Genomic DNA, 121,941 nt, shown 5'->3' on the forward strand with positions numbered 1-121,941 from the left:
GTAAATACAATAAATAGTACGGAACCCTTCGTGTGTGAGTCCAACTCGCACTTGACTGGGAATTTTTTGCCATTTAATTCAGTTCGGTTTGAGTTACTTTGACCGAATAAGTGTGTTTGGTGTAAGAGGTACAAGGTTCATTCTTTTTATGGGCATTGTTAACTTAATTTACATAGAATTTAGTTACGTACCTATACTGCCAGAGTAAAGTAAAAAAAAACTATAAATTTTTGTTCTGTTTGCATTGGAGACACATTAGTGCTTAAAAATTACAAGACATTTCACCGTGGTTAATAGTCTCATCTGGTGACAGAAAGGCTGGCTCATTTTTTGCGCAAAGGATCAGCCTGGCTGTCCAGCGCGAAAATGCAGTTAGTATACTTGGCACTATTCCATGCGTTTATTGTAGCATTTTCAATAAATAGAAAACATTTTTATGTATGTGTACCTATTTAAAACATCTCGCGAACTTTCTCTATCGAGTAAAAAACATGACGAAAATCGGTCCAGGATGCTTTTGACAAATCAAAAGTACTTCTAAAAGTTGAATTGTATAAAAATATTTTGAATTCTGAATTTTTGAATCTACGCTACCAAGGGGGCGAAACTCTTCCTATGGAACGTCGGTGCAAGCTGGTCCGCGTCGTCCGCAATATCACGCACCGTGGGAAAGCAGTATTATATGAATCAGGCCATCACACTAATATTATAAAGGCGAAAGTGTGTATGTGTGTGTGCGTGTGTGTGTGTGTGTGTGTGTGTGTTTGTGTGTGTGTGTAGGTTTGTTACTCCTTCACGCAAAAACTACTGCACGGATTTATCTGAAAGGAACAGATATAGATTATATCCTGGATTAGCACATAGGCTACTTTTTATCCCGGAAAATCAAAGAGTTCCCACGGGATTTTGAAAAACCTAAATCCACGCGGGCGAAGTCGCGGGCATCGGCTAGTACAAAATTACGATTTGAAATCAATTACAATACTTTACCTACCTACCTACTTGATAAATTATTTTCCGCTAGTCAATGCATAAATTAAGACGACTTGTAAATCATAGAAGATCATAAAAAAGCATTCTCATTTTCAAAACCTGTTAAATAACTGTTAATTTAATTGAAGTACAAAAAATGCTCCCAATTAATAGGTATCTATTCACAATCACAAGTTGCAATAAAAGAGTAACATCACTTAAATTAAATCACAGACTTAAGTAAACTATAGACTGAACTATCGCTAAAAATGTGTTTATAAAACAAGGTGTTATAAAATTACTAGCCGATGTCGGCGACTTCGCCCGCGTGGATTTAGGTTTTTCGAAATCCCGTGGGAACTCTTTGATTTTCCGGGATAAAAAGTAGCCTATGTGCTAATCCAGGATATAATCTATATTCTGTTCCTTTCAGATAAATCCTGGATTAGCAATCCAGGATATTATCTATTTCCATTCCAAATTTCAGCCAAATCCGTCCAGTAGTTTTTGCGTGAAGGAGTAACAAACATACACACAAACACACACACACACACACATGCACACAAACTTTCGCCTTTATAATATTAGTGTGAAGTGTGATATGATTAATTTATAGAATTATTCGTTTGTTATAACAAACAAGCTAACCCACCCCAGCTTCGCTTGAGTGGAATTTTTGAAAATCCTGCATAACTTAGGTAGGTACCTACTCGTTCATTTTTGAGCGAAAGCCCAAATACCAATTTTCATAGATACTTATTAAAAACCGGTAAAAAAAATTGTACCTGTAAATTAAAAATCTACTCATAAATATTAGGCCGCAGCGCTGTGAGAGCTCATTATCGTCTCTATTTTATATTTAAGTCTTTGCAGAGTAAGAAGCATGGTAAGGACGTCTTAAACGCCATTCATAGCGTGTCGCTTAAGCGTTTCTGCGAGAAGCGATTTGTTTACCTTTTGCCGAACGAAACGAATTAGCTAGGTAACGAAAAATCAAAATGGATCGATGGATTGTGAATCGACTCGTTTCTCTAGCAGCTTCTCTGGATTTGATTCATTTTTTTGTAATATTGTTTATTAATCTATCTTTTTCTTTCAATCAATGTATGAAACAAAACAGATTCGTTAAACATGACAAAATAAGTTTTTATTACCAAAATATTGTAAAATAACTCTTATTGTATGACCCCAAGACATAAAACAGCATGGCTATTCACTTGGTATTTTTAAATACAATCATAGATAAAAATCAACCGACTCTTTAACAAGTTTGCAAACAAATATGCGCGTTAATTTACAACGAATAAGGTACAAAATTGTTTGCTAAAAATAATCATTTGAAAATTTAAAAAAAAAACGTTAAGAGAAACCTGTATGCCATTGTGATAAAGTTCAAATTCTTTGTCTGTTAGATTACGCGGTAATAACGGTGTTGCTAGATTAAGAATTTTTCCCCTAAAAGTGGTAGTACCTATAAGTAAAATTTATGTTTTAATGTGTGACTAACTTGTTCCCGCGACTTCCTCTGCGTGCACTATACAAATTTCAAACCCCATTTTACCCCCTAGGGATTGAATTTTCAAAAAATCTTTCTTAGTGGACGCCTACGTCATAATAGCTTGATTTGAGCTGTGGGTTTTCCTTTTATATAGATTTGTTATATTTGTCTGTCTAACCGAATTTCTGCCATGGAGGCCGATCAAAAAAGTCAATTCTATTTGTATAAAATTGGCATCATTGTACCCTTTTGATGATCAATTGTTGAATAGTAAGTTAATTTATGTACTGGTGCAATTATTTTTTTGTGAATGGAATCTTAGAAACTTATTTAATTAATGTACAGAATTAGGTAGGTATATTATAATAGCTCGATATGAAATGGTTTGCTAAGGATATGTAGAATGTTAAAAGTAATTTATCTCTTCAGCAGTACAATTTAAGCAAAAAGAATTAATGATAATGTTTCAGTACAATAAAGTACAAATATCTCAAAATTTAAAAAACCCCCGATACAAAAACCTCTATAAAAAAACTAGAAAAGAGCTGATAACTTTCAAACGGCTGTACCGATTTTCTACAATTATAGCTATTAACACTCACAATCAAGCTACCTTTCAAACAAAAAAAAACTAAATTAAAATCGGTTCGTTCGTTTAGGAGCTACGATGCCACAGACAGATACACAGATATACACGTCGAACTTATAACACCCCTCTTTTTGGGTCGGGGGTTAAAAAAATCAGCTAAATTCTGCTTTCATTTTAAAGTCCAGAACATAAATTATCCAGATAATCGGGATATTTTTTACAATTCCTGGCAACACACCGTCAACCAACTTCACGCCAGTCTTTCTACAGTCGACATGCGCAAGAGTCTCGTAAACGGTTGACAAGTTTTATACAACACAAACAAAAAAAAAACGTTAAAACTAAAATTAAACAAACCTTGACATGTGAATGTGTGTCGTTTAAATTCAAACTTTTTGTTTAACGAAGTGCAACGCGGACTTGAATTTGGAAATTAGAAGTGTTAGATCATGTTATAATTACAAAATGGAGGATGTGTATACTATTAAAGTGAAAACTAAGCCAGATACCAGGAATTTATACCCGTCTGAGAGGAGATATTCAGCGTCCACAGTTTCTGGATTAGCCTGGGTACATATTGCTTTGGCATCAACGTCATTTTTACTCGCTTGCCTTGCATTAGTCAATCCTAATGCAGAAGAATCATCAACAGTCACAGTGGAGAAAAATGAAACGAATTCCGACAATTCAACAGAAATAATAGGAGAAACAACGAACAATGCATTTATACTTATCCTTGCACCGTCTATGATTACAATTTTTGCATTGGCAGCAGGAATTGCATCGATTTTCGCATCCATAAGATGGTATATAGATAGAAACATAACATGGTTGTTCATAATGTCAACAATTTCGACTCTAATATCATTTGTATCATTCATAATGGTTATCGTATGGTTAATATCAACAGAGGATGATATTTCTGAGTTTTATAAAGACAAAATACCGTTCAAGGATATAATTATTATCAAACATAGCGATGTTATTGAGAGGAATGCCTCCCATTTTGTTATACCACGTAATTCAACCGAAATTAAAGAAGATATGACATCCAAATTGTTTACCAAACGAGTTCTATCGATCAATATATTGATTGCAGCGTTTTTAGAATTGTTGTGGTCGATTTTGAGCGTGAAAATATCGTATAAAGGCATGAGGAATAACTACAAAGAGGAAGTAGAGAGACGTGGTAATTGCGTATCCGTTATTACAACTATAAAAGGAAATAACACAAAAAAGAGACCTATAAACGGTAAGTTCATACCCAAACCAGATTTAATAGACAACTATCCCAGTAGAAAGATAAAAAAGATTTTTCTAGCGCAGAACGACAACGGTTTTTATTTGAAAAATCAGAATAATAAGAATAAACAGAATACGGAAACCAGTTCGGAGTTTTATAAAGAACGGATGTTGAATTTCTTGAACAGGTGCGCTGAGGGAGGTTCTAATGCAGAAATAAGGACCCCAAGCATCCAATCAGAGGCTAGAAGAGAATTAGTAGTAGTAGAAGAAGTACTTAATCCTATCCCTGAAGTAGCAAGCGTAGATATTAATTTACAAGAAAATAATAATAAAGAAGAAATTAAAGAACAACCCAACAGAATTACACCGGTAAGCTGGGGTGATACCCCCGAACATACAGTTTACAACCAGAACACGATAAATTTCGAAAAAATCTTCAGTTTTCGGAAAAAAATGGAAGACGTGGAAGTGGAAAAAGTGGAAACGAGTGAAAATGCTCAGAATAACCAATAACGCGTGACAGGAGAAGTGAAGAAAGTGTCCGTTTTTGCGTAATTGTGTACCAGTGTTGTAGTTACATGCATAGATTAAAGGAACAAGACGGACGGAGCTCTCTAATAAAAAGTGGAGCCAAACTGATAAGAAAATTAATAATTATTGTATTTGCGGTCATCATCACGATCGTTATTTATAATTCATTAAACTCTTTTTCAGCTAATATTTAGAAAAATGCTTCAGATCATTTATTTTGCCAGAATGTTTTAATAATAATAATTTTGGCCATAGGTGTTTTAAATTAGCCAAAGATAAGGGTAACATACTGAAATTGGTTTAAAATATGAAATCGGTTTTACTGATTCTGTAGCTAGCACAAAATCTTTTTTTCACACTTAAGTGTAAATAAAAATCAAATTGCATGAAATTATATTATGAAGAGCTGCCGAAAAAAACGGTATGAGGGTAATCAACGAAATCAATTGTACAGTCTGAAGAGAAAACTCGGGATTGAGGTCACATTCTAAGTTTAAAAGTTCAGGAAAAGTTTTGGTTGAAAATGTGTTCAGATTTATATTCAGCAAGTAACTAGGTATCCTTTACTTTTCCTTAGTTCACTTAAATCTATACTAATATTATAAAGAGGAAACCTTTGTATTTTTGTATGTTTGTATTGAATAGGCTCAAAAACTACTGGACCGATTTCAAAATTTCTTTTACCATTACTTATTCTTCCGAATCCGTATAGGCTATATTTTATCCCGGAAAATAGAAAAAATAAATGTCCACCCGTGCGAAGCCGGGGCGGGTCGCTAGTGGTAACTAAAGTAGCTTCGCGCTGAAATGCGTAAGAGGCGTGCTATACGCGGCGTTTACGACCTTTTTACCGTGAACTGACAATGAAATCATGATATGAGTGAAAAACCTATCTCCAGAAGGTCTGAAACGCCGAGAAATTGCGTCGGCTGCCCGATAAAGTTTTCATTTTTTCTCATAAAAAAGTGTTTTTTTTTTTTTTCAATTTTCATCTACAGAGAACTTACTTATTTGTTTATCACACTAATATTATAAAGGTGAAAGTTTGTATGTGTGTGTGTGTGTGTGTGTGTATGATTGTTACTCCTTCACGCAAAAACTCTGGACAGATTTGACTGAAATTTAGAATGGAGATAGATTATACCCAGGATTAGCACATACTCGTAGGCTACTTTTTATCCCGGAAAATCAAAGAGTTCGCTCGGGATTTTTAAAAACCTCCATCCACGCGAACGAAGTCGCGGGCATCAGCTAGTCTGTTAAATACAGTAGTAACGTCCTACTTTTTTTTCTAATCTGTGGCTAGTTATTATGCTTGCAGAGTTGCGAGCTTTATGGCCCATTATTAGAACAGAGTGGACTATGATTATGCAGATAATTATTTTAATACATAAGTAATGCAATTATTTTGCAAGATAAGTGGCGTTTTCTTATTTTAAGAGTTCCGTAAGTAGTATTCAAAAATCACTCTTTTATAACAAGTCTTTAAATTGAGAGAGTCTGTCAAATACCTTTTGTTACATAAACAAGTGTAAATTAAAAATTTATAACCCCCCGACAAGTGAAAGTTACAGTAACTAGAAAAGAGCTGATAACTTTCAAACAGCTGAATCGATTTTCTTGGATTATAGCTAAGAACACTCTCGATCAAGCCACCTTTCGAACAAAAAAAACTAAATTAAAATCGGTTCATTAGTTTAGGAGCTACGATGCCACAGACAGATACACACGTCAAACTTCTAACACCCCTCTTTTTGGGTCAGTTTCTTTTTGGAACAGTGGACTTCCACAGTAATGATTGCGGTAACAAGGTCTTACTCTTATGGACCGCGTGTATTGCCCTCGTGTATTGCGTCGCTTAGGCATTTCAGAAAGAAGCTACTGTGTTTACTTTTTAAGTCAGTTAAGAAAAAATATATTACTATAGCTACGTATGTCAGTCAGTTTCTCATATGTAAGTAATTAACAGGGCTCTCTCCGTCACTCGTTTCATACAATCGTAGTTCCAATTTCATTTGAATATTAAGCAACTAAAGTCCATGAAATGCAGACATATTCTAGAAACTAATATCTGTGTCTGTTGTGTTTTAGATTTTTCTAAAAATATGTAGTTTTAAAATTACAGGGGCTCAAAGATTTGTATGTAAATTTTTAAGACCGCATAACTTTGAAACCGAATATTTTAACAGAAATCTGGAAAACCACAGACATAGATATTAGTTTCTAGAATATGTCTACAAAATTTCATGGACTTTGGTAGCTTAGTATTCAAATGAAATTGGAACTACGATTGTATGAAACGAGTGACGGAGAGAACCCTCTTAAGTGTGTAACGAAATCAGAGATTATTATTGATTGGTTTTATAATAGAAATTAAGTAATGTAAGTTGTAAAATATAATTATATTTAATACCTACTTAATGGCATTTACCTTTTGTACTGTTTCGTATTAAAATGTGAATTATGTTCTTAAAAGTTATCCTGTGTTTTCTTTCTTGAGATTCCGTAAGAAAGTTGTAAAAAATCCGGTCAAGTGCGAGTCCGACTCGCGCACTGAGGGTTCCGTACTCGGGTATTTTTTCCAACATTTTGCACGATAAATCAAAAACTATTGTACATAAAAATAAATAAAAATCTGTTTTAGAATGTACAGGTAAAGCCCTTTCATATGATACCTACCCCACTTGGTATAGTTATCTTACTTTGAAAATTGAAACACATTTTAAATTTTATTAACCACAAATACGCGGTTTTCAGATTTATTCCTGAACTTGTGCTATAATACCTATCTTCTGCCAAATTTCTTGATTCTAGGTCAACGGGAAGTACCCTATATATACGATCTTGACTGACACGACACGACGCGACGGACAGACAGACAGACAGACAACAAAGTGATCCTATAAGGGTTCCGTTTTTCCTTTTGAGGTACGGAAAAGGGAACCTTATGGTGTGACTCCTTGTCCTAATTTAGAGATTTTGCAGATGGCAATCCTAATTACCTATTATACCTAACGTTTTGTTTCAATAAATATCATAATGAATAGAATACTTTGCAAGGTATCATATTTATTCAAGGATGTCGTGGTATAATATTTCACACACAACTAGACATACCTACTTATTGTTAGGTATTAACTGCATGACGGCAAAACTAATCAACAATGAACAATTTAGCCAATAAAAACTACGCATACAAATTGTTGCACGCTATTAAGGCCTGATTGATTAGAAATGACCAATATTTTCCCTAAATATTATATGTGGACTTTTCTAGGAATCTGTCAGTTGGTTGTATCTTATGAACTACTAGCAGATGTCCGCGACTTCGTCCGCGTGGATGTAGGTTTTGAAGATCCCGGGGCAACTGTTTGGTTTTCCGGGATAAAAAGTTGTCTATGTCAATAGCATGGACGCAAGCTACCTCGGTACCTTTCATACAAATCGCTTAAGCGGATGGGTTTTCGGGAATCCCGTGGGAACTCTTTGATTTTCCGGGATAAAAAGTAGACTATGTCCGTCCCCGGGATATAAGCTAACTCTGTACCAAATTTCGTCAGAATCGATTAAATTGCTGGGCGGTGAAAAGGTAGCAGACAGACAGACAGACACACTTTCGCATTTATATAATATTAGTATGGAGTATGGATAATAGGTAGAGAGCTGAAATATTCACAGAGTACGTATGTAAGTATTTCTACCGCCGCTATAACAACGAAATATAATAAAAACTTCAAAATGGCTGCCAGGCAGAAGATTAAAGAAAATTAAAAAATGGCACGGAACCCTTCGTGTGTGAGTCCGACTCGCACTTGACCGCTTTTTTGCATAATATTTAATGAAAAAATGTGGAGTTGTAACTATTCCTTGAAAAATTTACCTTAAACCTAGATAGGTACCTAGTAGGTCTACACCTACCTATATTACGCGACAGGTCAAGATGGCGATCGGGGTACGAGGCAGGGGGGACACCCCGCACGTCACCCGCGCTATCCCGCACCGGGTTAGCGCGAGGGATGTGCGGGGCGTCCTCACTCCGATTGCCATCTCGATCTGTCGCGAACTATACCTACACTCGGCCTTATGCTTAGGCCCACCTATTCTTAGGTATTGATTTCTATAGAATGTGACCTTACCTACCTACGTTAATAGCTATACCTATCAAACATTTTTGTAAACCAAGGCTACCGGATTTAGTCAAAGAGGTTTTGGAGGTTCGAACCCTCCCGAAATCACAGATAAGAAGCGCGATAAGTTTAAAAATATTTTTGGTAAACATTCCTTATTAAATTCTTGTAAAAATGTGAAAAAAATTGGTGCTCACTACGCTCGCGCTATTATTTAATAAGAGATTGGTCTTATTTAAGAAGGGATTTCATGTGCTATGTGTAAGCCTTAAAAATCCGGGCAAGTGCGAGACGGGCTCGAACACGAAGGGACCCGTAGATACCACTTTTTTTGTGATGTAACCACAAATTGACGTTTTTAGGGTTCCGTACCTCAAAAGGAAAAGAAAGAAAGAAAGAAGAAAGAAAACTTTTTTATTAGGTCACTGTAACACAACAATGTATCTTAAAACTAATCGAGTTATACCTCATAATATTATACTTATGAGCTAAAATATACTAAAATGAATGAGTCACGTCATGTGACCAAACATAGGTCTCCCACTCAGCATAATGCTGCAGCAAGCTGCAGCGCTGGTTTTCAGTGGGAGCCTTAAAGAGTGAGGTCAAGGGCCATGAGATGAAAACGGAACCCTTATAGTCTATACTTTATACTTTATAGGAACTTTGTTGTCTGTCTGTCCGTTCGTCCGTCCGTCCGTCCGTCGTGTCTGTCAAGAAAACCTATACTTCCCGTTGACCTAGAATCATGAAGGTAGGTAGGTCTTAAGCACAAGTAAATGAAAGAATCCGAAAAAAGTGAATTTGTGGTTTCGTCACAAAAAAAAATTAAAACGTGTTTCAATCTTCAAAGTAAGATAACTATATCAAGTGGGGTATCATATGAAAGGACTTTACGTATGACATTCTAAAACAGATTTTTATTTATTTTTATATAGGTATAATAGTTATGTAGGTGTAATAGTTTTTGATTTATCGTGCAAAAAGTCGGAAAAATATCCGAGTACGGAATCCTCGGTGCGCGAGTGACTCGCACTCGGTTTTTTCTCTATAGATACGGAACCTTTTGAAATCAATTTACTTAGTTATCAAAGACTCTAGGTACGTCATCTCCGTGGGTATGTGCTGACCCTAACAAAAATGGCGTGGTAACGAGGAAACAATAGAACTTATAGGTAGGTGGGCATTTTAATTATTAAGTAGGTATAGATACCTTCCGTATAAACAATACTACACTTACAATGAAATTTTCTTATATAGACATAATACGAAAAACCCGGCCAAGTGCGAGTCAGCCCCGCGCACTGAGGGTTCCGTACTCAGGTATTTTTTCCAACATTTTGCACGATAAATCAAAAACTATTATACATAAAAATAAATAAAAATCTGTTTAAGAATGTACAGGGAAATCCCTTTCATATGATACCCCACTTGATATAGTTATCTTATTTTGAAAATTGAAAAGTTTTCATTTTTTTTTAAATGATGTAACCACAAATTCGCGGTTTTTAGATTTATTCCTGTATCTGTGCTATAAGACCTACCTGACAACCAAATTTCATGATTCTAGGTCAACGGGAAGTACCCTATAGGTTCCTTGACAGGCAGACAGACAAAGTGATCCTATAAGGATTCCGTTTTTCCTTTTAAGGTCCCTACGGAACCCTAAAAATTGGCACTCTAGCTTCGCAACCCGTTGAGCTATGTCGGTTACTCTGGTTCTCCTACGGATCTCCTCATGTCAGATTGGATCACGTATAGAAGCTCCAAGCATAGCTCTCTCCATCGCTCGCTGAGTGACTCTGAGTTTGTCTATAAGGCCCATAGTTAGCGACATCTCGGATCCATAGAATCTAAATCCATAGAAAGACGCTAATAAAACTTAGAAAGGTAGGGTTTAAATAAAAAAATATTTAGAAAAAATGTTATGTATTTATTTTCGATTACGTAGAGAAACTCCAAGCGTAGCTCTCTCCATCGCTCGCTGTGTGACTCTGAGTTTGTCTATAAGGCCCATAGTTAGCGACCATGTCTCGGACCCATAGAATCTAAATCCATAAAAAGACGCTAATAAAACTTAGAAAGGCAGGGTTTAAATAAAAAAATATTTAGAAAAAATGTTATGTATGTATTTTCGAGCACGTAGAGAAACTCCAAGCATAGCTCTCTCCATCGCTCACTGTGTGACTCTGAGTTTGTCTATAAGGCCCATAGTTAGCGACCATGTCTCGGACCCATAGAATCTAAATCCGTAAAAGATACTAAGAAAACTTAGAAAGGCAGGGTTTAAATAAAAAAATATTTAGAAAAAATGTTATGTATGTATTTTCGAGCACGTAGAGAAACTCCAAGCATAGCTCTCTCCATCGCTCACTGTGTGACTCTGAGTTTGTCTATAAGGCCCATAGTTAGCGACCATGTCTCGGACCCATAGAATCTAAATCCGTAAAAGATACTAAGAAAACTTAGAAAGGCAGGGTTTAAATAAAAAAATATTTAGAAAAAATGTTATGTATGTATTTTCGAGCACGTAGAGAAACTCCAAGCATAGCTCTCTCCATCGCTCGCTGAGTGACTCTGAGTTTGTCTATAAGGCCCATAGTTAGCGACCATGTCTCGGACCCATAGAATCTAAATCCATAGAAAGACGCTAATAAAACTTAGAAAGGTAGGGTTTAAATAAAAAAAATATTTAGAAAAAATGTTATGTATTTTCGATCACGTAGAGAAACTCCAAGCATAGCTCTCTCCATCGCTCACTGTGTGACTCTGAGTTTGTCTATAAGGCCCATAGTTAGCGACCATGTCTCGGATCCATAGAATCTAAATCCATAGAAAAACGCTAATAAAACTTAGAAAGGCAGGGTTTAAATAAAAAAATATTTAGAAAAAATGTTATGTATGTATTTTCGAGCACGTAGAGAAACTCCAAGCGTAGCTCTCTCCATCGCTCACTGTGTGACTCTGAGTTTGTCTATAAGGCCCATAGTTAGCGACCATGTCTCGGACCCATAGAATCTAAATCCATAGAAAGACGCTAAGAAAACTTAGAAAGGTAGGGTTTAAATAAAAAAATATTTAGAAAAAATGTTACGTATTTATTTTCGAAGATCGAAAAATTACAAAAAAAAACTTAACCTAACGATTTTTTAAAGTAACTTTTTATCTTTACGATATCACTTAACAAGGAACACTGGAGTGCTTAAAAATACAAAAATACCTACAAATAAAAGGTAAACAATTAGCTTCTCGCTGAAACGCATAAGAGGTGCACCTAGGGTTGCCAGATGCCCCGTATTTTACGGATAACCCCGTAGTTTACGGGTTACCCCGTATTTCAGGGCATGATAATACAGAAACCCGTAAACCGTACCGTACGGGGTAAATAAAGGTCCCGTATTTTTTTCAAATTCAACCGGAGCTGGCTGGCGAAACCAAACCCTGACTTTTGTCCAGTAGAAAAAATATTTTCCTTGCGGCAATGCGTCCATACCCGCGTATCCTAAACCGACTCAATATTGATACTGTGAAGGCGGCAAGTAAAATGAAATTTTTAGTTAGGATGCAAAGATTTTGAACATTTCTTTCACAAAATGAAGAACTTTCAAAAGCTGTTTCTTCAAACAATAAGTACTTAGTAGAAAAATATCTATGTAAAACACTGTCTCCCGTAAAAAAATCTAAACCCCGTATTTTTGATGCTGGTAACCCGTAAATCAGGAAGTGACAAGTGGCAACCACAGGGTGCACAAACCTTATTACTTGAACTGACAATAAAATCATTATACGAGCGAAAAGCGTCGCTTATGCGTTTCTCCAAAACGGTTTCTATTTTTTGTTTATCTTTTAAATCAGCGAAAGAATACTAAAGTAACTAAAAACTAATTAATTCGATTAAGGGCCGTTCACAGAACATTAGAAAAAGATTTCGAAAGCTTTCTTTTTGATATAATTTACATTTTTCTGCATTATTTATTAATTGAATTACTGTGCATTCTTTTGTTTAAAAAAGAAGAAGATTTTCTCCAAAAATAGTAAATGCAGTATTAAAAATACTTTAAAAATGATTCACGATTATTTTCTGTTATGTGAATAGCCCTTATCTATTTTACTTTTTAAAAAAACTATTTTTTTTCTTTATTACAAAGATAGGTGGGCAAAATTGCAAAAAATCTTAACAATATACTTAATATTTAATACAAAAAAAAAGAGATGCCTGTTAAAGTTAACAAAACAAAAATAATCAAAAATATAACTTTGCTACAAAAATGCATCACTTATTGAGCTTTTTAATAATAAAAAAAAACAAAAACTCTATTTTCTGTTGGCTATCGTACTTTTTAATCATCGAAAAATCAACAAAACTTTAAAAATTAAATAAAAATATATAGGCAAAAAAAAAATATTTTATTTAACATTTTTCACGATTTAATTTTTGATTTTATTATGACAATTTATTTTCCTATTCAATAACGTGCAACGATCACGTTTCGTTTGGATTTTCATATTTAAAAAAAACCTTTAAAAATTTAAATGAATACGGGGTTTTTTAGACCCCTCATCTAAAGTCATTTGACTTCACTTGAAAGAATATAAAATTAATGAAAAAAAAGAGTTGGGGGTCATTTAAACCCTCAAGCGAAGGTATGGGATCATTTTGACCTCACTTGATTGAACTATTTTAGGGTTATGCAAATGCATTGCAATAGTAAGATTTTTTTCATTAAGAATATTAGTCCAAAGCTGTTGGATGTTACTTAAAAAAATGCAAAATGACAAGGGGTTAATATGACCCCTTACGCAAACGTGAAGGGGTTAATTTGACCCCCACGCAAAAAATTATAGGATGTATATTATGTGAGTGGCTCTTCAGTAAAGTACGGATGCTCGAGGCAGTCCAAAGCCGTGAGCCGTTTCGCTGGGTCGAAGACAAGCATGCCCTGAAAAACAAAAACAATTTATTAACCCCCGACCCAAAAAGATGGGTGTTATAAGTTTGACGTAAGTACCTGTGTATCTGTCTGTGGCATCGTAGCTCTTAAAGTAATGAACCGATTTTAATTTAGTTTTTTTTGTTTGAAAGGTGGCTTGATCGAGTGTTCTTAGCTATAATCCAAGAAAATCGGTTCAGCCGTTTGAAAGTTATCAGCTCTTTTCTAGTTAATGTAAGCTTCACTGGTTGGGGGTGTTATAAACTTTTTGTAAATTCTTAATTTATAAATAAACATATGTCCACCATATTTAATTTTTATGTTGTTCTCGGTTCTCGACACGCAGAAACCCTCAAAATACGTCGGCCATCTTAGATTTGAAAATATGTAGATGTCATTTTCATTTAATTTCATTTCATGTCATTTTCATATATTATTTGAATAATCTCATGTGGAAATCTAATGGGAACACCGCCGAAGGGAGTTGGTTCCACAGTTATCGACTCACCCTGATCATATCCAAGGCGTGTGGGTGTATTCTTGGCAAGACATCCGCTAAGTCCCGTGGGGGGTAGTCCGGAAAGCTGTCCGCTACAATCCCCACGTTGTCCGGCCACTCGTGCTTCGGCGGACGGCCTATTAATCTGTTAGAGTTTCATCCGTTTAAGTTCATTGTGGTAAGAAAGAAAGAAAATGCATTTATTTGTTGTTGGTGTCACAGATAAAAACATTTTCATCTGTACACCACCCCACATGGGTGTACAGCTCAGCATTATCTCCTGCTAAGCTGTACACCAAATGGGTGTACAGCTCAGCATTATGTCTTGCTAGCAAGCTTATGTACAGCACAGGAGTACAGCATTATGTCTTGCTAAGCTGTACACCAAATGGGTGGGCTAGGTAGCAACATGAATTGTTAGTGGAAAATGTTTCAGGGTCTTATGACCCTTGGGAGCCCTGAGGGGTCATTATGATCTCTAATAATATATTTATCACATTAATATTATAAAGGCTAAAGTCTGTATGTGTGCATGTATGTTTGTTACTCTTTCACGCAAAAATTACTGGACGGATTTGGCTGGGAATGGAGATAGATTATAGGTACCCTGGATTAACATACAGGCTACTGTTATCCCGGAAAGTCTATGAGTTCACACGGGATTTTAAAAACCTCCATCCACACGAACGAAGTCGCGGGCATCAGCTAGTCTGTGTATAATATATAAAAGGAAAAGCTGGCTGACTGACTTATTGATCTATCAACACACAACTCAAACTGTATAAGCTAACTCTGTACCAAACGTCAGAATCGGTTAAACTGTTGGGCTGGGAAAAGGTATCAGACAGACAGACAGACACACTTTCGCAATTATAATATTAGTATTGTGTACGCAAACGTAGTGAATAAATGAAATTTACAACGAAGGGAACAAAATGAAGGCACGAGCGCAGCGAGCGCGAATTTTTATATACCTGAATATACAGTGCAGTTGTTGCGAGTCGCAGTCGGCTTGCAGTAGAGGCGAGCGAGTGTGTAGCTGCGCCAACACACACCCACAGGACCACACATCCACCGCTGTGTTGTATGATAGCCCGAGCAACACTTCCGGTGGCCGATACCACAGGGTTACCACCTGGAACAATATAAGATAATTTTACTTGTAATTTGGACCCAAAAAATTTGGGATTTTCAGTATTTTTTTTGGGTCATAAACGGCCAAAAGGACCGCAAATCGTACCACGCTTGAGCGCCACCACACTCAGTCGTTCGCCTTTCTTATTTATTCATCATGACCAACCAACCGCCGGCTCACTCCACTCCAGCTTTTATTTTAAGAGGGTTACTTAGACCCCTCACATAATTTAGCAAAGGGATATTCAGGCCCCTTATAGGGTTTCATAATACATATTATAGACCCCTCACATAATTTATTGATCCCCACTGAAACCCGTCTTAGTTTCAGAGATGGGTCATTTGACGTAAGGAATCATTTAGACTCCTCACTGAAAGTAAGCAGGGGTCTCAAAACGTACCACTTCTTGAGTTTCGTATAGACCCCTTACATAATTTAGTGAGGGTCATCTGACCCCTCACATAATATGGCAAGGGGTCATTTAGACCCCGTACTATATTATGAGATACTTTTAATACTACTATGTACTATATACTTTTAATAATAAGGTATAAGACCCCTCACTAAAAGTAAGCAGGGGGTCTCAAAACGTACCACGCTAGTGAGTTTCATCTCGGTGTCGTAGGTCTTGGCGAGGCCGAAGTCAGCTAACTTGACGCGGCCGGCTGACGTCACGAGAAGGTTGTGTGGCTTGAGATCGCGGTGGACAATCCGGTGGGAGTGTAAAAAGTCCACACCAGAGAGGATGTCGTAGGACATACTCTGTAATAGACAAAAAATATTATTAGTACTGTGTAGCCATTTTAACTAGAAGTAGGGAAGTACCACCAAGCAAGTAATATGCACCACCACCACCACCACGCAGCACAACACAAATCCCAAAATCTTGGTGTTGGCTTTTCCGCATGTTTAGTAGTGGGAGGGCGGGCGGTGCGTATCGCATACTACACGTTGCACCATATAGATTTATCTGATTTGGCAGATTGTAGCAAATTAAGCTGTTATTAATTTTATGGGGTTGTTTTGACCCCGTAATGAAAATTTTAGGGAGTCATTTGACCACAATAAAAAATTTTAAGTGATCAATCGACTTTCCTTTTCTTTTCTAACAAAAAAATGTAGAACTTACTCTAATTCCATTCTCAGAGAGTGGTCCCGGCGCCCTTTTCAAGTATGAATCTAGGTCTTGCTCGACATGCTCAAAAACTAGGAACAGCACCAACTGGTGATCTCTCTCCAGTGATTGGCCGCCATGACAGACGTCCAGGAGTCTGCAATAATAAGGAAAGTTCCTACATAGTAATCAGAAATTTCATATTCCTAACTAGTTTAGTTTTTGAGATTGACAGGGCTATCTCAAAACTAAACTAACAAATTTGACAGCCCCCCATTGCCTTATTTTTTATAAAAAAAAAATCTTCATAGTCTACTCAATGAGCTCTAAACAATGATACCCAATATGACATGGTAAATAATGTTTTTCCAGTTATTCTTTCATGTATGGGAGCCCCCCTGAAAAATAATTGAATTGAATTTCTAATTCCATATTTGGTTTTGGGTCTATGTTCTACACCAAATAACAAAATTTCAGGTTTATAACTCTACTAGCTGATACCCGCGACTTCGTTCGCGTGAATGTAGGTTTTTTAAAATTCCCGTGGGAACTCTTTGATTTTCCAGGATAAAAAGTAGCCTATGTGCTAATCCAGGGTATAATCTATCTTCATTCTAAATTTCAGCCCAATCCGTCCAGTAGTTTTTACGTGAAGGAGTAACAAACATACACACACACACACACACACACACACACACACACACACACACATACAAACTTTCGCCTTTATAATATTAGTGTGATTTATACTACTATTATTTCGTCTACAAGTTAGAGACCTGTGACACGCGGACAGAACACAGACAGACAGACTGACAGCATAGTGACATTAATAGGGCTCCGTTATTACCCTTTGGGTATAGCAATAGAACCCTAAAAAGGTACGGTGGGAAAAACATGAAAGGAGACAAGATGGAAAAGTACCAGAGCAAGACACAGCAAGTACAGGGTCATAGCAAATACATACCTAACAATATTGGGATGTCTGTACGCTTCTAGTTGTCTAAGCAATGCTATTTCTCGTAGCGTAGACAGTGGAATGCCATCTTCTGTGAGGGCCACCTTGACTTTTTTCATGGCCACTATCTGGCCACCGTTGTGGAGGTCCCGAGCTTTGTACACTGTACCGTAGGCCCCTGAAAACAGATATCAAATAAAATTACCATAATGCTTTCTTTATTTTATGGGAGGAGGACAGAAACAGGTTCTATCAGGTCAATTTATCTATGGTTGTGCATTTGAGAGACAGCATTGCAGTTGGAATCTAAAACCCCATTGCGATCATCTTAATAAACGCTGAAATATTATACTAAAATTGTTTTTCTGTTGCTTGTTTTATTTTAATGTTGTTGTACATATATACTCATGAACTCAGAATTTTCTCCTCTTTCATTTGACATCCCACTCGATACAATAGCAAAGAAAAACTTTTCGAGACTGCCACTTTTTTTGATTTAAGATCCGTTAGGACGTTTTTTTTTCGTATAAAATGTAGCATATGTCACTCGGACTTTTACAACGAATCAATTGACACCTCATTCATCAAAATCGGCCCAGTAGTTTAGGCGATACGGTGGAACACACAGAATCTAGATACAAACATACATACACACATAATATATGCATACATACATAGACTGTTAAAATCATAACCCTTCTTTTTGGCATTGCCGCAGTCGGGTAAAAAAAAAAGGAATGCTTTGTCTCACTCTGTCATGGACCAAATAACTTGATTCCGGGTGCATATTTTATTATGTATTTCGATATGAGAACAATATGGAATATGGAAACTTAACAAAAGTTTTGATTTTCGAACTTTTGTTCTATTTTTAAACTAGATATTTTCCATGAATTTTGATCCTTGTAATGGTTGTGATTTAAAAAAATGTTGACATGTTTTAAAAATGCGCAAGCGCCGAAAGCCTTCAGGAACCGGCACATGGTGTAAATAGGTTATTTACAGGTGCTTTATTATGGAAAGTTTTACATAACAGTACCTGTCCCAATAACGTTGAGTTCTTCATACTTTTTTGCAGTTTGAAATAAGGCAGAGACATCGCTTATCGAAGCCATCGCAGGTGAAGTCTGGGACGAACTTGTTCCACTGCTTGCCGACATTTTTATAACACTATTTTAACCGTATTTAGACCACAAAATGCACTAATAAAGCCGCTGCTTTGTAATAACTTTAATCTAATCATATATCACATTTTATTTAGTCTTTCTTTGACTTAAAAACTAAACTTTCGTGAAATAATTAAATAAAAGTTTGCTGTAAAGTGTAAACTTTTTGTGGTAAACAACAAAGACTACAATATTATACTGGGTGGTAAATACGAAGTCGAAGGGTGCGGGTTGGCGGGGGCCGGATTCAAATAAACACCTGGTGTTCAATACGACTAAATTAAATGTATACTTCGTTCAAAGCATTGCTAAACCGAAAACGACGTTTTAATTTAGTCTCATTATAATTGTTTACCGCTGGCGCCATCTTGGAAAACGTAAGAAGTTTGACATGTTGCTAATAGATGGCAGACAAATTATAAAACTTGTTTTTTTTTGAACTTTTAAGATAATGTTAATTATTTACATAAATATTATTAAATATAAACATCGTGTAATATGAAAATAAATACCAATAAGAAACGCAGTGGTCAAAATGCTAAAGATACAGACAGTGCCATCTTACAAAATAGTTTCAAAACAATATTTACTACATGTAATAATGTAGATGGCGCTTAAAGTTTATCTGCTCTTTTTCGATATTTTACCTCAGACAAAGAATAAACCGATTTTGAAGAAACTCAAATGGTCCAATAAATACCAGATTTGATTATTTCTTTGAAACTCTTGATTCAAAAATATTTTACTTTTATAAAAAACATAATCGCGATAGGACATAAGGACTCAGTATATAATATTGCAAAGAAAAATCCATGTGGCCGAGACAGATTAAAAAGGAAAAGTAAAAATTAAAAAAAAGTTGCCATTGGGCTCGTCCGGGATTTGAACCCGGGACCTCTCGCACCCGAAGCGAGAATCATACCCCTAGACCAACGAGCCACGTTTTCAATGAATGAATTTATAAATTGCTCTTGTAAGGTGATGACGTCAAATATTAAGGTTAATGTATTTATTAAAACAATATTAAAATTGAATCAATAATAAAAAGTAATATTTATCGTTTATTTTTTTTATGTACTACATTTTTAAGGTTCCATACCTCAAAAGCAAAAACTGAACCTTTATAGAATCACTTTGTTGTCTGTCTGTCTGTCCGTCTGTCCGTCTATGACAGACTAGACAGAAAAAAAGTATTATTTCTTGTACGATGGTACGGAACCCGTCGTCGTTCGATTCGAACTTGGCCGATTTTTAGGATTCCGTACCTCAAAAAGAAAACGGAAGCATTATAGGATTACTTTGTCGTCTGTCTGTCCGTCCGTCCGTCGTGTCTGCCAAGAAAACCAATTGGGCACTTTCCCAATGACCTAGAATCATGAAATTTGGCAAAGAAATAGCTCTTATAGCACAAATAAAGGAAAAAATCCGAAACCCCTGACTTTATGGTTACATCACAAAAATAATTAAAATGCGTTCATGAACAAAATACCTAATTAGTATTTTCAATTTTCAAAGTAAGATAACTATTCCAAGTGAGATATATGAAAGGGTTTTACCTGTATATTCTAAAACAAATTTTTATTTATTTTTATGCATAATAGTTTTTGACTTATCGTACAAAATGTCGAAAGAAACACGCGAGTACTGAACCCTCGGTGCGCGAGTCTGACTCGCACTTGGCCGGTTTTTTATATTTAACAAAAAAAAACATATAAGTACATAAATTGCTAAAATAAATTATTCATCAATGAATTACAAAATTGTTATTATTTTAATTTATTAGATACCTAAGCAGCAAATATAAGCAAATTAAAGTTCCAAAAATGTATCGATAAATCAGAAGCCACCTCTTGGTGTTTAGAAAGTTGGGCGCGAAAGAGGAAAAAAAATTACCGCTACACCGCCGCTATATGACACCCTATACCCATCACTTTCTTTTGCAACAGATATGAGTATCTCATCTCCTTTTCTAACACATGAGCGAACGAAATACCTCGTCAGTTGGTTACGTTTCGGGAAACTAAGCGCGCGTTGGTTTGAATGGAAGATGGCCGCCTTTCACATAAAATTGATCAGTAAAACAACTTTATTTTAACTAACAGTGTAAACTATTTAAAAAAAATAGTGAAAAAATTCTTTTGAAGGGAATAAGTGGTTTAAAAGTGTATCCAACAGTGAATTTTAACCGGAACTGTGTTAGTGTGTATGGTGAAAGTTTTCTGTATAAGATAGTGCGTTGCCTTCTACATTCAAAATATTTCCTTTTGAATAATCAGCTGATCTTTTGGGATAATCTGTGAGTGTATTTTTAATTGGATTTGTGTTAGAATTTACGTAAAAATCGGTTATAAAATACCCAAGCTTTTAAAAAAAATAGTGCATTGTTTACATATTTATTGATAAGTTGTACGTCATTTTTTGTTTTAAACTACCCGCTATTTCTAATCCACAACGTTTCTAATTCAAATAATCTTTGACACAATACGTTTGTAAACAAAAAAAAAACATTTTAGGTCTTTTTCATGCAATGGTTGATTTTTAATGTTTCTGAAAGGTTGAAACTTTTTTCATAGGGTAAAACTTATTTCCTTTTTTGGTTCTGTACCTCAAAAGGAAAAACAGAACTCTTATAGGATCACTTTGTTGTCTGTTTTTAACCGATTTCCAAAAAAGGAGGAAGTTGTCATTCGTCGGAATCTTTTTTTTTTTGGTATTTTCTAACGCAAAGATTCATAACTTTCGCTCATTGGGTATTTTTCAATGTAAAGATTCTCTGAAAATGTATATAAATTGCAACGTTAAACATAATTACCTATTTTTCTTTTTTAAATCGGCAACGGTTGAGTTGGTTCAGCCTAATTATTGTAGCACTTAGCACGCTAGTCTGTCTGTGTCTAAAAGTAGGTGAAGAAAAGCGGATAGTGGCTACCTACTGATAAAAAACTGTTAGTTTATGTTTAGTAGATCACATGCCTACCTACCTAGTTAGTTGTCGATAGTAAAGTTAGTTTGGGTTCCGTACCTCAAAAGGAATAACGGAACCCTTATAGGATCACTTTGTTGTCTGTCTGTCTGTCTGTCAAGAAACCTATAGGGTACTTCCCGTTGACCTAGAATCATGAAATCTGGCAGGTAGGTAGGTCTTATAGCACAAGTAGAGGAATAAATCTGAAAACTGCGAATTTGTGGTTACATCATTAAAAAAATTAAATTGTGTTTCAATTTTCAAAGTAAGATACCAAGTGGGGTGTCATATGAAAGGAATATGTACATTCGAAAACAGATTCTTATTTATTTTAGGCATAACAGTTTTTGATTTACCGTGCAAAATGTTGGAAAAAATACCTGAGTACGGAACCCTCAGTGTGCGAGTCTGACTCGCACTTGGCCGGTTTTTTATTGCTTACAAGTTACAACATTTTTAGGAGACGAGAGAGGAAAAAAAACATTTTTAGGGTTCCTTAGTCCTTACCCGACGCGACCCTATTACTAAGCCTCTGCTGTCCGTCCAGCCGGGTGTTTGTCTATCTGTCAGCGGGGTAACTCATGAATCGTTTCAGTTGGCACCCTTCGGGTACGGAACTCTAAAAACTTGAGTGTTTAATTACCCGACTGTGGCAAAGCCAAAATGAAGGGTTATGATTTTAGCAGTCTATGTATGATGTATGTAAGTATGTATGTTTTCAGTACAGTAGATCACTTCGATATAAAGAGGTTACATTACAACATTGCTTACAACTTTTGCGAACCTTATTACGCAACTATGACGTCATTGTTATCGTCATCATGATGATCGCAATGACGTCATTTGATTAGAATTTTTAACCCCCGACCCAAAAAGAGGGGTGTTATAAGTTTGACGTGTCTATTTGTGTATCTGTCTGTGGCATCGTAGCTCCTAAACTAATGCACCGATTTTAATTTAGTTTTTTTTGTTTGAAAGGTGGCTTGATCGAGAGTGTTCTTAGCTATAATCCAAGAAAATCGGTTCAGCCGTTTGAAAGTTATCAGCTCTTTTCTAGTTACTGTAACCTTCACTTGTCGGGGGTGTTATAAATTTTTAATTTTAGTTTTAAGTTAACGTTACTAATTATTATCACCACTACATCATTGTTTGACAATCAGAATGTGTGCATTTTGACAGTGTTCAAATTGGGTACAATTTGAATAAATGACTTTGACTTTGACTGTATACCTACCTATGTAGGTATAGGTAAAAAAATGTTATGTAGAAGGTAAAAGAATGTTAACATAAAGCCAGGTAGTGCCAGTAACCCAAATCGTCGAGGGAACCGGTCGAATAGCTTGCGGCTAATGAGTTTATGGGAAACGCATGGTGTTTCGGAACGCCCTCTTTCATTCTTTAATACTTTTTAGGGTTCCGTACAAGAAGGCTGCCAACGGGACCCTATTACTAAGCCTCCGCTGTTTGTCCGTCTGTCTGTCAGCGGGCTGTATCTCGTAAACTGTATTAACAGGGCTCTCTCCGTCACTTACTCCATACAATCGTAGTCCCAATTTCATTTAATTATTAAGCAACCAAAGTCCATGAAATTTTGCAGACATATTCTAGAAACTAATATCTATGTCTGTGGTATGAATTTCCAGATTTCTGTTAAAATATTCTTTAAAACCGAATAATTAATTTATCGGAAATCTGGAATACCACAGGCATAGATATTAGTTCCCGGAACGTTTCTACAAAATTCCATTGAGTATGATTGGTTAGTATTCCGATGAGAGACGAACTACGTTTGTATAAATAGTGAATTTAAAATGGTTAGTTAACTTGAAACTAACAGTGGCACATTGATTTTACGAATTTTGGAAGACCTTGTACTTAATAACTAGCCGATGCCCGCGACTTCGTTCGCGTGGATGTAGGCTTTTAAAATTCCCGTGGGAACTCTTTGATTTTCCGGGATAAAAAGTAGCCTATGTGCTAATCCAGGGTATAATCTATCTCTATTCTAAATTTCAGCCAAATCCGTTCAGTAGTTTTTGCGTGAAGGAGGAACAAACAAACAAACACACACATACAAACTTTCGCCTTTATAATACATATTAGTGTGATTACTAAGAAATAATATATTTTTGACATCTAAGGCATCATCCCCATCTACGCGAATTTCTTGCAGCTTTCGCTTCGAAACTTCAGAAAGTGCTCAAGAGGCTTGAAAAGTAAAACTTGTAGCCAAGGGAAAGTTTAGGCATAGCGCATTTAAAGTCTAGTCATTCAACTCTAATAATATCTATTTTTACGTAACATCTACATAATAAAACCCGTATTGCCTCCATTAGACAGGTGTAGTGTTGAAAAAATACCGGCCAAGTGCGAGGCAGACTCGCGCACTGAGGTTTCCGTACCCAGGTATTTGTTCCAACATTTTGCACGATAAATCAAAAACTATTATGCATAAAAATAAATAAAAATCTGTTTTAGAATGTACAGGTAAAGCCCTTTCATATGATACCCCACTTGGTATAGTTATCTTACTTTGAAAATTGAAACATATTTTAATTTTTTTTTAATGATCGGACCACAAATTCGCGGTTTTCAGATTTATTCCTGTACTTGTACTATAAGATCTACCTACCTGCCAAATTTCAGGATTCTAGGTCAACGGGAAGTACCCTATAGGTTTCTTGACAGACAGTCGGACGGACAGACTGACGGACGGACGGACGGGCGGACGGACGGACGGACGGCCAGAAAGACAAACAACAAAGTGATCCTATTCGTATAAGGGTTCCGTTTTTCCTTTTGAGGTACGGAACCCTAAAAAACAGTTTTTTCGACCCTGCACTTTTAGTTGCCTCGCTGTTTAAAAAAATCGGCCAAGTGCGAGTCGGACTCGTACACGATGGGCTCCGTCCCATCGTATAAGAAATGACACTTTTTAATTGTTAGGGTTCCGTACCTCAAAAGGAAAATCGGAACCCTGTTAGGATAACTTTGTTGTTTGTCTGTCTGTCCGCCTGATGTCACGTCTGTCAAGAAAACCTGTAGTATAGGGTATATCCCGTTGACCTAGAAATTAGAATAGAAGTAGGTTTTATTGCACAAGAAAAACATTCGAAAACCGTGAATTTTTGGTTACATCACAAAAAAAAAATTAAAATGTGTTCACGAAAAAACTAATTAGCTACATAAAAATAGGTACCAATTACGTATACCTTGCACTATGCTACGGAACCCTTCGTGCGCGAGTCGCACTCGCACTTGGCTCGTTTATTTTTAACTAGAGAATGCCCGCGACTTCGTCTGCATGGATTTAGATTTTTATAGATCCCATGGGAACTGTTTGATTTTCCGGGATAAAAAGTTGCCTATTTTGATTACTCAAGCTACTTACTTCGGTACCAAATTTCATACAAATCGGTTAAGTCGATGGGTCTTTAGGAATCCCGCGGGAACTCTTTGATTTTCCGGAATAAAAAGTAGCCTATGTCCGTCCCCGGGATATAAGCTAACCCTGTACCATATTTCGTCAGAATCGGTTACACTGTTGGGCCGAAAAGGTAGCACACAGACAGACAGACAGACAGACAGATAGACACACTTTCGCGTTTATAATATTAAGTATGGATTTTAACAAGTTTAAAACAATGCCAATAGCTCTTGATAGGAGGGACGTGTGGTGAATCAGTCGATCGCGTTGGGTAAGCAACGTCGAGGGTAGACGCGGTTGCGAAACTCTCGTAAAACCCCTTAATGACGTCACAGTAAAGTTGCACCGCCATCTTGTGTAACATCTGTCATAATACAACGTCCGCCTTTGACTCATAGTGATTCTAAAACTCGGTCGACGTGTTACTTTTCATAATGTAATGATTACTATAAAACTTAAAGTTAGCCTTATCTAATTACGATACAAATCATGCCCGCGTGGAATGGTGCCAAGAATACTGGCTGCATTTCCGCGCTGGACAGCTAGGCTGATCCGTTGTGCAAAAAATGAGCCTTCTGTAACCTGATGAGGCTGTGAATGATTTGGGTAACATCAGAACTACAAAGACTTCGTCTGTGGTGGCGTTTGCTGGCGCGCGTGTTGTGACTTTTTGGAGTGTTTTTTTTTGTTAAAACTGACTGGAAAGCGCTCTAAGGGGGTGCCGTGCGTATGTCGGCGAGCGCCGGTACAGACGGGGTCCATACTTGTATAGTTTAGCTAACTTGTTACAAATAACTACAAACTTGACATTGGCTAATCATTGTAAAAGCCAGACGAGAGAGAGAAAAAAAAAAAAAAGAACTACAAACGAGTCGGAGAGCCGCTAGATGACGCTAGACGGTGCGTGTGGACTAGTCCTTGCAAGAGACCTATGCCCAGAAGTGGAGGTCTATCGGTTGATAATAATGATGATGATGATGAATGGGCTTCGTAAAACCCCTTAATGACGTCACAACAAAGTTGCACCGCCATCTTGAGTAACATTTGTCACAATACTCGTCCGCCTTTGACTCATCGTTGGTTCTAAAACTCGGCCGACGCGTTACTTTTCATAATGTAAATTTTACTTCATTATGATCACGGATTTGGATAAAATAATGAGGGTTTGCCGGCAGTTAACCAGGGCGGTAGTTGTGCAATGCCTCGTAATCAGGCATTCAATAAGTCATAAGTCATTAAGTCATAATATTATAAAGAGGAAACCTTTGTATTTTTGTATTTTTGTATGTTTGTATTGAATAGGCTCAAAAACTACTGGACCGATTTCAAAATTTCTTTTACCATTACTTAGAGGGATTCTTCCGAATCCGTATAGGCTATATTTTATCCCGGAAAATAGATAGGATTTTTCGTGGTAGTGAAAATTGTGGAGTAAGGCGTCGAAAAAACTGCCGTACGCTAACGATTCTCGCGCTGCCTAAATGGTTAGAGATGTATGGTTGACTTGTATAGAAAAGTTGTAGAACTCAATAATGCCTACAAAAAAGTCCGCGATAGTATAAACCAAACATTTATATTTTAGCCATTATAACCACTTTTCCATAGAACACCCGTGCGAAGCCGGGGCGAGTCGCTAGTAAGTCATAACTTGGCAGGGCAGTACAAAAAACCGGCCTAGTGCGAGTCAGACTCGCGCACCGAGGGTTCCGTACTGGGGTACCTTTTGCGACATTGCGCACGATGAATCAAAAACTATTATGCATAATAATAAATGAAAACCTGTTTAAGAATATACAGGTAAAGCTTTTTCATATGATAGCCCACTTGGTATAGTTATCTTACTTTGAAAATTGAAATACTAATAATTTGTTCATATTGATTTTTTTTTGTGATATAACTACAAATTCACGGTTTTCGCATTTTTTCCTTTACTTGTGCTATGAGATCTACCAACCTGCCTCTTGATTCTAGATCAACGGGAAGTACCCTATAGGTTTTCTTGAGAGACACGACAGACGGACAGAGGGACAGACAGACAGACAGACGACAAAGTGATCCTATAAGGGTTCCGTTTTTCTTTTGAGGTTTTTGTTTCCTTTTGAGGTACGGAACCCAAAAAAGTGAAATTATCGGTAAAACCCCCTCGATTAATCTGCTTGAATACACCTAAACAGTTACTCACTTTAAATTCAAAATATAGATGTTTACCTGACTTCGTCGGTGTTGGTGTTAGCTGGCGGGCGTGCTCTGCCTTTTTGGAGTGTTTTTTGTTAAAACTGACTGGAAAGCGCTCTAAGGCGGTGCCGTGCGTATGTCGGCGAGCGCCGGCACAGACCAGGTCCATACTTGTATAGTTTAACTAACTTGTTACAAATAACTAAAAAACTTGACATTGGCTAATCTTTGTAAAGCCAGACGAGAGAGAAAAAAAGATGTTTACCTTCTTTAAAATAAGCCGGCAGTTAGGTACGTCAGTTAAACCATAGTTGACTACAAAGTGCTAACTATACAATTACAGTTAAAACTAGAAAGAAAATAATTCCGTACGCTTACGCCAAAGAAAGTTATGTGTTACGCCTCACCTGTTACACCGTTAGTTATTCGAGACATCCTATATGTACTTATATATGTCATATAGTTATATAGCGCGACACGCGACAGGTTCAGATGGCAATCGGGGTATGAGGTGAGGGGGACGCGCTATACCGTAGTGGGTTAGGGCGGGGGCTGTGCGAATGTCAAAGTCAAAATCATTTATTCAAAGTAGGTACAATTGTACTCCTTTTGATGGTCGAAATTGTTTTTGTACGATATAGTGGTGATAATTAATTAGGTAACTTAAAACTAAAGCTGCGACGGTTCCAAACGCGCCCAAGTCTGAGAAGAGCCCACAACAAACTCAGCCGGGTATTCTTTTTTTTATTATTGTTAACTTATTAAACTCACATCCCTTGTGCTTCCTACACAGAATCGTATTGGAACGCTAAATCGCCTGGCGGCACGGGTTTGCCCGTAGGGTGGTAACTAGGCATGGCCGAAGCCTCCCGCCAGACCAGACCAGAGATTTAGAAATTATAAAATTGCAAACCCCTGCCGGGAATCGAACCCGGGACCTCCCACTAATGAGACCACAGCGCTTACCTCTGCGCCAAGGAGGTCTTCGTTCGCGTGGAATAGTGACTTTTCGGGCAGCATACCGTGATACTTTAAATTAACATAACTTTTTTATTAACCCCCGACCCAAAAAGACGGGTGTTATAAGTTTGACGTGTGTATCTGTGTGTCTGTGTATCTGTGTATCTGTGTATCTGTCTGTGGCATCGTAGCGCCTAAACGAATGAACCGATTTTAATTTAGTTTTTTTTGTTTGAAAGGTGGCTTGATCGAGAGTGTTCTTAGCTATAATCTAAAAAAATTGGTTCAGCCGTTTAAGAGTTATCAGCTCTTTTCTAATTTTCTTGTAGAAAAGAAGGTTAGATAACCGTTAGGTTCATAATATTATGTCAATAGACAAATGTCAAGCTGTCAAGATGGACGTTGCCTAAATACATAATTATTTATTTGAAAATGATGTTTTGGAAAACTCAAATACTTTGGATCGTCGGGGGTGTTATAAATTTTTAATTTACACTTGTTTATGAACCGATTGACATGAAATAAACACTAAATAAGTGAAGCTTACTACAATATATTAGTGAAAACCGTATCTAAATCGAATAAGCCGTTTCTGATATTAGCGTGCACAAACACACAGACAAACAGACAAACAAACAAAAAAAAAATGAATTATAATTTCGGGTTCGGCATCGATATAATAACAACCCCTGCTACTTTTTTTTTATATATTTCCATTGTACAACACCACTTTTCTACAATTTTATTATATGTATAGATAACCATAAGATATAACTCAAAATTTAAAAAACCCTCGACCCAAAAACCTCTATTTAGAAAACTAGAAAAGAGCTGATAACTTTCAAACGGCTGAACCGATTTTCTTGAATTATAGCTAAGAACACTCTCGATCAAATCACCTTTCAAAAAAAAAACTAAATTAAAATCGGTTCATTAGTTCAGGAGCTACGATGCCACAGACAGATACACAGATACACACGTCAAAGTTATAACACCCCTCTTTTTGGGTCGGGGGGTAACAAATGTATGCGCGCCACGCGTTGATTGTATATTTATGAGCTAGCTACTCCAATGGTAGGTGTAAGTGGGTCACACTCCACCTGCTGTACCGTTATTGAATGGCTTCTTGTTTATCGTGTTTACATTTTTGGAGTCTTTTATTACCTGGGTGTTTTAGGGTTCCACAGTAAAATGTGGACTGTGGCCTAAACTCTTCTCGTTCTCAGAAACCCGTTTTCAGTAGTGGACCGGCGAATAATCCATACTAATATGCGAAAGTGTGTCTGTCTGTCTGTCTGCTACCTTTTTACGGCGCAACAGTTTAACCGATTTTGATGTTTGGTACAGAGTAAGCTTATATCCCGTGGACGGACATAGGCTACTTTTTATCCCGGAAAATCAAAGAGTTCCCAGGGGTTTCTAAAGACCCATCCGTTTAACCGATTTGTATGAAAGGTACCGAGGTAGCTTGCGTCCTTGTGATTGACATAGGCAACTTTTTATCCCGGAAAATCAAACAGTCCCCAAGGGATCTTTAAAAACCTAAATCCACGCGGACGAAGTCGCGGGCATCCTCTAATAGGTTATATAGTTGAGATAATCCATACTAATATTATAAATGCGAAAGTGTGTCTGTCTGTCTGCTAACTTTTCACGGCCCAACAGTTTAACCGATTTTGATGAAATTTGGTACCTACAGAGTTAGCTTACATCCTGGAAAAGGACATAGGCTACTTTTTATACCGGAAAATCAAAGAGCTCCTAAGTGACTTTTAAAGACTCATCCATTTATCCGTTTCATATGATATTTGGTACAGAGGCAGTTTGTGTCCCGGAAATTGACATAGGAAACTTACTATCCCGGAAAATCAGAGGAATCCCACGGGATTAAAAACACCCAGATCCATACGGATAAAATCGTCAGCATCAGTTAATCATTTAATCTAGGTTTCAGTACTCTAACCAATTAAGTTATAAACCAGCTCAAATTAGCAAGTCTAAAATGTCCTTCCCAGGCATCTAGGTCACGCATTCTAGGACGACAAACATTTGCGTATTGGATCCAAACGTTTGGTCAAATCACCGCTATTTCAATGCACAACTAAGCGTATGATTGTTTGAATAGAATTTTTTCTGGTTGGTAGGATACTGTACCTACTGGTAGGTAAACCACTTAAAATCACACGATTAAAAAAACCCGGGCAAGTGCGAGTCAGACTCGCGCACCGAGGGTTCTGTACTTGGGCAATTTTTTCGACATTTTGCACGATAAATTCAAATTCAAAATATTTACTTTTACAAGTGCTTCTGAATCGTCAAAATAATCTACCACTGGTTCGGAATGCCGTTTTTACCGAGAAGAACCAGCAAGAAACTCGGCGGTTGCTCTTCAAATCAAAAACTAAAACGCATAAAAATAACCCGTAATGCATGATACCCCACTTGGTATAATTATCGTACTTTGAAAGTTGAAAATACTAACAATTTGTTCATGAACACATTTTAATTTTTTTTTGTGATGTACGCACAAATTCATGGTTTTCGGATTTTTCCTTTACTTGTGCTATAAGATCTACCTACTTGCCAAATATCATGATTCTAGGTCAACGGGAAGTACCCTATAGGTTTTCTCGACAGACACGACAGACGGACAGACAGACAGAGAGACATTTAATAGTTTTTGATTTATCGAGCAAAATGTTGGAAAAATTACCCGAGTACGGATCCCTCAGTGCGCGAGTCTGACTCGCACTTGGCCGGTTAAAAAAAAAGAAAAGAATATTAGCCACTTTAATCATGACTAACAATTCCCCTTACCCCTCCAACTAAGCGTAAAGCTAGTGCTAGGAGTATAGGTACGACAATGTGCAACGTGTGGGGTTTAAACCGCCGACCTTTCGGATCTCAGTCCGCTCCTATAACCATTGAGCTACTGAGGTTTAAATTTTTAATTATTTAAGTCTTAATTATTTAAGTACGACATTTTAATTCCACCCGGACAAAGTCGCGGGCACCAGCTAGTCATTCTATAACACTTATACAACAATTGGGGCTACATTATCATACAAGGTTCGCAAGGTGACCTCAAAAACTATAATGGTAGAGACACCACGTTGAATAATAAACACGTATTACGGTATCGAGGCATTCCGCGCGACGAGCGTTGTATGGACATCGGTTTTATAAGCAGGATGCAGTCTGTTACTTTAGAAATGTCCAATACATATATCTATATACAATAGAATAAGCCTAGCTATTCAAAGGGGGTTGTATGGACATCGGTTTTATAAGCAGGATGCAGTCTGTTACTTTAGAAATGTCCAATACATATATCTATATACAATAGAATAAGTCTAGCTATTCAAAGGGGGTTGTATGGACATCGGTTTTATAAGCAGGATGCAGTCTGTTACTTTAGAAATGTCCAATACATATATCTATATACTATAGAATAAGTCTAGCTATTCAAAGGGGGTTGTATGGACATCGGTTTTATAAGCAGGATGCAGTCTGTTACTTTAGAAATGTCCAATACATATATCTATATACAATAGAATAAGTCTAGCTATTCAAAGGGGGTTGTATGGACATCGGTTTTATAAGCAGGATGCAGTCTGTTACTTTAGAAATGTCCAATACATATCTATATACAATAGAATTTGTATAGCTATTCAAAGGGGGAACGCTGCCAGTATCTTCGGAACCTTGCCTAAAGGCCTTATATTTTTTAAGGTTTTTAGTTTTAGGTTCTATTTACAACTATACATCATCATATAATTGTTGTATAGAAGCGGGCGTTACTTTGCGGAAGTCACAATATGCAAGGAACCCAAAGCTTAATTTACTATAATCCGCTAAAACAGACAAATTTGTATGGTGCAACATGTAGAATATGATATGCACTGCCCGCCCTACCACTGCTAAACATGCAGGAAAAGCCAGACTGTAATCAATCTCCATTCCAAATTTCAGCCAATTCCGTCCAGTAGTTTTTGGGTGAAAGACTAACAAACATACATACATACACACAAACTTTCGTCTTTATGATATTACTAGCTGATGCCTGCGACTTCGTTCGCGTGGATATATAGGTTTTTAGGGAACTCATTAATTTTCCGGGATGAAAAGTAATTTATGTGTTAATCCAGGGTATAAATCTATTTCCGTTCCTTTCAGCCAAATCCGTCCAGTAGTTTTTGCGTGAAAGAGTAACAAACATACACAGATACGCACCTACACACATACACACAAACTTTCGCCTTTATAATATTAGTGTGAAGTGTGATAATAATTTTATAAATAACTTTCTTTTTGTTACAGATTTCCCTGTACAAATGTGATCGTGCGGGCACCACCCAATCAATAGTAAAGTAGAACAAAAAGTTATAACGTGACGTCGCGTGATGTAGCCGGTGTGACGTCACGACAGAAACAAGATGGCGCGGGGAAGATGGCGGACAGGCTGCCGTGCTGTGCTGCTCGCGATATGCGTGCAGATTGTCTATGGTAAGCTAGTCTCTTAAGATTATGGATGAGTTATGAATAGCAAGATCATGGATGGGTTATGGATAGGAAGATCATGGATGGGTTATGGATAGGAAGATCATGGATGGGTTATGGATAGGAAGATCATGGATGGGTTATGGATAGGAAGATTATGGTTGAGTTATGGATAGGAAGATTATGGATGAATTATGGAGAGGAACATTATGGATGGGTTATGGATAGGAAGATTATGGATGAATTATGGATAGGAAGATTATGGATTGGTTATGGATATAAAGATTGTAGATAGTTATGGATAGGATGATTGCCTATGGGTAATGGGAAGAAGAAATTCCTCAGTGCTTGAAGACGAAAGTCTTCAAACAGTGTGTGTCGCCAGTGATGACCTAATTATGGATCCGAGATAATATGAAAGGGCTTTACCTGTTCATTTTAATCGTGCAAAATATCGAAAAAATACCCGAGAGCGGAACCCTCGGTCCGCGAGTCTGACTCGCGCTTGGCCGGTTTTTTTTTTTCATATCTAGTCGGGTTACAGTTTTTTTTTTAACTTTTTGTTACATACTTAATAACTTTTTAAATTATTACCATATTTGTTTTATTTATTTTTCGATTAGGCCAGATTACTCGAGTCTTACGTTAAAGTAAAATGTATCGTAATAAAAAAAAACAAAAAGCATATCCAATAAAGGAAATTATAAGAAAGCAGCCACATTCTCGCCGCGCGAGCAACTGGGCCAATGACTCTATGACTCAAGAGTTATTATACCAATAGACGTTGTGTGATGTAGATAGGTATCTATCTACCCATCATCAGCTTATCTTTGTAGGTGTGAGAAGATAATAATTGAAATACAAACAGAAAAATCCTAAAAAACCGAGTTTTATTTCTAAACTAGCTGATACCCGCGACTTCGTCCGCGAGGATTTAGGTTTTTTGAAATCCCGTGGGAACTCTTTGGTTTTCCGGGATAAAAAGTAGCCTATGTGCTAATCCAGGATATAATCCATCTCCATTCTAAATTTCAGCCCAATGCGTCCAGTAATTTTTGCGTGAAGGAGTAACAAACATACACACATACACACAAACTTTCTCCTTTATAATATAAAAGTGTGATTTCTGGTCTGGCCTAGTGGGTGGCTACGGCCGTGGCTAGTTACCACCCTTCTGGCAAAGCCGTACTGCCAAGCGATTTTGCGTTACTGCCGTGTAGGGAGTATGGGTTTAATGAAAACTGTCATACTCCTTCCGGTACTTCCCGTTGACCTAGAATCATGAAATTAGGCAGGCTTTACTTGTGCATTCTAAAACAGTTTTTTTAAATGGATAATCTTAAAATCTTATGTATCATGCAAAATGTCGAAAAAATACCCGAGTACGGAACCCCTTCGGTGCGCGAGTCTGACTCGCACTTGGCCGGTTTTAATGTAAAAAAATTGAAAAATATTTTTCGTTTACGCCTTGTGACGTCATTGATCATTATGTTAAAAATTTCGAAAAATCTAAATTTTTATAAATTATTCCCTTTAATAAAAAAGAATTCTAGCCCCAAACTACAGCTATACAAAACATCACATCATATTTTTTAACCCCCGACCCAAAAAGAGGGGTTTTATAAGTTTGACGTGTGTATCTGTCTGTGGCATCGTAGCTAAACGAATGAACCGATTTTAATTTAGTTTTTTTTTTATTTGAAAGGTGGCTTGATCGAGAGTGTTCTTAGTTATAATCGAAGAAAATCGGTTCAGCCGTTTGAAAGTTATCAGCTCTTTTCTAGTTACTGTAGCCTTCACTTGTCGGGGGTGTTATAAATTTTTAAGTTATATTACTAGAGTCCAAGACCATATTCTTTACAATAGAACTCTAGTCCGAAACGAAACACCTTGCATCAGTCCGGCTCACGGTATAAATAAATCTTGAACCTGCAGAGCGCGACGTCTTCAAGGATTTTGGGTTATCGACCGATCTTCGTGAATCGTGATGCTACCATGTTTAGACTTACATCATACGATACGATATCCTATCGTATCGTATCGTATCGTATAGTAACGGCCAAACGCCATCGTAGTGCTTATCTACGATCGTTTAGCTGTGCTACTTTGATTTCAGAAGACCTATTCTAGGTCTAGTTCTAGACATAGGACTCTTGTAGGGACTTCCACACGCCACGGTCTTTCGCCGCCTGATACGATAGGATATAGTATCAGATGATATAAATAAACTGTAATGTAGTAACCGCCAACGTAGTAACGGCTTATCTACGATCGTTTAGCTGTGCTACTGTGATTTCAGAAAACCTATTCAATGACGTCCATTGCTGGACATAGGACTCTTGGAGGGACTTCCACACGCCACGGTCTTTCGCCGCCTGATACGATAGGATATAGTATCAGATGATATAAATAAACTGTAATGTAGTAACCGCCAACGTAGTAACGGCTTATCTACGATCGTTTAGCTGTGCTACTTTGATTTCAGAAGACCTTTTCAATGACGTCCATTGCTGGACATAGGGACTTCCACTCGCCACGGTCTTTCGCCGCCTGAATCCAGCAGATAGATAGAAACACTTTATTGCACACAAAAACACATGTAAAGGATAACAACACAGTAAGAAGAAAACAGAAAAAAAACAATTGTGTGCAAAGGCGGCCTTATTGCTTGGAGCAATCTCTACCAGGCAACCTTTGCTGAAAGGAGAAGTTCTAGGAAGGAGGTTGGATAGTACCAAGTCGCAGATCTGTATCTGAATTTAAAAATAAAGCTCCCTGCAACTTACTGGATGACGTCTGTCCACCTGGTGTCTTTTCGGTGCGCGTGAGCGCTTTCTAGCACCTTGGGCCCCAACGTCTTATCGGTTTTTCGAAATTTATGGTCTGCCCATTACCACTTCAGCTTCACAACTCATTGAGCTATATCTACCAAACTACTGGATGTCCATTGTTTCTCGAACTATCATGAACTTTCATTAATTTAGGCAGAAATAAATTTATTTGGATTTCTGTGATTTTTATTGATTATTAAATACTTTTAATACATTAAATATATTTGCCGGGGATTTTCAAAATCATGCACAGTGATATTTTGCGATTATAGTATTGCCTCATTTTTATTAGTGTCTGTTAATTTACTTATTATAAATTGTTATAATTATTTGATCAGACTTGGGCGCGTTTGGAACCCTCGTAGCTTTAGTTTGAAGTGACGTAATAAATTATCACCACTATGTCGTACAAGTTTAACAATTTCGACCATCAAAAGGAGTACAATTGTACCTACTTTGAATAAATGATTTTGACTTTGACTTTGATAATCGCTGCGCATGATTTTCGCAGCCCTTATTCGATATCGTATCGTGTCATGTAAACACTCGCTAATAAACACCATAAGTAGAAGATCTCGTTCACTCGGTAACCTGTGTTCTTCATGTATAAAGTGTTATGTTCTTACAATGATAAGTATGCACTTCATAGACGCAACAAAGCGTTGCTTACTCTATTGTTCAAACAGTGTTTATTACAGTCTAATACTGTCGATATAACTAGCCACGGCCGAAGCCTCCCACCAGACCAGAAATTTAGAATTTATATAATTAAACTAAGCCTCTTTAAAATTAAACCCCTGCCGGGAATCGAACCCGGATCTCCCTGTGATAAGACCACAGCGCACGAAGCTCGCGAAGAAGCAGTGTTAAGCCACTGCACCAGGAAGGCCGTCAAAAATATATGATGTTGTCTTTTAGAGTCTTACAGTATTTACTAGTATTACAAGCGTAAATTAAAAATTTATAACACCCCCGACAAGTGAAGGTTACAGTAACTAGAAAAGACTTTCAAACGGCTGAACTGATTTTCTTGGACTATTCCGCGCTTACGATCTAAAGTAGGTATCTGAGTTTTCCAAAACATCATTTTCAAATAAATAATTATGTATTTAGGCAACGTCCATCTTGACAGCTTGACATTTGTCAATTGACATAATATTATGAACCTAACGGTTATCTAACCTTCTTTTCTACAAGAAAACTAGAAAAGAGCTGATAACTCTTAAACGGCTGAACTAATTTTTTTGGATTATAGCTAAGAACACTCTCGATCAAGCCGTACCTTTCAAACAAAAAAAAGTAAATTTAAATCGGTTCATTCGTTTAGGCGCTATGATGCCACAGACAGATACACAGATACACAGACACACAGATACACAGATACACACATCAAACTTATAACACCCCTCTTTTTGGGTCGGGGGTTAAAAATCACAAAAAACAATTAAATTGTTATATTTTAATATCACGTCGTCATTAGGTCTAAGGTGTTTTGGCTAGATTACCACTTACCACCCGTGGGCGTAGGCGACTGGGCCGGCGAGGCCGAGGGGGGAGATGGCGGAAGAGTACAGAGCGGGGCCAGCAGCGTACGTGGTGATGGGGGCAACTGGGGACACGGGGGATTTGGCTACGTTGGGGACAACGCTAGCGGTAGTGCTGTCAAACGAGAGAGAGAGAGAGAGAGAAAGGGAGAGAGAGAGAGAGATTGAGAGCCGGCGATCATGACTGAGGCAATTACAATGAGATGCCTTTTCAATAGCCAATGAGCCAAGTGCCAGCCTCATAGAGGCACTTAAAAGTTGCTTACCCTGCTGTACGAAAAGTATCAGGAGTCTTAACAGACTGAAACGGAGGTTTTTTTAAATTTACTTATAGACTAGCGCTTGGCTTCAATCAGACCTGGTGGCAAGTTTTAAGTGCAAGCCTCATAGAGACAATCAAGCGTTGCATACCCGGCTATACAAAAAATGACAAAAGTCTTGAAGGACTGTGATGGTAGTTAGCCTTAAGTATAGTGTGTACTTGTGTCTGTAATAGTGTTCATTTGTGGGAAATAATGTGTAAGCGTATCTGATAGTGTATCTATGAGTATCTTTCAGGTTCTTGCAGTGTCTAATAGTATCTGGCAATATCTAGGATTGGCTTAAGGAAATAAAATCACCAAAAAACAATTAAATTGTTGTTTAATATCACGTCGTCATTAGGTCTAAGGTGTTTTGGCTAGATTACCACCCGTGGGCGTAGGCGACTCGGCCGGCGAGACCGAGGGGGGAGATGGCGGAAGAGTACAGAGCGGGGCCAGCAGCGTAGGTGGTGATGGGGGCAGCGGCGTAGGCGGCGATGGGGGCAACTGGGGACACGAGGGATTTGGCTACGTTGGGGGCAATGCTGGCGGCGGCTCCGTCAACCTGGGGACAAAATGAAATGAAATGAATGAAATGAAATGATTCTTTAAAATAAATAATTAGTTACAAATAAAAGAAAAAAACACCTACATTATTTAAAGAACTCCTATATTTCTGGTCATTAAATCCTCCTCAACCTAGTTACCTGGTAGACTTCGCTTCAAAGCGATAAAGCCGCTAATTGTACATCTATTTTGTGTTACTTTTACCTCTTTCTTTTTTTATAATCGTGTATAATAAAGAATATTTCATTAATTCGTTATTTCACAAGTATTTTTCTTACTCCAAAAGAACAAGGTGAAAAATTAAACTGAAACTGAGGTGCTAAACTTAAGTTTCTGGATGAGAAGTTTACTAAAAGTTATTTTACATAATGCCCAAAAAAAGTATTAATGCAGTAATAAGGATATTCGGATAACAGGGTTGTGGAAGTTTTTATAAAATGTCTTCATTATTAATTTAATACTGCTGTTTGTTAGGAATCTGTCTCTTTCTATTATTGTTAGTGGGGGAATGATCTACTCGTAGGTACATACAGTATCTGATCGTGTCTTTCTATTCTTGGGAGGTAGAATGATGCGTGTATACTGTCGGATAGTGTAAAATGTGAGGGTATACAACAAACCTGAGCCTGGGCAGTTTGGACAGCGCTGACGGATTGCCAAGCGTGGTCTTCAGCAGCGTTGATGGCTCTGCCTTGGAGTTCGGAAGCCTGGTCGTTGACTGCGCGGACGGCGTCCACAGCGTTGGTGTTGGCTTCGATGGCTGCACCCTGGATGTCACCAGGGGGGATGGTTGGTACTGCAGCTGGGAGAGCCACGGTCCTGGCGACGGCTAAGGGGGAGGCGACTGCCCAGGGTGCGGCTAAGGGTGCCGCCCAGGGGTTGATCAGGCCGGCGGAGTATGCTGCTGGCAGCAGGGCACTGGGTGCCGCTGCAGCGCAGGCGAAGACGGCGACGGTTACAATCTGTTGGAGTTAAGAGAGTTTTACCAAAAAAAATATTAATTTTTTATGTACCTAATCTCGTACCATCCTACTAATATTATAAACGCGAAAGATTTTTGTATGGATGGATGGATGTATGGATGTTTGTTACTCTTTCACGCAAAAACTATTTTGGCTGAAATATGGAATAGTGATAGATAATATCCTGGATTAGCTAATAGGCTATATTTTATTCCCACGGGATTTTTTAAAACCTATATCCACGGGAATGAAGTCGCGGGCATCAGCTAAATATTTTAAAAGAGAAAAGATTTGTTTGTTTGTAATTGATAACCTTTGAAACTACTGCACCGATTTTAATGATTCTTTCACCGTTAGAAAGCTTGTTTATCCTGAATATTATATACACTGTAATTTTACTGTATACGTTTATTATACGTACATTAAATGCCCAAGCAAAGCCGGGCGAATGGGCTAGTTACGTATAAAACATAGTGAGAGCTTAAAAATGTTCAATTTATAGAATAAAAATTTAAGTATATTAAAATCCATACAACGTTGTAAAATGACTTTTTGAAATATAACTTGATCCAGAGGTCCTCAATAATTATAATGTCACAAGAAGCCACAAACCACTAAAATTAAATACCTAACTAAAATCACTAAAAATATAATAGCACTTTCAACTTTCTTAAATTTTAGCACAACTTTTTAATTAGATATTAGACGTAATCAAGCACTATTAATTTTTTTTAAGGTCATCTAAATTCACTAAAAATTACACACTTTTTTACTTTCCAAAAGAATCAAATCAATTGCAAGACCACAAAGAAATTAAGAAAAAAGGAACTAACCAGGAATCTCATCTTGCACTTCTTTTGTAGACTGCTAGATAGCTACTGATGCTGTTTCCATCTCGTCTGATAGCTTATATACTAGACCACCTGTGACGTCACGCGGAACTCCTCTACTGTTAAACTGGTACTGTCCAAGGGCGTAAAGGGTGGCTAAAGAGCAGCGAGGAGATTGCATCAAAATATAGAGCGGCTATTAAGAGCACATTGTTTAGTATTCATGCATAAACTTTACGGTCGTAATAATGGCACGTGACACAACTACAGTACATAAAAAAGATACTACACTTGTCACTCATAATAATAAGAAAAATTTATATGTATTTTTTGGTGCGGTTATCGATTACTCCATCGATAGCTCGGTAAAACATGATTTAGACGTGAAAACAGTAGTGCCATCCCAAGAGCTCGCTACAGAACGAAGTTTAGGGCATAAGATATTTACTTTGTTTATAATAATACCATAAACATCGGCAACCATACCCATGCTGCTGCGGATAGCAAACCAGCGCGGAAAAGCGGCTATAAACAACATTCAAACTGTAACTGTTAGCGCATCACTAAAATTACTGGCTGATTTTCAGTTTTAAAGCATAACTCACATATTTTATTTCTTTACCCAAAATCAATTAAATACAATCTATAAATCACTACCCATATTATAAATTGGAAAGTGTGTTTGTTTGTGGGTTTGTCCTTTAATCACGCCGAAACAGAGCAACGGATTAACGAGATTTTTTTGGTGGATATAGTTAAAGAGTTGGAGATATTTAAGGCTACTTTTTTATCCTAGAAAATCAAAAGATTCCTACGAAATTATAAAAACCTAAATCCACGCGGATGAAATCGCGGCATCGTCTATTTACACTATAGTTACTTATATGAGAAAAGTTGGATAGATCCAAAGGTATTTCCAATGAGAAAATTCCATCAGGCGCATGGCTAGTATTTAAAAGAATAAACAGGCTGATTCACCAACTTAAAAAACTTAAGCTACAAAGAGATTTAGCATGTAAGATTCTTTATAACATAGTCCCCCACTAAAAAAGGAATTCCAAAAAATTTACTGTAGCTACTAAGGTACTTTTGATTTCTTACATTTGTAAAGCTATTTAGCTTACTGAATTAGTTGAAAATGAAATCAGAAATAAAAGTAGCCAATTGGCATATTTGTCGCTTAGTCTTCTCTGTTTGTAATGCAAAGTTTTATATGTCTCTGGTGGTCAGGAAGTGCGTTTGACAGATCCAGTGCGCGGTAAAATTGACGTTCTCGATATTCAAATTTGGAATGCGGCCAATGTCGCTTGCTTTTTTTTTTTTTTGCCAGTTTCAATCTGGCAAAGGTAGACGTCTGTACAGCCTACGCGAAAGTATCATTTAGTGTGATAAAGTCAATTATAATATTATTATTTTAGATAGTTGTTAGCATTGATTAGATGTACGGGTTGGTATTTAGCAGGATAATTCATTTTGAAGGAAAAAAGCCGTAATGGACGGTCTTGATATTTTAATCTTGATCATGTTGTATTTATGTAGAAATCGGCCAAGTGCGAGTTGAGCCTCGCTCTTTTAGGGTTCCTTAGATAATTGTTTTGATCACAGCTAAAGGTGCCCACGCACTCGAACTGAACTGCAGCTGAACTGCGCGTCGCGTCAGCGCCCCGAACGATATTCTCTCCAGCCGCGACGCGCGTACGTCACTGGCGTGGCTGGAGAGAATATCGTGCGGGGCGCTGACGCGACGCGCAGTTCCGCTGCAGTTCAGTTCGAGTGCGTGGGCACCTTTACAAACCTATTTTACAAAGTAGCTTTTTCAACTTTTTAATTGTTTAAATACTTTAACTACTCTACTAGGTATACATATTAGTTTTGAGATAGTCTCCGTCACAAAAATGGTCTAAAACTGATAATTTTGATGGCCCCCATTTCTTTATTTTTTACTAGCGACCCTACCTTACTTCGCACGGGTAGCTTATAACAATTTTCGTAAGGATCTCTAATTTTTTTACTATGTCACTCAGGAGTAATGTAGCTTTGTACTGGTGAGAGAATTTTCAAAATTAGTTCAGCAGTTCTAGAGATCTAGAGACTTCCTACAAATTAACTTTACTTACCTCTTTATAATATGAATGAATGAATGAATGAATATACTTTTATTGTACACCACAAAATTAGTACAGAAAAACACATACAAAGCTCAACAAAATATAGGTACAATTTGGCGGCCTTATCGCTATATCGCTATATAATTCCGACGAATTGAGAATCTCCCCCTTTTTTTGAAGTCGGTTAAAAAGTGTATTCATACTCTACTCAATGAGTTCTAGACAATGGTATCCCCAAATATTACCGTGCCCAAGTGATAGGGTAAGAATTTTATTTTCGGGTCCTTTTTCATGAAAAAGGATTTCATTGAATTTCTAATTCAATATTCGGTTTTGGGTCAACGTTCTTACACCAAATTCCAAAATTTCAGGTTACTACCCATTTCGCCATGAGCTAGAGACCTATGACACGCGGACAGACAGACAGACAAACAAACAGATTTTTTTTCTTGTTTTAATATTTTTGTCTTGATGTAAAGCAATTTGGCACACCAGTAAAATTAATTACAAGCAAAGTAAGATTGTAGGTACTGCTTTGATGAATAAGGAAGCCATTATAAAATCGACTTCCTATTTTTCAAGTAGTAAATGATTTAGTGATTCGAAATATCAAGTCTTAGGACATTATCGCGATCAAAATGGGAACATCCTGTTTTAAGTAGGTTCTAAGTTAAATGTTAATTGTCAAAACAAATAAGTAGATATACCTACCTACGCGTTTTTAACACCCGACCCGAAAAGAGGGGTGTTATAAGTTTGACGTGTGTATCTGTGTATCTATCTGTGGCATCGTAGCTTCTAAACTAATGAACCGATTTTAATTTAGTTTTTCTTGTTTGAAAGGTGGCTTGATCGAGAGTGTTCTTAGCTATAATCAAAGAAAATCGGTTTTTGAAAGTTATCAGCTCTTTTCTAGTTACTGTAACCTATACTTGTCGGGGGTGTTATAAATTTTTTAATTAACACTTGTGCTTCGAGATGTCTTCTGGTCCGAAATTCCTCAGTGTTTGAAGACCAAAGTCTTCGAACAGTGCGTGTTGCCAGTAGATGTTACTGAGGTTTGATTCCGATTTCGAAAGGTTGGAATTTCCGATTGATTTTGCACATTCGGACGTACGTGGACGGACAGACAGACATACAATGAAGTGATTCTATAAGGGTTCCGTGTTTCCTTTTAGATACGGAACCCTAAAAATTAATCCAAAATCACCCGCACCGTTAAACACATTGGTGCACTTTCACTACAATACCTACTTTCGTTTTTGTCGGTCCAATTTCGTGCCGACGCAATCTGAGGCGTGCGTTGCTAATAATACGGGCAGAAAACATGTGATTCAGTACTGTAATTATTATGATTATTACATTACATTCAATTACCAAAAAAACGGTCAAGTGTGAGTTAGACTTGCGCACCGAGGGTTCCGTTTCCGTACTACAGAAGAAGTTAAACGGTAAGAATAACGAGCCGCAAAACTAACTTCATTTGTAGAGTATCAAAAATAAGTATGATAGAGTGTTAGTTTTTTTTATTTTATTTTTTCTGTAAAATGTAGATAAACTTCTTTGACCATAATTATTTCAGGTATTTTTTTCGATATTTTGTACGAAAAATCAAAAATTCTTACGTGTAAAGAATTGTGAAATAAAAAAATTTCAAAAGAAAAATAAAACCGACTTCAAAAACCACAAACACTAAAAAGTAAACAATAACTTTTGTTTAGCTACACGTGTAATGTACCTAGGTATGAAGTCGAGCGAGCATATTAAAACAAAATTAGAAATCCAAGAGTGAAGCTCGCCCGATTTCATACTAAGATTTCTAATTTTAAAATAAAAAAAATAAAGAACCTCCTCCTTTTTTGGAAGTCGGTTAAAATAAATAAAAATCTGTTTTAAAATGTACAGATAAAGCCCTTTCATATGATACCCTTATTGATACAGTTATCTTACTTTGAAAATTGGTAATACTAATTCTTTATTAGTTACTAGCTGACGCCCGCGACTTCGTCCGCGTGGATTTAGGTTTTTCGAAATCCCGTGGGAACTCTTTGATTTTCCGGGATAAAAAGTAGCCTATGTGCTAATCCAGGATATTATCTATTGCCATTCTGAATTTCAGCCAAATCCGTCCAGTGGTTTTTGCGTGAAGGAGTAACAAACATACACACACACACACACACACACACACACATACAAACTTTCGCCTTTATAATATTAGTGTGATCTATATCCGTTGCTTTGTTTCTTCCTACCTTTTGCGCCTGGAGTAGGTATTTTGTGGTATTATGTATTTCTGCCATTAATGGAAAAGGTAACATTCCATACCGAAATGGTCTTACCCAGTCGCTCTACCTTTTTAGGGATCCTTATCAGAAAAGGAAAAAGGAACCCTTATAGGTTATCACTATCCTTATCACTTCGTTGTCTGTTTGTGTCATATCTGCCAATAAACCTATGGGATACTTTCCGATGACCTTAGAATCATGAAATTTGGTAGGTAGATACGTTTTATAGCACAAGTAAAGGAAAAAATCCGAAAACCGTGAAATTGTGGTTACATCATAAAAAAAAAATTAAAATGTGGTTGAACAAATGTTAGCATTGTCAAATTTCAAAGTAAGATACCCCATGATGCTTTACCTGAACATTCTAAAACAGATTTTTATTTATTTTTATAGTTTTTGATTTATCGTGCAAAATGTCGGAAAAATACCCGAGTACGGAACCCTCGGTGCGCGAGTCTGACTCGCACTTGACCGGTTTTTAAAAAAATATTCAAGGCAAAAAATATGAATCTACAACTTTTACTTGACATTTTAAAAATAGCACATAAGTAGGAAGTGAATCAAGTATAGGTAATTTCTCGAGTAGGTTTTTTATTAAAAGGTAATTTAATTCGACATTTAAGTAATTCCTTAGCTTATTGCATCAGATAGGTACCTACTTTCATATTACCAGTATAATTCATGTAGCCTTGTTAATTACATCTTAAGTTATATTACATCATTCAATTTAAATGCAATCCATACTAATATTATAAATGCGAAAGTGTGTCCGTCTGTCTGTCTGCTACCTCTTCACGGCCCAATAGTTTAACTGATACTGACGAAAGGTACAAATTTAGCTTATATCCCGGGGACGGACATAGGCTATTTTTCATCCCGGAAAATCAAAGAGTTCCCACGGGATTCCCAAAAACCCATCTGTTTGACCAATTTCTATGAAATTTGATACTGAAGTTCCGGAAAACCAAATAGTTTCCACGGGATCTTTAAAAACCTAAAACTACGACGAAGTCGCGGGCATCTTCTAGTTGATAATAATTGTAACAGGTTTTGCGCTTGTCTACGATACCTTCCATTTTAGTTTATGGCTGTTAGGTCCTACACTTCATACGCGTTTCGCCACATTAACTCCATAAATTCATCACTTTGTTGTCTGTCTGTCTATCCGTCCGTCGTGTCTGTCAAGAAACCTATAGGGTACTTCCCGTTGACCTAGAATCATGAAATTTGGCAGGTAGGTAGTACTTATAGCACAAGTACAGGAATAAATCTGAAAACCGCGAATTTGTGGTTACATCATTAAAAAAAATGTGTTTCAATTTTCAAAGTAAGATAACTATACCAAGTGGGGTATCATATTAAAGGGGTTTACCTGCACATTCTAAAACAGATTTTTATTTATAAATGTTTTTTGATTTATCGTGCAAAATGTTGGAAAAAATACTCGAGTACGGAACCCTCAATGCGCGAGTCTGACTCGCACTTGGCCGGTTTTTTAGATTTATTCCTGTACTTGTGCTAAAAGATCTACCTACCTGCCAAACTTGATTCTAGTCTAGGTCAACGGGAAGTACCCTATACGTTTCTTGACAGACAGACAGACAGACAACAAAGTGATCCTATAAGGGTTTCTTTTGAGGTACGGAACCCTAAAAAAAGATTCCGAGGAATTGAGAACCTCCTCCTTTCTTGAAGTCGGTTAAAAACCGGGAACACAGTAAGATGAAGACTAGAGTAACAATAAATGAACCTATATCGATTATGTACCGTACTGGTAGTCATCCGTGTAGTATTTACCGTATATCAATTAACGGTGTTCCACGATGTATGGTTAATCTTGGAACTGCTCTAACTTATTGAGAGACTAGACTACGTTATAAATTTAAATCTATACATATAATAAAATTGTAGAAAAGTGGTGTCTGTGTACAATGGAAATATATAAAAAAAAAGTAGCAGGGGTTGTTATTATATCGATGCCGAACCCGAAATTGTAATTTTTTTTTTTGTCTGTTTGTCTGTGTGTTTGTGCACGCTAATATCAGAAACGGCTTATTCGATTTAGATACGGTTTTCACTAATATATTGTATTAAGCTTCACTTAACATTTAGTGTTTATTTAATGTCAATCGGTTCATAAATAAAAAAAGTTATGTCAATTTAAAGAATCACGCTGCCCGAAAAGTCACTATTCCACGCGAACGAAGTCGCGGGCACAGCTAGTTCAAAATATTTTTATTCAATTAGACTTTTACAAGTGGTACATACTTTTGAATCGTCAAAAGCATCTACCACTGGTTCGGAATACCTTCCCTAGCGAGAAGAACTAGCAAGGAACTCGGCGGTTGCTCTCTTTAACCCCCGACCCTAAAAGAGGGGTGTTATAAGTTTGACGTGTATCTGTGTATCTGAGTATCTGTGTATCTGTCTGTGGCATCGTAGCTCCTAAACTAATGAACCGATTTTAATTAACTTTCTTTTGTTTGAAAGGTGGCTTGATCGAGAGTGTTCTTAGCTATAATCCAAGAAAATTGGTTCAGCTGTTTGAAAGTTTTAGCCTTTTCTAGTAGTAGTAGTAGTAGTTTGTAACCTCAGTTCAGCCGTTTGAAAGTTATCAGCTCTTTTCTAGTTACTGGTACCATCACTTGTCGGGGGTGTTATAAATTTTATTTTACACTTGTTGAAAATATGTCTATTCAATTTGTATGCTGAAAAGCTCCGTTATTTCATACAGTAACATAAAGACGATTGCAGCATGTCGCACATTGCGTCATTCCAGACAACACAATAGGCTCCTCAGTTGTTCCTAATGTAGGCACACGTATTATGCTGTTCAGCCTATTGCAGTGTCTTATTATTATACTTATACTTAGTTGTTGAGATAAAATTAAATAATCCATGCAAAATAGTCGAGAAGTGAAACTTTGTTCAAACTTTCTTTATTCTCATTCTATACTAGTTAATATAGGAGTCTAGGTATTTAGAAAAGAATAGAATAAGATTTATTTGCTGATCCTATATTGCTCGGGAAGGTCCAAAAGTCATTTGTGGGAATGGGTATAATCATTTATGGGTATGGCATCACACTTATAATATTATAAAGGTGAAAGTTTGTATGTGTGTGTGTGTGTGTGTGTGTGTGTGTGTGTGTGTGTGTATGTTTGTTACTCTTTCACGCAAAAACTACTGGACGCATTTGGCTGAAATTCGGAATGGAGATAGATAATATCCTGGATTAGCACATAGGCTACTTTTTATCCCAGAAAACCAACGAGTTCCCACGGGATTTCAAAAACCTAAATCTACGCGGACGAAGTCGCGGGCGTCAGCTAGTATTATTGTAAATTGAATACTTGAAAAGAGCAACCGCCGAGTTTCTTACTGGTACTTCTCGTTAGGAACGGCATTCCGAACCAGTGGTAGATTATTTTGACGATTCAAAAGCACTTTTGAATTAATTTAACAAAATTCCACAATCAATTTTGGACTCGCCCTTACACAAGTTCAAAAAATCTATTAAAAATATGCTCCTGAAAAAACATATTATACAAGTGAAGATTATGTATTATGACCTAGCTAGTTATGTAACTTGTGTTCACGGTTTTGGGATTTTTTTCTTTACTAGCGCTATAAGACCTACCTACCTGCCATTCTAGGTCAACGAGAAGTACCCTATAGGTTTTCTTGGCAGACACGACAGACGGACAGACAGATTACGAAGTGATCCTATAAGGGTTCCTTTTTTACTTTTGACGTACGGATCCCTAAAAATTACTGAATATGTTTATAAAGTCTATAATAATATGAAATAACGCATTGTTTCCATCTTTACAGGTTACGAAGAGACCTACACAATATCGCAGCTATCACCAAAATCAGCCGTCAATGAAAAACTACATGGCAACGTATTACTACAAACAAGTAATGTAGAAAGCTTCTTTAATTTAGAACCTAGTGCCAAATATGACGACATCGAAGAACGAGAAGAACAACCAGAAGATTTAACAGACGACTCTGAGTACCATTTGATAGTAGAAAGATCAGCAGACCCTAACAGAGGTATACGATCTATAAACACAGACGAAATACAGACATCGAATAACAATGAAATCGACAACGAATTAGATATACACAAGAGGAAATACAACGAAATAGTTCCAACGAAAACTGTTAGTTACATACGAGATGAGGAAGATATGATGATGTCTTCAGGGTTTGGGGATAAGTTAGAGTTTAGGTTTCCGGGGGAAGAGAAGAGGGTCCCGAAAGGTCGTGCACTAGCGCCTACGGGGCCCAAAATCCGACCCTCAGCAGTGCAACCCCCGACGTTCGCAACGGCGAACTTTAACCAAGGCCGTCAGAATACAGAAATCCAAAACATTATCACAGGTATCGTTAAACTTTTAAACGGAAATGTTAACGTGCAAGCCAATACACAGTTACTCAATGGTAGACCACGTCCCCTTGCTTCAAGGATTAACAACCGTGGCCCACCACGTATATCTGATGTCCCCCCAATACCAGAATTTGATAAACCAATAACACCACCACCACATTCTTACCATCCAACAAAAATTCCACCACCGTATCCATTTGATAGACCCCCTGGTGTCAATTTACAAGATCAAATTGGACCACCTATGTCTAATCGACCAAGTTTTCATAGACCTTTACCTCCATGGCAGCGTAGACCAAGACCACCATACAACCGTAGACCGAATCCTGGACTACCAGTTTATAAACCCACTCTGATCCCACCACCAGATAACCCAGACGATAACAAAGACGAATTCACTTTTAATGAAAACGAAAGCCATTCGGAAAACAATATACATGATCATAATAATCATCGCGATGATATACTTGCATTTATAACTACTGAAACAACAACTGAACTCAGAAATGTCACAGAGGATACAGAAAAAGAGAATCAAGTCACTAATGCCCCTGAAACTACTACTACAATTAAAACAACTACTAGTTCAACTACTACAACGACTACAGAAGCAACTACAACATCAACTACTGAGAAAACAACAGAAAAACCGAAACCCACGGAAACAACGACACAGAAAACTACAACAGAAAAGCCTAAGACTGAAAAACCTGTTAAAGCTGAAAAAGATAAGAAAAAAGATCAACTCATACCAGATAAAGATAGATTAAAAGATAAATATAAAATTGAAGATAAACCTACTGAAAAACCAACAGAAAAACTAGATAAAAATGAAACTATAGTTAGTATAGTGAGTAACATTCAACCAGTACTAGAACCATCGGTTGTTGAGACTCCAACGTCTACTGTACTATCCATTGCTGCTCCAACACCAACTGAAGGGTTAATAAGCCATGCACCAGCCAGCAGTGAATCTACAACTGTACATATTGATATTAAGACGTCATCAATTAACACTCAGCCTTTACCAAGTAAGTTTTATTTCTATTTTGATTTCTATTTTTAACTGACTTCAAAAAAAGGAGGAGGTTTTCAATTCGTCATTCCCCGATTAATCAAAGACCTCTGGACCGATTTGGATAATTTTGAAATTTGTTTGAAAGGGTATACTGTGCAGGTGGTCCCATATAAAGGTGAAGATTTGATGAATATCTTCGGAGATGGAGAACAGAACTCCTCAATGGATAAGAGCAAATTGCTCGCGACCAGTGCGCAAGCTTAGTAAACAGTAGGGTTTTAACTGGGCATAGCATATTATAGTACAGTTGGGCCACTAAAAATTGTGAAATAAAAAAATTTCAAAAGAAAAATAAATAGGTTTTATTTTTCTTTTGATTTTTTTTTACAAATGCAAGATAGGCTTGCACTTGACAATGCTTCATCATGGCCAACCCTCGCTGGCTCAGTACTGAGCACGGGGTCCTCTCAGAACCACGCTGGCCAAGTGCAGATTTTTGTAAAACTCTGATACAAGTTAACCCTTCACTGCAATCCCACCTGGAAAATACTAATTTATGTGCTATAAGACCTACTTACCTGCCAAATTTTATGATTCTAGGTCAACGCGAACTACCCTACAGCTTTTCTTGACAGACACGCCAAACAGACAAACATACAGACAGACAACGAAGCTTGATTTCCTTTTGTTGTACGGAACCCTAAAAAACGAGCTGATTAGGAATTTCCCCGTTTTTGAGAGTTGTTTAAAAATAGAAACGTATGGTACATACTTATGGTATCGCTTAAAGAAACATGAATTCAATCCACAGCATCTCAAGGTATACCATACCAGCCGTACCGTCCTCGTCCTGGTATAGTCCTGGACGACACCGACTTCAAACCCCATGGTTCTCGGTACAGACCCCCTGATGCTCCCATCATCACAGCGGCGGAGACCCACTTGCCAGGGTATGGTGAGATCTTCGATGTGACTGTCTCCGCTATACAGGGACCTGGCGAGAAAGGAGGACCTGGTGAGAACATAATACCAATTTTACATTCCATTCCATCCTGCATGCTATAGATATGCCTATCCACATTTTTTTTTAAATAAAAATAGTGAGCAAACGAGCAGGTGGGTCACCTGATGTTAAGTGATTACTTACCCTAATGAGTGTGTGAGATGTTAAGTGATTAGTGATTACTTACCCTAATGAGTGATGACGCCTAACTTGCCTAGAAGATGCTTAATCGTACTTGAAGATGGTTTAACGTGCTTCCCGATGCATGGAGGAAACAAAAAGGGCAATAACTGTGGACCTCCAAGTCCATCCATTACCGATTCTTTTTAAACGCTGGGAATGCGTTTACGCATTCCCCCCCCCCCCCCCCCCACTCGTGCGGCGAAACCTCTCCCCCTCATTGCTGAGGATCGTGACCCGTTTCCATTAATCACATAATAATAGGAGTTCTCTAGTGACTTGGGCAACATTGTTATTATAGACTCCAATAAATTCACAACTTAACCAAACTACCCATTTTCTTTCCAGTACACGTAGAAAACATCAACCTTCATCACACAGAGCACGACATCATAGTATCACCATCTGGTGACCAAGGCTTCGTCTCCATAGATGGCAAGAGGACGTACCTCAATCTCTTCGACACTCCAACCACATCCATAACACCAACCAAGGTCCAGGCTGCTCATCAGACGCGTAAGTATCATTAGATCTTATACCAGGGTCAGTACATGATATTACAACATTAGAACAAGAGCTCCGATAGCTCAAAGGTTGAAGAGCGGACTGAATTCCGAAAGGTCGGCGGTTCAAACCCTACCCGTTGCACTATTGTCGTACCCACTCCTGGCACAAGCTTTACGCTTAATTGGAGGGGAAAGGGGAGTATTAGTCATGATTAGCATGGCTAATATTCTTTAAAAAAAAAAAGAGCGCCATTTGGGATCCCCAACCTCACTCCATGAAGCCCTCGGCAACCTGGGTGGTCTACTCGGCTTCTGGAGCGAGCTTGAATGACTGGAGTGAAGACTTCGGCGGGAAGGGGCAACGCACGCACAACAGACGGAAACGTTCGGAAACCAGCCCAGAGAGGAGAAAGAAAGAAATAATAGTACAATAATTACTACAGAGGTTCGATGAAGCCTTTTTTTAATTTATAGACTAGCGCTTGGCTGCAATCACACCTGGTGTCAAGTGATGATGCAGCCTAAGATGGAGCACGCTTGCCTAGAAGATGCCTATTCACTCTTGACTTGAAGATATTCAAATTATACTGGCAGAAAATACAGACGCTGCAAGGGTATTCCACACCTTAGCGGTTCGTATCAGAGACGTCTATTTGAATAGAAAGATCTTCTATTCTATTCTACTTATTCTATACTAGATGATGCCCGCGACTTCGAATGCGTGCATTTAGGTTTTTTTAAAAATCCCAGAGGAACTCTGCCTTTCCGGGATGATAAATTGCCTATGTCCTATTTCCGAGACGCAAGCTACCTTTATAGCAAATATATAAATCAGTTAAACGGATGGGCCTTTAAGAATGCCATGAGAACTCTTTGATTTTCCAGGATAAAAAGTAGCCTATCTCCTTCCTAGGGATGCAAGTTAACTCTGTACCAAATTTTATCAAAATTGCTTAAGCTGTTAGGCTGTGAAAAGCTAGCACACAGACAGACAGATAGACTCACTTTCGTATTTATAATACTAGCTGATGCCCGCGACATCATTCGCGTGGATGTAGGTTTTAAAATTCCCGTGGGAACTCTTTGATTTTCCGGGATAAAAAGTAGCCTATGTGCTAATTCAGGGTATAATCTATCTCCATTCTAAATTTCAGCCCAATCCGTCCAGTAGTTTTTGCGTGAAGGAGTAACAAACATACACACACACATACAAACTTTCTCCTTTATAATATTAGTTGTGATAGTATGGATTAGTATGGAAGTATGGATTTTACCATTAGAATGCCTAGCTATTCTGGTCTTCGTTCCAGCATCATCACACTCAACCCTGGGACCCTCGCTGGGCACAGGGGTGGCGATACCAGCAGACGACACCCCGCTACCCTCACCCCCGCCACCACCCAGGAGACCAGCACACCCTCACACTCATTCTGGGCCCGGGCACAGACCACATACTTACAGACGTCCACAACCAACTGTCAGGTATGATACGATCATGACTATGGACCCTAACTGTAAAGCCATCTTCTTCTCAAGATGTCCAGAGCTGGACATGGTCATAAAACCGGCCGATAAAAAATCTTTTAAAATTATGCTCCTGAAAAAAGCATATTATTCAATCGAAGATTATGTATGTAAATGATAAAAGAGCGTGGATTTGACCTGCAGCTCGCTCCAGCAATGCGCGGGACTTCAATTACTTTTATACACGACATAATATTGTATATCAAATCTTTGAAAAGAGCAACTGCCGAGTTTCTCGCTAGCTCTTTTCGGCAGGCATTCTGAACCAGTGGTAAATGAACTAAATTTCATATAAATCGGTTAAACGGATGAGCCTTTAAGAACCCCGTGGGAACTCTTTGATTTTTCGGCATAAAAAGCCTATGACCGTCCCCGGGATGTAAGCTAACTCTGGATTAAGTTTCATCAAAATCGGTTAAACTGTTGGGCCGTGAAAAGCTAGCAGACAGACAGACAGACATACTTTCGCATTAATAATATTAGTATGTATGTTTATTTGTTTACAGAATTGACACTTGTATAGTTGGGGACGATTCCACATGTGATCAGGCACAAAACGAAAAATGCAGGACTGAAGCAGGTATTAATCTTTATCTACATCGGCGCAGATTAATATTAGTATAAGGGGTTTGGAATTTTATGATTTCGAAATTTCTAGTCTAGTCTGGTGGGAGGCTTTGGTCGTGGCTAGTTACCAACCAACCGGCAAAGCCGTGCCGCCAAGTGATTTAGCGTTCCGGTACGAAGCCGTCTATAAACCAAAGGGGTTTAATTAACTGCCATACCCCTTCTAACTTAGCCCACTTCCATCTTAGACTGCATCATCACTTACCACCAGGTGAGATTACAGTCAAGGGCTAACTTGTATCTGAATAAAAAATATCGGTCAATCTGGAATCACTTTTGTAGAAAAAATGAAAGGCATTATTGGAATTTGATTTTGGTATAACTGGTGTTTGATTTTGGATTTATTGGAATGTCTTTTCCAGGTATTTCCAGCTGTCAATGCCGTCCGGGATACGCTAGAAGAATACACAGGGATCCCTGTAGAAGAGTTGTCTCTCTTATAATGAATTTGAGGGTAGACAGAATTTATGATAGAAAGGTTTGTTCCTATTTTATTTATATTTATTTGATTTTCTTGTTATCATTGGGTTTTTGTAATCTTTTTAGTGTTGTAATGTTAAGTTTTTAAAAAGTAAAAACAACGTTTTCAGGTTGCCTGGGACGCCAAATTGGCTGACAAAGAATCTGATCCTTACCAACAAATGAGCTACGAAGCTGTTAGAGCTGTGAGTGTTTCTAATCATTACTTGCTCTATAGCCTTCCTCAAACACAACACACATAAAATTTCATAGATGCTGGGCGTTCCTCCCTGTGTTGGGGACAATACGCAGAGAAACTTTCAGGTTTTATAAAATAACAAAGGTCTGGCTCTCGCTGGCTCTCTGTCTATAATATTTTATTTTATCAAGATTTTATCAAAAGGCCCTTACCTTTTGATTTTGATGATGATGATAATTATTTACAGATCGACTCAGCGTTTTCAATGACTCCATTCTCGGATGACTTCGTGAGTGGAACAGTCAATTCTATTCACAAGGGAGACGAAGACCATAGAGGGGTCTACGTCAATTATACTGTTTTGGTAAGTATGTAATGTTAAAAACCGGCCAAGTGCGAGTCAGACTCGCGCACTGAGGGTTCCGTACTCGGGTATTTTTTCCAACATTTTGCACGATAAATCAAATACATAAAAATAAATAAAAATCTGTTTTGGAATGTACAGGTAAAGCCCTTGCATATGATACCCCACTTGGTATAGTTATCTTATTTTGAAAATTGAAACACGTGTTAATTTTTTTTAAATGATGTAACCACAAATTCGCGGTTTTCAGATTTATTCCTGTACTTGTGCTATAAGACCTACCTCCCAAATTTCATGATTCTAGGTCAACGGGAAGTACTCTATAGGTTTCTTGATAGACAGACAGACAGACAACAAAGTGATCCTATAAGGGTTCCGTTTTTCCTTTAGAGGTACGGAACCCTAAAAACGTTGAATGAATGAATGCATGAAGAAATAAATAATGAAAATATGAAGGAATTAACGAAATGATGAGTGGACACAAAAACCACAAAAAGTACATATACCAGGGTATAACCAGAACGCTAGCAAAAACTTAGCGTCATTATACTACCTTAACACAATCCAATGCCAATAACCATTTGCCTTATCTTGTAGTTTTAGTGACTTAGTATTTTTCGAATCCACATTGTATAGCGTGCAAAACTCGGGTCAATGCCCCACCTACGACGCGGCATTGTCTTCGAGTGACATATTTACGGAACGTTCTTTGACCTGTTTTATTTGCAACTAGCTGATGCCCGCAGCTTCGCCCGCGTGGATTGGTCAGATCCCCTGCAGCATCAGGATTGAGGAGTTGGACTCCAAATTTTTTATGAAACAATGTCGCAAAGTTCCTCTATCGATTAAAAAAGAAATGACGCAAATCGGTTCAGAAATCTCGGAGATTTCGGTGTACATAGGTAGAAAAACACAACTCCTTTTTTGAAAGTCGGTTAAAAAAGTAGCCTATTTTACGCCCTGGTCAATCCTCTACTTGCCTGTGAAAGTCCCGTCAAAATCGGTTCAGCCGTTCCAAAGATTAGCCTTTTCAAACAGACAGACAGACAGACAGACAGACAGACAGACAGACAGACAGACAGACAGACAGACAGACAGACAGACAGACAGACAGACAGACAAAAATTTTAAAAACGTGTGATTCAGTTATGGTATCGTTCAAATAACCATATGAGCTTAATATGAGGTAGTTATTTCGAAATTACAGACAGACACTCCAATTTTATTTATTAGTATAGACTAGAGGATGCCCGCGGCTTCAACCGTGTTAATTTCAGTTTTTTTAAATCCCGTAGGAACTCTTTGATTTTCCGGGATAAAAAGTAGCCTATGTCCTTCCCCGGGATGTATCCCAAGTCTGTACCAAATTTCATTAAAATCGGTTCAGCGGTTGGGTCGTGAAAACGTAACAGACAGACAGACATACACACTTTTGCATTTATAATATTAGTAAAGTATGGATATATTATGAACTTTTAAAACTACAGGATTGATTAAAAAAAATCGTAGTTTTTTAATGATATCTATTCAGTAACCATCAGTACTATCACTTGTCTTCGTCTTTGGCGTTTTGGTTACTCCCTGTAGGTACAAATTATCGCTACCCAGCGATCTCGTCCAGACAACCAAAAAACGTTCCTAAGGTGTGGAAGTTATTTAATTTGGATTCGGATATATTCATAGAAACGTGGATATTATGTCAGTCAGTCAGTGTATATGTTTGTCTTGTTCCAGATGCAAGAAACCCCGGAAACCCTACGCTCTTCAGTTGCGACGGATATACAGAAACATATAATTGGCGTTATACGCCGAAGATCCAATAATGTTGGTGCTTCAGCGCTTTGGGTAGACAGTGTGGCGGGCAGCGTACTGCCTTTAGTGGGTAAGTTATTGATATATTCATCGGGTCCAATTTATACATGTCGGGTATAACCATAGACATACACAAGACTAACAGTGACAGATTAACGGTGTTACAAAAAATGAAACGTAAATGTGTGCGTGAAATAGAGTTGTCCTGACTTTAGCATTTGTATTATCGATAGTCTTACTGGCGAAATCATAGGACACTAATGAGTTAGTTTAACGAAGTGAAGTAAAAAGCATCTTATAATCTTAAAAAATCAAATACATTTCAAATACACAAATAGTAACAAAGCTAAAGCTAGGTAACAGATTATTATTTATTAATGAAATGACTTTAATATTTTATATAAATAATTTATTAATGAATTCTGAGATACTTATAGTTATTTTAACCCCTTATAACATTTTTTATTGATATTTCGATAGAAAACTATTAAAAGACGTTTTAAAAAAATCTTTTTTTGAGAAATAGAGCAATTTTTGGGATTTTCATATAAATTACCGGAATTTGTTGGTTTTCCACCTTTATTTTTTTAAAGGGTGCAAGTAAATTTAATTTGATTAATTACAATAACACTCTGATATAATGTCTAAGTGACAAGTTAATAAAAATAAATAGTATATATGGCGCTCAATTCATAGCTAATGACCTCCCCGATAAGCACTTAAATACAGTTATGTACGGGTTACCCTTAACCCTGTATATGAAATCTAAGTCACGCTAAATAAAATAAAAATTAGTGAAAATATTTATTTCGTTCTTTTCTTTTATTGGAAAGTACCTAGTGTTTTATATTGTATTTTACATACATCACATGAAACCTATCACATCAAACCTACCGGTAGACACGATTATCGACTATCGATACTTGTGACGTCATTACTTTGTCAATCCCTATTGTAAACAAACGTTTTTAAATTTTACACAAAATATCCAAAAATTCTTCATTTAGCAATGTAATTTGATGATAAGTCTTAAGGAAGTCTTTGAGCAAATAAATGATGATTTGAATTTGATTTGAATTTGAATTTGATTTTAAGGGAAACCTATCATCTAAGCTTCCAATAGCTATTTTGCCCAATTTTCAAACAACAAATGATGAAATAATGATTATAAACAATTAGTATAAATAATCAGTAATTACCTGTGAAACGTGTATTTACGCGGATTATAACGTCTTGTAACGTCACATTCGCTCACTGAACAAGACACCATGGTGGCAAGACATAGATTTTACGTTTTAATCGTAAAATTATTTAGTAAATGCAAAAAATCACCTCGACTTGGAACAGGCCGAACTCTTACGGCCCGTTACTCACGTAAACAATGACTTATTGGCATCTTGTTTCGCTATCTCGCTTTCGCTCGCGGCAGTGGGTCTTATCTGACTACCTCTCGCTCCAACGCTTTGTCAGTCTTTGAGCGTAGCGAAAATTCGTATGTCTATGGGTATAACTTATACATGTTGGGTTGAACTTATACATGTCGGGTTCAATTAATACATATCGGGTACAACTTTCTATAAACAATGGAATTATTTATGGAAACGCTATCATACCCTATTGATAAGTAGACGGAATGACACACATCATGTAAACCTTAGTGGTTTTTCGCTATGTCAAAAGCAGACTTGCTAAATTTTACCCATTTTGATAAATTAAAAAAAAACTTATTTATGTCAGGGTCAACTTACACATGTTGAGTAGAACTAATACATGCCCGGTACATATTATACATGTCGGGTATAGCTTTACACGTCGATTCAACTTATACATATCTCAACTTAAACATAATATCAGGTACAACTTATTCATGTCAGGGTCAACTTACACAATATGTTGAGTAGAACTAATAGGTACATGCCCAGTTCAGTTTATACATGTCCGGTATAGCTTATACAATATACATGTTGGTTCAACTTATACATGTCGGGAACAAGTTATACATATCAATAAGTTAAACTTGTCGTTTACAGCTTATTATCGCAAGCACAAAATTCATGTTGGATCCAACATCAATATCAGACCCAGTAGAGACCCCAGTTGGGTTTTCGAAAACTTTTTAGATTACTTGTTGAATGTATTTTTGTTACAGATCTGGACGAGTGTTCTAATTCAGACCTAAACGACTGTCACGCGCTTGCCATTTGCACCAATACTTGGGGCGCTTTCAGGTGAGATTCAAATAATACACGATGAAGTATTAGTTTTAGACCCGTGGCTTAAGTGACCATTGAACACAGGTAGTGTGTTAAAAAAACCGGCCAAGTGTGAGTCAGACTCGCGCACTGAGGGTTCCGTAATCGGGTATTTTTCCGACATTTTGCACGATAAATCAAAAACTATCATACATAAAAATAAATAAAAATCTGTTTTAGAATGTATACGTAAATCCCTTTCATATGATACGCCACTTGGTATAGTTATCTTACTTTGAAAATTGAAACACATTTTTTTTTAAATGATGTAACCACAAATTCACTGTTTTTGGATGTATTCCTTTACTTGTGCTATAAGATCTAGTTACCTACCAAACACGATTTTAGGTCAACGGGAAGTACCTTATAGGTTTTCTTAACAGACACGAGAGACGTACAGACAGAGATAGACAGACAGACAGACAGACCGACAACATAGTGATCCTATAAGGATTTCTTTTTTTCCTTTTGAGGTATGGAACCCTAAAAAATCATGTGGAAAGTCTCCATATGTAATACTTGCTACCTTACTTAAAAAAACCGCCCTTACTTTTGCCTGTGAAAAATCAAAATATTAAAAAATATATAATTTTTCAGATGCGCTTGTCCTGATACGACACTGGACGTATCGACAGTCGCGCACAGGTCAGGCCGCGACTGTCGCGCGTGCGCCGCGTCGCACTGCAGCGAACGCGGCGTCTGTCGTTACGCGAATGGGCAGCCTTATTGCACGTAAGCTAAACAATATTTTTATTAAATCATCACGTCAAAGACTGTTACAGTGAGAATCAAAATCGAGTCGAACAAGAGTCAAACTCGAATCGAACTCGAGTCAAACAAAAGTCGAGCTCGAATAAAACAAGAGTCGATCTCGAGTTGTACAAAAGTCGAACTTGAGCCTAACTCTAGTCACACTTAAGTCAATAAAGAGTCAAACTCGAATTGAACTTTATTCGGACTCGAATCAAACTCTAGTTGAACTCGAATCAAACTCTAGTTGGACTCGAATCGAACAAGGGTTCAACTTGAATCGAACACTGGTCAAATGAGAGTCACACTCTAGTCGAACAAGAGTCGAACTCTAGTTGAACAAAAGTTAAACTCGAATCGAACAAGAATCCAACTCGAATCGAATACTAATCGAAAGAGTCAAACTGTAGTCGAACAATAGTTGAACTATGTAGTGTTATTTCCACACAAGTTCAACCCTTGTTGTCAAACTAGAGCAATTGACTGGAGTTGTACAAGAGTTGAATACTGGAACCACAGAAGGTTATGGTCATGGTTAAAAAAAATAGTATAAAATTTTTAAAAAAAAACTTACAAACGTCTCTAACACTTGGTCAGAGGTAGCATCCACCTCTTAGTGACAAGAGTTTAAGAAAAAAAAAAAATTGACCCTTTCTCCATTTTGCAGGTGCACCTCCGGTTACTACGGGTCCACGTGTGAGATGGACGGCGAAGTGATAGGGGTGGCGGTGGGGGCTTCCCTCGCAGCCGCGTTGGTTATTGCGCTAACTTTAGCTGCTCTATTATCTTGGAGGTAAGTAGATAGCGACATAAATCACCCACTGCGCAGGTTCAAGGTTAAAGATCTTTGAGATATTTATTTAACAATCTGGGAATTTATCGCATTATTGTTAAAAGAATACTCTTACCATTATATCAGTAATGGAAAGGGGTCACCATTTAACCCTAAAATAAAATAAAAACACAAGAATTTCATAGTTCTAAGTTTTCACTCCTGTCGGCAGTCACCTCTGACTGCCATTTTTAGGGTTCCGTACCTCAAAATTTGGCAGTCAAGTAACGGAAAAAATTCAAAGCCATGAATTTATGATTGCATCACAAAAAAAATTGAAATCACGGACGTAATTTAAAAAAAATGAAAAAATATTTATCAACCAAATACAACTTATGCAATTTTACTCTGTCCGATGGTATACCCACACTAGATAATTCTGTGTAGTGGGTACCTAATTAGCTTACTCAATCACACATAGATGGCGCTGTCCGTCATTAGCTTGCAGTGTTGCACATAAAAGTTTTAAATATCTTTTACGATAGTACGAAACCCTTCTATCCGAGTGCGACTCGCACTTGGCCGGTTTTTTTTACAAGATATTGTTTTTGTTCTTCGCAGCCGAAAATGGTCGCGCGAACAGAAAGCAATGGGCATGGGATCTCCTGTGTTCAACTACATGACAGCTAACACCATCAAAACTCCGCCCGTCGGACAACCGCCGTACCAGGTAATTGCCCTACGGCAAAGCCCAAAGAGGTTTATTTTTTTCTCTCTCGTCTGGCTTTACACTGATTAGCCAATGTCAAGTTTGTAGTTATTTACAAGTTAGGGAAACTATATGTATAAGTATGGACTTCGTCTGTGCCGGCGCCCGCCGACATACACGCGGCGCCCCTTTAGAGCGCTTCCCAGTCAGTTCCACCACCAATAAACACCAGCAGAACACAAAAACCGGCCACTTCCATCAAAAAAACACTCCAAAAAGGCACAACACGCGCGCCAGCAAACGCTAATACAGACGAAGTCCCAAAGAGGTTTGACAGCTCTAAATCAAATTTAAAACTGTCAAATTGTGTCTGTCCTTTTCATATCACATTAGTAAGAAGAGGATGCGAATACTCTAAAATTTAGTTGTGCTCTAAATCAGTACCATTATGGTGGATTTGCGCTTTTTAATGTGCGGTCTGAATAAATGCAGTGCAAACCGCCGGTTTTTGATAACTTTTTAAATTAAGTACTTGTTTATTAATATTAAAATTAATTAACGCGGGATTCGAACCCGGGATCTTCTTTTACAATTTTTCACCTCTACCTTTTTAGAGTTATATGAGTTTTTAGCAACTGAATATCACTTGCTTTAACCCTTTTTAACCCCCGACCCAAAAAGAGGGGTGTTATAAGTTTGACGTGTGTATCTGTGTATCTGTGTGTCTGTGTATCTGTCTGTGGCACCGTAGCGCCTAAACTAATGAAACGATTTTAATTTAGTTTTTTTTGTTTGAAAGGTGGCTTGATCGAGAGTGTTCTTAGCTATAATCCAAGAAAATCGGTTCAGCCGTTTGAAAGTTATCAGCTCTTTTCTAGTTACTGTAACCTTCACTTGTCGGGGGTGTTATAAATTTTTAATTTACACTTGTGAATGAAATCATCGTGAGGGAATCTGCATGCCTGACAGTTCTCCATAATGTTTTCAAAATGTGTGAAATCTGGCCAAACCCTTCTCATTTTGAGAGGAGGCCTATACTCAGTAGTGGCCCAGCAATGGGTTGATGGATACAATTGGTTTTACAGGTAACGCTTGAGGAGAGGATGCGTTGGGCTCAAATAGCTGAAGCTATGGTGCAGGCGAACCACTATGCGGTGAGAATTTTTTAATCAAAGTCAAAGTCAAAATCATTTATTCAGAGTAGGTACTGTACACCTTTTAACGGTCAGGATAGTTAGATTTGTAAGTGGTGATAATTAATTACGTAAACTTGAAACTAAAGTCCAATCCGATCAATTCAATCAATTTCAGTCCGATCTGTAAATTTGTTTGAGCTGTGCGTTGTTGGATCAGTCAGTCAGTCAGTCAGCTTTTCCTTTTTAACCCCCGACCTAAAAAGAGGGGTGTTATAAGTTTGACGTGTGTGTCTGTGTATCTGTCTGTGGCATCGTAGCGGCTAAACTAATGAACCGATTTTAATTTAGTTTTTTTGTTTGAAAGGTGGCTTGATCGAGAGTGTTCTTAGCTATAATCCAAGAAAATCGGTTCATCCGTTTGAAAGTTATCAGCTCTTTTCTAGTTACTGTAACCTTCACTTGTCGGGGGTGTTATAAATTTTTAATTTACACTTGTATATATTTAGATAATTCTGATTTAACAAATTTGATTTGATTTGAAAAAAAAATACTTTGTTTTGTAGCAAGCGGACCACACAGCAACGATGGCGACTCGGCCGTCTTCAGCCATGTTTGGGGGCTATCCCACACTACCGCCTGTGCCTTTGCCCAGGTAGACACCAATTCACATCCCACAGCTGGGCAAAACTTTCTTTTGATACTTGATATTTCACAAAGGTTGCAAATTCGCACATTGGAAACAATAGTGACCCTATCCAAAATCTCGATTTATCGGGTTCCATACCTCAAAAGGAAAAACGGAACCCTTATAGGATCACTTTGTTGTCTGTCTGTCTGTCCGTCCGTCCGTCCGTCGTGTCTGTCAAGAAAACCTAAATAGGTACTTCCCGTTGACCTAGAATCATGAAATTTGGCAGGTAGATAGGTCTTATAGGCCAAGTAAATAAATCTGAAAACCGTGAATTTGTGGTTACATCACAGAAAAAAAATTAAACTGTGTTTCGATTTTCGAAGTAAGATAACTATACCGAGTGCGGTATCATTTATTATGAAAGAGCTTTACATGTATATTCTAAAACAGATTTTTATTTATTTTTATGCGCAATAGTTTTTGATTTATCGTGCAAAATGTCGGAAAAAATACCCGAGTACGGAACCCTCAGTGCGCGAGTCTGACTCGCACTTGGTTTTTCAATATGGCCGCTAGAATCATCATAGGTCGTAGAAATTATTTATCAAAACAATGATTTTTGCAAAATAACTGTTTTTTTACCCGACTACGGCAAAGCGAAAAGAAAGGGTTATGATTTTTAAGGGTTATGATTCCAATACCCACAAATTCCATCTACACGCACGAATATTATTGTAAATTGAACAATTGAAAAGAGCAACCGCCGAGTTTCTTGCTGGTTCTTCTCGGTAGGAACGGCATTCCGAACCAGTGGTAAATTATTTGACGACTCAAAAGCACTTGTAAAAGTTTATTTGAATAAAAATCTATTCTATTCTATTCTATTCTAAACGTTTTGCGTCTTCATTCCTCATACGCATGGCTAAGGTTTGGAATACTCTTCCACGATCTGTGTTTCCTACCAATTACAATCCGGGTATCTTTAAAACAAGAGTGAATAGGCACCTTCTAGGTAAACGCGTCCCATCTTAGACCACATCATCACTTTCCATCAGGTGTGATTGTGGTCAAGCGCTTACCTATAGTGAATAAAAAAAAAATATTAACGATACATAATTTGTGGGTATTGGAACAACACCATAAGTTTTCTGTACATCCTTCCATACCAACCTTGGCATATAAATGATTTGAATATGTTTTCAGGATGGGCATCCATGGTGGCCATCACACGGGTACTATGAATACGTCACGAGCCAATACTGCCGCCTCACATCACAACTTATATGGTAAGGGATTTTTGTAAGGCGCTGTTGTTAGTTAAGTTACCTCTCTTTCGCACATTCTAACATTTTCTGTACTTAATTTTTATTTTTAACCCCCGACCCAATAAGAGGGGTGTTATAAGTTTGACGTGTGTATCTGTGTATCTGTCTGTGGCATCGTAGCTCCTAAACCAATGAATCGATTTTAATTTAGTTTATTTTGTTTGAAAGGTGGCTTGATCGAGAGTGTTCTTAGCTATAATCCAAGAAAATCGGTTCATCCGTTTGAAAGTTATCAGCTCTTTTTTTGTTACTGTAACCTTCACTTGTCGGGGGTGTTATACATTTTTATTTACACTTGTTACCCAGGTTACACAAACCACATGGCGTCAGAGTCCACGAGCTCTGAAGCATCAAGCCACGTCCAGGAGCGAGCTGATCTGTTGGTACCACGGCCAAAGTCGCGCGCTCGCAGTATGCATGTAAGTATGTTTAAATACAAAGGTATCAAATATTATAGAATCAAAAAGTTGAAAACTAAAACCCGACTGCGATCGTCTTAATAAACGCTGAAATATTAGAGTAAAATTGTTTTTCTGTCTGCTTTCTGTGAGTTTTGAATTTTCTCCTCTTTCTTTTGACATCCCACTCGATACAATAGCAAAAAAAATTTTGGAAACCTCTATATTTTTTGATGTAACATCCGTTAAGTCAATTTTTTCCGTATAAAATGTAGCCTATGCCACCCGGACCTTTACGACGAATCGATTGACACCTCATTCATCAAAATCGGGCCAGTCGTTTAGGCGCTAAGGTGGAACACACAGTATGTGGATACAAACATACATACATACATTGCTAAAATCATAACTCTTCCTTTTGGCTTTGCCGCAGTCGGGTAAAAAAACCTTATTGAAACCATTTTCGAATTTAATTTCGAATGTTTTTGAAAACATGTTTAAGATTTTTTTTTTGAAAATAAACTTTTTCGTATTAAATGACTTGTTATGTATATGTTATATCATAATTTCAGAACCAGAACAACATATACTATGACGTGGACTATGAGAACGCTCCTGAGCCTATATACGGGAGTAAAGGAATACCATTGTCTACCTACACCATCAGTAGAGGACCGCCTTTTTATAGACAATAATAGCTCGTTCACACAGGCTGCGTAAGCGTAGACGTAGCGCGTACCATTGCGTTGTAATGTATGGGACTGTATGAAACATGACACACCGCTTGCGTATGCGTAGCCCGGTGTGTCAGGGGTTTACACGCGTCACTACGCACGTGTCACGTGTACGTGCTGCACACGCAGGTGTGAATCGGCCTTAAGCCTTTTTAAAGACAATAAACAATATAAATACAGGTTATTATTGAAGGCATTATTATTTGAGTGTAATTAGAATGCTGGCAAAAATTTAGCACTATTATAAATACTACTTAGACAAAATCCATTGCCAGTAACCATTTGAGGTATACTTGTAGATAAAGGGCCGATTTTTTAACCGATTTTTTATCTGAGGGATTTTGTGGTTGACAGTTTTTTATAGTAAATCTGTAAAAACGTCGAAATTATTCCTCAGATAAAAGTTATATTTTGACGATTGAAAAATCTTGCCTTAGTGTTTTAGGGCTGATTTTTCGATCGTCAAATAACTTTTATCTGAGGAATAAAGAATGCTTGACAGTTTTTGTATCCGAAATCTATCAATACGCCAAATTTACTCCTCAGATAAAAGTTACGATTGAGAAATTGGCCCCTAGTATTTTTTAAACCCGCAATGTATAACGTGCAAAACTCGAAGTCAATGCCCCGCCTACGACGCGCACCTCATTTAACCCCGCAGCATCTATCTACGTAACGTTCGTTGACCTCTAGTGTCAGTCAGATGATTTATTTGCGATACATTGCAAACTTTTTAAAAATACACGGGTTTTAAATCATTTCTTTCGTGTTTTCTTTGTGATATATCATTAATCATCAGTAGTTTCACCTATCTACGTTTTTGTTAGCGTTTTAATTACAGCCTGTATTGCAGATGTAGAGTTGATATACCTACATAGTTTCATAGTCAGAAGAAATCAAGCGGCCTGGGGGTGAGATCTCTGACTTTGCTTAGATTTAAGACAGAGTTAAAACGAGACAGACGTATATCTTTCACATAAATCTGTCTCGTTTTAACTCAATCTTGAGTCTAAGCAAAATCAAGTGCAGTCTATAGATCTGACCCTGAAATCGAGCTTTCATCAAAAATGCTGTCGTATTCTTTTGTAATATAACAAAACTAGAGGATGCCCGCGACTTCGTCCGCGTGGATTTAGATTTTTATAGATCCCGTGGGAATTGTTTGATTTTCCGGGATAAAAGTAGCCTATGTCCGTCCCCGGGATATAAGTTAACCCTGTACAAAATTTCGTCAGAATCGGTTACACTGTTGGGCCGTGAAAAGGTAGCAGACAGACGGACATACAGACACACTTTCGCATTTATAATATTAATAGTATGGATAAACATTCTCACCCCACATTAGTTAACATTGCACCCGTGCGAAGCCGGGGCAGGTCGCTAGTGAGTTATACTAATAAATGTTACTTCCATCCGATAAAAAATCCGAGTCATTTCTTTTTCTTCAAAAATATTGATTAATTTGATTCCGTCCACATTTTCCGAGTTTATAAAAGTATGTAGAATACACCCCCTTTTTTGGCGGGTTAAAATGATAAACGGAATATTTTAAAATGTATTTATAAGTAGGTAAGTTAATATTATTTGTAAATATTTAAAGCGAACCCAGGGTTGTAAAATAAGACAATATTATTTATCTCATCTGAGTAATAACATATTTTAATGCGATGTTATTTAAAAAAATTAAAATCGATTTTTTTAGATCTTTCCCTTTGTTCTTAAAAATACTGTTAACTTTGCTTTTAGCTATTTTTATATGATCGTAATATTTATTTTTATGAAATGAAATGATATTTTTTTATATACTTTAAATCACAAGAATCACAATTTATGCTGTAGCTATGTACCCTATTCGTCTAGCTTTATTATTTGTTTAGAATAATCGATTATGTAATGAAAAATCAATATACATACATACACGTGTAAATTTTAGTAGTTTTAGAACAGAGGCTAAGTTAAGCAGTACTATCGACTACACTAAAGTTTTGAAAAACTAGGCACTTATTTTTGAATAAAAAAAATATCTTTTATTATTTTTATATTTTTGTATGTGTTTTTTCTGTATTAATTTTGTTTCGTACAATAAAAGTGGTATATTAATTTATTCATTCATTCATCTTAACACAAACTCGAATCTGTGAGAAACATTAGTAGTGGTAGAGCGTGACACCCGCTCTGTTCTGCGACAGAGCAGGATAGAGCGACGCGGCGGGGTACTACTACTGGTTCGCGAATTTTTCCAAACCATAATTTCGAAATTCATTTTATTTTATTTTAAGACAAGAGTCAATATAAATGGTCAAAATGGATCGATTCACTTAGCCACGACTAAAACCACTAAAATTTGACCGTGTATGTATAAATGATTAAATTAAATTAATCATGAAATGATGAATCATTGAATTAAAATGTATGAATCAATGTCAATAATGAGAGACGTTTACAAAAAATTGATCTGTCAGTTGCATTTTATATAATAACCTTAAAATAAGATAATAATGTAAATATTTTTGAAGTTTTTTTAGATTTTGTAAGTATATTTTTTTTTGTAAGTAGATATTATTTCGAAATATTGTATTAATTATATTGCATTTATACTGGTTTTTATATAATGTTGAGTATTGTATTATAAGGAAGAAATTATAGAATATTTATTTGAATTGAATATCATAATAGTAGCGTTTTACCTGAAAATAAAACGCATATTAAAATACTTACCTCACTGGAAGCTTTATATTGAGAGTAGCATTTCCGTTTCCGTCGATTTCATGCCAGTTTTCGTACTTTTATTGATGTCATATCCGGTTTTGTGGCGCCACCTGGCGGGGTCGCGCTCAATGTTTTCGTAAATTGCTCAGCGCGGCCATGGCTTCATTGGCTCAATATCACCAGGCAGGAATTACTGAAAGCTTCCAGTGAGGTAAGTATTTTAATATGCGTTTTATTTTCAGGTAAAACGCTACTATTAAATAACTTGACCGTAACTGGAAGCTTTATATTGAGACTCTGTTTGTTTTCGCCTGGTGACGCCACATAATAGATATTAGAATTCTACGCCAATGTGATAACATTTGTACCATAATGGGTACTTATATGATATTATGTTCTTTTTCATAAACAAAATTTTGTTTATTTGAATACAAAATCAATAAAGAAAAGAATTTTAACTATCAGTCATAGAACTGAAGAATAGTTAGTTGAGCGATACCACCTGGACTAAGTACATTGCCTTCAATCACTTTACATTTAGAAAATTTTTGAATTGTATTAGCTGATTGCTAATTTTCATGGGCCATCTCATCATAAGAATGATTTTCCCTGAGTTGAGTGTATGCTACTAGAAGTAGCAGATATGCTTGTTTCTTTCAAAAAGGTTTTTACCCAGTCTGCTATACCTACTGTACGAGAGGCACGTTTAATCCGTTAACCATTATAAAATATAGAGCATTATATTTTGTAGCATATCATACTCTGTCGTTCAATAATTAATTACCAATTACACATATAAATCCAAAAAGAGGGTAAAGATACCCGTTATGACGATTCCTATTACAAGCAATTTCTGATTGGTTGTCTATTATTTCAGATTTTGAGCCGAATTTAGGGCAAATGTCAGATTTTAATTTTATAATCATCAAGTTTTATTAAATACACATCATTCGTTCTAAGATATGATTTTGATGCAATATGAAGTTATCTGAATAGTAAGCAGTAATAAAAACGCAGATATTACAAATGATTAGTTAAGTAATAAGTTATTATTAGCACCCCAAACGGGTGGATTTCAAATCTTTCTAATCTTTAAAACATGCTTGGACATGAATACATAATTGAGTGAATTTGCTTTTATTCATTAATATAGCACATATAAAACACGCGCATTAACAAACATTACTTGACTTTTATTTCATACATCCAATAACAGATCCAATTACAGATTCGTGTAAGAGGAATGAAAATTCTAAATTATATTATGTGCCAAAACTGGTGCTAATTGTGATACTTTAGGTTCGTATCAATATTTTTCTTTAAAGACCATGAAGATCAACGTTTTCAAGCTTATTCAATAGTTTCAAGATAGATTTCTGCTTGAAATTAAGCAGTGATTTACTGTTTAGGTTTTATGTGTCTAAAGTATAAGACCACTCATTATTTCTAGACTTCTTAAGACAATGACCGACCCATTGCGAGTCAATGAGGCTGTGTTTTATATAAACGGTCGAGGCCCGCCAAACACTTTCGATCGGAGTAAATTATATAAACTAAATCAACTATTCAAAAAATATTCCTTTTGACCAATTGAGATGGGTCAATGGTCAAGACGAAGAATTGAAAATAATGGCGTAAACCAACTATGCCAATGGAAACTTTCATGAGATACAGCATCGTGAAACAGGACTTGATGGTCCATCAAATCTAAGAGTGCATAGTTGTGTACTTCGAATGCTTTCTCCGAGGTGAATAGATCGACCTCCAGGATTACCCCTTTGCAAATATTATTTCCACACAAGCTCGTATTGCCACTCTGGGAGGTTGGCTATGACATTAGATACAAATTATTTACATGATTACTATACATACCGGATATAATATTGTATGCTATGGTGTATTTGTCAAGCCATAATTCCAGTATCTGGAATGTTTTATTCAATAAGGATAACAACATCCTTAAACCTTGTAAATATGCTTTATTAACAAATGAATGAATGAAAGAATGAACATCATTCCTCTTTTTCTTAGTAAATGAGAGAGTAACGTCTCGTCATTACTTTGAATGAGACTTGAACTAAGGCGTAAGAAGTGAGCCTTCTTGAAGCTTCTGAAGGGTAAATTAGACTATTATTTTGATAAGAGTAAAGCATTTTTTCCTTTCCTGTCAAAGAGCATGATAGATGAAGATTTTTTATTAATGCTCCCAAGCCTGATCCAAAGCATCCGTTACTAGAACATGAACTAGTGGAGGTAGCTAATATTTCTCCTTTAGCCCTTATAATTTATTTATCGCATCTGCCAGCTTGGAGTGCAGCGTGGAGATCGCCACTTGATGGATAGACGACATTTAACGAGTCGCAGGGATCCGCTGGATTCATGCAGTGTAATCACGTGGCATGTGGTAGTCTCTTTATGAGACCTATGTCCAGCTGTGGACGTCTAACGAATGATAATAGTGATCTACCAGTATTGGATAGATCTTGGATTATCCAGCGGTCATTGGTTTGTTAACTAGCGTTTCTAACTGTTCTTACATCTAACAGCCCTCTTTGAAGGCATTTTCTAGGGTCTCCATAGTATTTCTAAATAGTTAGACTCACTCTTTCGTGGTCAAAGAACCAATTCTCAAATTTTATATACCAAAAACAGTAAGTTCGACTGTAGTAGATATTAACTTAATGCATGTAAAAAATGTACATGTATTAAGTCTCTTGTACATTTAGCATGTACTTGCCTTAACTTGCTATGACAAGTCGATTAAGTAAAATATGACTCATATTTCACCATTCTCTTAATATCACCCATAGACACCGTGGTTAGTCCGAACGGCAGGTAGGTTATCATCTAATCTATCTAACTTTCCCGTATGGCCTCAATAAGAAGCACTGACACAAGACTGTTTCACTACATGAAAACAGACTTTGCATGTTTATCAAAATGAAATGTTCTGCCATAACATACGTAGTTGTTTCGTACTCTAAGATGTGATCTTGGTCGGGATGACACTTCGGAGTTCGGTACCAGAAACAAGGTGAAAAGGAAGCTTGGCGTGCGGTGCAAGCTTCATGATTCATTTTACGCACTATTGCATACAGTTCCTTGGGAAAAACAATAGGTGGCTTTTTAAATGTTGGTATGCGATACCATTGAAATAACCTTTGTATAACCTCTGGTGCCTCTATTTTCTTTCATTGCGAAAGACAGTGCACTAAATAACCTGCTTGGAACGAGGTCGGTTTAGTTTCTCTGATTTGTCTTGGAGAATTAGGGTGCAAATAATCATGCTGTAGCTTACTTACCTTTTTGGACCGCCAGTCCTGATTGAGGAACGATAAGAACTTTTTAGATGACCTTTGTAGATATTACCGGTATGTTCGTTTCCACCCCGCGAGGGTGTATGATATAGATCATGTTGGCATCCACCCCGCGAGGGTGGATGATATTGATCATACTGGCATTCACTCCGTGAGGGTGTATGAGATTGCTCAAACTAGCATCCACCCCGCGAGGGTGGATGATATTGAGCATACTGGTATCCACCCCGCGAGGGTGTTATAATATTGCTCATGTTAGGATCAACCCTGCGAAGGTTGAATGATATTGATCATACTGGTATCCAACCCACGAGAGTGGATAATATTGATCATTGAATAGGCTCAATGCACGGCAAAGGTAGTCATGGCAGCTCTATGTATTGAAATGGTAACATTTGAAATGCATGGCCCCTACGAGGGGCGGGTGACCATTTTTCAGAAAAGCAATGTGCATGTTGAGTAGTTCCACGCGATGGAACGGCAACAATTATAATTTTCTGTGCTTGTGAAGCGGCGAACGCGTTCAATGTGTTTTCTATTTATTGCTGGGTCAAATAAATCTATCTTATCTTTATTCAAATACACTTTTGCAATTGCTTTTGAATCGTCAAAATAATTTACCATAGTGTATGCAAAATAGTTCCACGCGATGGAACGGTAACATTTTCAATGCCTTGCCCCCGCGAGAGGCAGCGGACTAATAATAATTGCTTAGCTTTTGACTGAATAAATGTGTTCTTTTCGACCCAAAAAATATTAACAAACTCCACTCGTTTTTTCCCATATGGATGTAACCAAAAGACCCACCTGGCTCGTGATAATTTCGCAGCGCATCGCAATACCTTCTATGCTGTAGCTACCCACTAATTGTGGAAAGACTCGACGAAGTCTGATTATTGATTTCAGTCAATATTTTAGTTAATTTAATATTATTATTTAAGTTAATATTGATTTTCAGTTAATTTATATACAAATAAAAATAAAGTCAAGAAAGCACAATTTTTAGGAAAACCTAGGCTTATTTTTGTTTATGCAGTATGTGATAGCTGCATAAGCTTTATCTGCTAGAAATTGCAAGGTATCATACTTTTTTACCTCTTTGTTTGTTTCTAGGTCTATGAACCTTGAGTTTTATCAAAGACTTTTTAATGTACTGTGTAGGTACACGTAAAAACCAAGATGCGCTAGCTAAACCTGAAAAACCTGGAACCTGGTTAATTAATGGTTAGAACCTGTTGAAAGTAAAATCTAAACACGAACTTTGTTATTCGATTTCATCCTGATGATCGTCAGGTGTGATATTTTTATTTTTATAAAAGTTACCTGTAATTTCATTACTATTCGATGTAACAATTTGAATTAACAATAATAATAACTAGAAAAGACGTATCATAATCTTAAAAGAATTTCTCGTATAAATCCGAGAGGATTCATTTCAAAATGCAATCGGGGTCATAACTATCGTCATGTAGCCTCTCAATAAAATGAGCATATTGTAACAGACTTAAAAGGTAAATTTTAGCTAATAATATTAATTTCAAATATTTGAAATTCATTTCTAATAATCGGTTTCTAATTGTTACATCGTCTCAAGTACGAAAAGTTTTTAATAACTACCTTCTGGCAAATAAATATAAAGTACTGTGATCCGAACGGACAAACCGTTAAAAATATTGATCACGTACATATTATTATATTTTACATTTTACATAATGTAATATAAATTAAAAATAAGTACTTACTGCGAATTATTCACCAAATTCACTTTATAAAGTACCACACAATAAAATAAAATAAAATATCTTGCAACGTTTCGTGTTGACTGATTGCAAGTTGCTTCGACGGCAAACAAAACGCCAATGAAGCCATGGCCGCGCTGAGCAATTTACGAAAACTTTGAGCGCGACCCCGCCAGGTGGCGCCACAAAACCGGATATGACATCAATAAAAGTACGAAAACTGGCATGAAATCGACGGAAACGGAAATGCTACTCTCAATATAAAGCTTCCAGTTACGGTCAAGTTATTTAATAAAATTTTTGTATAAACTGGGTGTCTGTTTTTTAATTCATATCTTTGATGGGTCTTTAAGAATCCCGCAGGAACTCTGATTTTCCGGGATAAAAAGTAACCTATGTCCGTCCCCGGGATATAAGCTAACCCTGTACAAAATTTTGTCAGAATCGGTTACACTGTTGGTCCGTGAAAAGGTAGCAGACAGACAGACAGACACACTTTCGCATTTATAATATTAGTATGGAAGAATGGATATGGATGATATGATAATTTTTATGATGACCCAAAATAAAACACCAAATATAACTTCAAAATGTTTATTTCTCATAATTTTAATTCATTAATAAATTATAAATGCATCAAATTATTACATAAATCTTAAACTAACCTAAGTATAACTTAAATCTACTTATTCAGTCGAAAGACATCATTTTGAATACAAAAAAATATCAGCCAAGAATTTTAATATCTATTTTAATTAACATCTTTTACTCAAAAATAATGTCATCCTTACATTGCCTTTGTTGCTTTAAATAAACTTCTATAATATTTCCTATTATACAAATCCATTTATTATACAAATAATTTTTATTTTTCTTGATTTTAAGTTAAGTATTGCTTTCTATTTTTCCAATAGTGTTTCATTATCAAAGTGAATTGTAACAAAAATGTTACAAAAAATCATGAATCATAGTAAAATCGATTCATCAATAAATCAAAGAAAAAATCATCAGTTTTCAACGTTTCATGGCGTTTTACTTAACATAGCAGTTATTTAAAACATTGTATGAAAATCGGTAGCCTGCTTCTGGTACATCCTTTGTCACCAAGTTGTCACTGTGGAAATACACGTACAGAGGTCCTGGTGGTGTAGCTGCAAAGAAAAAAACCGATTAAGTTGGTTAAGCAATATTGACTCAAGTTAATGACAGGTCCTGCTGTCATAAACTTGTCAAAAAAAAGCTGTGAGAGCCTAGTGGTTAGAAAAAAGCTGTGAGAGCCTAGTGGTTAGAAAAAAGCTGTGAGAGCCTAGTGGTTAGAAAAAAGCTGTGAGAGCCTAGTGGTTAGAAAAAAGCTGTGAGAGCCTAGTGGTTAGAACGTCCGCCTCCTAATCGGAGGTCGAGGGTTCGATCCCGGGCACGCACTAACTTTTCAGTTATGTGCGTTTTAAGCAAATATCACTTGCTTAACGGTGAAGGAAAACATCGTGAGGAAACCTGCATGCATGAGAGTTCTCCATGTCCTCAAAGGTGTGTGAAGTCTGCCAATCCACATTGGGCCAGCGTGGCAGACTATGGCCTAAACCCTTCTCATTCTGAGAGGAAACCCGTACTCAGTAGTGGGGCGGAAATGCCATGCAATGCCAAACGACAGGTCCATAACTTTGGTGGTCTAGTAAAAATAATTGAAATAGATTTTTTCTAAGGTCCCAACTCCCAATCTAAGTGGATGGGCATTTTAGCTTCTGTGACACATTGCTGTAATTTTTAGATCATAATATTATGAATACACAGTGTAAAAGAAATAATTTTGTCATGAAAACACGAGCGCAGCAAGCACTACATTTTTTCTTGATTGACGAATCTTTGCGATAATCTTTATTATCTACTGGTAAAGTAACAGCAGGTGGGTATCATTGTCGCAGGCTTTTTTTACTTCAGGGACGCGTCACCAACCTGGGCTTGCTTGCTAAGCTTCATGAATGAACCTTTGGCTCTCTGATAAACCCTAGGGCTTGAAGAAGCTAAACTAGAACATTCAAATACAAGAAAACTCCATATTGTATACTCCATAGACTTAATAAAGCGAGATGTAAAAGTATGCAGCGCTATCTAGTAAATCCTACGCTTACCTATTCTGAATTTTTTGATAAAGTTAAATATGCCTCTCTAATATTTTATAAAGCCCTATACAGTCACAGGGTTGGAAGGCCTCCTCCTGGGTGGACGGACTATTTAAAGCTAGATTCTTCGTTCTGCGAAAACCGAAAATAAGAGAATAAAAACTCCATAAGTGTGATGTAAATGCATACAGCGCCATCTAGTAGCAATACTCACAAGCAATGATCGCGTCGGCGGCGCTGTTGCCACAGAACTTGGATCCTCTCAGACCGTCTGCAGTCTGGGCTTCAGGGATGAATATGTAGTCCTCAGACTGGGGTTGGCCTTGGACAAATGGGTTCGCCTTGCAATCCGTGTCCACGTATAAGTTGCTATCGTCATGGTAGGCCATGTTGAAACTTGCTGCTGTCAACCTGTAGAATAGAATAGAATAGATTTTTATTCAAATAAACTTTTACAAGTGTTTTTGGATCGTCAAATAATTTACCACTGGTTCGGAATGCCGTTCCTACCGAGAAGAACCAGCAAGAATCTCGGCGGTTGGTCTTTTCAATTGTTCAATTTACAATAATATTCCATACTATACAAGCAATTGCAGCCCCGCGCATTGCTGGAGCGAGTCAAATCCATGCTTTTTTTTATCATTTAGGTACATAATCTTCGATTGTGTAATATGCTTTTGCCAGGAGCATACTTTTAATGCAAGTCTAATATTGACTGTGGTACACAGATACACACGTCAAACTTATAACACCCCTCTTTTTGGGTCGGGGGTTAAAAATAGAAAACTTACTTGATACCACACACGTCAGATGACCGTTTGAAGCAGGTCGCGTACGCCATGTTGGCGATGTAAGGGCCCGCGCCGCGGTTGTAGTTGAACGACTCGAAGAAACCCGCGCGGTCGGGGTAGTATTGCAGACAACCAGGGGGTGCTGCAAATAAAGGTTTATTAACCATTATTAGGGTTTCGTACCTCAAAAGGAAAAACGGAACCCTTATAGGATAACTTTGTTGTCTGTCTGTCTGTCAAGAAACCTATAGGGTATTTCCCGTTGACCTAGAATCATGAAAGGCAGGTAGGTAGATGATCTAACGATCTAATACACACCTGGACGAAGGGTCCGCATCAGCGTCAGTGTAGGGCATCAGCTAGTTTTATTAACTCACCAATTAAATACTCATCCCGGTCAGCGGTGGTGGTGAACGGCGTGGCGGGGAGAGCGGCGGTGATGGCGTCCAGGATACCATCCCGGTATTTGCTGTCAAGAGTAAAAACATCATCACAAAAATATCCTCGAGCATCGATAGCTCAACGGTTGAGGAGCGGACTGAATTCCGAAAGGTCGGCGGTTCAAACCCCACCCGTTGCACTATTGTCGTACCCACGCCTGGATTGGGTACGACAATAACAACGAATCCCAAAACCATTCAAAATTGAGTGGGTTTGGGATTTGTGTGGTGCTGCGTGGTGGTGGTGCGTATTGCTTGCTTGGTGGCTGGCTTTTCCTGCATGATTATCAGTGGGAGGGCGGGCGGTGCATGTCGCATGCTGCATGCATCATACAGATTTGTTTGGTTTAGCGGACTATAGCAAACTAGATGATACCCGCGACTCCGTCCGCGTGGATTTAGGTTTTTTTAAATCCCGTGGGAACTCTTTGCTTTTCCGGGATAAAAAGTTGCCCGAAGTCAATTTCCGGGACGGAAGCTACCTCTGTACCAAATTTCATACAAATCATTTTAACGGATATTCAAATTCAAATTATTTTTATTCAATTAAACTTTTACAAGTGCTTTTGAATCGTCAAAATAATCTACCACTGGTTCGGAATGCTGTTCCTACCGAGAAGAACCAGCAAGAAACTCCCGGAAACTCAAAGGAGTTTCCGGGATGAGTTTCCGGGATACTATTCATCCCGGAAACTTAAAGGAGTTTCCGGGATGAATAGTAGCCTATGTCCGTCCCCGGGATGTAAGCTAACTCTGTATGTACCAAATTTCATTAAAATTGGTTCAGCGGTTGAGCCGTGAAAACGTAGCAGAGAGACAGACAGACACACTTTCGCATTTATAATATTAGTATGGATTAAGCTTTTGGTTCAAATGTTGAAATGCTTACCCCAGCGTGTTAAAGCACTCAAGCTGTGTGACTTTTATCTTCCAGGTGGCCTGCGGCAGGTTCGGCTGCGAGATACGATCAGCCAGCTTGAAGTCCATGCGTACAGACCGGTCATTGATACTGGCGTTCACGCGCACGTACACTGGAAACCAATTACTATTACTTCCATTGCAATCAAATGCAATCATTCAAAAGGAACATTGCCAAAATTATGAATGAACTAGAGAATGCCCGTGACTTCATCCGCGTGGATTTAGGTTTTTAAAGATCCCGTGGGAACTATTTGATTGTATCAAAGCCCTTAAATAAATAAAGAAACCCCGGTACCTTTCATACAAATCGGTTAAGCGGATGGGTTTTTGGGAATCCCGTGGTAACTCTTTGATTTTCCGGGATAAAAAGTAGCCTATGTCCGTTCCCGGGATATAAGCTAACCATGTACCAAATTACGTCAGAATCGGTTAAACTGTTGCACCGTGAAAAGGTAGCAGACAGACAGACAGACACACTTTCGCATTTATAATATTAGTATAGAGTATAGATAAAACTATGGTGCTCTTGTTAACATTTAGTGCAATTAATACAATAATTACAATGCAATAATTATAATTGCAATAGTTTCACTATGTAATAGACAGTTAAAGCAAAAGTCAAAGTTTTACTGAGACTTCAAAGAGATTAATTGTAATGTAATTAATTGTAAACCTATAGTTGTGACAGTTTTAATTAAGCGTGCCAATTGTAACGTTACCTCAAGTTAAGTTAAGTCAAGTCAACATTAATTGACTAATTGTTTGGTAAACCCTAGAAAACTCTAATTATTATATTCACCAACCAGAGTAATGAATATAGCTCAATGAGATGTGAAGATGCTAAATGCACCAAGTATGAAGTATCTATGCAAGTCCTTCTTGGTAAAGTGAAAACGTCCTGATAAAAAATGGCATCCTCAAAAGAGCTGTTATGTTTGGTGGCTATTTTCAATACGAACAAGTATCGCCGGACCTGATTTACTTCAAAAAGAAAAATTCTTACTGTGTTGGCCACTGTTATCTCCACATAGTGATGGCAATGACTCGGAGTTGCCATGCAGGTTGCTGACGCGGAAGATATCGTTCTTGCACATGTAGCCTGGCCTCTGGGTCACGTTTTCCACTGGTTCCACCTGTGAAGACGACAGGTAAAAATATCTCTTTTAATAGTTGGCAGGCTTGCACTTGACTACAAACTTTTGGATAGAGTCTTACGATTCGTTTCCTCGTTTCTAAAATGCACTGCTAGAATATGGAACCCTTCTGACTTCAGGTTTCTCCACCAATTACAGTTTTGGGACCTTCAAAAGAATAATGAATAAGCATCTTTCTTAAGGCAGGCGCGGACTATCTTAACTGCATCTTCACTTACGATTTGGTGTGATTGCAGTAAAGCGTATGCCTGTTTACTTAAAAAAAATGGCCGCTGGGACAGATGTATTCTATTGTAGGATTGGAGGCTGTCTACTGGTAGCCACAGTATAGGACGACCTCCAGCCCACGGGATTGGTGATTTTAAGAAGGTGGCAGGGTAGATGAAAAGAACCGTGTTTGGTGACGCAATCTCGAAAAAGCCTACATTTAGCAGTGGACGCAGGCTGATGTCCTCAGCCATCCATGCAAACTTGCATGAAGAGCGACGAGACTTCGTAACACAAAGCTTAAATGCAGTGGATCTGCCCAACGCTCACCTACTTGGCTCTTCAGCAATACTCCCTGAAATACTCATCGATAGAATAGCCTGCTTAGATTCTGGCTAGCTGGATTGACGTGGCTTGAAGCTGCACCAGCAAGCACTCTTACAACAGATGGGCAAAGTCTATGTACTGGATAGGACCCAGGTCAAAAGAAGAAGCTCACCGTGGTAGGAGGTGCGAGGTTGAAGGTCTCGAAGTCGATCCTCATCTGCAGATATTGTTGTTGGCAATGTCAATGCTGTACGAACACATACAACAGCGGACGTATGCTATCCATGCAAAGCATACAAGAAGAGCGACGAGATATCGGAACACATAGCTTACATGCAGTGGATCTGCCTATCGCCCACCTACTTGGCTCTTCAGCAACACTCCTTGAAACCCTCATCGACTGAGTTGCCTACTTAGATTCTGGCTAGCTGGATTGACGTGACACGAAGCTGCACTAGCCAGTCACTCTTACAACAGATGGGCAAAGTCTATGTGCTGGATAGAACCCAGGTCAAAAGAAGAAGCTCACCGTGGTAGGAGGTGCGAGGTTGAAGGTCTCGAAGTCGATCCTCATCTGGCAGACATTGTTGTTGGCGATCTCGATGTTGTACGAGCACTCGAGGCCTGAGGACTCCTTGTCAAGTGGAGGGTTGATGAAGACTGCCACCTTTGTGTTGGTTCTTATGTCGCAGGCGTTTACTGTGGACAATTTTATAGGATTGAAGTTCAATAGTTATACATAAGTTGAATTTTTGCTCGACTTTCAAAAGCAATCCAGTTAATGTAACCTCAATAGCTCAACGGTTATAGGAGCGGACTTAATTCCGAAAGGTCGGCGGTTCAAACCCCACCCGTTGCACTATTGTTGTACCCACTCCTCACACAAGCTTAACGCTTAGTTGGAAGGGAAAGGGGAGTATTAGTCATGATCAGCATGGCTAATATTCTTTATAAAAAAAAAATTGGTTGTCTGTAAAGTAGGTTTACTGACGATAGTTGAACGTGACAACAAAGGCCGATTGTGCTTCTTTGTCGCTCGTTCCGCGCTCTCGCTTGCACTTCAAGCCTTACATGGAACGCCTCAGAGCGAGGTAACGCCGCATGAGTCATGTTTTTTCGTGCGTGCAGCCGGCCCTATCGAATTATAAGACGATGTCACGTCAAAACTGAGAGGAGACCCGTGCTGTCTAGTGAATGAACAGGGCAATGATGATTATAGGATGAAGAAGATTTTCGGTACTTACAAGAGCAACAAGTGCCGAAAACTCCACAATAACCAATCGCTTTCCCCCCTTGAGTGTTACACTGGTTTCTTAACAAACACACTCCACCCGTGGACCTGTCGGAGCCTTGACATTGCTCGCCGTTGCCTAGGGTGAAGATGCTGGCTGGACCTTGCTGCCTGGCCGCTGGAAGAGGACAATACATGATTAAAATCCAAATTATTTCATGTAAGATAACTATTTAGTGCTGATTACGTATGTAGTTGCAGGACGTTGGTAAAATCTTACTTTACTTGAAAGGGTCCAGTTTAAGAAATCACACTTTTCACTAATATTATAAAGGCGAAAGTTTGTGTGTATGTATGTGTGTGTGTGTGTTACTCCTTCACGCAAAAATCACTGGACGAAATTGGCTGAAATTCAGAATGGAGATAGATAATATCCTGGATTAGCACATAGGCTATTTTATCCCGGAAAATTAAAGAGTTCCCACGGGATTTTTAAAACCTACATCCACGCGGACGAAGTCGCTAGCATCAGCTAGTTAGTTATAATATCGACTAATTTGTGAGTAACTCACGTCAAACTCATTATTTTGACTAATTTCTTAAACTGAACACTTTCAAGCAAAGATTTTTATGTAAACCTGTGAAAATGATACTGGCCACAGCGCAATTAGAATATCATAAGCGTCATTTGTCGTATTAGTTTACAAATTGCGAAGGGGACTTTAAACGTAAGAATAAAATACCTACTTCTTAATACATCAGCTACACAGTATTGTGATATTGTAAACAGCAACAGTAATGTGCTGAATTTCACTATCGCCATCATGGTTTTGAATTATCTGTAACAAATGAAAAATAACAATGATATATTTATTGGGGTAACCAATTAACCCTACGGAATTTAATTCATCATGATCATTATTATCCTACTAGAGGATGCCTGCGACTTCGTCCGCATGGATTTAGGTTTTTAAAGATCCCGTGGGAACTGTTTGATTTTCCGGGATAAAAATTTGCTTATGTTAATTACAGGGACGCAAACTAGGTACCTCGGTATCGGTACCTTTCATACAAATCGGTTAAGCGGATGGGTTTTTAGGAATTCCGTGGGAACTCTTTGATTTTCCGGGATAAAAAGGAGCCTATATCCGTCCCCGGGATATAAGCTAACCATGAACCAAATTTCGTCAGAATCGGTTAAACTGTTGGGCCGTGAAAAGGTAGCAGACAGACAGACAGACAGACAGTATGGATTACTTGCTTACTACTGAGTACGGGTCTCCTCTCAGAGTGAGAAGACTACTTTTTATCCCGGAAAAGCAAACAGTTCCCACGGGATCTATAAAAAACTAAATCCACGCGGACGAAGTCGCGGGCATCCTCTAGTTTATAATGAAGTGGGCATAATATGTAGGTATATACCTAGATACTTATTATAGATGCCTACAGAACAAGATATTTTTCAAGTGCATCTTTGAAATATTAATATAATTAAGTATTCACATGTTGAGTATACTCCATTTCGACGGAAAAAACCTGCCAAGTGCGAGTCAGACTCGCGCACTGAGGGTTCCGTACTCGTGTATTTTTTCCAACATTTGCACGATAAATCAAAAACTATTATGCATAAAAATGAATAAAAATCTGTTTTAGAATGTACAGGTAAAGCCCTTTCATATGATACCCCACTTGGTATAGTTATCTTACTTAGAAAATTGAAACATAATATTTTAAATTTTTTTTAAATGATGTGACCTCAAATTCGCGGTTTTTCAGATTTATTCCTGTACTTGTGCTATAAGACCTACCTACCTGCCAAATTTCATGATTCTAGGTGAACGGGAAGTACCCTATAGGTTTCTTGACAGACACGACAGACAGACAGACAGACAGACAACAAAGTGATCCTATAAAGGTTCCGTTTTTCCTTTTGAGGTACGGTACCCTAAAAATTATACAATCACACTCAGAAATCAGTGAATGAGAGAGTCCAATTAAACTAATGAATTCCAAAAGTGCGTGCCTGGGTACTACAATTTTTACGTTCAATCAAAACGGATTTTGTTTCGAACATGTAATTAATTTCACATTGATTTATTACTATATTTACTGTTAACTAGCCCCGTATATAATATAACTTTTATGGTATGTAGGTAATAAGATACATTACATTGAGAGACCGTTAGATGAATGCTGGGTGGTCTTAAAACGAGTACTTTCTTACAAGTTTTACCCTCTTAGAGGTGAAATTTCCAAAATTTCCATGAAACTTAAAGGTATTTCTTCATTCTCAATTATTAACAGACAACTTACCTAAGTAATTAAGTACCAATTTTCATGGAAATACCTAACTTGAAAAATGACGGACTTTCATACGAACTTTTATACCCTATTTAGTATTTACCCTTCTTAGGGGTGAAATTTTAAAAAAATCCTTCCTACTTTATAAAAGGAACCTACTATCAAAATTTCAAGTTTCTAACCCCAGCGGTTTAGGCTCGCAATGGGACCTATTTTTAACCCCCGACCCAAAAAAAGGGGTGTTATAAGTTTGACGTGTGTATCTGTGTATGTGTGTATCTGTCTGTGGCACCGTAGCTCCTAAACTAATGAACCGATTTTAATTTAATTTTTTTGCTTGAAAGGTGGCTTGATCGAGAATGTTCTTAGCTATAATCCAAGAAAATCGGTTCTGCCGTTTGAAAGTTATCAACTCTTTTCTAGTTACTGTAACCTTCACTTGTTGGGGGTGTTATAAATTTTTAATTTACACTTGTGAATAAATGTCATTTTGACTTTGAATTAGGTTTCTAAGGGAAGGGGTTTCTGAGACGGTTCTTGTAATCGGCCAGCCGAGCCGAGTCGCGGCCGAGTCAACAAGTCATCAATACATTATGTATGTAAGTAGTTATAGGTACATTGCATCAGAGTTAGACCGTTAGACGAATACCGTTGACATGGGCAGCGGCCTCCGAAACAAGTTCTGTGGTTATATGCTGGACAATCACGTCAAAATAACATAACTGTTCATACATAATTAACGGCAATTCCTAAAAAAATCCCACTTTAAATCGGACACACTGGGCGAAGCTGCGGGCATCAGCTAGTAGCTAAATCTATACATATAATAAAATTGTAGAAAAGTGGTGTCTGTACAATGGAAATATATAAAAAAAATGTAGCAGGGGTTGTTATTATATCGATTGTAATTTTTTTTTTGTGTTTGTCTGTTTGTCTGTGTGTTTGTGCACGCTAATATCAGAAACGGCTTATTCGATTTAGATACGGTTTTCACTAATATATTGTAGTAAGCTTCACTTAACATTTAGTGTTTATTTCATGTCAATCGGTTAATAAATAAAAAAGTTATGTCAATTTAAAGAATCACGGCGAACATTTTTAACGAACAGAGTACGTACTACACGCCTCGCGCCTGAGCGTCCGTGGCTATATTATAAAGCGCGCTGATTCCACGCGAACGAAGTCGCGGGCACAGCTAGTAAACTAAATAAAGTGATCCATAAATGGTTTGGAATGCTGTCACTAACGAGATGAACCAGTAAGAAATTCGGCGTCTGCTCTTTTCGATAGCAATTAGTCCCGGCGGTACTGTTTTGCGTTGGATTGGATGCATCATCATGATTAATTTATCAACGGATAGATGTCCACTGCTGGACATAGTCTACCGGTTCGGAATGCCTTTCCTACCGAGAAGAATCAGCAAGTATGCATGCAGTAAGCATGTACAATGATGTGTATACTGTGTACAAACAGTCATACCACGTCATACTTTGTCATGTTTCATTGCAAAGATTTGCATGGATGCGCGAAGAATACCTAGGTATTAGAAATTTCAAAAGAGACTCTAGAAATTCTAGAATTCGAAATTCTAGAGTTCTACATTGTAGAGGTGAACCGAGAAGTGTAAGTTTTACTAACCCCGGACCCAAAAAGAGGGGTGTTATAAGTTTGACGTGTGTATCTGTGTATCTATGTATCTGTGTGTCTGTGGCATCGTAGCTCCTAAACGAATGAACCGATTTTAATTTAGTTTTTTTTTTGTTTGAAAGATTGCTTGATCGAGAGTGTTCTCAGCTATTTGAAGAAAATCGGTTCAGCCGTTTGAAAGTTATCAGCTCTTTTCTAGTTGCTGTAACCTTCACTTGTCGGGGGTGTTATAAATTTTTAATTTACACTTGTTTTAACAAAAGTTTAGTAGTTGAAGCAAGTGATTGCTTTAACAGGGCTCTCTCCGTAACTCGTTTCCACTCGTTTCATACAATCGTAGTTCCAATTTCATTTGAATAATAAGCAACCAAAGTCCATGAAATTTTGCAGACATATTCTAGAAACTAATATCTGTGTCTGTGGTGTTTTAGATTTTTCTAAAAATATGTAGTTTTAAAATTACAGGGGCTCAAAGATTTGTATGAAAATTTTAAGACCGCGTAACTTTGAAACCGAATATTTTAACGGAAATCTGGAAAACCACAGGCATAGGATATTAGTTCCCGGAACGTTTCTACGAAATTCCATTGAGTATGATTGGTTAGTATTCCAATGAGAGACGAACTACGTTTGTATGGAGCGAGTGACGGAGAGACCCCTCTTAAAATATTATATTATATAGGTACTTATAACTAAATATCATTATGTTACTTTATATAGATCATCTGAATTTAAACTATTTATCAAAAGGTAACAGGACCTTTTATTGATACACAGTTTTTGCAATGAATTATGAATTCATGAATTAATGAAATTGCGCACTGCATTCCAAAAATTTTCATAGAATTTAATTTTGCACTAAATAATGTTTATAACTAGGTATAATAATTAATTTAATTTAATTTGTCAACTAATATTCGAATAGTGGGACATAAAATAGTAATCAAAATACTATATTTTTATTGGATAAGTCTAAATTGTAAATAATAATTACTTCAATTTTCCAAAACAATAATTAGGTAACTAGCTATTAGAAAAAAATATGTGTAATTTTAATTTAGACAGAAACCAAAATAATCAAAAAATTCCCGAAAATATTTTTTTGGAAAATTGAAGAGAATATTTTTCGAAAATTTTCCACTAAACTATAAAAGTAAATATATAAAAATTGTACATACGTCCGTCCGTCCCAACAGCGGTCACAGACTTATTTATGTAAATCTAGTCAAAGGGAGCTTTTATACAACCTTGGCATTGGCTGTAGGCCAGGAGTCGGGTCCACAAACTGCTCACATGTGCAAACAAACAAGTATTTGTTATGTGATTTGTCAATATAGGAAAGTTAAAACTAGATAGGTATTTGTAGAAAGGTTAAGCTACATTTTTTTGGTAAATAATAATTAATTATTAATTAGTTTATGTTTATATCATTAATTATCTGAGATTCTCAGATCTGGGCGCGTTTGGAATCCTCGTAACTTTAGTTTTAAGTTTACGTATATAACCACTATATCATCTTACAAAGCTAACAATTTATGACCTGCAAAAAGATACCATCATACAATGTTAGCTATTTTGAATAAATGATTTGTCTTGGTTTTTGTTTTTGATGCCCATGACTTCGTTTGCGAGGATTAAGGTTTTTAAAATCTATAGAACTCTACAATTTTCTTCAAAATCGGTTTAACGAATGGGTCGTTAAACCTCCGCTGAAACTCTTTGATATTCCGGCATAAATTATCTCTGTACCGAATTTTGTCAGTATCAGTTAAACGGGTGGACCGTGAAAAGCTAACAGACAGACTGACAGACACACTTTCGAATTAACAATATTACTTACTTCATATGGATAGTATGGATTATTAGTGTAAATCTTCAATTATAATATAACCAGCAAGAAACAATCATTGTTACAATCTTTTTTTTAATTACCTAGTGCTTGGCTGCAATCAAACCTGCTGGCATTTAAGTGAGATTTAATCGAAGATTATCTAAATGACAAAAAAGCTTGGATTTGACTCGCTCCAGCAATACACGGCGCTGCAATTGCTTGTATACAGTATGGCATATTATTGTAAATTGAATATGTACTTGAAAAGAGCAACCGCCGAGTTTCTTGCTGGTTCTTCTCGGTAGGAACGGCATTCCGAACCAGTGGTAGATTTTTGACGATTCACAAGCACTTGTAAAAGTTTAATTGAATAAAAATATTTTGAATTTTGAGGATGCAGCCTAAGATGAAGCGCGCTTGCTAAGAAGAAGCCTATTCACTATTGACTTGAAGGTACCCATATTAAAAGTGGAAAAAGATCATGCCGGAGGAACGTTCCATATCCTAGCAGTTCGAATTAGAAACGAGGCGGCAAATCGCTTCGTAAGATTTAGTATCGATTGAAGAAAGTACAAATTACTCCATTATTCTGTAACTGGTTCTCACACTATAATTGTCTACTGCAATTTTGTTTCTATTATAAATTAATAACTTCTCTTACAGTTATGTGTCCTTTAATGGAATTTATCTATTAGACATTCCAACTTTTCCTGGAATTTTCCAGTAACTATCCCGTTTTGGAATATTTGTAGAATTTTCCTCGTTTTATCCACTTTCACCTAGTTACTTTTACTTTTTTCTATCTATTACCTAGTTTCACTAAATATTTATACTTTTAATATTATAAAGAGGAAAAATTTGTTTGTTTTTAGGGTTCCGTACCTCAAAAGGAAAAATGGAACCCTCATAGGGTCACATTGTTGTCTGTCTGTCGTCCATCTGTCGCGTCTGTCAAGAAAACCTATAGGTTACTTCCCGTAGACAGAATCATGAAATTTGGCAGGTAGGTAGGTCTTATAGCACCAGTAAAGGGGAAAATCCGAAAACCGAGACTACATCACAAAAAAAAAACTAAAATGTGTTTCAAGTTTGAAAGTATGACAACTATCCCAAGTGGGGTATCATAATATGATAGGGCTTTGCCTGTAAATTCTAAAACAGATTTTTATTTATTTTATGTATACAATAGTTTTTGATTTATGATGCAAAATGTCGGTCTAAGATGGAAACGGGCTAACGGAAGGGATACATGGCCGTTTTTAGATATAGAATTCTGGGTTTGATTCTGGCTTTAGTCAATTAATGAATCAAGTAATTATATCCACCAACTAATTCAAGTGCTAAAAGAAGATTCGATGCTTTACACAGATTATAGCAAAGAAAGTAGATGGGAATTAGGAACAGCCAGAGAAGCTAATTTTGGACTTCGTCTGTGTTGGTGTTAGCTGGCGGGCATGCTCTGCCTTTTTGCAGTGTTTTTTTTTGTTAAAACTGACTGGAAAGCGCTCTAAAGGGGTGCCGTGCGTATGTCGGCGAGCGCCGGCACAGACGGGGTCCATACTTGTATAGTTAATTAAACTAACTTGTTACAAATAACTACAAACTTGACATTGGCTAATCTTTGTAAAGCCAGACGAAAGAGAAAAAAAAAGCAAATTTTTTTAAAAACAGGATGGTGATCTCCCTAACGTCTAAGTGAGAGGTACCAAGTTCGATTCCAGCAGGAAAATTTATAATTTTGGCCTTAAACTATGCTAAAATTGAGTCCAAAGTCCATAATTTCGATCTAAAACTCTACAATTACTGCAAACTTTCATCAAGTTTCGTTCATTTTATTGCTCCTCCTTAAATTTTAATAATTTCATGTAATTTAACCTATAACTTTGTGGAGTTATGCGAATATTAAGCAATTAAATATCACTTGGGTTAACGGTGAAAGAAAACATCCTGAGAAAATGTTTGTATGCTTGAGAGTTCTCCATAATGTTCTCAAAGGTGTGTGAAGTCTGCCAATCCGCATTTGACCAAAGCGCAGAGGACTATGGCCTAAATCCTTCTCATTTTGAGAGGAGACGACACGTGTACTCAGTAATGGGCCGACAAAGGGTTGATCAGGAAGGATCAAGGGTTGAATAAAATAAAATAAAAATAAAATAAAATTTGTTTATTTATTCCTCACTTATCCAATTATCCATACTTCCATACTTATCACACTTAATATTATAAAGGAGAAAGTTTGTATGTGTGTGTGTGTGTGTGTGTGTATGTTTGTTACTCCTTCACGCAAAAACTACTGGACGGATTGGGCTGAAATTTAGAATGGATATAGATTATACCCTGGATTAGCATATAGGCTACTTTTTATCCCGGAAAATAAAGAGTTCCCACGGGAATTTCAAAAAACCTACATCCACGCGAACGAAGTCGCGGGTATCAGCTAGTATTATAAATGCGACAGTGTGTGTCTGTCTGCTATCTTTTCACGGCCCAATAGTTTAACCGATTCTGACGAAATTTGGTACAGAGTCAGCTTATATCCCGGGGACGGACATAGGCTACTTTTTATCCCGGAAAATCAAACAGTTCCCACGGGATTCCTAAAGACCCATCCGCTTAACCGATTTGTATGAAAGGTACCGAGGTAGCTTACGTCCCTGTAATTGACATTGGCAATTTTTTATCTCGGAAAATCAAACAGTTCCTACGGGATCTTTAAAAACCTAAATCCACGCGGACGAAGTCGCGGGCATCCTCTAGTAATCGAATAAAACAAAATTTGCTTTAGTATAATGAACAGCATTGTTTCTATGTTTTCCGTTGAGTCTGTGGCTTAATTGGCAGAGGTCCAGAATGTTTTTGACCTGTCCCCAACAGGTTTCAAGTTTATATGCTTGAATATCTAAGTAGTCGCCTACTTAAAAGTTATTTTTGGAGGAAACGCATCTTTGGTATAACTAGTGTGTAGTGTTCATGGGCTATACCAATTTCAAACCCCTATTTCACCTCTGGGTTGAATTTTCAAAAATGCTTTCTTAACGGACGTCTAAATCACAAGTGTAAATTAAAAATTTATAACACCCCGACGATCCAAAGTATCTGAGTTTTCCAAAACATCATTTTCAAATAAATAATTATGTATTTAGGCAACGTCCATCTTGACAGCTTGACATTTGTCTATTGACATAATATTAATAATAATAATAATAATAATAAATAGGCTTTATTGCTTACTTATTGCTAGTGACAAACATACATATGTTATAAGTAAATTAAATCTATAAAAAAAAAAAACTAACAATAGCAATAGGCCGCAAACTCAGCATGGCCGAGCATTGATGACAATGCTCAGCGCTGGTTTTCAGTTTGCTCCAAAAAATATTGATTAATAAAATAAAAACGCACCGCGCCCGTTGCGTTCCCTGCTTATTGATCAATATTAAAATGAATACAGTACAACCCAAAAAGAACCTTAAAAACCGTACAGTAGAAAGAAAAATGAAAAGGAGAAAAAAGCACACACATACACATAACAAGCAAAAAAAAATGAAAATAAAAACTAAACAAGATAAGATCTAAACAAGATGTCCCTTCCCAGCTAGGCCTAACGAATAATATTATTAATAACTTAAATAGTAGTATTATAGACAACAATAATAATAGTATGGTTCCAATTAATCAAGTATCTATGTATTATATAACTAAAATTATTTACATTATGCACTAGTCAGATATATGTATATAAATAAGACTAGGATAGAATATTTAGCATATCTAGCCTTAATTTCATTATTAAGACGTGTAAATAAGTAAGTTAGGTGTAAATAAATTTAGCTGCCTCGATCTGGTCATTTAAATAAAAATTCCTTAATTTCTTTTTTATTGTGATCTCGCTAGTAGGATAATTCCATTCCCGAAGCGGAGGCGGGAGATCGTTCCAAACCTTAGCTGCAGCAAAACGGAAACAGCCCCTGAATCCTGCCTTTTTATGAGTGGGTATAGCCAGCTTCTTTTTTTGCTGAAATCGAGTCGTGCCTCTGTCAACTCGCCAGTGTAGTCTGTCATATAAGTACGGCGGTCGCTTGTTAAATATTACTCTGTGAATCAACATTGCAATGTGTAAGTTCCTACGTGACTTCATACTAAGGATTTTATGGCTATTGATAACAGGTGTAATATGGCCTCTCCTTGGAACATCAAAGCAGAATCTAATGCATGCATTCTGTATGCGTTGAACGGCCTTTTCAGTCTTTTTGAGCAGTCTAGGTCCGTATATAGTATCACAATAATTAAAAGCTGACAAAATAAGAGATTCCACGAGTATCCGCCGGACTCCGACCGTCAAAAAACGCCTTACACCGTATAGTACTTTTAGCTTGTAGAAAGCGTTCCTTATCTTAGTGTTAAGATGTTCAATGAATCTTAGGTCTTCATCCATATATAGCCCTAAGTTTCTTGCGATAGCCACATTATCAATAGGCTCGCCTTTTATAGCTATATTTGGTTTTCTCCCTTTTATGATAGCTCTCTGATGCTTACTTCCCAACACCATAAAATTCGTCTTTTTGGCGTTAAGAACTAGTCTATTTTCCTCCGACCATTTAGAAATATAATCCAAGTCCTTATTTATTAATTCTGCCGCTTCTGCTGTGCGTTCCGGGTTAAAATGGTAGTAAATTTGAGTGTCATCAGCATATAGGTGGGCATGGCAGTGTCGTATATTCTGGATAATATCGGCAGTATAAATTATAAATAGTAAAGGGCTAAGGCTCGACCCTTGTGGAGTACCCCGTGGAACAGTGTTTACCTGAGATAACAACGGTACTTTCACGTCTTCGTCAACTACCACATACTGTTTCCTGCAACGGAGGAACGAGCTAAACCAAGTACATGCATTCGAATCGACACCATAATATCGCAACTTGGCTAACATAAGTTCAACATCTATACAATCAAATGCTCTAGAGAAATCTAGCAGTATTAGTATGGTACCCTCCCCTCTGTCAGATGCAGATAGTATGTCGTCTGTGACTGATGTTAAAGCCGTTGCCGTCCCGTGGCCCTTTCTAAACCCTGATTGCACCGCTGGAAGCAAGTTATTTGTTTCTAGATACCTAGAGAGTTGGCTACATACCAGTTTTTCAATGATCTTTGACATAACTGGTAGTATACTAATTGGTCTTAGATCTTTGTAGTCTGAAACAGTTGCAGATTTTGGGAGCGGTACAACCTTGGCTAGTTTCCACCGATCAGGAAAAACATTTTTGGAAATAGAGGTATTTAGTATGTAAGTGATTATTGGCAGAGTCCGCGGTAAAGTTAATTTGAGCATGCTAACCGAGATATCATCATGACCTGCCGAATTAGTTGTTATGCCTTTAATTATCTTAAGAACTTCCTTTTGCGAGCATACCTGTAAAGAGAACACATTGTCCGTACACCTATTTTCTGTAAATTTCTTTACTATCTCTGGTGGGACTGTAGTGCCATCAGGTAATGTTAAAAAGTGATCATTTATTCTATTAGGAATTTTTAAGTGTTCTGGTATATGAGATGGGGTTTTATGACCAAACGGGGAGATCTTTTTAAAGTGATACCACATTTTATTCGGCTTTTTTAAATTATTATTGACATAAAACGTGAAATAGGCAGTTTGCTCCCTTTTAATGCTCGCGTTTGTGTAATTTCTAAGGTTTCTATAATATGACCAGTTCGATTCCTCATTGTATTTGTGCGCTTTTTTTAATGCGTCATCTCTCAAATTCATCATAATTTTAATAACGTCTGTTATCCAAGGGTGAGGCTTCTCCTTAGTTTTAATGCACACTACAGGTGCATGTTTGTCAAAAAGCTCTAATATGTGATTGTTAAACTGTTCGACCATTGCATTTACATCATCCAAACACATTATATCATCCCACGGTATGGCGTTAAGGTCTTTCTCAAAAAGTTCCACGTTAATTTTATTTAAGCACCTCCTCCTCACGTACTGTGCCTGTACCTTTGGTTTTTTTATATTAAATTCTGCAGTCACGAGGGCATGATCACTCAGGCAAGTATTATGAATAACCTTTACATTTTTACAGCGTGTTGGAGCATCTGTTATAATTAGATCTATAAGCGATGAAGTCGTTTCAGTAACTCTTGTTGGCTCTTGGACTAGTTGAGAGTAATTTTGTTGTTCCAGGAAACTCAAGAACTCTTGGGCATTTTTGCTGTCTTTATCTTTCAGGTTTACATTGAAATCCATCAGCAGACACTGAAAACTGTAGGCAGATAAGGCACTCAGTGTCTCGCTAAGCTCTTCTATGGATTTATTTACAAACTGATATTCAGGTCTATAGGCGGTTCCAACAGCTATATGACTTCCTTTTATTCTTACTTCTATCCACAACTGTTCAAGTTCTGTCTGTGGCTGCTGAATCACCCGTACCTTAATTCCTTTTCTTATGTAAAAACCAACTCCGCCTCCTCTTTTCCCAGTCGTTCTAGGAACATGCTTAAATGTGTACCCCGGGATATGGAATGCATCCGTATTTTCTCCGCATCGTAACCAAGTTTCATTTAGTGCTAAGATATCAGGCTCATATTTCTGCATAGATTCTAATAATTCAGCCCTCCCCGTGTTAAGTGATCGTACATTCAACAAACCTAGCTTTAGATATTTCTCAGTACCCATGAGTGGTTAAAGAAAAACAACCAAAAATAAAAAACAATATGTATTGAGAACCTGATACTAAAAAGAATAACCATTTAGTATGAGCCTGCGATACCTGTATTAGTACTATACAGTTATAGACCGTATGAGGTGTAATTTTATTGGCACCTATTGAACTATGGCAGCCTCGCTCTGGACGGATTGAGTAATTAGAATTCCTACTAAAACTCACAACAATGGACTTAATATAATTACTGCAAGCTGGAAGGGAAACATATAAAATTACAATTACTTTCATTATATTATTATAACCTTTAGCATATATACACGTAACCATTTCCTTACTTATTCTATTAGCGCATTTTTCTTGATATACACTTAATCGTTTGCTGTAGTTTTTTTGTGGCATGACACTATCACAAATACACTGATTAAACATTTGGACCAATATTTTCTGAACCAAAAATACGCAAAATGTCCTGATCTGACCTAATCCGCACTCCAGATTGTCCTTCGTTTTTTCTCGCGTAGATATTATGAACCTAACGGTTATCTAACCTTCTTTTCTACCAGAAAACTAGAAAAGAGCTGGTAACTCTTAAACGGCTGAACCAATTTTTTTAAATTATAGCTAAGAACATTCTCGATCAAGCCACCTTTCAAACAAAAAAAACTAAATTAAAATCGGTTCATTCGTTTAGGCGCTACGATGCCACAGACAGATACACAGATACACAGATACACAGATACACAGATCCACAGATCCACAGATACACAGATACACAGACACACAGATACACACGTCAAACTTATAACACCCCTCTTTTTGGGTCGGGGGTTAAAAATAGCTATCTGCATGCCAAACAGCCCGCTCGCTCCGTCCAGTAGTTTGAGCTGTGCGTTGATAGATCAGTCAGTCAGTCAGTATTTCCTTTAATATGTAAATAAGTACTAGATACCCGATGACTTTCAGGATAAAAAGTAGCCTGTGTCACAAAAATCATGTCTATCCAATGCTCCCTTGAGACGTGATTCAAGGACGAACCAAACGCAAACTTTCGGAGTCATAATATGTGTTGTGATAATGTGGTTAAAAGTCTCAATAGCTGAATGGTTATAGGAACGGACTGAATTCCGAAAGGTCGGCGGTTCAAATCCCACCCGTTGCACTATTGTCGTACCCACTCCTAAGAGGAATGTCAGTCATGATTGAAATGACTAACATTCTTTAAAAAAAAAACTGCTATTTAATCTCTAGAATAGAATAGAATAGATTTTTTTTCAAGTAGACTGTTACAAGTGCGTTTGAATCGTCAAAATAATTTACCACTGGTTCGGAATGCCGTTCCTACCGAGAAGAACCAGCAAGAAACTCGGCGGTTGCTCTCTAATCGTACTTGTTGTAGATACTTTAATGGAGTTGTCTCAAATAAATCTAAAAACAAAACATGTTCTTTCCACAATATTTTTTTGTTAATATACTTAACTGTTCATGTGCCATTCACACACATTAACCATACCCGTTTATGAATAATTAATAATTTATTAGCTATTAATTATAATTAATTAACATAATATATCTCTGGTGGTCCGAGGCTTCGGTCGCGGCTATAGTTATCCCTTACCAGCAAAGCAGTGCCGCTAAGCGATTTGGCGTTCCGGTATAATACCACGTGGAAACTAGAAATCGATAAACCGATACACCGATAATCCCAAGTGGGGTATCCAGTGACGGATTAAGACTACTTGATGCCCTAAGCAATCCATGCCGGTGGGCCCCCCTATCCGTATGTCAACTAGAATCGGTCTTTAAACCTTAACCTCCTAAAAACATTAGTTTTTTGTAAATTGAGATGATGAGATGTAACATACTTTAGAAGTGGAGTAGGTGCGACAACAATCAAAAACCGGCCAAGTGCGAGTCAGACTCGCGCACTGAGGGTTCCGTACTCGATTATTTTTTCCAACATTTTGCACGATAAATCAAAAAATATTATACATAAAAATAAATAAAATCTGTTACAGACAGATGGACGGACGGACGGACGGACAGACAGCCAGACAGAGGTACGGAACCCTAACAAAGCATAATTTATTTATTTACTGAAATGTGCCTTGCGGCTTTCGGGGGCATTCGAATTGTCGAATGCACAAGCGGGCAGCGAGTGGGCAAGCGGGAGTGGGGTTTATGACTCTAGGTCGGTTTGTATGACAACTTAAAACACGCGAATTTTCAAATTAGTCCTAGAAACTTTTTTTGGTGACGTGAGAGTGAGATGTGATGCCCTAAGGACGAATTTTTTTGTGCTTCTTCTGGTGCCCCCTCAGACGTGATGCCCTAGGCAATTGCTTAATTTGATTAAGGGTTAATCCGTCACTGGGGGTATCATATGAAAGGGCTTTATCTGTACATTCTAAAACAGACCGACCCAAAAAGAGGGGAGTTATAAGTTGGACGTGTGTATCTGTCTGTGGCATCGTAGCTCCTAAACTAATGAACCGATTTTAATTTAGTTTTTTGTTTGAAAGGTAGCTTAATCGAGAGTGTTCTTAGCTATAATCCAAGAAAATCGGTTCAGCCGTTTGAAAGTTATCAGCTCTTTTCTAGTTACTGTAGTTCACTTGTCGGGGGTGTTATAATTTTTTAATTTACACTTGTTCACTATTTTTGTGATGTCCAATAAAAGTATTTTCATTAATTTATTCATTCCTTCATATAGCTCATATGCACATAACGACTACTCGGTCCGATAGTTCATTATACTTAGTCATAAAATATATACCTTATAATTTCTCATCCCAGTATGCGGTAGGCATTGCCTAACCCACCGTTAGTCGAGATTGCATAATAAACACAAGTTCAAGTTTAAGACAAACATTTAAATGGACAAACAGACACACGGGGCGATGGACTCCGTGTTTGAATAGCGATTTATAGTTTTTAATGGGTTTTTTAAGGTTCCGTGGAAAAACAAGGAACCTTTTCTTATAGTTTGGTCTAGGTCCGTCAGCCCGTCGTCCGTTTGTCCGTCTGTCTATAATATGTCCCGGTCTGAAGCGTTGTGTCCCGGTCTGAAGCGTTGTATCCCGGTCTGAATCGTTGTGTCCCGGTCTGAAGCGTTGTCTCCCGGTCAGTAAGTTAGTTGTCCCGGTTTGATTTCAGGGCGTTTGTCTACCACCGCCATGTATAGACGGCAGCGAGAAACGAGATTATTTTGGACTGAGTTTGGTAGGTCGACTCCGTAACCTGCACCTGCACCAATCATTATAACAATTGTTATTGGTTAAATTTATGCTATTCTTGTTGCAACAATGCATTGTAGCCAATAGTTTGTGGGTTCAAACCCCTCCCGAAATTCCAGACAAAAAGAAATCGTTTCTAAAATGCATAATAGACTATTTCTCGAATTTATATGTACATATTTCAAAAAAATTGCGCTCCCTTCGCTCGTGCTTTTATATTGTATTAGTTGATGCCTGTAACTTTGTTCGCATTGATTTGGGTTCTAAAAACCCTCATCAGAACTCTGATTTTCGGGATAAAATACCTAGAGAATGCAAGTTATCTCTGAATAGAAATTTTTGCTTAAGAAGATGGGCCTTGAAAAGCATTTTCGCTAATATTAATATAGACCACAAACCACGACGAAAGTAGAGTAAGGTATTTTAAAACATAAAATTGTGTTACGGCTGAGCTCGTTTAGGTTATCTTTCGCTTTTTATCTGTATTAAACAAAAAAAATTGCACTCGCTGCGCTCGCGCTCCTATTTCCTATTGTATCTTGCTATCAAATTGAAAGGTAAAATTCCACCAATCAACCAGGTTTTCACCCCATCCAGTCTTGATAAGTTATCATTCAATTTTTGAAAAATTATCGCTTAAATAATGACTGCCAAAGTCTTTAAGGCATGGCTACGGAACCCTACTTTATGCGTCTTCGAAGTTCTGACACGCGCTTGACCATTTTTTTTTGACGCTTACCATAACGCAGTTATGGTTTTTTGTTCATTAGTAGATAGTAAAATTAATTAGAAAAATCTTTCGAAAAGTTGTTATTAACTTTGTGTTTAGAATAATAAGTAGGTACCTAGTAAGTACTTGAGCATTATTCAAATACCTTTTTTTTACCCGACTGCGGCAAAGCCAAAAGGAAGGGTTGTGATTTTAGCAGTCTATGCATGTATGCATGTATGTATGTTTATATCCAGACTCTGTGTGTTCCATCGTAGTGCCTAAACTACTGGGCCGACTTTGATGAATGAGGTGTGAATTGATTCGTTGTAAAGGTCCGGGTGACATAAGCTATTTTTTTTTAAGATTTGCCAAGCGATTTTGCGCCAAAGGAATAGGTTTTATGAAAACTGTCATATCGCTTCCAGCCTACTTCCATTTTAAACTACATCATCACTTACCACCAGGTGAGATTGCTAACTTTAAAAAAAAAAAAAAAACAATCATCGCGTGCCTTCTTGCAAACAAAGCTTGGCGACCAGCATCTGAAAAGCTTTTCCATCTTTTCTAACATAAATTAAATAACCTACCTACTTAATCATATCATGGCTTTATTCTTTTTTTTTAAAGAATATCCAATATTAGCCAAGGGGAATACGGGGAGAGGAGACCCGTTCTCTGTAGTGGGCCAGCCATAGGTTTTTTTTAAAGAATATTAGCCATGCTAATCATGATTAATACTCCCCTTTCCCTTCCCATTAAGCGTAAAGCTTGTGCCAGAAGTGGGTACGACAATAGTGCAACGGGTGGGGTTTGAACCGCCGACCTTTCGGAATTCACTCCGCTCCTCAACCGTTGAGTTATCGAGGCTCTGAAGGCTATTGGAAGGAGCCACAACCCTCAGTAATGAATATGAGACCAGCTAGACAGGTAACAGTAAGAGGGTAAAGCCTGGCAGGAACGTCGAGTAGCTATCGAGTATTGAATTATTGAAGTAGGTATAATATATCGGTTAACGGTATACTGCCTACCGCCAACCTGTTCCGGGGCCGGCCACCATACCAGCGTTTATATTTTTGATTTATTAACCCCCGACCCAAAAAGAGGGGTGTTATAAGTTTGACGTGTGTATCTGTGTATCTGTCTGTGACATCGTAGCTCCTAAACTAATGAACCGATTTTAATTTAGTTTTTTTTTGTTTGAAAGGTGGCTTGATCGAGAGTGTTCTTAGCTATAATCCAAGAAAATCGGTTCAGCCGTTTGAAAGTTATAAGCTCTTTTCTAGTTACTGTAACCTTCACTTGTCGAGGGTGTTATAAATTTTAAGTTACACTTGTATTTATTATTATTATATAATGTTACACTTAAGGACCGAAAACGCTCATTGAGCGAAAAAAACCAGCTAAGACGCTTTCGTACTACAGTCGTATTTTTTCGATATTTTGCACGATAAATCAAAATATATGCATAAAAATATATGTAAGTATAAAAATCTTTTTTTAAATGTACAGTTAAAGCCATTTCAAAGTAAGATTACTAATATAGCCCACTTGGTATAGTTTTACACACATTTTAACATTTTTGTCCTTTTTTTAACAAACTTCGTGATTCTAGGTCAACGGGAAGTACTTTGTAGGTTTATTGACAGACACGACAGTCTGACAACTAGGGGATCCTTTACGGGTTCCTTTTCCTAAATAAGAAAAGGCAATCGCCAGTGTCATGGCCCGTGTTAATCCACCACACATCCAGCCGCATTAAGAGTTTTTATCTAGTAGAGTTCATTGCCTCGTTTCGCCATCTTTGAATTGACCTACTTCTTCCCTTAGGTACTTATTACCTTTAGGTATCATGCATATTCCTATAGCACCTATAATGTATAGGGTTCCGTACCTCTAAAAGAAAAACGGAACCCTCATAGGATCACTTTGTTGACTGTCTGTCTGTCTGTGTAGGTATCATGCATATTCCTATAGCTCTTCAGTTCTATAAACCTAAAGTACCCAAGGTCACAGCGTAAGGACCTATACAATTACCTACCAGACTCTGGTAGACAGAACAACCGTGCGACGCGCGAGTCTGACTCGCACTTGGCCGGTTTTTTAGGGATCCGTACCTCAAAAGGAAAAATTGGAACCCTCATAGGATCACTTTGTTGACTGTCTGTCTGTCTGTGTAGGTATCTTGCATATTTCTATAGCTCTTCAGTTCTATAAACCTAAAGTACCCTAGGTCACAGCGTAAGGGCCTATGCAATTACCTACCAGACTCTGGTAGACAGAGCAACCGTGCGGCGCGCGAGTCTGACTCGCACTTGGCCGGTTTTTTAGGGATCCGTACCTCAAAAGGAAAAACGGAAGCCTAATAGGATCACTTTGTTGACTGTTTCTCTGTCTGTGTGTCTATCCGTCTGTCGTGTCTGTCAAGAAAACCTATACAGTACTTCCCATTGACCTAGAATCGTGAAATTTGGCAGGTAGATAGGTCTTATAGTAGATGTAAAAGAAAAAACCGAAAACCGCAAATTTATGGTTACATCGCAAAAAAAAATTTGTTCATGGACAAATAATTAGTTTTTTCAGTTTTCAAAGTAAAATAACTATACCAAGTGGGGTATCATATGAAAGGGCTTTACTTGTACATTCTAAAACAGATTTTTATTTATTTTTATGCACAACAGTTTTTGAATTATCGTGCAAAATGTCGGAAAAAATACCCGAGTACGGAACCCTCGGTGCGCGAGTCTGACTCGCACTTGAATGTCACTTGCTGAAAAATATCGTGATGAAACCTGCATGTCTATCAAATATTTGAAGCAAATATCTCAATTTTTGCTAGCGTTTTTATTAAGGCTAGTAGAAGGGGGGTAAAAGCGAAGGGCGCGGGGTAACCAGTGTCGTGGGGTAATAAGTGATCTAGACTTCTGACTCGCTGTGAAAGAAACGCATATCTGTGACTGCGGGTTTTAATCCTAAATTATTGCCATGTGATATTAGCATAGAGCTGTTGTCACCCCCTGTGGTACTACATAGTATCTCTCCATTCTACATACGAAAATGAGACGAGTCTACTAGAACTCAGCCATAGAATACTAAGTAATAGTATAGTACCACAGAAATCCAAATAATTTTATATCTATGTATAGTACCTTCCAGCCCGGCCAGCATGGGCAGTAGATAAAAATTATATCCCCCGATTATATCCACTGATGTCATAGAAATCAGTGGATATAATCGGGGATATAATTTTTATCTACTGCCCATGCTAGCCGGGCAGGTACAGAAGAATCACTCCGCAAGGGCTATTAAATAAAAATGCAAATAGAGTGCATTTCAGCTGGTGTACATGCGTGCTTGTGCTATTGTCATTTGTTGATGATAATAATTTGACTAGTGGTTATTATCTTTGTTTTTTAAGGTGCCCACGCACCACAACTGCACTGCAGCGGAATTGCGCGTCGCGTCAGCGCCCCGCACGATATTCTCTCCAGCCGCGACGCGCGTACGTCACTGCCGCGCGGCAGTTTTGGTGCGTGGGCACCTTTATTCGGGAGGTCTGGGGTTGAATCCCAGGCACGTGTTAGGGATTTTTGGGTATTTGTAGACGTAACCTCCGATCATATTTACTGCTTCACTGGTAGGAGATCTTGGAGTTAAACAGGATATATTTTATAATAAAACACTGAGGGATTTTAATGTTCAAAGCATGTTCAAACAGAGAGAGAGCGATACATTATTGTGTGAGTGAGAAATACGAGTAGATTACATTATTGACAGCAGACAGATTAAATTATAAAATCTATAGACACAGATTAGATATAATTTGGCAGGTACAAAGTTTAGTAATGTAAAATACTAAACGGACTTCGTCTGTGTTGGTGTTAGCTGGCGGGCGTGCTCTGCCTTTTTGGAGTGTTTTTTTTGTTAAAACTGACTGGAAAGCGCTCTAAGGGGGTTCAGTCATTCAGAAAGGTGGCCCTTGATTAATAGGAAGCCGGTGATGGGTTGAATAAGATAGATAGATAGATAAAACACTTTATTGCACACAAAAACACATGTAAAGGATCACAACACAGAAAGAAGAAAACAGAAAAAACGATTGTGTGCAAAGGCGGCCTTATTGCTTGGAGCAATCTCTACTAGGCAACCTCAAGAATGAATGAATGAATGAAAAACTATTTAAATTCCGGTGGTAATAACATCTCTGTAAAGTAGTGCTTATGAATGCATTCCCGAATGATTCGCGCCACTCTCCAGTCAGTCCGCAATAAGTCTGGATTTGTAAGAGACTAGCTCTGCTGCAGTTCGAGTGTTAATCGCGGGCATGACACGAAATGTCTGGATATTTAAAATATATTTTTTAAATTTTAAATAGGAAAACTTGTGCCACATCAATTATTTCAAGAGTAACCGATTCGGAAACAGATTTTACGGAGATGTCCCGCTAGTAAGAAACTCGGCAGTTGCTCTTTTTAAAAAGCCGGCCAAGAGACTCGCATACGAAGGGTTCCGTAAATTCCGTTCCATACCATCGTACAATAAATAATACTTTTTTTTAATGTTCATGGCGGCCATTTTAGTAGCTATTTGTTATTCTAGCGGCAATAGAAATACATATTGTGTGAAAATTTCAATTCTCTTCTTGTAATGGTTTACGAGATACAACTCATTAACAGACAGACGGACGGACGGATGGATATTGGAGGCTAGATATACATATATAACCCTAAAAAGCAATTATTGCAATTGTGCATTGTGAAATCTACTAACGTGGATGCTCCGATGAAACGTACGTTGAGTTCATACTCATTACGTTCGTACTCAGTACGTTGAGATCATTCTGGAAGATATGTGAGGTGTTGTGTTTTGCTTGCTTTTCCTGCTTGATTAGTAGTGGTGGGACAGGCGTTGCATATCGCATGTTGCTCGGTGTATACAGATTTGTCTATTTTATGCGGATTATAGAAAATTAAGCTTGCAGTTCCTGGTAGAAAGTCGCGGGCCTAGTAAATAAGAATTGGCTTTATTCAGTATTTACTGAAATCAAACTTTACCCGCAACACATCCCTTAATACCGTGATCCGGGCATTATTGAAAGCGTACATTTGATCTGCAACAATCGCCCATTCCACGATTGTGAACAATATAAAAAATAATATTCGACATTCCCATTGTAATACTACCTTTAAAATATTTCTCTTTTACTCTTTTACTATTTTAATAACAGAGCCTCGATAGCTCAACGGTTGAGGAGCGGACTGAATTCCGAAAGGTCGGCGGTTCAAACCCCACCCGTTGCACTATTGTCGTACCCACTCCTGGCACAAGCTTTACGCTTAATTGGAGGGGAAAGGGGAGTATTAGTCATGATTAGCATGGCTAATATTTTTTTTTTAAAATGGTTCTTTACGACCTCACTGGCACATCTACTAATCTTTAGTTTTTACTCTATGGTTCGTATTTCTGGAGAGTGAAAGGGACGCCGTCATACGTCGAAGCGAGACAACAATAATTGCTGAACTAAAAACCTTAGAAAGGAGGAACTTAGGAACAGAATTTGCTTCGGGTGCGGGATGTTCTAAATTCAAATTGTACATTACATCCCTTGAGACGTAATGGATTTCAGTACAACATAACAACCCGGCTAAGTCATAGGAATGTTATGACGTTCTTTACCTTCAGATAATAGGTCTGTAATAAGGGATTTTCAAGCGAGTGGTGTGAAAAATTACTTGGCGGCAGGCTATTTGGAATTATTTCTGTAATTTACAGAATATGGCGTTATACGGGGGTATACCTTTGAACCATAACGCAAACTTGGCCGTGTCAGCGCATACGATACGTGCCAAATTACATACAGCGTGTCAGGTGGGAAGAACACGCTTTAGAGATCCGCAGTTAACGATGAAAACCTGTCAGAGCTGGCAAAACGTATGCAATAAATCACCATCATCATGATCAACCCATTTCCGCCCCACTACTGAGTACGGGTCTCCTTTCAGAATGAGAAAGGGTTAGGCCATAGTCTGCCACGCTGGCACAATGCGGATTGGCAGACTTCACACACCTTTGAAATCCAGGGTAATATCTACCTCCATTCCAAATTTCAGACAAATCCGTCCAGTAGTTTTTGCGTGAAAGAGTAACAAACATACACACACACATACACACAAACTTTCGCCTTTATAATATTAGTGTGATAACAGATACAAGATTACTACAGCATGTATGTATAAACGTGAGTGTAAGTGTGTGTGTGTGTGGGTGTGTGTGCGTGCGTTCGTGCGTGCGTCTGTGTGTGTGTATGTGTGTGTAAGTGCGTGTGTGTGCTAATCTTGCAGTCTATAAAAGCGAGACAGAAAAATTCAAATCACGCGAGTGTGAGAGTGTGAGAGACGTCATCATTCGTCAAATACACAAATACAATTTTCATTCAACTCCTGTCCTATTACAGTTCATGAGATACAGCCCGCTGACAAACAGACGAATGGATAGTGGATGTTTAGTAACAGGCTCTCGTTGGCACCTTTCCGTTACGGAACCCTAAACATGATTTGTCACACAGGTTTGATTAAAAAACAGAACCAGTTTATAAAATCAGTTTCGCGCTTAACACTTTATCATGCCTAACAAGTTTACATAAGTTTGATGTGTGACATTGATTTTAAGGCCACACTTTTCAGATCTAGATCTATTTTCCGATAAATACCTAATTTTTTTGATGAATCCTATACTGAAAATACTTTTTGAGGTGAAGCTACTACATTCGTTCAACCAGTTTTTTTCCACCAAATCGAGGATTGAATCTTGGACGTGGTTTGTTAAAATTACATTACAAGTATACGTCGATGATTACAAGTTAACCTTTGACAGCGATCTCACCTGGTGGTAAGTGATGATGTACTCTAAGATCGACACGGACTAACCTGGGACCACAGAACACAAGTGGTCTGTGCCTGGGACTTATGGTAGTTTTATTAAACCCATACCCCTTATCGGTTTTTATTCTATATCGTAATGACTTGGCGGCACGGCTTTGCCGGTAGGGTGGTAACTAGCCACTTCCTCAGTCTCCTACCAGCTAGGCGATTCGCTAACTTAGTTTCTAACACTGAATGATAGCCTCCGAGGTTGGTTTGTTCTACGTTGCTGCTTTACTGGGTGATAATAAAATATTTTTTCGTAAAAAGCCTTCAATGGATCAAAAAATGAGTGTAGTGGCAATCATTCAGTGTTAGATACTGAGTTAGCGAATCACGCCGCAGATTTGACCAGAGACCATAATATTTTTAGAGATTACTAGATGATGCCCGCGACTTCATCCGCGAGGATTGTGGTTTTTAAAAATCCCGTGGGAACTCTTTGCATTTCCGGGATAAAAAGTTGCCCATATAAATTTTCAGGACGCAAGCTACCTCTGTATTTCATATAAATCGGTTAAACGGATGGGCCTCTAAAAATCCCAAGGGAACTCTTTGATTTCCCGGGGTAAAAAGTAGCTTATGTCTGTCCCCGGGGTGTAACCAAGCTCTGTACCTTTCATCAAAATCGGTTAGGCTGTTGAGCCGTGAAAAACTAGCAGACAGACAGAAAGACACATTTTCGCATTTATATTCGACTAGAGGATGCCCGCGGCTTTGCCCGCGTGGATTTAATTTTTTTATTCCTGTAGGAACTCTTCAATTTTCCGAGATAAAAAGTAGCGTATGTCCTTCCCCGGGATGTATCCCAAGTCTGTACCAAATTTCATTAAAATCGGTTCGGTCGTTGGGCCGTGAAAACGTAGCAGACAGCCAGACAGAAAGACAGACAGACAGACACACGCATTTATAATATTAAAGTATGGATTAGTATGGATAAATTCCCAAATCGCCCCTACCAGGAATCGAACCCAGAATGGCTGCCGTGCCGTGGTTACTGGAGCTACGCACTATGTTAAGGAGCTTTTCCTGTTACATTCTAACTAATTAATAAATGTCTCGGTTTACTCGTAAAAGCGGAAAGTTTTTCCATCTTGGCGGACTTTTGTCATTTCGAGGGCCAGTGCCACCGTAATTTTAAACCAGAGTTAAACGGTGTTTAAAACATCGTTTGTATACACGAATCAACTTGGCATGTGGCATTACGTTTAATAAATATCAATAAGTAGAGTACCTATAAGCAACTTCATCCATTTAGATTTTTGAATCTCCTAGGAACTACATATTTGATTCTTCAGGATAAAAAGAGGTCTATTCCATCTCCAGGATGCCAAATTTCATGAAAATCGGAACAAACCAACCGGAACCAGTTTGACACTGGACAAGTTGTAAGCAAAAATTTGCAACCTGCAAACATTTTGTTGGAAGTGATAGTGCGTAGTACTACTTAGAGACCATATAGAATCGATGGTATGAAAGTTTATTTTAATCATAGACTAGCTTACTTAGCTACTAGCCCGCGACTTCGTTCGCGTGGATGTAGGTTTTTTAAAATTCCCGTGGGAACTCTTCGATTTTCCGGGATAAAAAGTAACCTATGTGCTAATCCAGGGTATAATCTATCTCCATTCTAAATTTCAGCCCAATCCGTCCAGTAGTTTTTGCGTGAAGGAGTAACAAACATACACACACACACACACATACAAACTTTTTCCTTTATAATGTTAGTGTGGTTAAACTCCGGTAACTCAGTGGTGAAAGCGGGCGGCGCAGGTGCGTGGTTAATGCAACTTGAGTGACTCGCACTTTTGCACGAAATCCTACTTATAATACATAATATTCATTGGCCCTGAAATTAACTGATCACTTTACTTAACAGTACTTTAAGTTACAGTTCACGTTTTATAAATATACTAGCTAATGCCCGCGTCTTTATCCGCGTCGACTACACCCCCTATCATTACCCCCTTAAGGGTTTAATTTTCAAAAACCCTTTCTTAGCGGATGTAATAATAGCCATGTATATAGCTGTATGCCTAATTTCAGCCCGATCCGTTTAGTAGTTTGAACTGTGTGTTGATATATCAGTCAGTCAGTCAGGTTTTATTTATACTTATAGATTACTGGATGATCCCCGCTTACATATCTATGTCCCCGCTACTTCGTCTGCGTGGATTTAGGTCCCGCAGGAACTCTTTGATTTTCCGGGATAAAAAGTAGCCTATGTGTTAACCCAGGGTATAATCTATCTGGATTCCGAATTTCGGCCAAATCCGTTCGGTAGTTTTGCTTGAAAGAGTAACAAACATACACACACACAAACATGTATGAATGCTTTCAATGATCGTGCTTTAGCTCTTGGCCTATTTACAGTTTTCATATTTTCTTCAATAGAAGCAAATACATATTTCACGCATCCGAAAGTTAATGCAAAATATTTACATTTTACATTTATTCTAACTGTATGTAAAGAGACATAGACGAGATTTTTTTGATTTTTGAAATATGATACAGAATGCCTATTTACACACGGACAAACTTTAGGAGCACACTTTTATTAGACTAGTGGTGTGCCAGTTTTAGTATCGATTATTATCGACTAGCAGATGCCCGCAACTTCGTCCACGTGGATTTAGTTTTCCTTGAGATCCCGTGGGATTTCTTCGTTTTTTTTTTAATGAAAGAGTTCCCACGGATTTTTTAATCTGAATCCACGCGGACCAAGTCACGAGAACCGTTTAGTGTAAGTATGGCGCTGATTCTGTTGTCTTTACTAAACTTTTAGAGCATCTTTTTGTTTTTCATAATGGTAACACACAGAATCTGGATACAAACATACATACATATATACATACATACAAACATACATACATACATAGACTGCCAAAATCATAACCCTTCCTTTTGGCTTTGCCGCAGTCGGCTAAAAAAGGACGGAACATGAATTTTACATTTAAAGACCCTAAATTTTAGTGCACGCTACTTTAAACAACAGGTTCACGACTGGCAGCTTAAATCACCAGGTTTGACAGCTCTAAATTAAATTTAAAACTGTCAAACTGTGTCTGTCCCTCTCATACTACATTAGTAAGAAAAAGATGCGAATACTCTATATTTAGTTCCCTTCCCGTAACACAGGTTTCCCTAGTACGGGTGTCAAAGCACTCCATTGGGTATCATAGTTATTGTGTTTACCTTTACGGTCTGCTATTTTTTAACAGGGCTCTCTCCGTCACTCGTTTCCACTCGTTTCATACAATCGTAGTTCCAATTTCATTTGAATATTAAGCAACCAAAGTTCATGAAATTTTGCAGACATATTCTAAAAACTAATATCTGTGTCTGTGGTGTTTTAGATTTTTCTAAAAATATGTAGTTTTAAAATTACAGGGGCTCAAAGATTTGTATGAAAATTTTAAGACCGCGTAACTATGAAACCGAATATTTTAACAGAAATCTGGAAAACCACAGACATAGATATTAGTTTCTAGAAATAGTCTGCAAAATTTCATGGACTTTGGTTGCTTAATATTCAAATGAAACTGGAACTACGATTGTATGAAACGAGTGGAAACGAGTGACGGAGACAGCCCTCTTAAGGACTTCATTTAATGTTAAAAGTGTTTTTTGCTTAATTAAATATATTTATTATTATTTAGTTGCGATCAGAATCCGTACTAACATCTGTTTATTCTGTCGATATGCTAACATCGGGGCATCACTAATACAATTTTTTCAGCACTCAAATCGCGCCGGGCGGGTTTCAAAAGGTTTTATTTTTCGTGTATTTGCGAAGTACGCCCACTTGCATTCATTTGAATTTGAAAAACTAAAGATATATTCATTTTTTATGTTAATACATGAATTTTGAATAGGTGCAGCTCATAATTATTATTATAATCTCTTGTGCCCATATTCGTAGTATTGATTAAATACGAAAACTTTTTCAATGGCGAATGGAAACTGGACTGAAATCCACATAAAATAGACAACTACTTTTTAGTTTAAAATACTATATATATAAAATAACTAGCTGATGCCCGCGACTTCGTTCGCGTGGATGTAATTTTTTAAAAATCCCGTGGGAACTCTTTGATTTTCCGGGATAAAAAGTAGCCTATGTGCTAATCCAGAGTATAATCTATCTCCCTTCTAAATTTCAGCCCAATCCGTCCAGTAGTTTTTGCGTGAAAGAGTAACAAACATACACACACACACACACACATACACACACACATACAAACTTTCGCTTTTATAATATTAAGTGTGATAACTTAATGAAATAGGATTTTGGTCCCTTTCTTCAATTCAAGAGTAAAGCATTATCCAAATTCGATTAGTAAATAATTGATTATGTTAAAAATTTGGGAAAATCTATCTTTTTAGCCAACGACCCAAAAAGAGGGGTGTTATAAGTTTGACGTGTGTATCTGTGTATCTGTCTGTGGTATCGTACCCCCTAAACTAATGAACCGATTTTAATTTAGTTTTTTTTTTGTTTGAAAGGTGGCTTGATCGAGAGTGTTGTTAGCTATAATCCAAGAAAATCGGTTCAGCCGTTTGAAAGTTATCAGCTCTTTTCTACTTACTGTAACCATCACTTGTCGGGGGTGTTATAAATTTTTAATTTACACTTGTTGAATTATTTCTTTACTAATGAATTTTAGCCCCATAAATTATATACAAAACATCACATCATTTTATTATTACAGTCCAAGACCCTATTCAGCCCGTTTTTTTTATTTTTTAGGGTTCCGTACCTCAAAAGGAAAAACGGAACCCTTATAGGATCACTTTGTTGTCCGACTGCCCGTCCGTCCGACGTGTCTGTAAAGAAAACCTGTAGGGTACTTCCCGTTGACCTAGAATTATGAAATTTGGCAGGTAGGTAGGTCTTATAGCACAAGTACAGGAAAAAACCGAAAATCGTGAATTTGTGGTTACATCACAGAAAAAAAAAATTAAAATGTGTTTCAATTTTCAAAGTAAGATAACTAACTATACCAAGTGGGATATCATATGAAAGGGCTTTACTTGTAAATTCTAAAAAGATTTTTATTTATTTTTAGGCATAATAGTTTTTGATTTATCGTGCAAAATGTCGGAAAAAATACCCGAGTACGGAACCCTCAGTGCGCGAGTCTGACTCGCACTTGGCCGGTTTTTTATTTTTATTTATAATATTAGTATGGATTAGAGCAAAAACTTAAATCTACAGATACGTAAGCCACTCAATATAAAAATCTCTCATGTCCGAGTGTACTGTTAAGAGGGGTCTCTCCGTCACTCGCTCTATACAAACGTAGTTCGTCTCGCAATGAAATACTAATCAATCATACTCAATGGAATTTTGTTTGAAACGTTCCGGGAACTAATATCTATGCCTGTGGTTTTCCAGATTACCGTTAAAATATTTGGTTTCAAAGTTACGCGGTCTTAAAAATTCCCATACAAATCTTTGAGCCCCTGTTATTTTAAATCTACACATTTTAGAAAAATCTAAAACACCACAGGCACAGATATTAGTTTCTAGAATATGTCTGCATTTCATGGACTTTGGTAGCTTAATATTTAAATGAAATTGGGACTACGATTGTATGGAGTAAGTGACGGAGAGAGCCCTGTTAATTACTGCATCCCGCAATAACTCGACTACTCTGTAAAGATACCCCTAGCACACTTTCCGACTTTACCAACTATAATTTTGTGACTACCAAAGCGTAACATTTTCGCTCTACACATTACTTCGTTAAGCTATGAGTTTTTAAATACTATTTACGAAATTTGGTACAAGGTTAGCTTATATCCCGGGGACGGACATAGGCTACTCTTTATCCCGGAAAATAAAACAGTTCCCACGGGATCTTTAAAAACCTAAATCCACGCGGACGAAGTCGCGGGCATCCTCTAGTATTAACAGGGCTCTCTCCGTCACTCGCTTCATACAATCGTAGTTCCAATTTCATTTGAATATTAAGCAACCAAAGTCCATGAAATTTTGCAGACATATTCTAGAAACTAACATCTGTGCCTGTGGTGTTTAAGATTTTTCTAAAAATATGTAGTTTTAAAATTACAGGGGCTCAAAGATTTGTATGTAAAATTTTCAGACCGCGTAACTTTGAAACCGAATATTTTAACAGAAATCTGGAAAACCACAGGCATAGATATTAGTTTCTAGAATATGTCTCAAAATTTCATGGACTTTGGTTGCTTAATATTCAAATGAAATTGGAACTACGTTTGTATGAAGCGAGTGACGGAGAGACCCCTTTTAATATAGATAAAGAAAACCTTTAGGTATTAACGCATAGTGCCACAGGGTACGTCAAATTCTTACAACAGTTCACAATAATGTAAAAAACACAAAACATTTTCTGTAAGTTTCCCCAGTTGTGTAAAAGTATAGATATAACATTTTGTAAGTATATTTTAACACGAATAGATATTATTTCAGTTTTTTTGAAAAGAAAAACATACTTCTGTAAACTTTCGAAGCACAGAGGTGGCGTGGAGTCGGTTAAAAAAATTATATTGTGAAAATAAGCGTAAATTCTAATAATAAGTTGTCTACTTAACTACTTTATTGGCGGCATTTCCACGTTATACAGCCAGGCTGATCCTTCGCGCAAAAATGAGCTAGCTCTTAGTCACCAGACGAGGCTAGACCGCGGTGAACCGCGAGGCCGTAGCTAGGAATTAGGTTCATGGTTTTGGGGGTTAACCTGGCTAGTTAGTAGAATTTTACCTTTCAATTTGACATCTACATGAATACAATATGATATGGAGCGCGAGCGCAGCAAGCACGGTTTTTTTGTTTAATAAAGATAACAAGTGTAAATTAAAAATTTTTAACAACCCCGACAAGTGAAGGTTACAGTATCTAGAAAAGAGCTGATAACTTTCAAACGGCTGATCCGATTTTCTTGGAGTATAGCTAAGAACACTCTCGATCAAGCCACCTTTCAAACAAAAAAAACTAAATTAAAAGCGGTTCATTAGTTTAGGAGCTACGATGCCACAGACAGATACACAGATACACAGATACACACGTCAAACATATAACACCCCTCTTTTTGGGTCGGAGGTTAAAAAAGGAAAGATAAACGAACTCAACCATAACAAAATTTTATTTATATAGCACTTCCAGGAATCGGAGCAGAATTTTTTCTTACACTCAAATAATTTTTTTCTCTCTTCGTATCTCTGCCATCAGTCCTTGGACTATGAACAGATCTGAGGACCGTAAATGTTTAACAGTTGAGGCTTTGCACATCCAGCGATGTGACATCCCTTCAAGATGAAGGTATTACTATATGCTGGCCAATCTCGTCCTCTTAAGGTGGAACGTGCTGTAACTGGCACCCAGAAGTTGGACTGCTTGGCTGTTTTTGTGACCCTCAAGTCTCTGTTTGTAGGCCTCAAGTGACCTACGGGTGTTTTGAAGGTTTTAGTTTAGTCTCCTTCTGAGATTCGGAGCGATATCGCATATTTTCGGTATTTGGATTGTGAACTAGATAATTAGATGTTGTGATAGCAATCACGCTCTAATTAAATGATTTATTTTGGCATTAGTTTTTTTAGATTAAAACTCTCGGATAACCTCTACACATTGAACTTGTGTTTTTTGTGTTGGTTATGGGAGGACATTCCAATAATTCCATAAAAATATTTAAACAATACCTGCTTTTCTGAGTGACGCCAATAGTATGCATGCACTTCACTGTTTTTTGTGAACCATGGTGCGTTACATAAGACCTTCAAAACATTGCTCTGGAAGCGTTGGAGTATCTCAATGTTTGGGTGGCTTGCTGAACCCCAGAGCTGAATGCCGTAAGGCCTGGTTAAATCTATACTAATATTATAAAGAGGAAACCTTTGTATTTTTGTATTTTTGTATGTTTGTATTGAATAGGCTCAAAAACTACTGGACCGATTTCAAAATTTCTTTTACCATTACTTAGAGGGATTCTTCCGAATCCGTATAGGCTATATTATATCCCGGAAAATAGAAAAAATAAATGTCCACCCGTGCGGAGCCGGGGCGGGTCGCTAGTATTCAAATAAAATAATATAAGTTGTGTTTGTCGACTCCACAGCTTGTAGAGATGTAGAGCAATGAGCATCCGGCAACGGGGTGCGCCGGCGGCGGTACCAATTAGAGACCCATTCTGTTCACGTCGCTGCTGCCGATCGCTGCTGCTCGCTACTGGAGTATTTAGTACCCAGAGCCACCTCAGCTGTGGTGCGAGCGGTTCTACTGTACTGTGTACTATAAACCATAGTACCGCCTGTAAGTAAGAGGTAATTGCGAGTTTGCAATTAGACATTGTAAGGTCTACATCTCCTGAGGATACTCCGGTGTCGGGGCGAAACGCGCGTCGAGTGGTGTTGGAATTTGTGTGGTGCTGCGTACCATACAGATTTCGTTGGTTTGGCTTTAGGTTCCTTGTATATCATGGACTTACGCAAAATAAGGCCTGCTTCTATAATACAAGTGAAAGAAATATTTTGCGTCGACTCCACAGCTTGTAGAGATGTAGAGCAATGAGCATCCGGCAACGGGGTGCGCCGGCGGCGGTACCAATTAGAGAGTTCCGGCGCGCGGCCCATTCTGTTCACGTCGCTGCTGCCGATCGCTGCCGCTCGCTGCTGGAGACCCCTTCACCTTTTAAGGCCTATTTTATTTAGGCCTAAGAATTTTCGAGAAAGTTCCTGGAAAATTCTTAATTTAGATACGAAATATTTGTCTAAATTCTGTAAGTATCAAAACTGGTACGAATGATATCACTAGATATTATCCTGTAGCATGGCTAAGGTTTGGAATACTCTTCCGCGATCTGTGTTTCCTACCAATTACAATCCGGGTATCTTTAAAACAAGAGTGAATAGGCACCTTTTAGGTAAACGCGTCCCATCTTAGACCACATCATCACTTTCCATCAGGTGTGATTGTGGTCAAGCGCTTACCTCTATAGTGAATAATAAAAAAAATAGCTTTAATTTACGTCAATACGGATGTTAGGTTAGTTGTATCCCGGAAAATCAAAGGGTTGAAAAAACCTAAATCTCTACTTAAATTCTCAAAATATAGCATCCTGAGGCTGCTAAGGTGTCGGGGCAAAACATGCGTCGAGTGGTGTTGGGATTTGTGTGGTGCTGCGTGGTGGTGGTGCGTATGGCTTGCTTGGTGGCCGGCTTTTCCTGCGTGTTTATCAGTGGGAGGGCGGGCGGTGCATGTCGCATGCTGCATGTTGCACCATACAGATTTGTTTGGTTTGGCGGATTATAGCAAATTAAGCTTTTGGTTCCTTGTATATCATGGACTTCCGCATAATAGTGCCTGTTTATACTAAATAGAGCAATGGTATTGAAGAGAAAAGGAGGGACTTCTAGGAATAATGAGGTATTATTGGACCCACAGTACTTGTAAGAGAGATGCGTAAACGAGTGTGCTGTTATTATTATTAGATTTTAATCAGGAGGATGTTAGGTATTTTTATCTGGTCCTAGAAGAGTAGTGTAGGCGACCACCTACCACGACTTGTACTTGGAAACTTGTAATAATGATCTTCTAACAGGATTTCGACCTCGGTGGCCAATCTCAACGGAAAATAGCCGTACTTGGAGATATTTTTAGGGTTCCGTACCTCAAAAGGAAAACGGAACCCTTATAGGGTCACTTTGTTGTCTGTCTGTCTGTCAAGAAACCTATAGGGCACTTCCCGTTGACCTAGAATCATGAAATTTGGCAGGTAGGTAGGTCTTATAGCACAAGTACAGGAATAAATCTGAAAACCGCGAATTTGTGGTCACATTATTTTAAAAATTAAAATATGTTTCAATTTTCAAAGTAAGATAACTATACCAAGTGGGGTATCATATGAAAGGGCTTTGTCTGTACATTCTAAAAAAGATTTTTATTTATTTTTATGCATAATAGTCTTTGATTTATCGTGCAAAGTGTTGGAAAAAATACCCGAGTACGGAACCCTCAGTGCGCCAGTCTGACTCGCACTTGGCCGGTTTTTTTAATCGATTTCTACGTCGATCTCTGACGTGGTGATCAGAGTCTTTGGTACGCCATTTTAATTTTTATGAAATAAAACAAAATTGAATTTTATTTTATTTATTTACTATGTTTTTATTTATTTTACTTTTTGACTCTTTTTACCCGACTGCGGCAAAGCCAAAAGGAAGGGTAATCATTCAGTCAGGCAGTCTATCTACGAGTATGTGTGTATGTTTGTATCCAGACTCTGTGTGTTCCACCGTAGTGCCTAAACTACTGGGCCGATTTTGATGAATGAGGTGTCAATTGATTCGTTGTAAAGGTCCGGGTGACATAGGCTATATTTTATACAAAAGAATTGACCTAACGGGTGTTACATCAAAAGGGGACGGGTATTTTCAATGATCACTATAACTAAGTGATCATTGAAAATACCCGTCGCCTCGTGGTCAGGTGATAGCAAAATCATGTTTCAACGAAATTGCACCGTGTATCGCCCCTAGCTGTGAACTTACATACAAGTACAATATATTATTGTATCGATATTCGATATATGTACCACTGACAATTATGATAATGGATTTAAAAATGTTTGAAAATGTAAAAATGTTTGTTACAATTTGAATACCTGCCTGAAAAACCGGCCAAGTGCGAGTCAGACTCGCGCACTGAGGGTTCCGTACTCGGGTATTTTTCCAACATTTTGCACGATAAATTAAAAACTATTATACACTAGCTGATACCCGCGACTTCGTTCGCGTGGATGTAGGTTTTTTTAAATTCCCGTGGGAACTCTTTGATTTTCCGGGATAAAAAGTAGCCTATGTGCTAATGCAGGGTATAATCTATCTCCATTCTAAATTTCAGCCCAATCCGTCCAGTAGTTTTTGCGTGAAGGAGTAACAAACATATACACACACATACACACATACAAACTTTCTCCTTTATAATATTAGTGTGATAAAAGTAAATAAAAAATTGTTTTAGAATGTACAGGTAAAGCCCTTTCATATGATACCCCACTTGGTATAGTTATCTTACGTTGAAAATTGAAACAAGTTTTAATTTTTTTTTAAATGATGTATCCACAAATTCGCGGTTTTCAGATTTATTCCAGTACTTGTGCTATAAGACCTACCTACCTGCCAAATTTCATGATTCTAGGTCAACGGGAAGTACCCTACAGGTTTCTTGACAGACAGATAACGAAATGAGCTTATAAGGGTTCCGTTTTTCCTTTTGAGGTACGGAACCCTAAAAACCCACAATTCACTACAGTTAGGTAAATAGGTAACTTGTAACAAAACGACGAGGCTTCGACGTCACTGGCTAGGTAGATTATAAATCGCCTATTTTTCTTTGATTTCACGTCACCCATAGCCTAATATTTGACATATGAGAATCAAACCTGACCTCCCTGGCACAGTGGTCGTGTTAAAAGGAGGCCTCGGGTTCGATTCCCGCTAGGGATTTGGAATTTTATAATAATAATAATAATAATAATAATAATAAATATTTTATTTACCAGATTGTGGGTACATAACAAGTTTACAATGAATCAGTATAGTCCCTACACAATCGACTGTCACCGACAGTGTGCAAATATTTAAGTTGAAGTTAAAATTAACATTTACAATCAATCGAAAACTTAAAACTAAAACTTAATCTCAATTTTAAATTACGCAGTCAAATTATCCAATATTATAGATACATTAAAATAGTGGGGTTAACTAGTTATTTTTAGTAAGTCATTGTCGTTAATATATTCTTTTATACTATAATAATTTTTCTGATTGAGCATGTCAAAAATTTCTCGCTTGAATTTTAAAAGCGGCAAATTTTTTTACAGTCTGGAAGTCTGTTATACAAGGCAACAGCCATGCATGGCGAATTGTGTGAAAAGACAGCCAACCTTTGTGGTGGAGCCCAGAGTTTAAATTGTGGATATGGCCTGCCTCTCTTATTAGGATATTTTTCTTTTAATGTGGGAAATAGATTAGGGTTTTTCTTTACAAATAGCAGTGCTTCGTATATATAAAGACATGGTAACGGTAGAATTTTATTCTCCCTAAACAATGGTTTGCAGCTGTCCAAAGTTTCAGCTCGACATATTGATCGAACACAAGCTTTCTGTTTGATAAATGCTTTTGTAGCGTCTACAGAATTTCCCCATAGTAAAATACCGTATCGCAAAATCGACGATACATACCCATGGTATGCTAGTAGGGCAGTTCGTTTATTACTGACTTGCGAAAGCTTTTTCAAGACATACACGAATCTGTCAATTTTCTTACATAATTCTTCAATATGAACTTTCCAATTGAAAAACTTATCTAAAGTCAGTCCAAGAAATAAGGATGTATCAGATTTATCAATGTTATACGATTCATACATTACTGTTATATCTGCTGGATGAGAGTTAAGTGTTTGAAACTGTACATAGTGGGTTTTTTTCATATTAATGCTAAGATTGTTTTCATTTAGCCACTGTACAACAGATTTAAGTGCTTCATTTGTTTGTTTTTCAAGAGTTTGTTTGTCCTTTGTTTTAACTACAATTGTTGTATCATCTGCGTATAGAAAACATTTATGTGAGATTGTATTGGGGAGGTCATTTATGTACAAGAGGAACAGTAAAGGACCAAGTACGCTCCCCTGAGGTACTCCATATGGATTTTGGGTTTTAAATGATGAACGGTATGAGTTCATAATTTTCCCAGTAGGTTTAGAGACTTCTACACATTGTTCACGCTCGAAAAGGTAACTAGATATCCATTTTAGTGCTTGGCCTCGTATTCCATAGCTTTCTAGTTTATTAATTAGTATTTTGTGACTTATTAGGTCAAAAGCCTTGGTCATATCAAGAAAAATTGACACAACGTTATGGCCAGTGTTAAGACTTTCTAATACATACTTCGTTAAGGCAAAGCAAGCAAGAGTAGTACTACTTTGTTTTCGAAAACCGTATTGTTCCTCTTTTAAAATACTATTTGTTATTATAAATTTATAGATCTTATCAAACATAATTTTCTCAAACACTTTTGACAAAATAGGGATAAGCGTTATTGGGCGGTAGTTATTTAAGTCATCCTTATTATTCTTTTTATGTAAGGGCTTAACTATGGACTTTTTTAAATTATTGGGAAATACACCTTCTGTAAAGGACAAATTAATTATATGGCTTAGAGGTGGTGCTAAAAGTTTTGCGCAAGTTTTAATTATTTTAGTATTAAGCCCGTCATATCCCGTAGAGTTAGTATCTTTCAGCTGGATTATAGCTTTATACACATCCTGCGGGATGACTGGAGTGAGGAACAAAGAATGGCAGATATTTGTTACTTTGTTCATTGAAGGTCTTATTTCATTTTGAGCATCTGAGTTAGAGTTGCTTATACTAATAAAATATTTGTTAAACTCTTCAGCGATATGTAGAGAATCAGTCAAGGTTACATTTCCAGTTGTTTTTAGTTCCTTTATTTCATTACTCATATTTTTGGCGTGTAAATTTGAATTAATAACATCCCAGGATGCTTTGCATTTGTTTTTGGACTTTTCTATGTACTTAGTATTAGAAATGCTTTGAGATTTGGCTATACAAGATTTCAATATTTTTGAATATCTGTAATATTTTAGTTTATTTAAGCGTTTATTAGCTGCTGAAAGTCTATAACTCAAGTATAATTTCCTTTTAACTAAACACGATTTTTTCAATCCTTTAGAAATCCATTTATTTTTAATTTGTTTATTTAATAATTTCACTACTATGATTGGGAAACATAAATTGTAGAAAAGAATTACGTCATTATGAAACTTCTCAAAAGCTGTATTAGTACAAGTCTCTGTTAGTACGTCACTAAATGATAATGCAGAGATACATTCCATAAATTTCCTTTTATTATTAGCTGAAAAATCTCTCCGTTCTATGAAGACTCTTTCATTTTTGAGATTTATGGCGCTAGTGAGAGTTGGGAATGTAATTGTTTGCGCAGTTTCGTGGTCAGACAAAGCGAGATAATGTAACTCTGATTTTGCGTCTCTAATGTTACTGACTATAAGATCTATGCCCGACAACTTTCTAGTGGGTTTGGTAATATGATTTATTAAATTATAGCTAGTTAGTAGTGATAACAATTGTTCGGATACTTTATTTTTAGCCAGGATATTTACATTCCAATCTCCGCATAGAACCACTTTCTTTTTACTTTTAATAACCTTTAGCTTGCATAATAGCATTTCCAACTTCTCAAAAAAGATACTTATATTCGATGCCGGTGTTCGATAAATGCATAAGACGATTAAATTCAATGATTCTATTGACACACCACAATATTCAAAATGGTGTTCAATTGGTTCAACTTTTTTATAGAGGTTTGTAAGGGGGATGAAGTCTAGCCCTTTTTTCAAGATGATACAGGTGCCTCCACGCCTCTGATTCACTCGAGTGAACTGGGCAGCAACATTATAGTTTTTAATTATCAGGTTAAGCTCAGATCCCCTCTTAATAAAGGTCTCCGTCAGGCAAATAATATCAATATTGTCTATATGAGTATTGCTATTAAAATTTTGTAAGGTAAGTTCAAAGAATTCAATTTTATTTAATATGCCTGCAATGTTTTGATGAAAAATTGTTAAATTATAGTATGTATTAACGAAAAAACAAGGGCTTAGAATTGTGTGCCTCGTGTGATTCTGTAATTGTTTTTTTTGAAATATTTCGTTTAAAATAATAGGGAATAGTACCCTTTTTCTCTTTAATTCCTTTTTTAGCACTACTTTCTGTATGAATATTTTGTAATATAATTTTCTGTTTCTGAACCTCAAAGTAGTATGGAATAGTTCCCTTTATATATATATTTTTTGACTTTATATTTTTGTTTATGTGTTTTTTAATATTATTTATGAATTTTTCTTTATACGTTATATAATCTATTTCAATATTTAATTTTTGACAAAGATATTTTACCCAACTTTGTCTACTATTCGTAGAACGGCAGTTATAACTGGGTTGTATGAATGTACAATTGCGATAATTTTTTACTAGTAATTCAATATTTTTGTTCAACAAACCACAGTTTAGGTATTGATTCTCATATACATTCACTACAAAAACTCTAGTATTTTTCAGGGTAAACAAAGCATTGCTAAGTGTAGAATATAATTTATAGGGGTTGGTGTCATTGGCCCCAATGCCTATAATTACAATATCTTCCTCAGAATAGTCTTTGCCGTAGTTTTCGCAGTCTAGTAAAATTTGTGATGAATCAGCATAAGGTTTTATTGAGCCATAAATTGAATAAATATTATTCCATGAATTCTGTCTACTCTCATGCATTTCACTTGACAAATTACATAGTTGCTGATCACCAATTATCAAAATACGGGGTTTTTGATTTGTTTCACATAAGTGAAATAATTCTAGTCTGTTAAATATTGTTTTCTCAGAAGTTTCTCTGTTAATCGCGTTTGAAGCGCTATTTTCTGATTGTAACAGTGATGTTTTCTCCCACATATTTCTATCCCGCGTTAAAGTGCCTGGGTTGGAGTTTTCTTTTTTTCCCAGCAGTATAGTGGTAGGTGTAGAGGTTTCTTTAGGTATGTGTTCAATGTGTGAGGGAGTTTCTTCTGATACCTGTACAATTTGGGTGGGAGGTGGACTTTTATTCTCTATATGTATTTCCTTCTTATTAGCAGACACTGACAAATCAGTTTTCAGAGCTCCTGTCTTCTTACTTGTAAGTTTTTGATTAGTTGTAGATTTTGAAATTAATTCTTTCTTTTGTTGGCCAGTGCACGATTTATTGGTTTTCCTAGGTGTGGAGGACGAACTTGATGTTTGGAGAGGTTTACTTTTCATGCTAGTTTCCTGCAATGTCGGTTTAGTGTTCTTATTATTAGCCGTTTGTGAATTATTTGTAGTTAGCGTCAGAGTATATAATTTCTAAATCTCTGGTCTGGTGGGAGGCTTAGGTTATGGCTAGTTACCACCCTCCCGGAAAAACCGTGCAGCCAAGTGATTTAGCATTCCGGTACGATGCCCTCTAAGGTTAGCCTGCTTCCATCTTAGACGTCATCACTTACCACCAAGTGAGATTGCAGCCAAGGGCTAACTTGTATCTGAATATTAAAAAAATAAACCGAGAGTTCCCTCACTCTGGTTATGCGCTAGAGACTGTAGATCAAGGTGTAAATATTAAACTTTAGAAAGAGATAATTAAGAGCTTCGGCTTCGTAGAGCGTCGTCTCTGTCACTCATGCCTAGGTAACACTAGATGATGCCCGCGACTTCGTCCGCGTGGATTTAGGTTTTTTATAAATCCCGTAGGAACCAGGATTAAAAGTTGTCTATGTCAGTTTCAGAGATACGAGCTGCCTCTGTACCAAATTTCATATAAATCGGTTAAACGAATGGGCCTCTAAGAATCCCATGGGAACTCTTTGATTTTCCGGGATAAAAATAATAATAAATAGGTTTTATTGCTTTCTTATTGCTACTGACTAGTGACAAACATGTGTTAACTAAACTAAATCTATTAAAATAAAAACTAACAATTAGCAATAGGCCGCAAACTCAGCATGGCCGAAAAGTTAGCAGGCAGACAGACAGACACACTTTCGCATTTATAATATTAGTATGGATTGTTTCGCTGACTTGTCAGTCTCAGCGATAGAGACAACGCTCTACAAAACCGAAGCTGCCGATTATCTCTTTCTAAATTTGATGACGTCTTTCCTGCTGGGTTCTGTACATACTACATAAGGATCTCCGATTTTTCAGGTTTAGTATTAAAACACAACTTCTATTTATATAAAACCGTTTATTGGTATACATATAAAATATATAATAGAATTTTAGTACTATAAAATTATTAATTTAGTAGTATTAAATATCAGTACTAAAATTCTATTTTTGTACTGATATTTTATACATGAGTGATTTCCATTATAAGTAAAGTATAAGTATAGATTATTTCGGTTATACTCACATCTTCTGTCGACGTAAGTCCGACTAGTTTCTAGAAGTCGGGCTTACGTCGACTGAATACGTAACTATAGCCAGAATAATTTCAAAACATAATTTATTTATACACATACAATGGACAATAGATCAAAATACTTAGGTACCTAACAATTTTTATACAAAAACTACGTTTTTTTTACGTGTGCGTGGTTTTAGGTATCTGAAACTCTTTGACAATGAGTGACCTAGGCTACTTTTCGTCCCGGAACATCAAAGAGTTCCCACGGGATTTTCAAAAACCTAAAACCACGCGTACTAAACCACGGGCATCAGCTGTACTCTATCACAGAAGAAGTTAGTATAAGACTGTCTTTTTTACGTAATCCATACAAATGAATAGGACAAAAAACTTAGTGGGGTTAGCCATTTTGAGTGACCAACCAATCACAAACGAACCTGTTTTTAACCCCCGACCCAAAAAGAGGGGTGTTAGAAGTTTGACGTGTGTATCTGTGTGTCTGTGTATCTGTCTGTGGCATCGTAGCGCCTAAACGAATGAACCGATTTTAATTTAGTTTTTTTTTGTTTGAAAGGTGGCTTGATCTAGAGTGTTCTTAGCTATAATCCAAAAAAATCGGTTCAGCCGTTTGAAAGTTATCAGTTCTTTTCTAGTTACTGTAATCTTCACTGGTGGGGGGTGTTGAAAATTTTTAATTTACACTTGTTCACACTACTCTATTAGAGAAGCTACGTTTTCAAAAACTATTCGAAATTCAATTCGAAAACATAGGTTCGTTTGTGATTCGTTGGTGACTCAAAATGTTTAACACCCACTGAGTTTTTGTCTCTGTCATTTGTTTGGAATTTCGTAACAGAGACAGCCGTTTACTAACTTCTCTCCGTAGATAGAACGTAAAACAAAAACAGAAAATACAGTTCGATTTTATAAAAATAGAAATAGAATAGTTCTTCTTTTCATTCTTATATTCTCTTCTCTTCTCCAGTCGCTATAGTACAGGTCAGGCCCTTATCAGTTCTCCGTCCAGTAGCACACAACACCGGGCAAGAAGAATGATAAGGGCCCAACGCTGTACTTCTTTTCTCTTCTCTTCTGTTCTTCTATCTTCTTTATTGGTAGCAGGTGATAAACGTGCAAGTTATTACATATTTTTTTAATATCTGACGAAAATTAGATATTGATACATTAATGATTCGTTTCGAGTTGAAACTTTGTGCAATTGTTGCCGGTACTTGCGAAAAACTGTCTATATTCATAGCAAAAGGTGCTCGCATTGCTATGAATGTAGTAACTTTTATTTTAGATCGTCTAACCACTACGCCTAGATTATCAAAAATGTATTATGTACGTACAGTAATTTTTATTATTTAACTAGAAACTAACTACATATTTCGTTAATTTCTAATAAAATAATAAAAAAAACCCTAAAATAAATGCTTTTTGCACGTTTACCACCTACTTTACATTTGATTTAAAACAGCGCCATCTAGTAGTAATTCTTCGAACTCCGTAGTAACGTGGTTGTCATAGTCCTGCGTTCTAAAAGTGACAGAAAAAAATGTCACAGAGTAAAACGCAAGAAATGATGAGATGAATTTTCTATTGTCAAATTTCGTGTAGATTCTTCTAGAAATTCTTCTAGTCTTCTAGGCTTGGAGCCTGTCGTAGAGGCGA

The 121,941-nt window shown here is 37.3% G+C and overlaps 5 protein-coding genes and 1 non-coding gene across 7 annotated transcripts; 2 read left to right on the plus strand and 4 right to left on the minus strand.

Annotated features, from left to right (window-relative positions):
• The first annotated feature begins 3,298 nt into the window (after positions 1 to 3,298).
• LOC123879168 lies at positions 3,299 to 4,922 on the plus strand. Its single transcript, XM_045926752.1, has one exon. It carries the CDS (start codon positions 3,525 to 3,527, stop codon positions 4,815 to 4,817), a length of 1,293 nt encoding a protein of 430 aa, XP_045782708.1. The 5' UTR covers positions 3,299 to 3,524; the 3' UTR covers positions 4,818 to 4,922.
• Positions 4,923 to 12,046: 7,124 nt separating this feature from the next.
• On the minus strand, positions 12,047 to 18,935 carry LOC123879175 (cyclin-dependent kinase 4). The gene is made up of 7 exons (XM_045926764.1): positions 18,639 to 18,935; positions 17,609 to 17,777; positions 16,657 to 16,798; positions 16,122 to 16,289; positions 15,367 to 15,527; positions 14,402 to 14,537; positions 12,047 to 13,902 (listed from the first exon to the last, which is right to left on the minus strand). The coding sequence occupies exons 1-7, from the start codon at positions 18,757 to 18,759 to the stop codon at positions 13,816 to 13,818; spliced, it is 984 nt and encodes a 327-aa protein (XP_045782720.1). The 5' UTR covers positions 18,760 to 18,935; the 3' UTR covers positions 12,047 to 13,815.
• A 697-nt stretch (positions 18,936 to 19,632) lies between these two features.
• On the minus strand, positions 19,633 to 19,704 carry Trnap-cgg. The gene has a single exon. It is a non-coding gene; the product is annotated as a tRNA-Pro (tRNA).
• A 1,076-nt stretch (positions 19,705 to 20,780) lies between these two features.
• LOC123879156 (proteoglycan 4) lies at positions 20,781 to 77,670 on the plus strand. Of its 2 annotated transcripts, none has more exons than XR_006798957.1 (21): positions 20,781 to 21,061; positions 32,613 to 32,798; positions 48,056 to 49,648; positions 50,447 to 50,650; positions 51,167 to 51,334; positions 52,635 to 52,806; positions 53,355 to 53,428; positions 53,838 to 53,953; positions 54,066 to 54,140; positions 54,381 to 54,497; positions 56,232 to 56,379; positions 58,459 to 58,537; positions 59,159 to 59,293; positions 59,979 to 60,104; positions 60,705 to 60,813; positions 61,878 to 61,946; positions 62,492 to 62,580; positions 63,763 to 63,845; positions 64,191 to 64,303; positions 64,855 to 65,130; positions 77,660 to 77,670. XR_006798957.1 is itself a non-coding variant. In XM_045926729.1 (21 exons), the coding sequence occupies exons 2-20, from the start codon at positions 32,729 to 32,731 to the stop codon at positions 64,975 to 64,977; spliced, it is 3,663 nt and encodes a 1,220-aa protein (XP_045782685.1). In that variant the 5' UTR covers positions 20,781 to 21,061; positions 32,613 to 32,728; the 3' UTR covers positions 64,978 to 64,979; positions 65,164 to 66,233. The 2 variants fall into 2 exon arrangements, 1 of the variants encoding a protein (XP_045782685.1); XM_045926729.1 differs by lacking the exon at positions 77,660 to 77,670 and adding an exon at positions 65,164 to 66,233 and having other exon boundaries at positions 64,855 to 64,979.
• LOC123879179 (pupal cuticle protein PCP52-like) lies at positions 37,793 to 39,911 on the minus strand. Its single transcript, XM_045926772.1, has 3 exons — positions 39,832 to 39,911; positions 38,657 to 38,998; positions 37,793 to 38,034 (listed from the first exon to the last, which is right to left on the minus strand). The coding sequence occupies exons 1-3, from the start codon at positions 39,841 to 39,843 to the stop codon at positions 37,852 to 37,854; spliced, it is 537 nt and encodes a 178-aa protein (XP_045782728.1). The 5' UTR covers positions 39,844 to 39,911; the 3' UTR covers positions 37,793 to 37,851.
• On the minus strand, positions 73,776 to 80,795 carry LOC123879170. Its single transcript, XM_045926753.1, has 9 exons — positions 80,720 to 80,795; positions 79,986 to 80,150; positions 79,271 to 79,440; positions 78,057 to 78,186; positions 77,022 to 77,163; positions 76,070 to 76,161; positions 75,693 to 75,834; positions 75,116 to 75,312; positions 73,776 to 73,932 (listed from the first exon to the last, which is right to left on the minus strand). The coding sequence occupies exons 1-9, from the start codon at positions 80,793 to 80,795 to the stop codon at positions 73,814 to 73,816; spliced, it is 1,233 nt and encodes a 410-aa protein (XP_045782709.1). The 3' UTR covers positions 73,776 to 73,813.
• Positions 80,796 to 121,941: the final 41,146 nt, after the last annotated feature.

The sequence above is a fragment of the Maniola jurtina genome, chromosome 27 (genome assembly GCF_905333055.1).
Source record: "Maniola jurtina chromosome 27, ilManJurt1.1, whole genome shotgun sequence".
Classification (NCBI taxonomy): domain Eukaryota; kingdom Metazoa; phylum Arthropoda; class Insecta; order Lepidoptera; family Nymphalidae; genus Maniola; species Maniola jurtina.

Bases quoted from the DNA above. Each gene is read 5' to 3' on its own strand.
- LOC123879168 (XM_045926752.1), top strand. From the start codon at position 3,525: ATGGAGGATGTGTATACTATTAAAGTGAAAACTAAGCCAGATACCAGG.
- LOC123879175 (XM_045926764.1), bottom strand. From the start codon at position 18,759: ATGTCGGCAAGCAGTGGAACAAGTTCGTCCCAGACTTCACCTGCGATG. The intron at 17,778-18,638 runs GTACTGTTATGT...ATCTGTTTTCAG, and splicing joins ACTCAACGTTATTGGGACAG to GGGCCTACGGTACAGTGTAC. The intron at 16,799-17,608 runs GTATGTATTTGC...TTATTATTGCAG, and splicing joins AGACATCCCAATATTGTTAG to ACTCCTGGACGTCTGTCATG.
- LOC123879156 (XM_045926729.1), top strand. From the start codon at position 32,729: ATGGCGCGGGGAAGATGGCGGACAGGCTGCCGTGCTGTGCTGCTCGCG. The intron at 52,807-53,354 runs GTATGATACGAT...ATTTGTTTACAG, and splicing joins CGTCCACAACCAACTGTCAG to AATTGACACTTGTATAGTTG. The intron at 64,304-64,854 runs GTAAGTATGTTT...TCATAATTTCAG, and splicing joins CGCGCGCTCGCAGTATGCAT to AACCAGAACAACATATACTA.
- LOC123879179 (XM_045926772.1), bottom strand. The intron at 38,035-38,656 runs GTTTGTTGTATA...TTTTGTCCCCAG, and splicing joins TCCAAACTGCCCAGGCTCAG to GTTGACGGAGCCGCCGCCAG.
- LOC123879170 (XM_045926753.1), bottom strand. From the start codon at position 80,795: ATGGCGATAGTGAAATTCAGCACATTACTGTTGCTGTTTACAATATCA. The intron at 77,164-78,056 runs GTAAGAATTTTT...ATTGGTTTCCAG, and splicing joins AGATAACAGTGGCCAACACA to TGTACGTGCGCGTGAACGCC. The intron at 73,933-75,115 runs GTGAGTATTGCT...TTTTCTTTGCAG, and splicing joins CGCCGACGCGATCATTGCTT to CTACACCACCAGGACCTCTG.